This window comes from Anoplopoma fimbria, chromosome 10 (genome assembly GCF_027596085.1).
Source record: "Anoplopoma fimbria isolate UVic2021 breed Golden Eagle Sablefish chromosome 10, Afim_UVic_2022, whole genome shotgun sequence".
In the NCBI taxonomy this organism is placed as follows: Eukaryota; Metazoa; Chordata; class Actinopteri; order Perciformes; family Anoplopomatidae; genus Anoplopoma; species Anoplopoma fimbria.
Window position 1 is genome coordinate 7,931,157 of NC_072458.1, and position 142,760 is coordinate 8,073,916.

The 142,760-nt window shown below is 40.4% G+C and overlaps 10 protein-coding genes and 1 non-coding gene across 13 annotated transcripts in view; 5 read left to right on the forward strand and 6 right to left on the reverse strand.

Moving 5' to 3' along the window:
• Positions 1-30,260: 30,260 nt before the first annotated feature.
• Positions 30,261-33,920, reverse strand: LOC129097318 (trypsin-like). Its single transcript, XM_054606137.1, has 5 exons — positions 33,845-33,920; positions 33,482-33,635; positions 31,895-32,148; positions 31,318-31,454; positions 30,261-30,883 (listed from the first exon to the last, which is right to left on the reverse strand). The coding sequence occupies exons 1-5, from the start codon at positions 33,882-33,884 to the stop codon at positions 30,734-30,736; spliced, it is 735 nt and encodes a 244-aa protein (XP_054462112.1). The 5' UTR covers positions 33,885-33,920; the 3' UTR covers positions 30,261-30,733.
• Positions 33,921-34,346: 426 nt separating this feature from the next.
• On the reverse strand, positions 34,347-63,093 carry LOC129097316 (histone-lysine N-methyltransferase 2B-like). 2 transcript variants are annotated; one of them, XM_054606136.1, is made up of 36 exons: positions 62,709-63,093; positions 57,344-58,850; positions 56,726-56,892; positions 55,842-55,931; positions 54,865-55,021; positions 53,097-53,376; positions 52,423-52,484; positions 52,078-52,272; positions 51,738-51,832; positions 48,348-48,452; positions 47,953-48,066; positions 47,668-47,814; positions 47,137-47,229; positions 46,915-47,032; positions 46,595-46,708; positions 46,090-46,280; positions 45,763-45,864; positions 45,436-45,546; positions 45,153-45,229; positions 44,756-44,937; positions 44,038-44,123; positions 43,494-43,628; positions 43,172-43,330; positions 42,887-43,004; positions 42,666-42,744; positions 42,368-42,528; positions 41,983-42,144; positions 39,495-41,838; positions 38,872-39,000; positions 38,372-38,490; positions 38,119-38,244; positions 37,741-37,993; positions 37,500-37,610; positions 37,268-37,351; positions 37,034-37,163; positions 34,347-36,564 (listed from the first exon to the last, which is right to left on the reverse strand). In XM_054606136.1, the coding sequence occupies exons 1-36, from the start codon at positions 63,009-63,011 to the stop codon at positions 36,289-36,291; spliced, it is 8,682 nt and encodes a 2,893-aa protein (XP_054462111.1). In that variant the 5' UTR covers positions 63,012-63,093; the 3' UTR covers positions 34,347-36,288. The 2 variants fall into 2 exon arrangements, with proteins under 2 accessions (XP_054462111.1, XP_054462110.1); XM_054606135.1 differs by having other exon boundaries at positions 48,348-49,184.
• Positions 63,094-64,081: 988 nt separating this feature from the next.
• On the reverse strand, positions 64,082-67,353 carry LOC129097168 (oocyte zinc finger protein XlCOF28-like). The gene is made up of 5 exons (XM_054605920.1): positions 67,271-67,353; positions 66,619-66,753; positions 66,347-66,462; positions 65,342-65,485; positions 64,082-65,249 (listed from the first exon to the last, which is right to left on the reverse strand). Exons 2-5 carry the CDS (start codon positions 66,716-66,718, stop codon positions 64,575-64,577), a joined length of 1,035 nt encoding a protein of 344 aa, XP_054461895.1. The 5' UTR covers positions 66,719-66,753; positions 67,271-67,353; the 3' UTR covers positions 64,082-64,574.
• Positions 67,354-67,814: 461 nt separating this feature from the next.
• ndufv1 (NADH:ubiquinone oxidoreductase core subunit V1) lies at positions 67,815-74,113 on the reverse strand. The gene is made up of 11 exons (XM_054605919.1): positions 74,050-74,113; positions 72,512-72,621; positions 72,337-72,419; positions 71,993-72,163; positions 71,131-71,314; positions 69,871-70,060; positions 69,449-69,661; positions 68,888-69,054; positions 68,718-68,799; positions 68,468-68,613; positions 67,815-68,069 (listed from the first exon to the last, which is right to left on the reverse strand). Exons 2-11 carry the CDS (start codon positions 72,614-72,616, stop codon positions 67,992-67,994), a joined length of 1,419 nt encoding a protein of 472 aa, XP_054461894.1. The 5' UTR covers positions 72,617-72,621; positions 74,050-74,113; the 3' UTR covers positions 67,815-67,991.
• A 1,561-nt stretch (positions 74,114-75,674) lies between these two features.
• Positions 75,675-84,736, reverse strand: LOC129097653 (potassium/sodium hyperpolarization-activated cyclic nucleotide-gated channel 2-like). Its single transcript, XM_054606561.1, has 7 exons — positions 84,273-84,736; positions 79,747-80,176; positions 79,466-79,627; positions 78,632-78,850; positions 77,939-78,085; positions 76,571-76,811; positions 75,675-75,877 (listed from the first exon to the last, which is right to left on the reverse strand). Exons 1-7 carry the CDS (start codon positions 84,734-84,736, stop codon positions 75,675-75,677), a joined length of 1,866 nt encoding a protein of 621 aa, XP_054462536.1.
• A 22,501-nt stretch (positions 84,737-107,237) lies between these two features.
• LOC129097754 (extracellular matrix protein 1-like) lies at positions 107,238-108,921 on the forward strand. Its single transcript, XM_054606654.1, has 4 exons — positions 107,238-107,345; positions 107,443-107,699; positions 108,354-108,559; positions 108,744-108,921. Exons 1-3 carry the CDS (start codon positions 107,273-107,275, stop codon positions 108,555-108,557), a joined length of 534 nt encoding a protein of 177 aa, XP_054462629.1. The 5' UTR covers positions 107,238-107,272; the 3' UTR covers positions 108,558-108,559; positions 108,744-108,921.
• Positions 108,922-115,040: 6,119 nt separating this feature from the next.
• On the forward strand, positions 115,041-125,060 carry LOC129097015 (phosphatidylinositol 4-phosphate 5-kinase type-1 alpha-like). 2 transcript variants are annotated; one of them, XM_054605689.1, is made up of 16 exons: positions 115,041-115,164; positions 115,557-115,705; positions 117,010-117,044; positions 117,249-117,335; positions 117,777-117,907; positions 118,053-118,170; positions 118,433-118,585; positions 119,062-119,361; positions 119,531-119,745; positions 119,830-119,913; positions 120,101-120,149; positions 120,248-120,332; positions 120,630-120,794; positions 120,931-121,147; positions 121,791-121,869; positions 121,951-125,060. In XM_054605689.1, exons 2-16 carry the CDS (start codon positions 115,657-115,659, stop codon positions 121,954-121,956), a joined length of 1,773 nt encoding a protein of 590 aa, XP_054461664.1. In that variant the 5' UTR covers positions 115,041-115,164; positions 115,557-115,656; the 3' UTR covers positions 121,957-125,060. The 2 variants fall into 2 exon arrangements, with proteins under 2 accessions (XP_054461664.1, XP_054461665.1); XM_054605690.1 differs by lacking the exon at positions 115,041-115,164 and adding an exon at positions 115,269-115,303.
• Positions 125,061-126,000: 940 nt separating this feature from the next.
• Positions 126,001-130,670, forward strand: LOC129097016 (26S proteasome non-ATPase regulatory subunit 4-like). The gene is made up of 10 exons (XM_054605691.1): positions 126,001-126,085; positions 126,774-126,914; positions 127,032-127,146; positions 127,723-127,809; positions 127,983-128,051; positions 128,213-128,428; positions 128,980-129,088; positions 129,205-129,336; positions 129,433-129,485; positions 130,037-130,670. The coding sequence occupies exons 1-10, from the start codon at positions 126,060-126,062 to the stop codon at positions 130,205-130,207; spliced, it is 1,119 nt and encodes a 372-aa protein (XP_054461666.1). The 5' UTR covers positions 126,001-126,059; the 3' UTR covers positions 130,208-130,670.
• Positions 130,671-131,013: 343 nt separating this feature from the next.
• On the forward strand, positions 131,014-139,484 carry znf687b (zinc finger protein 687b). The gene is given in 11 exon segments (XM_054606181.1): positions 131,014-131,251; positions 131,720-132,742; positions 132,745-134,049; positions 134,674-134,969; positions 135,056-135,240; positions 135,346-135,522; positions 135,667-135,829; positions 136,170-136,526; positions 136,891-136,991; positions 137,528-137,615; positions 137,865-139,484. Coding segments are annotated over 11 exon segments (4,389 nt in total). The 5' UTR covers positions 131,014-131,166; the 3' UTR covers positions 138,474-139,484.
• Positions 135,923-136,058, forward strand: LOC129097815 (small nucleolar RNA SNORA13). Its single transcript, XR_008531544.1, has one exon. It is a non-coding gene; the product is annotated as a small nucleolar RNA SNORA13 (small nucleolar RNA).
• Positions 139,485-140,055: 571 nt separating the features above from the next.
• Positions 140,056-142,760, reverse strand: part of aqp10b (aquaporin 10b) — a 3,893-nt gene continuing 1,188 nt past the window's right edge. The window contains 6 exon segments of the mRNA XM_054605849.1: positions 140,056-140,260; positions 140,758-140,975; positions 141,240-141,262; positions 141,265-141,357; positions 141,950-142,087; positions 142,588-142,714. Of these exon segments, the coding sequence (XP_054461824.1) occupies positions 140,056-140,260; positions 140,758-140,975; positions 141,240-141,262; positions 141,265-141,357; positions 141,950-142,087; positions 142,588-142,714 (804 nt within the window).

Below are 142,760 nucleotides of genomic sequence, written 5' to 3' on the forward strand. Positions count from 1 at the left end.
ATTAAAATATGCTCAGCCAATAATAATAATAATAACTTTATTTATGTAGCACCTTTAAAAACAGGGTAAAAGCAACGGTTACGAAAAAACTTAACGAAGAAATACAATTAGTAAAATAATTAAAAAATATATTTAATAAAATTAAGCATTTAAGCGACAACATCACATAAAAGCCAGTCTGTAAAAATGGGATTTAAGAAGTGATTTAAAAGAGATTACTGATTATGCAAGCATTATCTCCTCAAGCAGGTCGTTGTGAAGCCGAGGGGCCCTGTTGGCAAAAGCACAGTCATTTTTACTTTTTAGCCTCGACTTTGGAAGAGCCAGAAGGGCCCCGCCCCAGGATCTAAGGCTGCGAGTTGGCTCATAAGGGCCAGCTTGCAGCCCTTAGCACTAAAATTGAAATTGGTGTGGTCCTATGAGGACTGATTTATAAAATGGAGTTCCCTTTTTTGATCCCACATAGGAAAAGTGTGGCAGCAGCAGAAATACATCAGGTATAGAATAGTTACTTAAAACTACAACTACTGTAAAAACACTATCCTTATCCTACTATTTATACCAATAGTATGAGAATGATTGTGGAAAGCTCATCTTTCCTCCTTCAAAATCTGTGTTAGCTGAGTTTATTCCACATTGTTTTAGCTCCTTCTTGTCTTTCCTGTACCTCTCCACATAGGGGAACCATATTGACAAGAAAGAGAAAAAAAAATGGGGGGAAAAAAGGCGGAAAAAAAGAGGCACATTAGAGAGAGGCAGATTATGTTGCACGGCGTAGTTGGATAAGGGGGTGGAGTACGAGGTCAGGGCAGATTGATGTCAGCGTCAATAAGAAGAATGCAAGAGAAGAGTAAGAAATATGCAAATTGTGTTTATATGTGTGTGAGCAGAGGAGAGCCAGAGAGAGAGAGAGAGAGAGAGAGGGGCTGTCAGTTCAAAAGAGGGAGACACAGGCTGAGAGAAAATGACAGACGTGGCCGGAGGAAAGGAAAGGAGCGTTTGAGAAAGACAGCCCCTGAGAGACTGTGCACTGAACCCGCTGCCCCATCTCAACCCTCCCCCTCCTCCTCCCTCCCCGTGTGCTTTGCCATGGTTACCAGACAGGGCTCCCAATGCAGCTAGTTAATGTGTTTTTCAGCGGCAGGAGCGAGCTGGGTACTAATGTGTCTCAGTCTCTCTCCTGCACAATCAATGTCAACTGTCCTGGGATGCACAAACACATAGAGGGGGCGGAGAGCCAGGGAACACTGAGCCACCTTGGCTGAGTGTCAGGGCAAGAGTCTGAAAGAGGACCACGTCACTCTCATTTATTCACCTGGAAACAGCGGGCTCTGGAGCTTTGTTAAGTAGTCATAAAATGTTTTTAAAAGTTTTATTTGTGTTCTCTGTAGGTGCCTAATATCACATGCTGATCATTACTACGCTGAGCTGAAATGTTTATCTAACAATAAACTTCTGATTGGGTTAGGAAAAAATGTATCCTATGCTGCTAATATACAACTAAACACCAGTGGAAAAACAGCTGATCACATAAAAAACTATTCAGTATTTATTGGATTTACATGGTATTTAACAAAAACAACACAAGTTTTCACAATTTTCTGATTTTTATTCTCATATGTTCAGTTAATCAACATCCACAAAGTGCAAATCACTCATCCATAAAAATAATGAAAATGTAGAGCTGCAACAACCAGTTGATTGATCAATTAGTCGATCGACAGAAAATTAATTGCCAACTATTTTGTTATTCAATAAATCGTTTATGTTTCATTAATTAATGTTTAATAATTAATTGAGAAAATGAGAAATGATGAGAATGCACCTTTTTCTTACCAACATATTTTATTTAATGTCAAACATCAACAGATATATTCAGTTGCTGTGAGGAGCTTTTACAAATGAATAGGCATCAAGGTGATGACACTGTTTTAATGTGACAGTGTAACAGTTTTCTTGACTGCAGGTCTTGGATGTTGTAATTTTCAGTGGCTGTGAACGGCTTTTGAAAATTTCCATGTGAATCATACATCGGGGTCACGAACCTTGGCTGTCTTTTTATTGAACCCTGCAAGTGTTCAGCTCACAAAGCTGGCCAAAAGGTTCTGCCCCCTCCAGAGAACCACGTAGGCTCTTCTTGGCTTTCCATGATGCCTGGAAAGGTTGGAGAATTCTCTCCAGATGAGTTCATGCAGTCGAAACTGCAGATTTACTCTAATCTGTGATACATTTCTGACATGTGTGATAGTCTCTTGATTTTAACAAAAAGTACATAAGTTGCAATTTATTTTTTCTCCATCTAATGACACGAAATGTTGTAGCCTCAAGATGCAGCCGCATGCAACTATGTTCCCAAGGACCTCACCTGTGACCTTTCATATCATCACAGGTTAAGGGTCTCAGGGACAATGAAGCACACCGTTATTCAGTCAGCCGTTCAATCAGCCTCTTCTGCAAGTAAAATCCATCACCTCTTAAATATTTCTGTCAGCCCTGAATTTTTATAATGAAAAAATGTGTGTGATGTATGTCTGTATGCCGGTATGTACATGTGCCATATATGTTTATTAGGAATTATCTGGTTATTTAAGCTAAATGAGATAACATTTTGATGCTAAAACTGCACATCAATACATGTTTAACTTCACATAGACACTTAGCATCTTACAGTGTAACAACAATGGACTCTAAAATGGAAACCGTTGATACGTCATATTGGATGGTTACCGTTGTCTTTATATCGATGCCGATGCAGTCCGACATGAAGTGTAGCGTCTTGACACATCAGCACAAAATGGACGGGATCACATCCTGCAGAAAGGGAAAGATTTAGTTTAGAGTACATTGTAAAACTTATAAATATAAATTCTCGTTATTTGTCCGTTCGTTTCATCGTCAGGGCCCTTTTACTGTCTGTCCTCCTGACATAACCAGCGCCTATAACTCAGTGAAGGTCTGTGCAGGAAGGCATTCAGATAAAATGCCCCCTGCTGGCAGACAGCTAGACAAAGACACACGTACGCAAAGGAAAATCCTGGAAATGTAATGTATAAATCAGGATTTGCATAAGTGATGAGCACACGGCCTGTATGAGCTTTAAGCTGCAACAGAGCGGTCATATGGTTCATAGATACACAAGACTCTTTGCTTGTGCACATGCATGAAACATCCACAGACAGCTGTGCCTGGAGCCGCAGACAACACTGTCGTCTTATATTTCCTACAGGCCTTGTGATCTCACAGGAGGATTATGCAATCACTCCCCCATGACAAAGATGTTCAGCCTTAAGGGAGTAACACTGATTTACTCTTTCCCAGACAATATAAATGTCACACAAGCCTGACACTGCAAATGCCACATGAAAAATATGAGCCCGGGTCCAAACAACTGGTAACCACAAAGCTCCATTTGCAACAGCTTTTTTGTCTGCTAACAATTCAGAACAATACAAATTTACTAAAATCTGTCTGTGGCCAGGCGCACATGCAGACAAACATGCGACTCCACGAAGGCACATGGAACATGAAGCCTTTTGCTGCCGGTGTGAGAAATTACACTGCCTTTCTCCGTTTCCTCTTTGTCTCTGTGCTTTGAGATGTTTTCCTCTGTCCCAGTTTCATGAGCTCCTCTGCTGCTCTCAAAAGCACCAGAGACAAAGACCGGAGGATGAAAATCAGAAGCCAGAAGGGAAAATGAAGAGAAATATTCTCATATAAAAAATTACCCATGTGAAATAGAAAGAACATGAAGGTGGACAAAAATGAAGGAAAGATGGCGGGTGGTCGTGGTCAGTCGAATTGCTTGTCTTGATTTGTTAGCCGGCCCATTTAAGTCATTCTCAACTCACCATTTGCCCTTTCCTGATGTCCCTTACATGAACACACACACACAATTGTACACATGTCCGTGTGTACATGCATACAACAAGTGCATGTACGTAAAACAGGTACGCGCAGATACATAAAACACAACGCACTCTTACGATGAGTTATTGATCCGTTTTCCCCTTGAGAGAAAAAAAAAGCACATCAATTAATCCAGTGGTAAAGAAAATAATGCTTCGTAAAACCTATCCTGCCCCATCTTCACAGTTTTCCTTTTCACTGAGCGCTGGCTGTACGCGGCGGCGAACAGAAAAGCTATTCCCCTCTCGCTACCCCTCCATCTCTCGCTCTCCTCTTTTTGTCTCTCCTCTTCTTCTATCCCTCTCTCAGGCGCTGTCCCTGGCTCTGTTTTGTGCCTGTTTCCCTCTGCCAAGTCACATCACTAATTCTCCAGGCGATTAGAGTCCGAGCAAGCAATGTCTATGAGGCAGGTACGCTGCACACGCATGCACACACACACACAAACACACACACACAGACAATTGCATTGATTCCATTATCTGGTGCTGTACCAACACCCCCACTTCCCCCAACAACCACCAACAGTGCCTCCATCTATGACCCCCTCTATCATAAATCTGTGTCACCTACATACATCACACACAAACACACACACACACACACACACACACACACACACACACACTTATGCAAGCATGCAGTATCTCCAGCTATCGCTCTTTCTTCTTCTCTTGCCTGAACACTCTCTATCGCTGTCCCCGCCTCCCCCCACTCTGCCTCAGCCCTTCCCCTCATTTTCATCCTCTCCTTCTCGTATCTCACCCTCTCTCCCTCTCTCCCTCTCTCCCTCCCACTCTAACCCCTTGTATTTTTTTCAGGCGTGACGGGACGTCGTCTTGCCCATCTTGCAGTCTACGTTCACACGATGCCGCGTCTCTGAACTGGTGTCTATTACACTGTGTTTGTTTGTGTGTGTTTCAACATTTGTGCATCTGGAGAAAAGAGAGCCAACATGTCCAAAAGGAGGTGCATGAGTGTGAGGTGTGTGAGCGTGGATGTCCTTGTGCACCGCTGTGCACTTACGCATCTGTGTGAGACAGAGTGTGTGCGTGTGTGTGTGGGGAGTGGGGGAGGCGGCGGTGGAGGGAGCTCACAGACGGAGGCTGTGGATTTTACACAGCATGAGGATCAAAGCCACAGCAAGCCCAAAGGTGATTAACCTCCCCAGACGTTCTGACCACAACACCGTTGCTCTTCTTCCATATTTCATTAACACAACAGTCTGATATCTGCACAATCAATCTATCTGCCGATGTTGCACTAATTCCCGAATAACCTCACCATCACATGGCAAGCAATAAGTGAGCCTTAAGAACATGTGAAATCACATAGCTGAACTTTTTCAGCTTTAACAGAAAACTCAACTCATTCATAGTGCAAAAAATGTTGTGAAAATTTCAATAAGGAAATGCCATTTTCTAAATTTCATGCAGGTGTGAAGTGATGTTATACAATAAACTAAAGATTAAATTAAAAAGAAACTAGAGCTGTTAATAGCAAGAAAAGAAAACACACAAAAATGAGTATTAAATTCAAAAACATGTAGGAATGTTAGTATTAAATTCGAAAACAAGCGGGAAGTGGTCAGATTTAATAAAATAGTGGGTGGCAAGCAGCTCTTTGTGTGTGTACGGAAAAGAGCAGCGCTTGGCAGAGATTGCTGATATATGCTCTTTTTTTCCCCCCTCCTCGCTGGAGCACTGCAACGCAATGCGGATACTGAGTGTCTGAGCCACTAGCCAGACACACTGGGGGACAGAGGGGGTGGGGTGGGGTGGGGGGGGGAGGGAGGAGGGGGCTGGGGCTGGGGCTGGGGGGTTGCAGGGAGGAGAAGGAGGCGGTAAGCAAGTTCACATACAGCCTCGTGCTTCAGGAAATACTGATGTTAACGTTTGGGCACACGGTCATTATCTACCATGACTACAGATAGCAGCAAGCGTGTGCAGATACTAAACTTTGGAGATTTTTATGTCGACTGAATGAATGAACACGGAGGACTGCTTTAAAAAATATATATATATATTATTATTGGTACAATATGAAATTAAACCATGAAAAGTTCAATTAAAAAAGCCTGGGTTGTAACATATTGCAGTTCAAATTTTGTATTTTATAACTGTTGAAAATAGTGCAACCTGATGTTATACTTCACAGACAGCAAAAATGCAGCTGACCCACAATGAAATTCATTAAAATAGGAGTTCTCTATAAGTTTGTTTTCCGGGTTCTACGTGTTTTTGTGCACGAGGTGCTAAAAAGCACAGAAGCAAACGGCTATTGATAGTTGGCTCTACATCCCGATGGACTGCACCAAATAACAAATCAAAGAGCACTGCAGAGCAAGGTGGGTATATTGACAGCTGGATTAGCTGGACCTCAACAGTAAAGCCTGATTACTGTTTCAGATGTGATAGATTTAAAGTCAGAGCAGAAACATTTTTGTTGCTTTTTTTTAAATAATTATTATAATTATGGGTTGGAAATTTGTTGAATGAGAAATGTTGAATTATTTTAGATTTGATAAAAACAGACCATGAAAAAAAGGGAGCATACTGTATGACACTTAAATACTATGAGGACCCTCATTGCATAATTTATCTGCAGCCCTAAACACTCTTTGATTTTCTTAATTACTTTTTACTGTTTAATATAAATTGTACTGGTCTAATAGTTAAAATGATTTAAATGTATTGCCTTAGCCCTTAAAAACGTACCTTTTTACATCTTTTTGTCCTTGTTCAGGCCAGTCTTTGTACTTACCACTTCAAGAGGCATAAAAAGCGATGTCCTTCGTCTGAAGTCTGGGTGACACCGCAGGGAAAGCTAGAAGGTTGTACAGTTATCTCCAGGCTGTTTATGATGCGAAACCATACAACCAACTACCTCACACTGCAGAGCACCGGAGCAGGGTCAGCGCTGGAGTTTCTTCTTTTTCTTCCATACAGAGTCTTCTGTTTCTTTTACTTCAGTCTGTCTTGTCTGTCATCTGTCGCTCCTTTACGTTTTATTTCATTCATAATCTCATATATTTATGATGATATTTTTTCAGATTAGCACATTGTAAAAAAGATAGGGAAAAAACTTGGCCAGTGGCTGCAAGGTTAAAGTTTAATACTGTAATACTGTTAGAATTGAAATAAATAATAGCTGAGACTGGCTAACTGACTGCACTAGAAGCATTTCTGTGGATCTGTCTCCCTCTTGTGGGTATACGCAGTATATAGACCACCCCCACCCCCCACCACAGGCCAAGGCAGACCGTTACTGTCTCTGAATACAAAGAGAAGCACTTAACCTGCAGTTGCTTACTGTAGGCGTCTGGCTGACCTACTTCTGCAACTTGAGCTGGTGGAATCTTCCTTATCCTCAAAGACTCGATTCAGCACTGCTGAGCAGACGCCATTGTCATTCTGAGGTTAAAGTCAAAAACTCCTCTTCTGTTTTCATTTTACTGAACCAATAGTTAGATTCCAATCGTGTCATGGTGTCGGAGGAAGGCTGAAATGAAATATTACACCCTTAGCTGGTTGAAGGAACCACCATCTATTTTCTCACTTGTCTATGGTAGTATATTAACTCAATGCATTTGACCTCAAATATTCTTAAGATTTAATGATACATGAAAGCCGCAAATAACCTTTCTTTGTCATTATCCTTAAATCTATCGGTTGATTTTTCAATGGAACGTTTCGCCAATAAAATGTCACTTTATAGTGAAAACCACAGCTCAAGGTGACATCCTCACATTGCCTGTTTTGTCCGACAGACGCTCAAAAACCAAACACATTTAGTTTGATTAGTTTTAAAACAAAGAAAAGTAGCAAACCATCACATTGGAGAGTTAGAATAGCAAATGTTTGGCATTTTTGCTTAAAAAAGAACTAAAACGACTGATTGATTAATCCACTAATAGTTTCAGCTCTGTTAAGATATCGTATGTTATTTTAAAGATAATCCATCTATTTTGATGGTGCTGAAGTATCTGTTAAAAACATTCATGTGAAGTTTGAAGAAAACTAACTCTTCTTATACAGTTTACTAATAATTTTTCTGTTGTTTACTGCCTTTTAATTAATTTGGGATTATTCATTAATATAACTCATTGCACTGTAACTACAATGTAAGCTATATTCATCATGTCATAATTAAGTGTTTTATGTTTTATCTTGTATGTATGCTATCATTTTCATATATTGACTTGAGTTTCTTTTATATCTTGTCTTAATGGATTTTTATGTAGTGCACTTTGAATTGCCTTGTTGTTGCAATGTGCTATAAAAATAAATTGGTCTTCCCTTGCCTATGCTTCGAATGAATTGATTGTGGGATTGTCTGAAACACCTTCGTCAAAGGTGGTATCGGGGGGACTTTGAATCTAAAATGATTGTAATTTTCTGAAGCAATCCAGCAATCATGTGGCCAGGTGTGCAGAGTTGTGAACGTAGGATGGGTCTGAACCCTCTGAAGTTATTTTATTCACTGACCAGAAGTGTGCTTCATTATCCCCATTTGTAAGATCACACTCATCCCCAGGTGACCCACCATCAAGTGTGGTTGTTTTGAACAGGTATGAACACTTTTGGCTGTCTTAAGTTATGTTTACAACATGCAATCTCCGGTTTGAACGTGAAATACTTTCTTCCTGTTTCATTTGTAGTTATCCTGAACCTTATGTGCAAGTTCTCTCCCTGTCTGTCTCTCTCGACTGTGACACAAAGGTTAAAAGTATTCTTTGAAACACTATGGTACTTAAAAATGTAAAACTGACTTTGTGGGGGAGGATCATCATCAAGTGTTACCTAACAGAACAATGGTAGAAATGAAGAACAAGTCACTGCCCTCAGGTCTGAATATTAACAAGGGCAAAACAGTGTCACAGATGCGAAGCACCCTACAGAGTTCAGCAGTGCTGCAGAGGGGACAGTTAATGATGCCTGTGGAAATGACCAGGCCTCCTCTCAGCCATAGATTGGCTGAATATGAGTGAGGGCATGAATGAATGGAAGAATGAATGAATCTGACTCACTTTCTGTTGTTAAACGTTGCATTTTCTAACTGTAAATTAAGATAAATGTAGTATTTTATCCAGATTGTGTGTTGTTAATGTTTGCCGGTGTGTTTATCTACTTATGGTCTCATTGGAATCTCAGGAATGGTGTCACATATCTCGACACATTAAAACCTTATAAGCTGATTTGCACTGTATAATAAGGTACATTCTGGGTAATGCATAAATTGGTGCATTGTAGAGCAGTTTCCGATACAACAAAGAGGATCTAATGGGTGAGTAATTGGCTGACAATTTGGAGTAACAGCACAATCCAGTCAATCCCTCTCATACTCCATAAATAATGAAGCACACCCACACGTTCGACATCTCGCTGAGGTGATCTCCTGCAAAAGCAGCAAATTGGCTGTTGTTAGCAGTCAATGGCTGTGTTTTGACACTCCTCCTGTGTGCCTCAATGACTCATTGATTACTTGATAGCTGCTGTGCAGCTGAGTATATTGGCCTCCTATTCAGCTTGATCAATGCACCAAAAAATACAACCTTGAAGTCTTGTATGACTGGAGCCTCACTGATAAAGCTGGACTCAAAACACAAAAGTGGTGGAACCCTGACTCCTCAAAAGGGAACTCACTCTATCACCTGCCAGGACGATAACTGCATTTTAATATGTACTGCATAGCACAGGTAAACGTGTACAGGATGATGAATGGCTGTGTTGGGTCTTGTTCAATTACATTATGGACATAAAAGCCATTTGCAATCAGTCTCAAATTGTAATAGAGCAAAATACTCAACATTTAACCATTATTAAGTAAAAAATTAGCCAACTAAGTTTGAACTTGAAGAGGTTCGGCAGCACCATTTGCTTAATAGAGACATAGATTTTTTTTTATTGGCCAGCTTCCAAACACAAACCCATTCACCTCGCCTCTCTCCACTGCCCTCTGCCATGCTAAAAGCCCACCCTCCGCCTACCCTTCATTTTCTTTCTTTGGCCGTCCTCCCGCCTCTCTTAGTGCCTCTTATTCGTCCTCCATCACTGAACATTTCAGGCCTCAAAATCCTTTACAAGTATTTTCTTTTTTTTCTTAGACAATCTCCCTGTTCATACCGTCTAAGTCTCCCCCCTTGATCCCCTTGATTCTGCTCCTCCCCTTTTTAAACCTCTCTCACCATCTCATTCGCAGGCGGATCACGCATGAATGCGGCATGGTTGTGCCAATACCAGCTCTTTGCCAATCTTCCTGGGTGTGTTTGTGTGCCAATGTGAGTCTGGTGGGAAGCTTCTGCACTGGAGGCCAGGGTTGTGCATAAGCCCAGACCCAGGCTGGTGTCGGGTCAGGTTAAGCTTTGCGGGGATTACAGTTTGGCCTATTGAGAGAGTGAAAACAAATTAATCAAGTTGAGCCAAAGTAAATTTATTAGGGACGCCTAAATCACCAAAATATTGAAGAACTTAAAAACTGAAAGAAAACAAGTCATGCCCCCCCCTGCAATAAAATAATCCTGAAGATATTTATTTTATCAAAACAATGTTTTAGTGGCTAAAGTAAGCATTAGTTAACAACTCAGTAGAGCCGTGGTAATCAGTCATGGCGATATTATAGTATTAGTGTCCAAAATTTTTGCCGACTAAAAAATTTGGCCTGTGAGGAATGAAATAATGACAATGCTGAACTAACTGGCAAATACCAAGATGGTCACAAGAAGGTTTAGTATTGCAACACAACACTGAAAAGCATCTATCCCTAAGCAAAACTTGCCCTGTTATTAATAAATTTACAAAGTAAATTTTACGTGTCTTATTTAATTACATCCAGTTTAAAAATCAGGCTTGTAAAAGTGTTTATTTAAACCTCTTCAATTAAATTTGTCAGGAGTTTGTAAATTTAATTCAAGTTGTTGTGTATCAGTTCTAACAATGGCTCTAGGGATATGGATTATAACGCACATAAGCATCCTGGTTTACTCTTGCATAACAACAGCTGAGATAATAATTAGCAATAACTTATCGTTTGTAAATTGTTACTGCTAAATTAATCAAACTTAAATAATATTTTTTCTATAATTTGAGGAAAATATCCATTGCCTATGTTTCCAGTTTTGTCTGAAAACTGCCAGCCAAGGCTTTTCCAATAAGACTACAAAATTTCTTCAAATGTTCAGGTTCTTTGTATTTTTGATAAGAGGGCTTAAGATTTTGATAGATATTTCGAACTGGCATTCAAGGCACATAAATTATAATAAACTTATTCAAGAAAGAACGGGGAATTTCTTTATAGAAAATTAACCGAAATTCGTTTCAATTTATAATTTAGGAATCGGATGTAAAATATACTACAGATAATGAATCTGAAAAAGAAAAAAAAAGTAAAACCTTGAAATCTGAAATCATTTAGCTTTTTTCAACTAACTAAATTTAAAATGTATGAATGTATGATGGATTTGACCCAATCAATTTCAAGATAAAAGAGCACTGGAGACATTAAACCATTAAGCATTCTGTTTTCTATACTTAAAAATGTATATTAAAAAATAGTATTTTCAAAAACAATGGCCTGTCAGAGTAAAATCATCAAATGGCAAAGACCTCATGGTGTTTTACATGAAAAACAAGAACAAAAACAAATTGACTTACTGGAGAGATAGTAATGAGAGATAATTACTGACATTTTTTTTTTTTTTTTTTTGAAAAAAAACCTTTTTCTTCAAGACGTTTGGGCTCAGTTGTTTAGACAAAACAAAATCTTCAGGTGACTTTCCACCACTCGTTGTCTTTGAGAAGTGACGCACAGAGACTACGGCGCCACCCCAACAATGTAGGGGCACAGAGGAGCAAAATCTGCCCAGTGACAGCAAATACACTGTTAACCGCAGCTATGAATCGTCTGGTGAGTGCCAGCTCAACAGGAATGTGGGCCTCAGACAGTGTTTCTCAAACTCTGGGCCACGGACCGCCGGTGGTCCGCTTGATTTTACAGAAGAGCTGTCAATCTCAATATCAATGTAAGATAAATGTAAATTACGGCAATGAGAAAAAACTGATATGGATAGATAAACAGATCAATACACTTTTTATGTAAATTGTCAGAAAACATGTAAAAAATTAATATTTAACTTAAAAAGAGTCTACAGTAGAGTGTGAGCATTACTTTCCATATTATATTTATAACAAGTGTTCTAAAGAGCAGGAAGGAATACTAGGACTACATGCTTCTCCCCTGTCCCCCTCAAAACTGGATCTGAAAATGTGTAGCGAGGTCTCGGACATGAGATCCCTGTGGATACTAATGCACCTCTTCAGTCAGACGGCAGCTTAGTTCAAGGCCAGGATAAGCATCCACGACTCACAAACCATAAATTATTAGTTCTCTCAAGATTGAATCAGATTCTGTGGTGCAATTCCTCCCAAACCCCCCTATTTCGCTCTCCTCGTACCTTATTTACAAAGGCAGAAAACGTTGCCATGGGAACACACTACCAGGCAACCTCAGCGGCTTGGCATGATGCCCAATGGTTGCTAGGGCACTGTTGTTAATGGCTATTGGGTAGTGTCGGCCAGTATGTGTGTGCATGGTGTCCTGTATGTGTGTGTGCTTGAGTAGGAGAGGGGAAAGTGTGTATATTTTTGTGTGTTCACAACTGTGCACAATGCACACAGCTCCTCTAAGCTTTTATCAAGTATGCTAACAATTTTATGTTATTTTTCCATAATGAGGGCTTTTATATGCGTACAATGTATAATCGCTTTCAATAATGTGTACCATTTTGAGTTGGTTTTCTTCTTGGTGGTTTGACTCTGTGGGTGACAAATGATGGGAGGAAGCTTTTGTTGGCTTATATACTTATATAAAAAATAAATAAATATATATTCTTGGTAGAGTGTGTGATTGTCAAAGTGAAAAAAAAGAGAGAGAACTGCTAATCATGCAAGCAGTTATGTGAGTGCCATATGCAAATTTCTTAAATATAATACATGAAAGCTCTCTGATTTTGTCTTCTTTCAACAGGTTGGTGTGTGTGATAGCTAACAGTCATGAAGTATTCTGTGTATAGTGTCTGAGATTTTACAATGTTGCATCAAACGCGTTGTCAATAGGAAGAAACTTGTGTTTTATGATGAGAGTACAAATTAAAGCAACAGGATGAGACAGAAAGAGACTGTCAGAGAAGAAGCGGAGGCTCAGAGACATGGAAATTCTAGCGTCTCTCTGTCTGCTTGGAGCTGACGCTCACCATCTCTAGCTGTGATCTCTCGAGCTGTTTGCGCTCTCTTTCATTTCAGTCAGATTCAAAGAGTCTTTGTTGGTATAAAAAGGAAGAAACAGATGTTGCCAAAGCATTTACCTCACAGCCGAGATCGAGTTTGAGGTTTTTCCCATGGCTCTCCTCTCACTGGGGAGCTTCTACGGTTGACCACGGCATTCCTGAAATCAGCAGAGCATCGGGCAGATTATTAGCATACCACAGGATAGGAAGGGGAACATCAATAAACACATTGAGCCATGAAGTTGGGATAAGTAAATAAATAAAGTCAGCCACCCAGACACAACCTTATCTGGGCTTTTATCCAGGCCACATAGTGCCGTTTTCGGCACAAACCACCCTGGACTCAAGTATGAGAGAATACTACGAGATAATTAAACCATAATGGACCAATCCCTGATTAGAGATGAAGCACTCTGCAGCACAAAGAAATTAATAGAAACGCAAGCATTTATGACGGGTGAAGCATCAAACATGGTGTGCAGAGTATGAAATGGATTAACAAAGTGGGATATAATGGTGAGAATGAATACTGTGCCATCAATGAGAGGGTGGTACAAAAATACATGTACAGGCGAGACGTTTAAAGTCAACGGTGATGAATAATACATTAATAATGCTGGAAAACACAGTTCGACATCATAAATTAAACAGCAGTGAGCCAAACAAATGCAATAATTATGACACTGCAACACAATGAAAGACAACAGAGACGGGGGATGAGAGGCTTTTGTGTCGGTGTGTGCTCATTAATTCCCACATGTGTATATGTACGTATATATGGGTCTCTGCGTTCCTGTCTGCATGCACTCAGGGAGAGCAAGTATTGCATGTGGTGCATCTTATCTAATTTATCGAGAGGAAACAGCCTCTCCCCCTTGCCTCTTTCCCCCCCGGCCCTTTGAACCCAAGCCGCTGCTGGAGATGTAGTCTGACTGAGCACAGCATGTCCTGAAAGGAGGGCAGAGGGCAGGAGAAACAGTCTGGCGTCATGGCAACTTGATGCCACCGACCCAAAAAATTGGAGTGACTGGTGGGGCCGCAAGAAAGGTTGGTCAAACTGTCGCATCTTAGTGATGAAAGAGGATGACTGAATTAAACATAGAACCGTAAAAGATAAAGCTGGTGATATTCTTTACTTTTGTTATAGTCAATAAGATCCCATTAAAAGAGTAGACAGAAACCAACAATGACACTATTTACTCCTTTGTGACTATAATTTTCTAAAATCCACAGTACTGTACTGTCTAAAGTATTGAGAGCAAGACTAATGGAAGTCTAGCGGAGCCGACGCAGGGGGGCTCCAGTGAAAACACGAAGGGTCATCTGGTAAAAAGTCTTACCTCGCAAAACTTCTTGCAAAACACTGTGATTCCTGGCAGATTACTTTGTAATGTGAACAAGGTATCTCTGCTGTTTAGGTCGTGATTGTTGCAAGGCTGAAAACATATTGTTGATTTTTGATTTTATAGTCAACAATGAGAAATATGGAGTAAGGCCAGCTCTATGGTTTCAATATGTTTTAACTCATTTTTATATAATAATCGCTCTGGGCCATTATACAATACAGTATATCTCATTCTTACATTCGTCCGCATTCCTTATGATACACTGTTTGGAAAGGCCATCAATGGAAAAAGTGTAGACTAAGAAGGGTTTAGAAAATATACAAAATTGCTGCCACAAATGACACCTCCGCTTACAACAATTGGCATTTGTTGTACTAATGACTCAGAGTACAATTGAGAAAACCTGAGAAATGAACTGCAGCTGTAATTGTGTCGCCTGCCGGAGCCAGCTCTAGACTGCCTTTGTTTTCATCGTACTCCTGAGGTGTTGGATCAATATGGAATCCAGGTTTCTTTGTATGTCATTAGCCTGTCTGATTCTGGAGCTGGGACCTCTGCAAACCTTCACTTTTTCATCCTCTAATATCTCTCAGATAAAGAGTGTGCAATTGCAGGTGTGTCTGTCTGCAGTGTGTGTGTTTGTGTGTATATTAACCTTCAAATCAGGTCTCGTATAACAGGTAAGTAAATGAGCGCTTTGAGCCTTTGTCTTTGTGTATATGTGTGTGCACATGAGAGACTTGTTCGAGATGCCCATGTGCTGCATCTGCACATGTGCGTGTATGAGGCTTGTGTGCTCATGGTGTGTGTCCTTGTGTTTGTTCAATGCGGCAGAGGGTGGAGTGGCAGATCAATAGGAAACAAATGAATTCGGATCAATATTAAACCAGGGAGTGAAGGAGAGAGAAGGAGAGACTGAGAGCGAGTGAGTGGGGTGATGCACCACAGAGGAGGGGGAGGAGAAGAGGGGAGGGGTGATGGAGGGTTGGAGAGGTGATGTGTTACCAGCAGCACAGCGACTAACTGTACACTTGGGAAAGACCACTCATTTCTACGACCCAAAGCTCAGTGATTTGAGGTCATTGACGGCTAAAACGGATGGTTAAGCGAGATAGAGAGAAAACAAGCGATCAGCGATGCACCGGAGACAATCTCGGCATTCCTGCATCACTGGTGGTGATAAGTGAGACTGGATGGTGCTTCTTTCCTTCAATTATTTTTAATAATAATTTGTTTTATCTCTATAGACCCCTTTCCTGGTTAAATAAAGTTACATATTTGTTCTATTTGTTTCACTTTGTTGTATTTTTTTAATAAAAAGCCCTTTAAATGGTGCTTAAAATGACGCCTGAATAAAATAATTAACCTCTTTGTATAACTTATTTAGTATTTCCCCTTTTAAATCTACGCTTTCAAATATTTTTAATGCTTGTAATTCTTTATGGAGTTGGCAATAATCAACATTTTATAATAAAGCATTTTAGTATTATCCTTTGTGAAAGTATTTGCTTGTTAGATTCCGATCTGTTGATGTCTGAGGTGAGAGGGTCAAGGCTGTGAATAAACAAACCTCGATCTCAGATCTCACAACAGCAACATCTGCCACTGTCTGCATAGTCAACTTTGACCCTTTCACTTCTGTTCCAGGCCTAGCTCACTTCTTTCTCACCAAGCATGATACGATTATTATTATTATAATCTCATACTACAGAGGATTTAATTGTGACCTTTCCACTTAAACTCCCAGTTGAAGCTTGCCATTTACAGCCAAACATGTTTGGCCATCTGAACACTGCTCAGTTGGGAGTGGGCTGGACTTTTCCTTGCTTTACTGCAAAAACTATAAAACAATCTTAATAAATGTTAGCAATACAAAAAGTTATCTTCATAGTCAATTAATCAGTTGATGATTTTCCCCATCAATCAATTTTGTTTTGTCGATATAATGTCACAAAATAACCTGTAATAATTTCTGTGAGCTAAAGGTGATGTCTAAAATCCAAAGATATTCAGTTTACAATTACATGTAACAGTGAAACGCTGAAAATTGTAACGTTTGAAAAGCTTGAATGTGTTGCACTGTGCTTAAAAAAAGACTAAAATTATCAATGTAGATTATTGCAGCTGCAAATAGTTGCATTAGATGAATTAACTGATTAATCAACTAATTGTTTGAGCTCTAAATGCTAAGTTTTAGTCTACAATGGGTGTAGGAATGGATTCCCTGTCGAAAATGCTCGACTGAAGATGTATTCCTGTCTAGCGCATGTCAGGTCCACTGCTGATATATGATATACCGGTCAAATATATTGGTCTAGACTGTGAAGGAGAAATCCCCAGAGATTTGATCGAGTATTAAATTTCTATTGTTGAGAATGTTATTTTGAGCTGAGCAATACATTTGCGATGGATTACAGCAGTATCGATATCAGCCTCTTGGACTTTTACCTTAATAAAAAAGCTGGAGTCTCCCCCTCTGGCAATGAGAGTAATTACAGAAACACTGTCTAAGCGAGCTTAAGATGAATGCATGAAGGTGTGCTCGCCGCATCTCCCCCGCCCCGAGGAGCGTTTGTCCTCTCCATCAATCGCTTGCCTTCTTTTTACTTTAATCATTCCTCTGAACGCTGAGTGTCTTATTGATCTGGAGCATCCACTCCAGATATTTTTCTTGGATGCCTTTTAAGTTTTTCCGCCATAGCTACTGCTCCGTCTCCATGGTCTCTCACTGGAGTCGATTTACTTATTAGTTAAAGTCCCACACTCAAGCAATAAGTATTTGTGTGTTTTTATACCAATTTAATGCATTTATAATACGTTATTAATAATCTCAATTCAAATTATTAACATTTGTTCATTGGTGAGAAATATCATGCCTATACTGAAATATATTTGAGATTCTATTGCTTTGTAGTATCGCCTTGAAATTACAAACACGATTGCTGAGTTTTGAGTATCTGCTCATCTCTCAGCAATGAGATCAAAGAATCAAGAGCCATTTGGGAGTCGGAACTGAATGAGACTTTGAAGTGATAGTGGCGAAAACCAACATGTCACTGAAGCTGAGTGCTTCTTAACGGGCACTCTCCACTTCCAGCACAAGGTTCCTCGGCTCTTGAGATGGATTTCAATGATGAATGCCTCAGTTAACTCTAAGTGCAGTATCTCGGAAGGCAAATTTCTGCTTGCTGTAAGAGATATTGTTTAATTAAAGAGCTAATTACAGCAATGCATTCCCCAGAATTCAATATTTGGCCTTGAAAGAGGAGCATGAAAGTCGGTGGGGACACTGAATACTATCACACCGTTGTTAATTGGCAGTTTTATGATTTGCACACTATATTTTGAAGAGAAACACGTTAACATTTCACCATGGAAACTATGATCTGATTAGGTTTTATTTTATTGTGAACAGTATGATTTGTGAACAGTTGCTATTTTTACTATTCTGGTGGGAAATTTGGCTGAACTAATAATGTACATATGCATTTTTTACTTCATATGCATCAAAGGGACACATTTTCTATGAGCCATGTTTTATATCATACATCAAATTGTTGCAGCCAGCGACAGCTACTCTGAGTCAATCTGTCAGACTTGATGATTTGAAGACTTGGAGGATCACTGTCACTGGAGCACTGTCATTTTACCCTTGTTGAACTTACACTACAGTTTTTACCTATTGCAACCTTAGTCAAGTCAAGAATTGTTTTTTTCAAACTTATTTTACAAAGGAAACCTATCTGCATTGGTGCAATATGACCTGAACTGCAACAGCCTACATTTACCCTTTATTTCGCAGGTTGGAGGGGCTTATTTCTTTCCCTAACTGCAAAAATGGTTGTCTAAAGATATTCAAATAACTATAATATGAGACAGAGAAAAATCTAGAATTCCTCACATCTTATATGTTGAAACTAGCAGATGTGTGCCATTTTTCCTTAATAAGTAATATAAACAACAGATTGATAATCAAAATTGTTATCTACGGTACATCAAGGTTTCTTCCTTTAATGCAAAGACTGGTTTTCTTTGATAGAGGAAGTAAAACCGACAGAGAGACAGACAGAGAGAGACAGTGAGAGATACCTGGGGCAATGATGTAGAACATCAATTCCAACCAGACAGTCTGCTAAAAAAAAACGCATGGAGAGGCAAACATCACCATGTCTCTCAGCTTTTCTTCCTGTCTCTCCTCTTTAATCTGAAAGGCTCCCCTCCTCTCTTTCTCTATCTCTCTCCCTGTCTCCCTTTGTCTCTCTGTCTCTCTCTCTGTCCCCCTTAGCTGTGTTCTGTGTGCTCCATCCCCGCCTCTCTCCATCTCCCTGCCTCTAATGTGCTTTGGCGTGTGTTACCCACGGGTGCTTGCGCGCTGCTGCCGCCATCCTAAAGCCGGGTCACGGGGGGCAGCTGAAGCGGCGCGATGCTGTCTGTGACATCATCAGTCACTGCTATTACTCACGTCTCACCTCCCCTCACTGTCTGAAACTGCCAGGGCTTTAGGTGCTTGATAGCGGGTCGAGCGCACACACACGCAGAGTTACACACATGGTGTCAGACATGAACCCCTTTGTTACCTAAAATAGGTCAGACCCGCACATAGGTGAGAATTACAAGCTATAACTTTGTCATAGTTTCCAAAATGCTGAATATCTTTTATGGAACTAAACTCTTCACTTAATAATTGAGGATTTTTTTCAGACGACAAGATGAGCATGACATTACAGATAATAATTTAACCTGACAGAATAGTAACTATAGTACACTGTAGATCACAGTTAAGTGTGGTAAACTTTCATATGTATTCACGTGTTAATGCTGCCACTTCATTATATTTGGCCAATATTTTCATTAATGATCTTTTTGTCAATTAGTTTTTTCCATTTACAGTTAGCCAATAAAAGGTTTATAATTAGTGGAACATTGTTTCCCAAAGCCAAAGTTGACATCTTAAGTTTGCAAAGAAGACTAAGAAAACCAAAAAATGTTCAAGTTTAAATTACTGGAACCAGTACATTTTGCTTAAAAGATGAATAATTTTCCCGTCTTTGTATTTTTTGGAATTGAACTCTAGTTTAGACCTAACTGGTCTACAAGATGGGGATGACAGAACAGTCAATAAGTATACAACAGCAGCAACTTTACTTATTTCACAGTAAAGTGAAACAATAAATCAGTAAACATTTGAGCCAGGTATTCCAGAAGTAACTCATATGTGTATGGATGTAGAGTCCAGACGAACAAGAGAATCTCCAGATGTGGCTGCCGATATCCCTCTGCATGGGGTAAAAGGCTGTGCACAGCCCACATTTGTGTAAAACGGAGAAACGTGCTTCCATTCAGCGAGCATGTGTGCAAGGTTCAGACTGTGTCAAATCGCCACATCTGCCAGCAGCGGAAACAGTCCTGTACCTGGGGGTCTGTCTGTCACCCCCGCTGTCAGCCAATGAGGAGGTGAGAGTCTGCAAACTCCTTAACCCAGGAATACGGATAGCTGGTATGAAAGCCCTCAGCCCGTATGTGGGAACGCACCCTATAAATCATACATGACCAGCACCACCAGGCACCATATGCACAGCATTGCATTAATAACAAGCATGCAAGTGTCATATACACAAGCGTATAAAGAATGTATTTGTCTACGTCTTCTTTGTCTCACTCCCCTGCACTCCCGCCATGTCCTCTTGAAAGCAACTGCAGCACTGAACTCAATGTGCAACAGAAAAAGACAGAGAGTGAGAGACACACTTGATACAAGAAAAAAAAGGTCGGATGTTGAAGTGTTAGAGAATGGATAAATCACAATGACAGGATAGTGACGTTTGTAGCATAAATACCTGAAGGCATTCATATTTGAGGACAAAAAACCCAAAGAAAAAGTGCAAGGGGACAAATAAAAGACAGAACGAAGAGTGGAAAAAAACATGCGGCAAAGTAGGACAGCAGAATAGACGGCGTGACTGGAAGGACAGATTAACGAAAAGAGAGACAGAGACAAACAAAGAGCGAGCAGGAAGAACAAAAGATGAAATGATGTAAAGGGAGAAAGTGGAAGAGGAGAAAGGGGGACAGATTTGGAGCCAGACAGAGAAAAAAACGAAGAGAGAGAGAGAGAGAGAGAAACGAAGAGAGAGAGGGAAAGGCAGAATTAGATAAAGATAGAGGAGGGCAATGCGCATGCTAAAATAGGTGGCAGACTCTTGTCAGTGCAGTGACCTAGTCACGGAGGACTAAGGAATTCTCCCTGTCGACCCGAACACATTCCTCCGGTCCTCAAACGTTAACCCCTGCCACACCACCATACTGTACTGCAGTGGCTTACATGGGTCCTTCCGTCACAGACCGATGAAAAATATCACTTACAATCTGAAATGTACATATGCTACCGACCCCACGCAGCTTATGAAGCAGCATTATCATTTCCCACTTTGAATGTGTGCTGCGAAATGAATCCAAAAATGTAATTGATGACCTGCAGTGTATTTACAGAGCTAATTCTGACAGTGGACGCAAACTGCTTCAAATCTCTGAGCAAACACCTTCAACAAGAATGGAAATATCAGGTGAGGCGCACAGCTCAACCAGCTCTGAATCAGCGGTCTGTGTGTGCATGGGGCCCTGCAAAAACACATTGTGAAAATATCAGGGCAAGAAGGGCTCTATTGTGTCGCAGAGGCAGAATGTAGCTCTTATTCTCCCGCTGCTGGACCGGGGGCATGGGGGTGACATCAGCACAAAGACAAAAATGTAATGTGAGGCATCTCCAAAGCTACCTTCTGGGCTAGACCACAGACCGCTCTTTATACCCGCACTCTCTCACTTTTCAGCAACATCTGATAATCGGAACGTGACCATCAGATGACCCTTCCACTTGTTGCTTACTAAGATAAGTCTCAGCCAACAGTGTCACACCAAACTCACTCGGATAGGCATGCCAGCAATATGAAAGTTTTTCTGCTAGCTGCTTTCACGTAGGCCAACAGTTAGCACATATCTGTGAGGTTAATCACGACAGAATGACTCAGGGAAGGGTAATTCAATTATTCTGATGGTGCATCGACGTTTCGATTGGGCCACAGACTAAAATGGCTGACCAAGTGTTCCTGACTGCTGAGTGCCATTAAGCGAAACTCTAGTCAGTAAAGCACTTGTTTTGGTTCAATCTTTATATACATAAAGTACAGGATCTGCTGCTTATTCTGGACCCTTTGTGAATTAAATAAATGTTAAGTAAATCTTTTCTTACCTGATAAAATTCACGTCCAAGTGAAGTTCAAGTTCTCTCAGAGGCTCAACCTGAAAAAACAGACATACATATACATTATTTGCATTGTAATTACTTTGAAAATTGTAGGTTATCCGAAAAACAGGATTTGATAGGATTTATGCACTGATACTGGAATATTTGTCTTTTGTCTGTTAGCTAGCCTAAATCAAGCACCATTCTTCACTTAAATTCATGCTTCCCTTATTGTATATTCAACAATATTTCAGGATCTTTTTAATCGTCCATTTAATACAACACAACTGATTGTTGCAGGCATTTCATTTTACTATTCATATTTCACACCAGGCCTGTTAGGCTGTTGTACTAGCACTAGTCAGTTTCCAGCTGGGAAAACACAAATCCAGCAGCACAAATTCAAAACCTGCTACACACAATGACAGCTTGCATGGGAATTCCTGAGGTCTGTTCGATCCATTAATGTATGCTGCGGTTGAATGTCATCAATTATGAATGAGAAACATGTGAGATTCACAGAGAGCTGGCAGAGAATCACGGTTCAGGGCTGCTAGACCGTAGTCGTGAATATGTGTAGCATAATGTATGAAGTCTATAAGGCAATCAGATATATACGCTAGTTCTGGGCAGGCTTTTTTTAAGCAAACCAGAGAATGATTTCATTCAGAGATGAGTATTTTCGGTAAACTAATTACATAGATAAGTATTTAGCTTAAACAGAAGGAGTTTTGTCAAATTACACAGAAACGTACTTAACATTTGTGAATGACACAGCCTGCAGAAAACCGCTCCTACTATAGGTGGGGTTATTCTATTTCCTCAGCCTTTAGGTGTCAGGCGCTTTGGTCCATATGTGTGAATACTGCAGTATCTTTATGCAGCCGGGGCCTCTTCCCCTTTAAGGCCCAGAGTGTGTTGACCCTGCCAGTGAGTTCATACCATAAGCAGACCCATATAGCTTCTCCTCCAGAGCCTCTGATCACTACCCTGCTGAGCTGCCGCCTCAGTTATGTAAGATTACATAACACCAGGTCTGTCTGAGTAATATCTCATAACCTGGGGGTCCCACCACACTGACATTACCATTAAATCCCCTCAGGATGGAATTAAAGGTGCTAGGCAGGTCTGGCAATGTAAAAAGTCAAAGTTGAAAAACAAATACGAACATTCGACGGCTCTGGGGGGATTCATCTCTCCTAAACTTTTTGTGTTTTTTGCTTAAAATCACAGAAGTTTGGTTCATGCAAAATTTTGACATCAAAGATTTTTCCCTTAATTGTCTTAAGATCTACAGTGTAGGTCACAGAAAGGTCGAAACTGGGACGCCACTAAACAAAAGCGTCCAACCCCCTTGGCTTATCAGAGAATGCAGTGATGCCGTCTGCACATAATGTTATATCATTGTGTATTAATCAAATTGTTGCATATTAATTAATATAGCACAAATTAAGACACTAAATATTATTAGAAAACTAGGCCAGTATCTGTTATCTAACGGCTTCAGCTATACGATTAGCTTCTTTTTCACCCATAACTGCAGTATGTGTTTTTGAAGATGACTGCGTTGTGTCTAATTAAAACTTTTCTGACAACCATGTCCTCACATATTTTCAATAACCTTGCTTTATTCACAAACAGATGATGAACAAAGATATTTAACCTGACAAAAAATAGAACAGACAATCAAAAGGTGTTTCAGCACGTATCATTTTAAGTAACACACACACACGCACCAATAAAAACGTTGTCGGCACACTCCCCTTGGAACGATACCAATGGACATTTGTGGATCATGATAAAGACTATGAAAAGAAATAGAGAAATGTGGGCAGAGATAACAGGAGGCTATGTAAATAAAAAACAGAGCGGGCAGATATATACCACAGGAGAGGAAAAGGGAAAAGGAAAGAGATGCCATGAGATATCTGAGGCCGATACCGCGGGATAAAAGGGTACGTTCGATGGAGGTTACAGCAGAATGGCTGCAAATGGACGATAGCAGACTTGTGATACATTGTATGCCCCGTTTTCTGTTCGCACTAAAGGCTCCGTCTTTACCTGTAACTTCCCCACATCAAACAAAAGTAATCTCGCCCAAATGCGCAGGCTGTGAAAATGAAAAAACTTGTTGAAGATAACTCAGGCGTGTTACTTCGTTTACGTGATGGAACAAATCCACCCTTATCTTTTGTTGATACCGAACCATATCTTGGACCGTGGGTTTTGTCTTTACAGGCGGACCAACAGATAGGTTCGGGATACCCGGATGAACGGATGGAAGATGGCATAGAAAAAGGGGGAGAAGCATGGGAGGAGTGAAATACGCAATGAGAGAAGAAGAAGAAATCCTGCAGTACTTACAGTATTTTTGCCTCTCTGTCTCACCTCATTCTAACACATCACCTCACATTTTTGTGCATTTTATAACAAACAGCAGCGCACAATCATTTCATGAATATGGAACATGAAACGTGATTGTACGCATGCGTAAGCAGGAGTGACTGTCCGCCACTGCCGGCTCCGTTAACTCTAAATCACACACGAACATAATTACCACACACACACACACACACACACACACACACACACACACACACACACACACACACACACACACACACACACACACACACACACACAGATACACAAGGCTAATACAGATAGATACACACAGAAATGCACACACCCTGCCTCCTTCATGTGCTAGCCTCCCATGCATGGGCCCCCTAAAACTGGGTGCACTCAGTGATCCCTTTCCAAAGCCCTCATCTAAATGTGAGCAGAGGTAATCCTTCAAGGAGAGGCAAAGAGAACAGCGATAACGCTTCATAAAGAGGGGCAGGAGGAGGAAAAAGAGAAGGACAGTGAAAGAGGGAAAAGAGGTCGAGCATGAGACGGGATAGATGAACAGGATGCGGGGATTAGCATTCTAGAGAACAAATTTCGCAAACAAGAAAAAAAAGAAAAATGAAGTCAAGTCAAGGCGGGGGAGAGGAGAACAGTTTAAAATAAAAAAAATGAAAGGCAGAGATGCTGCATGTATGAGAAAGTAAAAGGACATGTACATTCAGTATACTCACAGATGAATCAGAGGGTGACCGGAGAAGTGATGAAAAATCAAGTCAAAAAATCAAAATCAAATGCGACCACAGACTGCAAGACTGAGTTTGATAAGAAGTCCAGTTTCTTCTCATTCTGGAGTTTTGTTTTTTCTCTTTTTTCCCGCGATTTTGCCAATTCCTATCCAGCCGTCCCTCCTTCCTAAGTCTATCCCCTACTGGTCCCCCTTCTCTGCTCTTCCCCCTCCTGTTTTTTCTTGCCAGTACCGGTACTCGTACCTCTCTCTCTTTCTCTGTCTTTCTCGCTTTCTCTCGCAGACCATGCTCTCCATTTTCTCCTCATTCTTTGCTTCTGTCCTCTTTATCTGTCCATTCATCTGACACTCTTTTCCTTCTCTTTAACCCTCAGCTACTGCTTCATACAGATAAGATTTTTTAAAAAAAGGTTTCTAAATAGAAGTTGAGTTCTGACCAAAAAAAAAAGACTGCAAAAGAATAGAAAAAACTGTTAACAGGAAAGGACAAGCAGTTTGTCATGAGGTCTAACGCAGGGACAATCCACTGCTTGAGTTTTTCAGGGACGCCAAGCATAGTTGGGGTGATGGTGCCCCGGTACACGAGAGCATAACCAAAGGCAAAGAGTGGCAAGTAAAAGAAAAAGAAGGAATAAAACCGAGCTCGTTGCGGTGTCCACTGGAAGTGGATAGTAAGCGCGCGTGAGGGGAAGGAGTGGGAAGGACTCCGGGGTGTGTGTGTGTGTGTGTGTGTGTGTGTGTGTGTGTGTGTGTGTGTGTGTGTGTGTGTGTGTGTGTGTGTGTGTGTGTGTGTGTGTGAAGAGGTGGGAGGAGAGAGAAAGGAGAGCCAGCGAGAAGACAGAGAGAGGGAGAGAGGGAGAGAGGGAGAGAGACTGGGGGTTCATGGAGAAATATCTAAGAGGGAGGGATGGAGGAGGAGTGTGTTGGTGGGGAGAGAAAAGAGGAGGGGGCAGAAACAGGAATACATTTTTTTGTCTTTTTTTATGCTGACGCTATTTCGAATTATGTGCTTTTTCATTTTTTCATCCCTCTGTTCCACGGCTAATACCTTCTCTTTCTGTGAGAAGAAAATAGCGAGGAAGAAAGAAGAAGAAAAAGAGCTACTGTGTGCTTTGTCTCCTGCCCCTACCGCTCCTTTTCCTGGTTTCCTTTCTGCTCTGACTCCCCATTCAGCCTATTTTCTGCACGTGCACTTGAACTCTAAATCCTGTTTGCTTTCCCCTCCCCTCTCTCTTTCTCTGTCGCTCTAACTGCGCATCTGTGAGTCTCTGCCTCTCTCTCCCTCCCTCTCTCTCTCTCTCTCTCTCTCTCCTCTCTAGGCAGTGGCTTGAAATAGTGCTAGCAGGCAGGAGAGAGCAAGCGGCAGGGAAAAGGAGAGGGCGAGGGGGACAAAAAAGGGGAGAGAGATGTTGAGAGGGGGGAGGGGAAGAAGCTTAGACAGGCTGACATAGAGAGCACAGGGCTGCTCTGTGTGTGTGTGTGTGTGTGTGTGTGTGTGTGTGTGTGTGTGTGTGTGTGTGTGTGTGTGTGTGTGTGTGTGTGTGTGTGTGTATGAACATGTCTGCACATTGGTAAACTCACAATGGCTTTAGATGCAGTGTTTCACACGCTGGTTGTAATCTGCATATCATATTAGCCTACATACCAGAAATGAAATACATGACTTTATGGGGTCAAGGAAAGAAATAATTAAAACGGCAGGATTTTCTGGTAAGGTTGCCTGCAGATATTATTGTATGAATGACGCATTGAATCCACTTAATTACTCTTACTAATATGATGTCAGGTATTAAGGGAAAGAGCTGAGATGAGAGGATAAAGCAGGCAGGTCAAAAGAGACATTTGCTGAGCACCTATTCACCAAGCGTTTTCTGTATGCTGTCTTTAGACATAACTTACTGCATTTGTGCAAGGAATGAGGTCCTTTTATTAATAAAATAGTCATAGCAGTCACTGCTTTTTTATATTTTTCCAAGGACAGCAATCACCCTGGAAAACAGAGGCCTGCACACCAGCCTGAATCTAAAAAGATGGCATGCCACTGGAAGCGAATACTGAATCTATGAAAGACAGCAATTACATTTAATGAAAAGCGTTATCTCATCGTTTAAAATGTATCATAATTCACATTAACTTGTGAATTTCTTTCAAGCCATGAGCACATTTTTTTTTACACATCAACTTTACTCTATGCAGCAAAGATGATGACTGTATTTGCAGGCAGTAAAAATAAAAAGGAAACTAAAAGGTTACTAACCATCCACTGGTGGCGTCTTCCTCCCTGAGTTGCTTTCTCCTCGCCTGCTGACTGCAGCACAGTTCTTGAACAACCTTTGAGTCTAATAAAACAGAGAAAGGGGGCCTGAGATGTGAATTGGTTGCCACAACACCTCCCTCTGCTGGGATTCAATGGGAACAGATCAAACTCACACCCAGCATCATCGCAGAGAAAAGGCTCATTTTAAACATTGTTTAACCAACAATATGACACATGCACGATACATACCGTGAGATGAAATATACGTGGAGAATATCGCCGTTGCTGTTTGAGTTACTTTGTTTTAATGGCTGAGATAAAGCGTGGATTTCAAGCTGCTGACGAGGTTAACTCAGGCTACGGTCTCATCCTTTGAAATGAGGGCAGCCAGCCTCCCTCTCTCCCTCTCTCCCTCTCTCCCTCCCTCCTCAGCATCCCCACTCATCCGAACAACTTCATAGCTGCCGTCGGCTAAACTGGGACCAGACTCCGTCCCAAACCCGACAACATCAATATCAGCTTTGTAGAATAACGTTAAATGAAATGTAACAAATAGACCGGTTGAAATAACTGGATATCTAAAAATTCAGGGTTTTTTTATTTTTATTATTGTTACATAACAGCCAAAATGCTGGAACTCTTTGCTAACGTTAGCTGCTAGCTCCCATTATATCCACTAATAACAAATTAGTGGATATAACGTTAGCTGCTAGCTCCCATTATATCCACTAATAACAAATTAGTGGATATAATGGGAGCTAGCAGCTAACGTTAGCAAAGAGTTCCAGCATTTTGGCTGTTATGTAACAATAATAAAAATAAAAAAAACCTGAATTTTTAGATATCCAGTTATTTCAACCGGCAGGAGTTCGTGAGGGCCCTGTCAGCTTTCCTCAAAATGTAGCTAAGTTCAGCACCAGTCTCCTCCACGCGACTGGCTGGTATGCACCTGTCAATCACTCAGACTGATGGTGTAGGTCTATTTGAAGCTGGGGTAGTTGATTTCAAGTGTCAGTTAAATGAGGTGAGAAACTGTGGAGCCAAATACAAATTAAAAGCTGGAAAGATACAACAGAAAATCAGATAGTTATAAAAGATTTGGGAATTGAGTGTCACAGCAGTATAGCATAGATACAATATGATCATCTTAAAGCATGTAAAAACAAAATTAAAAGGTACTACTTACTGTATACCCCAAAATAAATACTATGATAAAAGAATCCACGGCCTCCTTTTAGTGCTCCTAATGGTGTTTGCAAGATTCACGCCCAAAGAAAAACAACCAATGTAATGTAATATTTTCAGTAGATTTTCCATAACTGTTATAATATACATTTAGGTTTATGCACACAACCCCCTCTCTGCTGTTATGTTATGTTATCTACTTAGTCTTATGGCCCCCACAAAAGCATAAGAGTTTACAGACAAAGATGTCACATATTTGATAAGTTGGAATTTGATTTCCTGTCTTTTGGGTGATCAAGTCAAGAGTTTTTTTAGATGATGAAAAAGGATATATTGCAACATAATACCGTATACTGTTGCACATCTTGTCAACTGTACCTGCAAGCAGGGGTCAGCAGGGGCTCCAAGGTCAAGATCTACGGAGGGCGTCAGAGGAACGGTGTGTTCCCCGCCCACTTGAGCATGGGCTACAGGAATGTGGGTAAAAAGGTCCGCCACACTCTGGAGGGCCTCAATATGATGGAGAAGGACCCACATTGGATGCAGAGAGAGAGAGAGAGAATGAGAGAGAGAGATATATAGAAAGAGAGAGAATGAGAGAGAGAGAGAGAGAGAGAGAGAGAGAGAGAGAGAGTGGCTGTATTTAAGACAATGTTGTGATTTAAATAAGTAATACGTCAATTTTGTGAATCCATTAATATATGTTCCTGCAGTGGATAGACTTTTCCCTCTCGGGGTTAGACAGATCTGGATAGGATCGCTTATCATTACATTACATTACATTACAGTCATTTAGCAGACGCTTTTATCCAAAGCGACTTACAGGAAGTGTATTCAACATAGGTATTCAAGAGAACTACTAGTCACCAGAAGTCATAAGTGCATCTCCTTTCTTAAACAAGCATCTTAAAGCATAAACCAGAGCAAAAGTACAGTGCAGAGGCAAATTACTACGAAAACAATAATTGCAACAGACTAATACGAATATAATAAGTGCTACAAACTACTACGAATAGGATAAGTGCAGTAAACAAATACGAATTCAATAAGTGCAGCGAACTGATACGAATACAGTAAGTGCAACAACTAGTACGAATGCAATAAGTGCTACGAGGAAGGCTCAGGGTAGTGCTTCAGGTGGGTTGTTGAACTTTCATTAGCTGCAGTACATATATGCATGAGCCAATATGAACTGCAGCTTCTAATGAGTGCATTTAAACACAATAGAAACATAACCACAATGTTGTGATTGCCCAACACAGCTAAGACACTTGACATGGATTTTTATGTTGATGTATGCAAGTCACAATGTCCACTCCACACGTGTGGCACAGTAATGGCTCTTTTTTGGTTTCTGTGTCATTTGGTTTCTGTGTCGGAGTTTCCTTCTTAAAAATGAATATCTCCACCACTGATGTAGAAAAGAACAAAGTAGAAGAGAATGGAGACCCGTTGAAGCTGCTGCAGTGTTTATTGCTGTATCTGTGCTGAGAATATGGATACTGACTTTAATATTATTATTGTTAATTGGGTTTTATTTTCCATCTTATTATTTTAGCAAGTGTTTTACTTTTCATCTTATTTAACATTAATTATAGCATTCTATCATTGTTTTTTATGTCTATATTAAGTCTCTTTTTCTTTTTTGTAAAGCACTTTGTGCTGCATTTCTTGTATGAAAGGTGCAATACAAATAACGTTTATTATTATGTCATCCCTCATATTTATTTATGTGGCACATGCTTCCCTGTTTGATATGGCTGCATGGCTATCCCCTCTGCTCTCTCTGTCTTTTCCTGTGTATGTTTTAGGTCGCCTCAGCAAACAAGAAACAGCAAAGTTTACAAAGCGACATCTGAGGAATGCATGCAAAAAATCCAAACAAGTGAAACGCAGTTATACCTTATTGCTTATTTACTCAAGTTTGCTTGTCTCCCATATCACTCAAGTGCCCAGGGTAACCAAGTACGAAAGGTACTTCATAGAGATGCATGCGTCTATAGTACAATAAGTACAAATTAAATATTAAACATGAATGTTTACCAAAAGTTTTAGGTTTATCTTTTGTTCATTTATTCATTGTGAATTTCAAGACAGCAGTGGCCTTGTGACAGCGCAGAATGGATACAGAACCAGTGAAAAATACAGAATTACCAAGCAAGAGAGCATGGTTATGTTTTGAACACAACTGTGGAGCTCAATGCAAGAAAAACAAAACAAATTCAGTGGATGGACTGAATATGGACGTATCATTTTATTCATTTGTCCAATTCTTCAGAATATTATGTCTAAGCATGCGATTCCTGAGATGTATATGAATGAAATAGTATTACAGAGGGTGTTGCAAATAAACTGAGAATAAACACTGATTATGGTGTTGTAATATCAACCTGCACACGTGGATGTATGGCTGAGTGTGCGTTTAGTTGTTGCCCATGGTGGTGTGGATCCAGCTGTTGTAGCGGCACACGCGGGCGTAGACACTGGGGTGTCCCTGCATGGCACAGTCGTAACCCCAGGACACAACACCCTGCAGCTGACCATTACACACCAGAGGACCGCCAGAGTCTCCCTGCAACACGAGCAAAAGAAGAATAACAGGGGTTTAAATGTTGCTTTAAGTGGTCATAGTAAATCCATGGTATGTTGTGTCATCATGGTGAGCAATGCAACTCAAAATCAAAAGGTAACAGTCCCAGTTTGTATTAAACACCAGTGTTTTGCTGTCCTGTCTAGTTGTTAATGCCTGTTTCACCTTTGGGTATGGTCAGAAGAGATATGTATACATCCATCCTTGAATCCTTAGTTAAAGGATTTGAGATTGGAAAAATGCATAATTGCATTGAAGTAAACTCAATTCTTAGTGAAAATAATGTGGACTCTAATAGTGTGGACTCTAGTGTCCTCACGACACAGAGCAACAAACCGGTACTTGTCCTGCTGCAATAGATGCACACTTGTGCACCACCTGACCCTGTGAGTTCAGTGTGGTGCAGTCCAACTCACTTGGCAGCTGCTGGCACCTCCATTCATGAATCCTGAGCAAAGCATGTTCTCTGTTAAGAGGTGGGGATAGGCGTTCCTGCAGATCCTGTCATCGATGATGGGCTGCCTCAGACACTGCAGCCTGTCAGGATAGTTGTCTATGGAGCAGCAAGGCAAGTCTCAGTTATTGTTCCTACTGTTATGTAAATACTACATGTACTCCGCGTTACATGGAAATAAAGTGGTATAAGTAATATAGTTTTGAGTTGACTAAATGAGTATTTTTCAGATTAATCCTTTATTTATCATTGTATTATGTAAGATTTCAAAAATTGAAGTTTTCTGTTTTTAAGAGGTACTCCAGCTATTTTGTACTGTTCTTCCATAGAGTTGGGGGACTTGGAAAAACTGAACAGAAAACTTCTGTGTGACCGAAGCTCAGTTTGTCATGCAGGCACACTGGTGAAATGATTATGTCTCAAGACTAAAATAATAACACCATGCTACTTTAACTCAATGCTGTATGATTCATCTTACATTATCATTTGAGACCACACATATAACCTCTCTTCTCTTCAAGCTTCCAGACTCAACTTACTTCCGTTGGTGATGATGTTGCCCCACCCAGACACCAGGCAGTTCTCGTCGGCATTGGTGCAGCGGGTGGGCAGGGCTACGGTCTGGACGTAGCTGTTCAGGGTGGCAGGTCGGCTCAGTTTGATCAGCATGATGTCGTTGTCTAGATTGTAGCTGTTGTAATATGGGTGCTTGATCATCCTGGCGCCATCAATCCACTGCTCCGTGCCCTCATTCACAGCGATGTTGTGTTCGCCAAGACGAACCTGAATACGACTGGAGGAGGTATAAAAGTATAGACAGTTCAAATGTCTGTTTTCTTAAAAATATTTCCTTTAATAATTATCTTTAAGAAACATAAAGTTAATGACCTGACTTAGTGGTGTCATTACAAAGCATATATGTAGTTAAAGATAACATTAGCCACCATATGTTTGTGTGCAGGTCTGCTCACACTGGAGTTGGATTCAGTTTAACATTCCATTGCTATAACAACCTCAACTGGCACAGTTCAATATCAGCTCATTTCTATTTGAGTGACAATAAAGTAATTATGCTCAGTTTAGCAGTCAAGAGTCTTTTGGTTAAAGGTCCCATATTATCCTTTTTTAATCATAAGGCAGATGTTAATGATATATAAATACTGTTAAAATATCGAAACGTATTCAGAAGCTGTGACTTTTAACCATGCGGCTACCTCGGGTTCTGAAAAGTCAAGCCAAAGCTGAAGGGCCTTTAACTTGCATTCTTTCTACTGGCCATCAAGTCAGCAGCAAGGACAGCCTGTCCCTTTGGGCCTCCATCCAAAGCCAATCCCCCAAAATGCTCATTATGAATGTAAACAACAAACAGTTATTGTTAGTAATCCGAGCTGTCAAGCAGGCAGCTTGTGGAAGACTACGGTGACAAGCAATGAGTGCACGGCAAAAAGCACTTGGACAGACATGCAGGTATTTTTTGGGATACTGGACCAACTGTTTTCGCATTACCTTTAATCTAACACTTGTTTATGGTATCTCATCTTTTTCACAGTTTCCAAATTGCTTACAATACAAACTTAAAAGGCTGACTCCTGTTTTCCACCTTTAATTGAAGTTTGTTAAGCCTGGTGCATGGCTGTGCACACAGACTGAAGAAGACCAGTAAAACCCCAGCACAATCGCTATTGATCCTTGGTTTGATAGGAGGAAATTAAATGACTTGCAGAGTACATAAGTGTATTGTAATGCAAAAACAATTTTTAGTTCCTGTACTTACATTACATTACATTACATTACAGTCATTTAGCAGACGCTTTTATCCAAAGCGACTTACAATAAGTGTATTCAGCATAGGTATTCAAGAGAACTACTAGTCACCAGAAGTCATAAGTGCATCTCCTTTCTTAAACAAGCATCTAAAGGCATAAACCAGAGCAAAAGTATAGTGCAGAGGCAAATTACTACGAAAACAATAATTGCAACAGACTAATACGAATACAATAAGTGCTACAAACTAATATGAATAGGATAAGTGCAGTAAACGAATACGAATTCAATAAGTGCAGCGAACTGATACGAATACAGTAAGTGCAACAACTAATACGAATGCAATAAGTGCTACTACTTACGACTTGTAGCAGTGAGCAGCCGACACCACCCACTGGCTGGAGATGAGGGATCCACCGCAGAAGTGATACCCGGCGTTCAGAGACACCTGGTAGGGAACAGAGTTCCTGGGACACTCATAACCTCCGACAATCTTATCATCCTCAGCCGCAGCAACTGAAACAGCATGTGAGGATTATGACATGAAATACAACCTAGAAGAACTTAACCATTGCCATGAATAGAAAATAAAACACACAACAGGTTTATAGCAGTTAAAACTTGTTTAAAACTATACAGTCCTGTAAGATTAAACATGTGCATAAGAGTACATTTAAAGTTAATTAAAACTAAATATGACAATAATAATTTGATTAGTCTTTTACACGCTGCTCCAAGCAAAGCCAGGAATATCAGGGTCTTCATGGTGACTTTCTTCTGAATGTAAGATAAAGTCAAACCTGTAACTCTTTATATACACCTCTACAGCACTTTATGTTCCCACATTTCTCAAGGTCGGAATGGGAAAGAGCCATATGGCTGAAGGCAACAAGACCTTGAGTGATGGTAGAGCCCAGGGATAACACTCCCTGACCTCTTAATGACAGTGTTGTAATAAGTTACTTTTTTACCTTTTAATCCTTTAAAAAGTATTAACTTTACTTGGTCAAAAGTTATCAAATTAATTATACTGTATGAAAAACTTCTTCTTTAGGTCATTGCAACACCTGAAGTTAGCAGGACAAATTGTGATCAATCGGCAGCCGCGTGGGCAGCAGGAACATTCAATGGGTTTATCAGTAATAGAAAACCAGATAAGATGTTTCTAAAACTGCAGCAGTTAATGATTTATTAAAAAAAAGAAAAAAAAAGAAAAAAAGAGTCGATGCAATAAAAAGAGCACTATGTGTATTCTAGATTGTCAAACAGGCATCCCGAGATTATTGTTGCAGGGAAAAGGACTGACACAAACAATATCACACATTTTACAAACAAAAATGTATGGTATGGACATGTTAACTTAAGAATCACAAATTATTTTTTTAATTCACTTAATATTTACTCGTTGGTAAAAACATTGGAAAATGGAAGGCAAATTTTCAACATTTACATTTTTTATTGAACATAAATAAAAAAAAAAAATGTAGGTAAAAAAATATTTAACAGGTTTAGAAATTCTTTATACAACTATGTACAGGCAAGGATCCATAGTGAGCCATTAAAGTAACAAAGCTTTGTGTGCCAATTATTAATCCTGAAAAAACACACACTTCCACAGCGTTCAGCCTTCAACCTAAACCCGTGTCCTATCTACATCCACCAGCTGGGTGTGGCTGCACACAGGGAATATGATCACAAAAAAGGTGGCCCCCTTTATCTTAAACTAATCGCAGGCATAATAGCAAGTCATTGTTTAATAATATTGAAGTTTCTTTTTGTTTTTATACTTACAAGAAGAAATGGTTAGAGGAAGTCGTTTTTCACCAATGTGTTGTGTAATAAAACTGTTCTTGCTTCATAACAAATTCCTATGAGGTAGTACACCAGTGAGAGACAAACAGGAGGAAGAGGATGCAAAACAGCCTCAACAAAAAGAGAAAAATATTAACTTAGATGAAATCCTTACTCAGCAATAGCTTCTGTTCCAGTAGTCATAGCCTTCACTTACAAATAGAAAGTTAAAAGCTCAAACACATTTATTTCCATCAGCTTGTTGGATATACATTTATTATTCAAATATACAAAAGGATTAATAAGGTACTGTGCAGGGCAAGATCACTATATTCAATTTGAACCCTGCACCAAGAAAACTCTCCCTTATAAACCTTAAAATTTACAAACAGTACAAAGTAACAAATAAAGAACAGACTGTAATGGCAGGATAAAAGCATTTAGATTACAGCATCTCTGCCGTCACAAATAAAAACAGGAAATTTCAACTGACTAAATGAGGGAGGGGAGGGTTAGGGGTTATCACCTGCACCTAAAATATTAGAGTCCCCCTCACAAGACTTGTGGTATCCAGACTGAGGTTAAAATGTAGCTACACTACAATGTACACAAGGTGCCTTGAGTCAAATGTGTTCCGTCTGATGCGACACCAATGCTGCTGGAGAAGGTCGTCTCATGGTAAGGTGATGAGTAAATTCTCCTCATCCTTCCCTCTGTGACCTTGTATTTACAAAAACACTCTGTCGCCAGCATAACAATAGATCCCTCTTTAAACAGTTATAGCTGCAATCAAATTGTTTTAGTTTGCACCGTTTGTAGCTGGTAATAATTGCCTCCCGGCTGTTGTTTGGCCCCAGTTCCAGCAGAGGCTACTGACAAATTCAACAATGTTACACTGAAAGAATGTGCTGTATGAGATGGTAAAACAGTGCACACGTAAGAAGAAAAAAAGAGTGTGCAGTTTTCCTTAATTAAACTGCACTTCCTACTTCAACAGACCAACAATCCTGCAGTCTGAAATCACATAAATAGTATTTGACATATGGCTCTTATCTGGTTTGTGTGGCTGTTCACAGCAGGTCAGAGGACAAAGATGCAAAAGCAAACGCACGCTGTCCTCCATCAGTCATTAATTGAGATTCCAACTTGGTGAAGACTTTCAGTAGATGCAAGTCTGTGTATGGGCTACCTCACTCTTATCGCCACGTCACAACAGTAGCCTCAATCAGTTAATCAAAGTCCGCCTCCTCAATTCAAGTGCATTAACCAAGATGGCTACTGGTACGTTGTGTGTGTGTGTGTGTGTGTGTGTGTGTGTGTGTGTGTGTGTGTGTGTGTGTGTGTGTGTGTGTGTGTGTGTGTGAGAGAGAGAGTAGTACTAATTTAGGGTGCGACGGCAGCGTCTCGTCCCGCAGTTGCAGTGCAGCTTGCTCTTCTCGTCCTCGATGGGGAACTTGTAGTCGTATGTCAGTTCTTCGCCCCGATAGATCTTCCTCAGGGCGAAGATGACGATGTGCTTGCGTCCGTCCACGTTGATGACGCGGGAGTAGCAGTTCGGCTCGCACGAGTGGTTGATGAAACGAGCCGCGTTACCTTGCATCGTCGCGTCCACCACGTCGAAGTCGTCGATGCGGAACATGTAACAGCCAATGCCCTGATGGAGAGTGAAAACCAAGTTAGTCGTTATTTTCACATTTGAAGTACATTCAACATCTTTAAATTATAATCCTTAAGAGAAAATTAAATTGAATCCAGTTTTGTGATACCATTTATGGTCGGCATTTTTTCTGCAAACGCCATTTAAAGTATTTCCATTCTGTAATTACCCCTATTCACAATGTTATTCATTGTTCGTTGTGGTGTCTGCAATCCTGCACTACATTCAAATCACCAACCCACATCCTATTTCATTACTGCTTCTGCTTCTCATTAAAAGCACTCAAATAGAGTTGCATCTATTGCCGATTAAGTTAATAGTAGCAAAGTTATTGTTTAATTTTTCGCAGCTCTACTTAAAAAAAAAAAAAAAGGAATGAACATGTATAATAATGGAAGCAGAAACTCTGACTGTCATTATGATGATGACTTCTAAATACAATCTATACTTTACTCTGTTTACTTACCTTGCCGTCATAATATTTTTCACGCTTATCAGTCAGAACAGCGCGAATGACTGTGCCGGCGTACTCGATCACCATTTCACCAGCCTCGATGTTCCTTTTGCAGAAAAGCCCGCGACCATGAATTTCAGATCTAAGAGAGGATAACAGTTAAATACAGACAGTTAAATACATTTGAGCACACAAATTATTTGGGACCTTAATAAAAATCTCATGCCTTTCATCTCATGCCATTACCTGTAAACTCCTACTGCTTCTTTGGAGATTTTTTCCAGGTGTCTGAATCTCATTGCCATGGGAAGCTCACTGCTGGTGGCTCGCCTGTCAGAGTGATACAAAGAAGGTGGCGTCAACATGGACATGGCATCTGCTAAATTACCATCTTTAGAGTTCCTGTTGGTTGTGGAGTGCAGTGGGTTTAAACTTGAAGGTTAGAATCAAGAAAATGCCTTAAAGGTAACCCCCTAACCTGGAAGATTTCAGTGGGAATTCATCCTCCTCCTCCTCAAAGGGGCCAACGATCTCAGGGAGCTCCCTGTGTTGTGATGCCAGGAAGTTGAACATATCAAAAGTCGCTTTCCTGATTAAAGAAAGAAAATAAAATCAATTTGAGGTGTATTTTAAGTCACAGACAAGAAACAGAAACCAAGCCACAGCATTAAACAATTAATAATTAAACCAGTTATAACAAAAAGTAACTATGTCCGTACCGTGTGTAGACTTCAGTCCGAGCGCAGCCACTCGGATTGAGGGGAAGCTCTTCCTCGATGTCGTCACAGCGGTGGAAGCGGAAGCGGTGCCGTTTGCAGTGTGCTGCACCATGCAGCTGCTCCAGCAGGAAGATGACGGCATCGTGGACGACACCGAGCACCCGCGGCCCGCTCATGCCGCCCAGAGGCAGCTGCTTCAGATGGAAGCCTGCTCGAGCTTCGAGGACGCCGTCAATCACCGCACGCCAGGCGACTGACGGAGGAGAGAGATAAGGAAGGTGTGAGAGCCGAGCTGCAGACATGCTGACAATTTTCTCCTTTTAGTCGCTCTTCTCAATACATATTCAGAGCACAGGACAGAAACCAAGCAGCTCTTACCCTCTATGCTGTTAGCTTTAACACAGAAGCCATCTTCACTGGTGATTTCAAAACGCAGGTGGGGCTGGTTCATGTATGTCCTCTTTCTGTGTTTGGGTGCAGATGCATCTTCTTCTGAGCTAAAACCTGTAAAATTAAAGGAGCCGTAGTTGTAAAATAACCGTTTCTCCTGTCAACGCCGGGAACAGTAGCTGTTGCGCTGGTGATTATTAAAAAGACATCCAAACAAATAAACATTGAATTAGTTGCAAACCTGAATAAGGGCCCCATTCTGAGAGGTCTCCATGGCGAGCACTGACCCACATGTGGGTTTTACCCGGAATCAGGCTGTTGATTTGTGCTTGCAAGGGGGGACTCTCAACCTGAGGATGCCTGAGAAGAAAGAGCAAACAATTAAGTACAAAAAAGAAAGGAATCACTATACCACATTTGAGGAAAAAATGATTAACATCATTTTATAATGTATGGGCATGTTCAGAGAACTTATGCATTTTGATCATCTCCAAAAATAAGCCTGTTTTGGCAAGCAATACTACTTTGAATCATAACATTGCTTCAAATTGTACTTTAATCGCTATTAATGCAGAATTACCTCCTTTTTAAATTAAAATGGTTTAAAATTCTATCCCTCAAACATAGAGGTGGGTAAACATTTATCTATAAATTCACATTACCTGACGTAAATCATTTGCCTTATTACTTTATAGGAGAGTGATAAGGCTCTTAATAAGAGAACCTTTAATTCTAGCTTACCTCGGGGGTGAAGTAGCCGGTAGTGGTGGAGCAGTAATTCTCAACTGTTCATGTTCACGCAACATTTTCTCCTGGTCCATGTCGAGGATATCCTTCATTGACGGAGCTTTCATTCTCACACCACTCGGTCTGTTCGAAGAAAACAAGAAACATTTAGATGAGGTAATACACCGATTGCCAAGACTTTCACAAAAACAAGTGCCGTTACTGTTAACATCATTAGGGTTGTCAAAGTGTACGTGCTGACAACAATATATGACAACAGGCAGGCTTGCTGAGTGACAATACAAAGATGACAGCCTGAAAATGGACAGGTGATGTTTATTAAGGTTTAAAATAATGCAGACATCATAAAAGATAAAAAAAAATAACATCATGAAGAAAATTCAATTTATCAAACAATTATTTCTACTTTTATCATTTCACAACCAACCCCTTAATGAAAATAGCCAATAGCTGCATCCTCAATAATAGTTTTTCCTAGGTTGTAATCAAAACTTACATTGCAGTTGAAAGATATTTTTTGGACAACATGCACTCGTGTACTTTGGTAGTTTCTGTTTATAATACTTTCTTGCACATTGCAGTAAAAACAACTAGAGAATAATAACATCTTTGAATACCTGGATTCATCAACTTCATCCAGCTCACTTGATGAATCCCTCAAGAAGTCCATCTTGGATTTCTTCCTGGAGGGACGGTCGGACACCAATGACACTCTCTTGACCTTCACCTGGTGGTCCGATGAAGCAGGTGTTGGTTGCGGGATGAAACCACTAGGGGACTCTAACGGTGCAGCCGGCGACTGATCTGATCCCTCTGCGTCCTGAAACTGTGACGGCCTTTGCAAGCTGGCCTTTGTCTGCAGAGTTTTACTGAGGATGAGGGGTTTTGTCTTTGGCTCGTCTCGGTGGGTGGCCATGGCTCTGTCAATAATAGCCTGGGCTGTGCTTTCTTCAATGTTGGAGAAAGCTGCTTCAGGGACACCCTGCACACTGACAGGAGTTGTGGGAGCCGGAGTCCCAATGCTTTTCACAGGCACTACTCTAAAAATGACTTTTCTCTCGGACGTCGTGGGGACGTTACCGGCAGAAGGGACGTTTGTGGTGGAGAGGCTGGAACGAGGCTTTATTACAACACGAGGGACCGAGCGCTGCAGGGCATTACCGCTGTGGAGGATCTTGGCAATCTGGCTTATTTTGTTGTAGGCAGGAGAGTTTGTACTGAGTGACTGATAAGTGTTTGATCTGGGGTCTTTGATAAGAATCTGACCTTGTCGGTTGACTAGAAGGACCTGGGGGGCAGGAGCCGGGGGCGGGGGCGTGCTAGTGCCTGCAACTTGATTCTGAATCCTTACTTGCTGCGGACTTCCTGTCCTCGAGCTGTCCAAGCGAATGGCGATGGTTCTTCCCTGTGAGGCACCAGGCTGGACAGGTACGTTTAAACCATTGATCACAATGGGGGAGGTGACTGTGCGTGGAACTGCACAAGCTGCAGCAGCAGCAGCAGCAGGGGAAGCCGATGCATTATTTACAGTCTGTGCAGGTTGAGGGGGCAACATCAATTTGAGTTTGCGCTGCTGTGGAAGACACGGTTTTGGCGACAAACGTTTCAGATTTGATATCGGATGTTTTGTCTTCACTATGATGGCTTTCATCTGAGCTGTGGGAGATTTCTTGGTTTTACGCTCTGGACTCTGAATACGCTCTGGAGAGTAGTCAGGGTCATTCAAATCATCTTTAAATCCTTCAACGGAGTCGGTCGATGAGCTACTGTCATCTTTATTGCCAACTTCAATAATATTCGGGCAAACCACAGTGCCATCTTCAGCAGAAATAAAATGGCCTGTAGTGGAATCCAAAAACACCTCATTTTGAGATGTTGTTGTTTCGGAGCTTATCTGGACCACCTCCTCCTGAAATGACATATCACCGGTTCCATAACCTGTTTCAAGAATCTCAGATGGTGGGTTACTATCCCGAAACTCTAGCTCAGCTGACTTAGACACGCTGTAGCTTGGCTCCAGCCTCTTTAGAGCGACCGTCAGCTGCTTAGTTGGTGTATTATGGTTGGTGTGAATCTTAGTCTCTCCATGTTCTCCTTCTGTTTCCTGAGCTTCATCGTCCACCACCTCGCTTTCATCACTCTCGGACCCGCCATCCGCTCCATCTAACTGTGAGATCGACTGTGTGGAAGTGAGCTGTCCTGAGGCTTCTGAGCTGCTAGCTGCGTCGCACACAACTGTGCGTGAAAATTTCAAGTAATGACTGGACTCTTCATCTTCAGAATTCTCCTGATTGTCTACTTGCAATTCCACATCTTGCACTACGCTCTCAGCATCTCCTCTCCCGCCTTGTGCTCCGCAGTGAAGTGCCACATTCTCCGTGAGCAGAGCCTCGTCAAACTCAAGCTTAGCATTCAGCATGGAGGCCACTGCTACCTCTGTGTCGGTATCAAACACAGTGTAGGGTAGCTCCTGGGCCATCAGGTGAGCTACCTCCTCTTCCAGGTTATCAGGGGCTAGTGAGATCCCATTGGTTGTGGCCACTGCTGCATCCTCTGCCTCAGATGATGCTAGGAAGTCTTGGGGAACTTCTGCAGAAACTGGAGTGGTGATTTTGAAGTTTTGCCTCCCTTTGGGGGATTGAGTGATTGCTCCTCTTCGAGGTGACAGCCCTGCAGTAATGCTGGAGTTGGATCGAGGCGGGGAGTTCCAGACCGGTGATGCAGAGTTTTGTCGTGACAGAGGAGGCGAGGCTGCACCAAGGTTTGAGGACTTCGGAGGGGAGCTAAACAGGGCACATCTGGAGTGTACGGTGCCACCAGAGCGGAGGGTCATGGGTACAGATGGGTCGCTCTCTGTTGGCGAGGAACTGCAGCAGCTCCTCGTTGAGAGCCTGCGAGGCCGACGGTTGTCCTCCAGGTCCCTCAATGTCAGGATGTGATGCGATTTGGGAAGAGCTGACCCTGAAACATCAAATAACAAAGAGTAAAGAAGAAGCAACAATGCTAATTTATAGGGTCTACTTCGAGAATACAGTAAGATGTGACACATTTAACACACAAACCATAGGGGGAAAAAAAAGTTTTACAACTTCTTAAACTATTTACCTGGAGATGGAAGAGGTCGGGATGATCCTCCTGCTGGTTTCCTGGTCTGTGGGAAACCAGGACTTTTGGATCCAGATGTGTTGTGCTGTTTTGAGTTGGGTGATGGAGTAGTGGACTTTATAGGGCTGGATGAGGAACTTAAACGTTCCAGGGAATCCATATCTAGCAAAGAAGCAAAAAGGTGTCACGTCGCAAAAGTAACATTTGACGGAAACCAAAAGAACAGTTGGATCAGTTTTAATGAAGGATTTAGCTTAATCATTTTAGGGACTAGTAAGTTTTTTTTTGAGGTCGCACGTCAGGGCTGTACTTTTGACAAAAAAATGTCTGTGAGTGCCGGCACTAAGCCAGGCCTTCAATAAAAAAATTGAAACTTCCTGCTGACCTCTGCGGTGGTTGGGGCTGTGGACTATGGTGTGATTATCTTCTTTGTCCCATCTCGGATCATGTTCCTCACCAGGGAGAGGTGTGCTCACTTCTGTCACCTTACAGGTGTACTTGCAACGTCTCCGGGGGTCCACAGTGCTCCAGTACAACCGAGAACATCTGGAAAAGGAAGGGAGGAAGAATGCGTTCATGCAAATAAATAAATAAATAAATAAATAAATAGTAAACTTGGGGTTTTTATAACAAACATACTAAGAAATAAGGCTACCAGTTGTTTAATGACAATGAGCACTTACTGATAACCAACAGGATACAGCATCCTCCCATTTGACGACAGCTCAGACAACACACCAAGTTTCTGAATCTGCAGAGAGCCTGGAAAAATGAGAAAAGAAAGATAACACAGCAGATTAAAGGCAGTCTGTTATGTAGCAGTAACATTGTATTCCTGTGTAGAGTCACACAACCTGTACAGGAGTCAAGTGGCTCAAACCGACAACAGCCAACATTTTCATACCTATGGTCATGTTGATGGATTCTGGGTCAAGGCCTGTGAGGAACTTTCTTCTGAGATTGATCCCATCAAAGTCCACATATACCCGTCGAGGCACTTCAAACCCTTTCCCAGACACCATCTAGGATGATAAGGTAGTAGAGTATGATAAACATAAACCATACAATGTAGAGAAAATCAGCGTGTGTGAGGGGAAACAGATGGAGTAATAGTTTCCCCTTTGATAAAATGGTTATACAACTATAATACAAATAAAAGAGAAGTTTGGTGGGGATATTGTGTCTATACCTTCGCACTGACAAGATCCCTGTGATTGAAGCAGAACACCTTCCTGTCCATCTGAAACACACAGTTCCTGGCACGAGCACACATAAAGTGGAAATTACTCTGGCAGGTGGCAAGACAGCAGCCCACGGTGGCCCCCGACTGCCCACAACGATCACAACGCTGCAGAATGAAGGACACAAATAGTGTTACTTCACTTATATACTATACACAATACTGTTCACACACGTAGAGCACAGAGTTATGTGACTTTTGCAAATCCTTCAACACTGGACAAATAAATATCTTGCTACAAGAAACATACATTTTCCTGGTAATGTCTTACCAGGTGGCGCCCTCTTGAGACAGCGCTGTGCACTTGCAAAAGAGCACTGTTCTCCTCATACACCTCTGCAGACCACAGACAGCAGTTAATGTGGGCCCACTCATTCTGTCCTAAGTACAAGAGCCGTCCTGCATCCTATCAGGAGAAAAACACATTCACGTCACTTAATAATCAGTCGAGTAGACATTTTTTTAATGTAAGAAGAAATGCAGAACATTTAGAAACTTGTCTAATCAGAACAGTTGTAATGTAGTCACTGAAAACATGATGTATCCTTCTTCTGTGTTCAGGTAGTTGAGTTTTTATGAAAATTTGCCAGTGGAGCTGGAAACCTTTTCTGAAAATCTTTAGGTTTTGAGCTGTTGGTCAAAAAAAAGTCACCTTGGACTGTACATGTGTCGTGGTATTTTATCTTTTATAATTTTTCTAATGTGTTATAGACCAATCGATTAATCAAGGAAATAATCTGCAGATTTAAGGGTGATGAAAATATAAATTAATTGCAGCCCTTGTAGTAAAAACACAGTAAAACAGTCAAACCCACCTTGGGAGCAGAGTCTCCATTTTGTTGACACAGAGCACACTGCCTCATATCTTCAGTCCTGGTTGTTTCCGGCTCACTCTTCACACCTACGAGAAAGAAAGAGGAGCAAATGAACAAATACATTTGTTTTAAATCTGAGAAAGCAAAAATAAGTGGAGATGTACCCATGCGGCATTTGAGAGCTGCAATAAAAGATACCTGTAATTATCTGTTTGATTCAATAACTTAGAATCTTCAAGGGCAAAAATGTGAAGAGAACAATAATATATTTAGATTGATTTGTTCGTTTTTCACTGTTAGGAGAACCCTCAACATCCTTAAGATAAATCATTTATTCATGTTAAACGTATAATAACCTTGGACTGCATTTATACAGCGCTTTTCTACCTCCCAGACAAGAAGAGCAGGATATCAACCACCAACATTGTTATTATAGGACGACCGATCCTGCGGCTCAGTTTAGATTATTTAGTTAATATGTAGACTAATTAATCCCTACCGACTCATGCCCTTATTGACAAGAGTTTTTAGGCTACAAAAACATTGGAAAAAGTTACTAGTATTATAGCACTTTATTTTTGCATTTGCAAATGTGAAACTTGTAAAGATATGATCACTCCCTAGTAAAAATGAACAGCAGTTGGGTGTCCAAAGGTTCTAACAAAGATCACATCCGTCAGCAGAAATGATACAGAACAGGCTACAATAGTTTCCATACCATGTGAATACCGAGGGCGGCCGTGGGGTACATCAGACTGCTTTGCAGTGACTGGGAACGGCACCGACTCAGTTTTCCCTGCCTGAGGGCCCCTTGTCTCTTTGGGCTGGTATGTCCTTTCCAGCCACTGTGCATAGCTGTGCTCCTTAGATGGTGGGATTACCGCCTCAGGGAGCATGCCACTACAGAGTGAAGAATAAGGACCATAAATCAGAAGACAGGGTCAGAGAGGACGTTTGGGAAAACTACGCCGGGACTGACACTTTTACTGTCTATCATTTTTTATTTGACTAAACACATGCCTAAACCTTCAACTATGACAAAAAGCTCAAATATACATACTGAGAGAATAATTAATAAATTGTAGATATATTGAGGGAACAATGTTGGTGATTACCTTGGGAATTCCTGGGAGAATGTGTTCCACTTTTTCAGAAGGCTTGCAGGTAACCAACTGAACACCCGCTCAATCAGCTGCAAGAAAAACAAAAACAATTATGGTGAATAATGGTGTCTATTTGTGGACATTTTGGACAAAATCTGACTCGAAAAAGTATTTTTAATAGTCTTTTAATATTTGTTTAATAACTCAGCTCCACATTCCAGCTTGTCAAATCAGACGAAGATAACCGTCTCTAAAAATAAACTTCAACCCTGGGAGATTTGGAACGGAAGCTTACTTTTACATAGCGCGCTCTGGCCTGACTGGTCGGTCTCTGGTCTTCAGGGAGAAGCTCCTCCTCTTTAGACCACTTCCTCATCACAGAGAGGACATCAGCATGAAAAGCTTTCTGTGTAAGCAAGAAGGGAAAAAAGGAGGTCAGGGATTCATTCACGAACATCTCGCAAGAGTGGTTTTCAAAAAGTAACTCTGTTTTATTGATTCCTTTCAGCTGAATGTGGCAACACTTGCTGTATTTTATCTATTAATGTCTGGGTTGGTACACACACAGGAATAAAAACAGGAAGAGCTGTTCTAAGGGGATTATCAGGAAAAATAAACTCACTATTGAGATGTAACCACCGCCTTTAAACTTCTTCTCCATAGCTTGTAGATCACACACTGGTTGCTGTTCCCTGACAAATTGTGTGTCGTTTGGTTCCCGACACTGAAACACAAAAAATAACAGTTTAAATCAAATGACTTATCCTGCAATCTGGTAGAGATGACCAAAAACAATAACACAGAAATACTCAATTTGAAACAAAAGATAATAGGATGACCTAAAGGTTAGGTAAAAGCTTTAAAACAGTATGCTTCTTTTTTGTTTATTACTGTCAAATATAAGGATCTTAGGATATTATCTGTCAAAGTCCCATGGGTAAGCTCTTACCACTTTACACATAAGGAGGTGCTGTGTGGTGTTGTGGGAGAGGAGGTCTGTGAGAACCACCTCCAGCCCGGCTATCAGCCTGCTCTGGAGCGCCTCCTTCAAGCTGCTGTGTTCACTCTGCTGCTCGCTGCAGGGTGAGCAGGTGAAATACTCCTCCTCTAGTTGGCTTGACAGCAACCCAAACAGCTCATCTGAAATGAAACAGACAAATTTAGGAGGCCATATTGTTGATCAAGATTAAATCTGATGTATTATTATGTTCTACATAATACTATATGCCCCTCTTTAAGTTCTCAAGATGTGGTTCAAATTGAATTATGCACCTTTGTATTCTTTTACATGTAACAAGAGATGTTTTATTGTGCAACATTTGATTCATTCTCTTATAAGCAATGAGCATATTCTTCCATATATTGAAGGTTGAGAGATTTATTGGTGTTTGGTTGGAATGAAAACTCTGGATCACTTTGAAATTTAATTTATGAATAAACAGAGTGTTACTCACCGGAAAGTCCTTCACATGAGTAATGAATCCAGTGGCTGCACTCTGAACACTGAATCATCTGTGTGTCTTGGTTGTTGTCTTTGTAACATTTGTGGCAGACGGTGCAGAAATTACCTGATGTAGATGCAGATCTTATATCAGTCACATCATCCACTTCTAGTGCCGCATATTTTAACTCTGAAAGCAGGCTATGCATACAAATCCATTTTATACCTTTACCTTACGACTAAGTCTGGGAGGTTTCCAAACACTGAACCATTTATTTACTGGCCATTCAAAAATAAGACTACAAAGCCTCCAAAAAAACACTGACGTCTTACCTTTTTTGTGGAGAGAAGTGCAGTCAGGACAAAGATCCTGCTCGTGGTTCCAGGCCAAGTCCCAAGTCTTTCCAGGAGTTACGCCGCAGCTTTTACACCGGATGCATGTCATGCACACCTGCACAATCACAAATATGTCACAAAACATTTTTTTTACAGGAATTATCCCTTGATACCCTTAGGATGTGGCAAAACCAAAACATTGTTGGCTAAAGCAATTACCCAGGGCATGTTGCAGTTCATAGGCTTAGGGTAAGTTGGTCCCAAGCAGGAAGGGTGGTAGGAGGTTTGGCATCTCCGACACTGTAACACTGGCTAGAAAGGAAAAAGTACATCAATTGTGAGTTAATTAACGGTTCAAATAATTGACTAGCACATCATCAGCATGAGATCCCTCTTCCAAATTCGCAAAACATGCTACTAAATAAAAATAATCTTCATAAAATGTTCATGTCTCACAAAGACACTACATCGCAAAATGTAAAAAATGGATTGCTAATGTCCATGTATCATTTTCAATTATATAAAATCTAATCTATTATGTACAATACCTGTGTGTTTGAGAATGTAACCAAATTTAATTTCAAGTCAGGGGGAGAAATTATTACAGCAAGTGATCCCGGTTTCAAAGTATAAATGGGAACACGACTCTTGCATTAAGATAGACTTGAAAAATTGTGAACACATCCTTAAACACATTTAGGGGACTTTTTAAGTTTTATACTATACTGTAAGTGATGCTGGGTTGCATACCTTTGTGCTTTTGCTTCGGCGGCCACACACGTGGCAAAATTTGCAGCGCCGGCAGCACCAGTTCTCCTTGTTGTCCTTCTGGGGGCGCTCCTCTGGGGAGAGGCAGAAACTGTGGAAAGGCTCACAGCAGATCTGGCAGAATATCATCTGAAGGAAGTGTGAAACAAAAGTTATTATTGGCACTGCAGAGCACCAAAACAAAAGCGCTAGCAAACATGGGTTTGGAGATATGATGGGTAAAATGTTAGCAGCAGTAACACTATTCAAGCTCTGGTAAAGAATTACCTCATGTCGTCCTTTACTGGCGCAGAGCAGACAGACAGGTTGTGGTGTCGTAGGGACAGACGTGAGGACGCTGAGGCCGCCCATTAGCCACACGTTCTGGACAGCACAGTCCTCCTGGTTAACATAAGGAAAGAAAAAGAAAGTAAGTTCAAAGTGATCAGTTTCTTCTTGGGTATTCTGATGATGCATGAGCTCATTAATGTGTCTTAAACGTCCAAAAAATATACAGCTTCATAATGACCCCATAACAACTGCTAGTTACATTGCTGGACCTCAACATGTCACAATAATAAAACATGTAGTTTGCTCAAGTCCTGTTTATTTCAAACACCAGGATGAATGCAGTTTATAGTTTAAGTATATAAATGCCAACCAACACAAGAGCAAAAACTCACCTTGAAGTCTACACGAATCTTGTACTTGTTCTGCAACAAGCCCTTTTGGGGAAACCCGTTAGTTAACCCAGTCAGGGTGTTCCCTGATGCACACTCTGCAGGATTCTGGGAACGAAGGACATAGTGTTTGTCAGTTGTGAGACAGTTTTTCAGCACTGTCTCTTTTACAGAACCGTCCTCCTCCTCTTCAGGTGGATACCCTCGTCTGTCCTTCTGCTCCTGTTGCGTGCCCTCCTGTAACTCTGTGTGTGGATCGACTGTCTCAGGGAGCACTTGTACAGTTTTATCTTTGTTAGCTCCATGTGTCTCAGTCAAAACATCTAGGTTCTGCACCTCAGCCTTTGAATGTTCCTGAAAACACAACTTTGACGAAGCCTCTGTCAGAGCTGAGTGCAGTAGGGACTGGGGATGTTGTTGAGATGGGGATGATATACATTTGTGCAAATGCAAGGCGGACTGCACCAAGGCCTTGGGCAAACGGTGCAAACGTAACAGCAGTGATTTCTGTTTAGAGTCTGTTATTGTATGTGGTGGAAGTGGAGAATCGGGAGATGTTACAGGCTCGGACAGTTCTGGAAGGCACTGCGGTGTGGAATGTGATGAATGTGAAATAGCAGGCTGCGTTATAAGCTGGGACAGTATTGGTGAGTGAGAAGCACACTGATCTGGACTTGGGGGACTCTGTTTGGGCAAAGACAGAGCAGACTGCAGGATATAATCAGGCAGACGGTGTAAGTGTATTTGGAGCTGCTGCTGCAGCTTCGGCATTGGGCTTCTGGGAAGGCTGGTTTCTGGTAAATTTTCTCTGGGCTCCGTCTCCTCCGTGTTCTCCTGTTCCTGTGGAGGAGGGGACTCTAAGCCAACCGACAGGTACCAAAGTGACACGAATACTAGTGACATGCAGAGGCGGCGACCGGCAGCAGCCAAAGTGACAGAAAGGGAGATGAGTGCTAAGACATTGAGAACATTAGCCAGGAATAAGAGGCAAGAAAAGGTAAAGACGGTGCATTAAGCTGCAGCAGAGACACACATTAAGTGTTCAAAGTCTGCCACAAAAACTAAACGACTAGCTCATCATTTTGCTAACATAAATTTAGAAACTACTCTCTATGTACTATGAACACTAAATAATAATTTGTCATGTTAAGTGTCTTTCAAAAAGGCAGACATCTCTGATGTGCAAGCTGAACAATGCAAATAGGCAGATAACATGAGAACAAGAGATAAATCATCAACCTTGGAGGTGAAAGAATTATAGATTTGCACCTTCCTATCACTACACCAGGAACTGCAGGTTTGAGGTTGATAAAGAGTAGACGTTCTCTCAGTTTGTTAGTTTTAAAAGAAGATTTGTTTTTTCATGTGCAATATTAAGTTTGATGCCGCATTACATGCATTTCTGCAAGATTGCTAGAAAAATAATATTGTAGGATCATAAGTTATAAGGTTCTTAATGATCTTTGCATTTTCTCGTTTGTGTTCAGCCGCATTTTCTATTTTAAAAAGGAGACATACAGAAGCCTAAGTCATGTTTGGTTTAAATGTTGCCACATGCACATACAGTGTGTTTAGATGGACATAGCTTAACCTACACATGCAGATATTCATATGTGTATTTTTTTTTTTACACAAGTATTGCGTGATTACATTCATGTATTTACACAGATTAGCATTTATATGCATTTGTATTGCAAACAAGCATTTCCAGACCAGTGGGTCTCCACCAATAAACTGTTTTTTTATTTTATTTTGAAGGACAAAACATGTCTTTTGCACCCACCAGCATACTGTCCACAACCATGTCAACCAAGGACCAATCTGCAGCAAACGAAAGCCCCTAAATTGGGTGAAACCAGGAAAAGCCACTTGTCGCTTTGGTTACAATGCCACTTATATAGACCACATGTTGTGGTTTTATGTACTTGTTTCCTCTTTATTCTCGTCTTCAAAATATGGTGGCTTCCTTTCTTGCTGATGTTTGAGGGAGGAGGAAGATGAGTTACTGGCTACTGGCAAAACAAACCAATGAGTCAACCATCAATAAGAAGCAGCAGACAGCCATGATGTTCCAGATTTTAAGATGTCGGCACATTTCTTATATGTATTTAGGGGTACATGTCATAACTTGACAAAACCAGCATTCATCACCAATTCACAAGCAACAAACAAAGATGGAGATTAATTCAACACTTGGAAGCCGTGTCTATGCATAAATATAGGGGAATTTGCTTATGAAGAATGTCAGGAATTCAAGCAATGCAGATATAAAGTAAAAAATGATTTGCAATTCTTTCAAGACAGAGCTTTGACAGTGGACAAGCAAACGGTTCCTAATTTGCGAGTTTGCTTGATTAGATAGACATGTGATTTGAAATGTACATGTCATCTAGAACAAACAGAAGCAAAAAGTCAAGACTTAGGCTTCATTTTAGGTAACAGCCCTTTCCACATTTAAATTAGTGGTGTTAGAAAGCGATGGTAGATTTTTCTGATCAGTTATACTGTGTGAGACCTAATCAAAATATACACTTGCTATCAAAAGGCTAATACTTTTATTGTTAGTTAGGTTTTTAAATCATTAGGTTTGTCAAAGTGAAATTTGAAAACATGTTAACAAATTTGTTTGTATTTATTGTAACCAATTCAAAGAGGTGCTACTCTAATAAGAAAATCTATTCAAAGTGATAACATCTGGTCATGGTAGTTGTCATTTTGCTAATTTAACACTCACACTTATGAGATCATTTACTTCTATATTCTGGAATCTGGGCTAAATATGTAAAGTAAAATGCTTATTTAAAGGATTGGCTGCAATCTGTGACCACTAGATGGCCCTAAATGCTAAACACTAGTCCTTTTACCACAACATAGGTAGTTTCCCTACCAGTTTAGTTGTAGATTACATTTCAAAGCCTTGGTCTTATGAGACCAGCACTGCATTTTATCATGATTATAATTTATAAAACATGAAGTCAAGCACATGCAAGGTTTTAATATAAAGGAGAAAGCTAAAAGTCAGAAACAGAAGTTTAGCAAGGCTGAATTTGATAGATTAGACTCACTCATTCAGACACAGGTAATCAAATCAAAATGTGGAAAAATCGAGAGTGGATGCAGACCTGGGCAAAGTGTTGCTGCAGATTTTGTTGTTGTCTAAAACATGATTACGCTCAGTTAATCATTTAATTTACGCTGGCAAATTTATTAAGAGAAATAAATGATTTTAACAACATTATTTTACCATTTCATTATTAATTGTCATCAATCCTGAAATTTAAAAAGATGATTTTTTTTTTTTTTTAAATACATATATATAAAAATACAATTTGACCCAGGTTTGATCAGGCGGAACATTGAAAGTGAGGAGGGAAATCTGCTGGATGGTTTTACCTTGTAAGCTCTGGGTCTGCTCCCAGCTCCTCTGGAGAACGGCCGGCGAGGCTTCACCGCCTCAGCTGGAGGGTCGTCTGGCAGAGATCCGCCATCTTGAGGAGCAAGATTTTTAACAGGAGAAAAAAAGATCAGAGACAAAGTTTTGATTCTAATGTGTGGACGCAGCTTCTTAAATTCCTTTTCGAAAAGTGCTATTGCAAGAATTTAAGGGCCTTGAGTGAGGGAGTTTGAGGGGGCTTGTTGATAAATTTGTGATACGCTAGCTGCAACAAAGCCACTATCTAGAAAACCAATACAGTGACAAGGAAAGACACCATGAAAACAAAACTTTAGTTACCTTGTTTGCTAGCTGCACCTACAGTCGGCTTGACTGGCGATTTATTTGGCTTAACTTCTTCTTCATCCTCAGATTCAGACTTGAGCAGGCTGCTGTAAGAGCGTGGTGTGATGTTACGCAGGGAATGTTTCCTGACGACAGGCGTCATCGAGGTGGATCCTTCGCACACCGAGCTCGCAAACTGCCTCGACTGGACTGAAAAAAGGGAACCCCATGATTAATTTTGTAAACAGACAAGATAAGTGGATATGTTTTTGAGAATTCATTTTAAAAAAAATGAGTTTGAAAAAGACACTTTCACTCTGGGATGATAACGAGAGCATCATCTAATAATTAGAGACATACGTTTCAATGGTTTGATGACGCGATCAATCTTCGCTTTCTCAATCCGATCACACTTCCGATATCTGGGGGGAGAAGAAACAGTCAAATGTTATTATACCGTTTATCAAGAGGTAAAAAGACATCGATGAACCTGCTTAACTATAAAACTCAACTTGCCTTCATTAATTGGATTGTTTAATGTGTTTTAATAGAAATAAATAAAAAAGGTTTTCATGTTTAATGTACAAAATGCTTAACCGAGAAGGTAAAGATTATTTTAAGCACCACTACTGAAACATTTCAGAATTAAATTAAGCACTCTAAACTGTCAGTCCAAAATTATTAATATTTTTTCTCAAATGCTTTCCTTCCGTCTTCTATGAGCGACCGGTTACATTGTTCAGTGTTGAGGGAATTTTTCACTTGACCAGACTTCTGCCAGCCAAATTATATTTTAAATGACAAAGTAAGAAAAATGTAGGATTTTCTTTTTTGAAGAGTTGATTTATTCATGATGCCAGCTCTTGTCTTCTTAGCCACTGCCGATAAAACATTGGCTTTAGTTTAATCAAAAGCTCACCAGTGTTGTGCGAGTAATGCCCACACAACACAGAAATCTTGCGTATTTGAATTAGCCTATTTACCAGTATGCTCCGTAATCTCACCAAACAGAATTTGTGATTAGTTTGACTTACATGCAACACTGACGCTTGGTGTTGGGCCCCCCGAATTTGGGCTTATCGCGGCAGTTGATACACTTTGCACAATCCTCCTCTATCACACAGCCTTTGCATCGTCCACAGCGCCGGGCTCGGACTCCCCCGGGCGCATACTGAGTCAGGGTCTTCTTCCTTCTGTATCTGTCGCCCTTCCCCCTCACCCTCCTCCTCCTCCGCTGGATGTGTTCCTGAGAGACAACCCACTGAGCCCTGCCCTGATCAGAGACGTCATCGTCATCGTCATCATCTGCCACATCTGCAAGCGAGAAACAGAGAGGATGGGTAAAAGAGCCACAACATGCATTTCAAGCATTATCAAAGTACACGTGATGTGGGAGAGACATCTGTGGATGCCAAAAACTTACTATTCAGGCTGCAGGAGACATTACAGGTCAAGCTGCTGTGATTGAAGGTGTAAATATAATAATGAACTGGTCTTTTGTCTTCTTTCTACGGCTACAAGTATCAACTGGCTGCCTGAAGTGTTGGAAATGTGAAAAGCCACTTTAGAGAAGTTTTAAGTGACTGGATGAACACATCGGGAGTCTCTGACAAATCCATTGTTGCCTGCTGTAAATCCCACTACCTGACGTTTTAAGAGTTGAAAACTACTAGAAATAGATTACAAACTAATTCTTTTGAAAACCTCTGGCATCCCCCAGTGGTGGTATTTTAATGCCAGCTGGCACAGAAAGAATTACTGTCATAATTTTTAATGAATAATGTAGCTGGAACAACATTGTGTAAGGATCTGTGTTTCCCAACAGAACTAGATGTGTTCATTAGGGGACAAAATTCAGGGCAGTGAGACTACTTGTCAAACGGCACTTCCTCACCTCATACTGAGTGATGCTCACTCGACCAGTGTTGGGTAAAGCTTTCCAACAGCGGTGGCTAATCTGTGTGTGACAAAAGATATTTTTGCTGGCAAATATCTTAATTACAACTACATTGAGCTAACAAAGCAGTTTTTATGTTTTGTGCTCAGCAGGTTACGTTTGCCAAAAGCTATCAAAATTGTGCTCTTTTACAAAATCTTTTTTTAATTTTGTGTTTTTATAACTGCAGAAGCTTAACTATGCCAGTTTGAAATATTTTAGCTGGTGAATGTTTTGATAACAATCCATTAGCAGAGCAGCTTTGCCAAACGAAAACTGGCAGAAATGCTAATAAAGCATTCAGGAGCAACAGGATTGAAAAAACAGATAACCTACCTGAGAGAGTGGCTATATACAGTATCAAGTTGATCTATTTATTACCATCAATCTGAATGATGTGGTAACCCTGACCATTTCAGGGTGGCAATAACACCAACTGCACCAAAGCAATAATGGATGCTGCACACCTTGCAATATGCTGTAAAATTCAGAAATTGTCTTTGAAGGGTTCAGAAACATACATTTATATTGAAGATTTTTTAAGATCTTTTTAATACCACATAGAATGCAACAGGTCCCCACTCTTTGTTCTGTGTCAGTTTCTAGACATTTCCTCGAGTTCCTTACTAGGGGAAATGAGTTTAATCCTGAATAAACCCATTCAGCATATCAAATAATAATTAGTATTTAATTTGCGTGATGTCATCACCAACCACGAGTGCACTGATGCACTTGAACCTGTGTTAGAATGCATAAAGACAGTGCAATGCAAAAATGCACAGACGTTCTCATCTTCCTCTTGTTCAGCTACAGAGATGTTCATTTCTGCATTCTGCTTAAAAACAACACATGTGGCTTCTCTGTACCTTCTGCTGCAGGAGAAAAGGTGATGCCCTCTCTTTCGTGCAGTGGCAGGGCACTGAGTCTGGGGATATCATCTGGCACCATGGCACGGGGCTGACCTAAAGCCACTGCTGCTGCCCGACACACATGTTTGATCCTCGGACCACCCAGCGGCTGATCCTGCACACAAACACAAAACAATTCTGTGAATTGTAGAAATATTTGGCAGTAAACTAATTATGGTAACATCACTTGTGACATTTATAACCACCCTCTAAAAATCTAGTCTCAAGTTACACAGTGTGGTACTAGAGCTGGGTGTTATAATCACAATATATTATATTTTATAGAGTGGTAACGTAAAGTCTGATGTAAAAACAAAACCACAATCCCTAAAAGAAAACCCCTCAAAATATTTCACATCATATTTTCTCAGTATGTGCTTGTAATTATCAGTTAACATGATGTATTTATGTATCACATGGTCAATATATGATTTCATCACGATATGATTCCATTGAAAGACGATAAATAATCTATTTGTAATTATTGCCCAGCCCTACATGATACATTGCCTATTTTTAAATGCAAAAGTAAAAATATATTTCTGAGGTGCTCTTACTCGCTTGCATCTGTTTTTATCAATTTAATTTATTCATTTTTAGGTGCTCCACAAAGAAAGCTGCACTCTTTAATCTTTTTCCTGGTATGCGGGTATACAGCAGCAGCTGATACTGGGTTCCACTGCTTTATGTTCAAAAGCAAGAGTTTTTCCTAATGCTTCAACGCTCTTACATTGTGTGTTTAACGGTTGTTTTTCATGACCGTCTGCAAACAAGCACATGCAGAGTGTTGGAGGGGATCCTTCTCAGCGCGTCATAAATGATCAAGGTAGGAACAAACCACAAACGATTACAACAACTCCAGTGGACTGATGCTGCTTGATTCAAACGCTGAAAAGAAAACGAACAAATGCTCATTATTTAAGTTGAAGTATTACCTGAGGACTGATATCTTTGGGAGATACGCCAACTCTCCTCCTCCTCCTCCTTCTTACACCCACTGGCACTCCTGACTCTCTGGAGACCAACTATCGGACCAGACGAGGAAGAAAAACAAGGTTTTATGTAAAAGATGCTACAACACCATTATGTTACTGCACCCACTGTAATAAATAGCCATGCTATTTACAATCTGATTGGAAAGTTCAGAGTTAAATAAGATGACAAAACAATGTTACATGTACAATTCTATTTTCATTTGCTTTGTGAATGTAGTTAGTCATTACCATGAGGGATTCACTGATGCTGATAGGGGCCGGTACTGACTCAAATAGCTGGATCGGGTATCTTTGACTATGGGCCAATCTATTCAATTAAATGCCTATGTTTATATACTTTATAGATTATATATTGGAATTTGAAACCCTGTTTCAGTTTTGATCAATTTGTTTGTTTGAATACTGGTATCAGATTGGTACTCTGTATTGGCCGTTACCAAAAACCCACTTATCGCTATCGGCACTGAAAAAGTTAGATTGGTGCATCCCTAATTACCAGCATGTATCTGGTGGTAACCAGGTGGTTACCATTGGTAAACCGGCTGGTTCCCTAGATAAGGATTATTTCCCCAGAGTCTCAGACATCTTTAAATTACTTGTTTTGTCTGATCAACAGTCCAAAACAAAACATATTCAGCTCTAAATTATATGAAACAGAGAGCTGCAACAAATTCTCATATTGAGAGCCTGGATCGGGAAATGTCATTGAGTTATCATTTTAGCCATAGAGTTTATAGTGATTATATAACTATGTGTAGACATATGTACCTGGCTGAGGAACATTATTCTATGTCTTCTTTAAAAAAAAAAAATTGGATTCTTACCTGTGACAACTTGAGCTGCTTCTGCTGATCAATCTTGATGAGCTGGACTTTGGCTTTCTTCAGCAGGTGGAGCATCGTCTTATTAGCTCCACTGAGACCAATTCTATGGCTGGGCCCGCTGACTTCAAATGCCTCATGACAGTCTGCAGTCACGCCTCCTGCTTCATCTGTAGCACACGGTGTGAATAGTTTGTGAAATAGTGTGAAGTACAATCAAACGCTCTGTAGTTTTAAGACCATCTATTGAAAACAGACCGATATACTAAATAGTGAAATAAACATTTCAGTTAAATAAATGATCTCTTTGAAATTTTCAACACATTCAACATTTTAAAAGGGTGTCTATGTCTAGAGTTTTGTTACATTCTCGAATAAGTATTTCTTGTCTTTATCCAATTTGACCGGTCAAAAGTATGAAGCTACAACATCTTAAAAATTGCTTAAATAAAGAAATCAACCACAGGCTTATGTCTCTGCTGACTATTTTTTCTCAATTGAACATAAACAATTGAACAACTCTCTTGCGTAGTCCCATTGATATCAAAAACATCTCACTAGCGCATCTGTCAAAACAAGATCTTCATAAATAATAACAAAAAAAGAAGAAACAATTCTTACTATTGTTGCCTGCTTCTCCGAACGGCAAATGTGAGATTGCTTTCACATCAGCGTTCACCGACACGGCTAGTTTCCTCACAACACCAGGAGAGTTCATCTCCTCCATTGTGATCTTTGACCTCCGTCTCTTCCGGACATAAGAGGTCAACCCGTCGCCAGGATGTGTATGATCCTCGCCTGTGTTGGAGTGGCCCTTCTTCTTCTCTGCCAGTTTCAGGGTTAGTTTCTTGAGGTTCTTGTAGATCTCTAGGTGGCTCGTTCCGGGCCTGGGCTTTGATGAGAACTTCGTCACTTCAGATGGGCTGTCAGCCTCCGATATTGATTCACTGTCCGACTGCAGCGGGCTGCTATCATCGCTTGACTCATGACATGATCGACTTGGTTTTCCGTCCTCTCTCTGTTGACTTTTCAGCCATGTTGACAGAGGCCCCTTTGGAAAGGAAATCATTTCCTCGTCCAAGAACCTCTTTGGAGTTTTAATAACGCGCGATGACCGCGCGCTCATTACAGGAGTGGATGAGTTATTTGAGTCCTTCTGGACTTGTTTAGGAAACAAGCTCAGTTCACCCTCAGAAGGAGTGATATTCTGACTTTGCTGCTGCTGCTGCTGCTGCTGCTGCTGCTGCTGCTGCTCGTTCCCGTCCAGCGTTGGTGTGGCCGGAATGGGCTCCGGCACATAAGCGTAAAAAGCACGCCTAGTGCGTTTACGGCCCATTTTTGGACTTTTAAATTCTGGATCATGTTTTGGTTGCCTTCGCTTTTGCCCAAACAAAGCTCTGCGTCTTCGGTGTGTCCTTTTTTCAGAGGAATCTGTGGCTTTGCAATCAAGGGGCATCGCTGCCTCGTCTCCACTCTGGGCACCGGCCTCGGCTCCAGCCTCTGGAGAGGCACCCATACCCCTATGTAGTCTCTTCCTCTGCCGTTTGTGAAAGGACGTATATGAGAAAGCGACTGCTTGAGATGTGCGTCTGTTGTGGCCAATTCGAAACCCCCTCATGCCTCTCACGGGTCTCCGTGGCTGGGATTGGTCTGTGTCCGAGTCCTCTGACACCTCGCCTGGTTCTCTGACCTCAGAAGCTTGCTTAGTGCCACCAGTTGAGGTAGCGGCTGTTTGGTTTCGCCTCCTGCCTGAGTGAGCTGATTTTCTTGCTTTCCTGAAAAAGTCAGCTGATCTTGTACTGATCTGTGCACCGGAGGCCTGCTCGCCTGCATGTTTGGCTTTTGCAGTGAGAGCTACCTGCTTGCCCTGCAGTTTAATAATCACCTTGGGTATTTCTTTGTCTTTTTCCAGGCTCTCTTTGACATCCTGTTCTTCTTTAGGAACCCTTGGTACAATTTTCCCAATAAGATTTGGTTTTGGGGCCCTGGTTATAATATTTCCAATGAGAGGCTTTGCTGCCAAAGAACAGCCTGAAGCTTGGGGAGGCTTTGCTTGGCCGAGTAACGACGACTGAGGATCTTTCTGTGGACCAGCTGTTGAGGTCCCAAATCCAGTGAAAACATCCTCCTGGAGAAAAACACAGAAAAAATACAACCCTTGAATGGAAAAAATATATTTGGACATGTTGAAATGAAGACAGGACAAGTGTGCTGAACACCTAGCAATGCAGATAAGAAACAAACACAGTCAAAGCTGACAGTTATGAAAGGACTTCTATATGAAAATGGAAATTAACACAAATGAATTATAAACATCGTTCTTATATAGAGTGTAGATCTGAAAGAAGTAATGAACAGGATGAAACAATTCCTACTTTGTCAGCATAGTTTTGTGATTCACTCAATGATAAAGATTGGGTTTAGCAGGTGCTCTGCTTTCTGTTTGTGTGTTGGGGAGAATCTGGGTCCCAAGGATGTCACCTTCTTGCTATCATAATAACTTGTTGAAGCACAATGCAAGTTTAAGCAGGCTTTATTCAACTCTCTGATGGAATTTCCCTTAAATTCTTTATTGAAAAAAATGCTTTATATGCTGTAAAAAAAAATAAAAAAATTCAATAAAGATTTTTAGAGACATTCATTCATAAATCAATCGCTTTATGACCTTGCCCCTTTCCATTTGAACAATTTCTACTTGTTAAAAGTATTTTCACCCTGGATCCTATTTGCCATGTTTTTGGGTCTAAGTGAATAACTAGTGGGAACAACAATTATTGAAATTGGGGCAGTGTTGGAGGGAACAATGCAGAAGCATAACAGGCTGCAATGTGATCGTTGGGGGCATTTCCATACAGTCAATGTACGTCCACGAAAAGGGCTTCATTATGCCATTCACTGGCTAAGCTTTATTATTATTATTATTATTATTATTATTATTATTATTATTATTATTATTATAAGCATCTGACAACATTACGGAAAGAGCCCTACTGAGAAATAAAACATTCTGTTAGTTATTGTGTCGAACCAATTCTCACTGAAGGAGAGGTTTTGCGAAAGGCGACATGTTTGGAGAGAGGAGTGCTGCCACGAAGAGCTTGTTCAGTGTCATCTAAAAGATATTTCATGTCATGGCTGAATATTTAACTGGCAATGTTAGAACTTGGTTTGATTAACCAGAATAACCAACCATTCAGGAGTTAGGGCCCCTCAACATAACAAATGGGGAAACTGAAGAAATATTTGAGGTCAAACAGAAAATCAAAGACATTAAAGATTCATGTGTTGGTCTGACCGACCTACCAGATACTAAGAGGCCCCCTGATGCTAGTGTCTACCCAATCACACATAAAAAATGAAAAAAATAAAATATGTGTTCACGTGTGTTTTGCAAAAAATAAAAAAAATAAAAATCACCTAATTTGCATTTTTATATATTTGGGGCTACAAAATATTTAAATTGTAACTAACCTTGTTGCATAGCTTTACAATAATCACTGAACCATATTTTTGTGTTTACTTTTTAAGAAGATAATGTCTTTAGGCGGGGTGATCGTCCAATATGAGTCGACTTTAAGACCCCCTGTATACTAAATGTTTGGTCATTCTGGTTAATTATAGCACGCTCTAACACACTTTTGTAACGGTTAAAATGTAGGAAAAAAGTTAAAATCTAAAAAGGGGCTGGTCAGAAGGTGATTGATTTTGGATGGAATGACGCTTTGGTACTTTCTCACCCACTTCTGAGTCATACTTTGATTATCAGGCCTGCTGAAAATACAGTTCAGCATCAGCACTGCTCTAACCCTTACTCCAGAGTTGCATCATAACAGTGCTGAGGCACCAAGTTAAGCAGATTTTGAATTCAATTTGTGAGTCAACTGCAAGAAATAACTCACCAATTTCTCTACCTGACACCACCTTGGCACATGTCTAACTGTAAGTGAGATATGCAACAATATTTTCTGTGTTTTTTGAGTGTAGTCCTCAAGCAAAAATAAAGCAGATTATTAGAAATACATTCAAACACCATTGCTGCAAAAGTTTGAATAGATCCCATGGAGCACAGTCAGCTTCATGCATCCTCTCATCAGGCACCTGTCTACCTCAGATGCAAAGATTGTACGCTACAGCAAATCAAAAGCATGCTGCAACTTCACTTCCAATTACTCACATCCATCTTCATATGCAGAAACAAAACTACATAAATCTGTCAGAGATGGAACCCCTCTATATGGTATCTTTCCCAAATAACTGCAGAGCACCTGAGTATGTGGCAATACGTTACGTGTGGTACTCCAGTTGATCAGCACCCACAAGCTTTGAGCCATGTGACTCTGTTACAGTCCACTCTAAAGGGATTGCGTCAGCGAAGTCCAACTGATGTCAGACACTAAAGCCCCTGCTCTGGCGATTAAAAATTAGATTAGATTTGATTTTGCAATATATCATTATCACCATCTTGTCTGGATGGAGCTACAAAGAGACCAACTTGGAAGTGATTCTAACACACTGGCTTTTTTGAAGAAACACTGAAAATAAGAACACAGTGGGGTAGATTCAAGTCATCTCTGATCAGTTTAGATTGAATACAGTCAGGTTTCATTATGAATGACTTTAGCTCTTACCAGTAGAAAGCAAGGCTGTGCGCAGAGCATCTATAACCTTTGGTCAAGCAAACCTCTCACAATAAATGGGAAAGAAAAACAAAATAGTTCAAAGAATACCATTTTAAGTTTTTGTCTGCATTTTAGAGCAGATACAGAGATAGAAGATCAGTTGTAGTGTAACAACATTTTACACTTACTCAGACGTGATAACGGAAAACTAAGAAGCAAGATAAAACATAGGAACAACCTCAAAAAAAAGAGAAGAAAAATACAAAATTCCTACAAGAGCAGCAATCCCAACACCAATTAAAACAGACAGTTCATAAGTACAAGACACAAATTCAGTGACTGTTAGCTAGATGACTGCAGACATGATTGTCTTTTATCCATGTATGTGTCAAACTAAATTTGAAATGTTTAACAGTTGCTATATGACAATCAACAAGACTAGATTCCAGCAGGTGGAATGTCACTTTGCAAAACTCATAATTTGGGACAAAGCCTATGCAAGCAACACAAATGTGCTCCTGCTAGAGCATGCAGACAACCCTGAACCCTCTTTAACATAAATTCTACCTATAAATCCAAGTCAAAAGTTGGGAAAGCTTTGATACCTCGTTTACTTCACCTGTACACAAATCTCAATAATACTGCACAATGGGAGTGATACATGTTTGTTAAAATACACTGTGCAAAATTAGGTCTCAGAAAGGCATCTTTCAGTGTGTGTGATCCAAATTCGACTTTTTGCAGAGAAACGTTTCTGTTTGCCTCTGACTTGCATCACACGTTCAAAACACAGAGCAATCAGCTGACCGCTCCAACGTGGAGAGAGAGATCCCCACTTCAGCAGCAGCGACGTTTTCACTACGACGGGATTATCAAAGAGTGTATGTCAGCGCAGTGTGGGAAGTTCACCTCAACACAAGTGTCAGGGGATGAATACACAAAGGCACCTACTGGTTTCCACAACAAAACGCATTCACGATTCATCATCATACCGCCAAACTCTCCGCCCAATCTATTCATGCAAAGAAGTCTGCTGGACCGACGCCGATCGTTGAATGTCTCAAGCAACTTCTAAACAGAAAACTAACAATTAATATCTGAATAGTCAATAAGACGACATGTTTACCCATTTTCCAATCTGGAGGGTGGCGTTGCCCTGCAGGCAGGCGGATGGCTACAAGCCTATCTGGGTTAAGTGTTTGTAAGCTAAGTTACCGCTAACTAGCTCTACGTTAGCGTCGATACTTTCAGAAAGTAACACTACATTATTTAAAATGTCGTGCTCGTGAAAGAAATACACGGACGTACGTGTCCCATCAGGCGTATTGTTTCCCGTCTAGCTGACATGCTACAGTTAGCTTATTCACCTCCTCACTGTTGCTGGAGTCGAAGCCCGCATCTTTCTGCCTCCTGTGCTTCTCCGCCACACCGAGCAGACGCAGCAGCGACGGGTCCTCGCTCAACGCCAGGCCGATGTTGACGGGCCTCGGCCCTTCGGCAGGCAGCTCCCCGTCGTCCGAGCCCAACCTTCCGCGTTTGGTACGTTTCTCCGATCGCAACCTGCTGCGAGCCGTGCACGGCCGACCCGGGAAGCGAGCCCGGGCCGGCGTTTGGATGCTCAAGCCCGCGACGGTAGCGGGAGATGATAATCCGCCTCCCGATGCCGCCATTATTTACTACAACAACACGGACGGCAAGCTGGCAGAGTGTGACAGCAGCGATAAGTGAGGCAAGATGGACTGCGCCGATGCAAAGGCGCGAGATAGAAAGGAATCACGAGTGCATCATGGGAAAACGAACTTCTCCCCCCTCATGTGGCGACGTTAGACATGATCCGCCCTACGCCGCCTCTGATTGGCTAACACTGATACACTTCACCTTACCCCAACCAATCGCTCTTCTCATGCCTAAAAGTAACCAAGCCAAACAACAAGTGCTAGCCAATCAGAAGCATAGTAGGGCGGGCCATGCCTTCGCCGTATCAGCATCAAGTTCGAGGACGACGCCTGTTCGGCAGACTGGGAGAATTCGCTTGTGATGACCAGTTTTCTTAATGAGGTGTAGGGTTAAACGTTGTCTTTTTTGCATGAGTTGCTGAATTATAATATGACCAGTGGTGTAAGAAGTATTCAGATCACTTGTAAAAGCAGCAATATCTTAAGCTACTACATTACTAGTCCTGCATAAAAGAGCAAAGAAGCAGTTAATGTTATATTATATGAACAGATTTAGGTTTTGTATGTGAATCTTAAATAGCAAAGTAAATACAATAACTTTGAGTAAATTAGACAATATAAAGCTTCACATAATGGAAATGCTCAAATAAAGTAGTACCTCAAAATTGTACTGTAGTACAGTATTTGTGTAAATGTACTTTACACCACTGGGTACTACAGACAATGATCACTTACAATCAATATTTTGTTTTGAATACATGCAATAAAACTAGACACATTTTGACAATATTTTGCATGATCAAAGTAAAAATATATTCAGCTTCAGACTTTTTTGTGCATTATAGAAGCAAAAAATGTACCTTAGCGTTTAAAGGTTAAATTTAGTCTTATTTGTCATGTAATCAAGAATTTGCAGGTTGGCATCCATACATTATACCAATGTCAAAGTCTGAATCTATAGTATTTTTACTATTTAGAGGACAAAACACACACTCACACAAATTGAAGGCCAAAGACACCACAGAAACATAAGTATTGTTTAATGCAACAATTATTTACTTTTTGAGAGAAAAAAAATAAAACCTGCAGGTAACATTACTGAAGTCCCTTATTACAGAATCATATACACGGGCCACTTTTCAGATTGGGGATTTTATGATTTTTAGGACCTGTGGTTATCTTGAAAATACAAAACATTCCAACATTTGAAGGGATATTAGCTAGCTAGTCTACATGAATAAAAAAACATTCAAGGTACAATAGAGGTAATATGGCAACAAGGGCCTTGTGACTTGAGCTTATAGTGGAAATAAATCATATTAATGTATACATCTGTACAGAGTTTTATTCGCAAGTGAAGGATGTCTTCCTTAAAGCAATTGAAAAACAGCATTCCAGAAACAACTTCCATTAGTCATGTGTTGCATAACCTTGCTTCAAAAACTCTCACCCTAAAATATTCACATAAAAATCTTCTACCTATACTAGACAGACTATAGTACAAAACACAACATAAGTGAATTATTTAGGATGAAGTTACAGTCTTTTCCACATATATTATCTTGTTTCTGTTGCCTCCTCTCCTTCAGTGTGGGTGTTCTGGTGGATCTTAAGGGTGCTCTCTCGTTCAAAGCTCTTTTCACAGATGGGGCAGGTGTATCCATCATGGTGATCCCTGGCCATGTGTGCTTTGAGCTGCTCAGGCCGTGCGTAGCTCTCATCACACTCTGTACATGTGTGAGCATTGTGAGGGGGGGGGCCATGTGCCTCCCTTTTGTGTGCCCGCAGGGCTGCAACAGAAGGGAATATGAGGTCACAGTTTGCTTCGGAACAAGGGATCTTGAGCTCCGGTTGCAGCTCACTGGAGGGGCAACCGTCTGTTGTAGAGTCATTGTATCCTTCTTCGTCTTCTTGTTTGATCTTCTTGCTCTCAACCATCCCTCCTTGAGCCGCGTTCTTGGGTTTACGGCCACGTTTTTTGCCTTGCGGCTTAACGTCACAGTTTTTATCATTGGCAAATTTTTCCTGGTGCTCCAGAAGCTCTTCTTCTGTCTTAAAACTGCGACTACATTTGCAGCACTGGTAGGTGTTGATGTCATCAGCCACTATGGGGCGCTGGGGGTGCACTGCAATGCGATGGTTGCGGAGGCGTGAAGGGCTTGGGAACAAGGCGCCACAGTCCCTGCAGGGACACCGTCGTTCAATGCACTCATGTCGTCTGTGTTTGTTCAGCTGCAAGACATTAAACATACATCATACACAATAAGCAATTACATTATCAGTTCCCCAAGCACAATAAAACATGTAGCCTGCTGGGCACTCACCTCAGTGAAGGTAAAGAAGTTTTTCTGGCAGTAAGCACAAAGGAAAGGCTTCTCCTCAGTGCTGTGGGTGGCCTGGTGCTGGCTTAGCTCCTCAGAGTAGGAGAAGCTCTTGTCACACTTATAGCAAGTGAAGACTGTATCAGTCTGCAAAATGATGAGCAGGAAATTGGTTAAAAATATGAAAATCTAAATAAAGGCATTATACACAGATTGTTGAAAGAATGATGAAAGATGTTTACAAAAGGCATTTGAAGAAAATCTTTCTTAAAGTTCAATTACATCTTCACTTTGATCGGGAATTATATAATGTATAAAAAGACTAGATTTTGCAGGAAATGTACATCTTTATCAGAGCCTGACTGATACTTCAGCCCAGCCAATATTTGCATATCACAGCTCTGTTGATATCAGCGACACAGAAGATTTGTGTTAGGGAGTACTGGCAAATTTTTCACCTGTAAAATGTTCCATACTGTACATATCATGGTAATAATTCTATAATAATTCTGAAGGGATACAAAATGTTTTATGTTTATGACAAATATCGGCTCATATATTGATACCGGCCACATTAACCCGTATCGGTCAGCTCTAATCTATACAGCATCTCACTTCATACCGCAGCAACAATTCACAAAATAAAAAATCACTTGAGCTTAAACAATTTGTTGATGATTTCATTAGTAGATCTACAGATAATTAACAATAAGTTGCTTAGGATTTATATGAGACTATACTAAAAGTTATTTGGATTTTTGGACTGTTGGTTGGACCAAACAAGCTATTGATTACATTAAACCGCTTTATGAGAAATTGTAAAAGGGCATTCTCCCTATTGTCTCGTACTTTATAGGTCAAACAATAAATGGACAAACCAATCTGCAGATTAATCGATAATGATAACAATGACAGCAGTAACATTGAACCGTGTTCCACATGAATTGAGTTTGTACCACTACTTGAATCCTAACCTTTCATTTGTATCTACAGTCTGCTTTTCCCTACCTGCTGCAGGTGCTGTTTGTACTGGTCCCGATGACTCTTCCTCATGTGTCTCTCCTTGGCTTTGGAGTTACAGAAGGTGATGAAGCACTGAAAACATTGCAGACTCTCGTGCTGATCTGCATCACAATGAGATGACACGTTGTTTTATGATCAGTTACAACGTAACAGCAATATACAACTGCATGCTATGCTGCGATTGCTGTCAAATGAGACAGGAATTTGATTAGCATCATCACATCGTGCATGAACTATGCATGTATATCTTAGCTTACAGGACTGTAGAGGGGCGACCACGGGCTCAGACTTGATCTCCGCTGAGGTGGATCTCTTCTCATTCCCAACAATGACTTGCTCTATCTTCATCATTTCCATGCTGATGCTTTCAGGCACTAATTGGCCACATGGAGCTGTAACGTTGAAACACACTGTAAACTTCATGCATTTTCAATGTTTTGTTTGCGGGCAGACATAAGGCGACTTCATCAGATGACTGCAGTGGCAACGTGAGGCTAGCGTGAAATTAACCCGCGTAAGAGGCATCAGGATGTTGCAGATAAAATATTCAGTGGGAAAATTGTAAACATTGTAAAATGTCTAAAATAAATGCATGTCTAACGAGAGGCTGATTGTCTTTTCACGTTGGGCACACTAGTTATTAAATAAAGACAAAACACAAAATATAACGTTAGGCCGGAGCTAGTTAGTTGACAGCAAACTGGAGGCAACGACACTGATGGTCTCGCACACCTACAACTGAAAACGAGAGGATTGTGTCTATGTATTTCAACAGTAGTTTAAATCGTGGTGCCTTGTGCTTACGTTCGTGTTATACTGTTGTTCTTTAAATCTGCACATATATGAGAAATCGTGATTAATTTAGACTTAAGTCTTTGTAAACAATTCAAAAAGGCATCCATTTCTTACCGTACGAAACGTCCGCCGAAATGAAGCCGCATTGAGTATTCTGCCCACATCACGTGATATGAGAAGGGCTGCCGATCAAGGAGATATCGCGAGATTATGGAACTGCGGATTTATCACAGCAGTGCCTTTTTAACATTACTGTCCCTCAGGGCACAAACATTTTATGTTTTTAAGGTAACAGGCCCAGGACCGTTTCATTTTTTAATTTAAATATTCCTTTATAATTGTATTTTTTTTAAAATAATAAGTGGTGGACCCTGACTGTGTTAAACCTTCTGCTTATTAATGTTTATTGTACATTGTTAAATCCCCAAACATTGATAATTTATTTGTAAAACATTTACAGTATAGCTGCTGTGCTTCAGTCTTTGGTGGTTTAATAACCTTTGATTTTAACAATTCTATCATACTAAAACAATTTTTTGGTAAAAAATATGAACACAATTATTATTGCAGGTTGTATCTTTCCACAATGTTCTAGATTTAAAACACTTAAAAAAAGATTTGATTAAAACTACAAAAACAAAACAAAAGTCTAGTTTAGTTAGGATACATATAATTTTATTGGTTACCATCAGACAAGGCGGACACATCAATGTAAAACTTGATGATGAGGTGGTAAGACGGCACATATTCGCTTTAAATAATTTGTCAATGAAACAAGCACATGGTTGAGGGTAAAAGAGGCAGAAGAATGAGTTCAAGGAGATGGATGATCCATTTAGGCCCTGGCCTGCTGCTTCTGCTGGTGCTCGGCAATTCTGCTTTCCATCACAGGCCTGAAGTGCCTGATCAATCCCTGATAACACAGAAAATGGTACATTAGTAAGGCAGAAGAATAACAGAGACTGTACATCAATCAGTATGTCAGTGTATTTTTACAAAAAACTGCAAAGTGGTAATTCCTAGAAGTGGTGAAGGTTTAATGTTCAAATAAAACAGTGGTTTACTCTTTATAGCTTTTATGAAACTTATCATATTCAGTTTGTGTAACTCTGCTGAAGAGCTGTTTATTGAATTCTGTAGTAATCTTTGTCCACCCTCAATCAGAATTTCGAAAATTGGAAGTTTTTGTCAATGTAATGCAAAACACTACTATACAACAGCACCACAAACTGCAACGTGCAAAATATTAACGCATACATTTCTCAGTCTCCCATTCATTTTTGGAATGATCCTGTTTGTCCATGTGTTTACCTGCACTGGCCATGCCGCACCATCTCCCAGGGCACAGATAGTGTGTCCCTCAATCTGCTTACTGAGCTCCCAAATCATGTCGATCTCTGATGGCCGTGCATCACCCTTCACAAAACGCCACATCATGTTATTCATCCAGTCCACTCCTACAGGAACAGATGAAACAGAAATTTAGCAAACATTTTTAGAGGTATTATGAGACACTGAAAATCCCAATCAGTGCAGAAAATGATATTGAAGTAGCTCTTACCTTCTCTGCAGGGTGTGCACTGGCCACAGCTCTCATGCTTGTAGAATTCAATCAGGCGGGCGATGGCTCTGATGATGTCAGTCTGCAAAAAAGAATGCATCCACCAATGTAACAGATGTTTGACGATTACTTAATGCATGATGAATTATGGAGCAGAGGTGGCAACTTACAGATTTGTCCATGACGATAATTGCAGCTGTGCCCAGGCCAGTCTGAGCCTGGAGGAGACCGTCGAAGTCCATCATCACCTCTTCACATACCTTCTTGGGAATAAGCGGCGTTGAGGAGCCACCGGGGATTACAGCCAGCAGGTTATCCCAACCACCACGCACGCCACCTACCAGACGGTGTTCGTTTCAATGAAGTAAAAAACAACAACAACTGCATTTACTTAGGGCGTGCTTATGTTAAGCCATCTTAATCTTTTCGGTCTGTGGCCCCCTCAGGGCAGATAAACAAATCATGCATTTAGGTTTTTTTTGGAATTCCACCAGTTTCACTTAATTATTTACAGGAGGGCTTTAATAATTCACCAGAAAAAGGAATTGTCTTCTACTCTGTTTTTTAACAAACCCTCTGACTCATGTTATAAAAATGATTACCAACAGCTCACTCTACACCCAAGTTTCCGACCCAATTCGTTAAAATGAACTTAAAAACATTGTCTCAATGATATGAGTCAAGTGGGCTCATTGGATACACTTTGTGACACATTCTTGGCATCATAGTACCTGCGTGCCTCTCAATGAGGTCTTTCAGAGGGACAGACATCTCCTCCTCCACAGTGCAGGGGTGGTTAACGTGTCCAGAGATGTTAAAAAGCTTTGTGCCGGAGTTTCTCTCTCTGCCAAAGCCCAGAAACCAGGAGCCGCCACGACGACAGATGGTGGGTGCCACGGCTACAGTCTCCACATTGGCAACAGTTGTCGGGCAACCAAACACACCTTTAAGATAGCAGCAGAAATAAGAAAATATATTTTAGTGCCACTTTAATTTGGCAGTCGTTCACTGTGTTCAGTTCATAATAACTAGTTGAAGGAAATTTTGTCAATGTTAGAATGCACTGTGGGATACAAGCTAATAACTAATACGATCAATATTTTCCCATGTTTTATACCACCCTCGTAAACCCTATCCGTGCACCGTAACTCACCCACATCAGCAGGAAATGGGGGCTTCAGGCGGGGCTTTCCCTGCTTTCCCTCCAGGGACTCGATAAGAGCAGTCTCCTCTCCGCAGATGTACGCTCCAGCACCACGCATAACAAACACATCAAAGTCATAACCGGTGCCGCAGGCGTCCCTTCCAATGAGCCCTGCAGCATAGGCCTCGTTGATAGCCACCTGAGAGCAGATATAGAAAAAAATTGCTTTAACAGGATGAATTACTACATAGTCTTGTACAAATACACTGGGTTTTCTATAAATTTCCTATTACAGTCATGAGCACTTGACCTACACTATGTCCAAATAAACCCTATTAAGAAAACACTGCAATGCACTACAATGCAATAGTGTAAACAGCATTTTGGTTAACATGTCATAGTTGTATAACTCATAATAAAATCAAGATCATGTGTATTTGGGCATCATACTTCCTTCTTGAAATTAACGGTACGTGAAAAAGATGTCAAATGCAGCTGAACGCTAAAAAAAACAAAACACAACTGGTTTGCAGACCTCTGAGCTTCTATTATTTTGTTAAACACAAGATATGTGCAGTAATAGTATTTACTTTGGTTCCAAGAGCAATTTCATCTGCATATGCATATTCATGACTATCAAGGATTCAGCAGTATTATGTGAGAATGATTTGAGGCACACATGTGCACAAAGGTGGTTGGGTGTTGTTTTTGGATTATATCATGTCGAGAGGAATGTCAAAACTAACAGATCTATAAGCAAAATATATTAACAGATCAATCAAACACTCTTATTGGAAAAAGGTTGCTATAATGCCCTTAGAGAGACTGACCTATTATTTGAACCAAAAGTTGAACACATTCTGAACAATTTGGGAACAATTCCAATTTGTTTTTCCAGACACAAGGTATTGATCCACACATAAAAAAAAGGGTTTTCTCCTTTATGGTTTGTAGTAATTGCTGTTCTGCATCCATCTGTGGGTTGGGTGTATTTCATAAGCATTGTTTGAATTTCACTACAAATGATTACAAAAATGTAATAGTATGGGGTTAAATGTTTGAGGGTTGTATTCCAAAGAAACTACTGAGTCATAAGCTAGTATTTACTGAATTTACAGTGAATTGTGTGAATGTTACTGGCACGTTATTTTTTGAAACTACTGGAATGTTTGTTATTTCCTATTTACATAAATTGATGTGGAACATCCTTGAGACAATGTACAATCATTCAATAGTTTATATATCAGGTATCATTGTGTTCATAACCACCTGCAGGTTGGACGACTCATTGTAGAACTCTCCTCTGATATAGATGTAAGCAGCACGCGCCCCCATGGCCATCCCAGCCACCAGGCAGCCCTCCACCAGCTTGTGTGGGTCATTCCGCATGATCTCCCTGTCCTTACAGGTGCCAGGTTCTCCCTCGTCTGCGTTCACCACCAGATACTTTGGCCTAAAGCAAGACATTAGAACTGGGTTAAATAGGTAAGGCAAACTTAATTTTGTCCCAGAACAGCCACTGTGGTGAATGTGTCCAAACAGTCTGGGCAAATGTCTGGCAACAGCACGGATCCAAATATTGTTTCATTGTATCAACCTAGATTTCAAAGCTAACCTAGTAAATTTTCTCAGTTCCAACAAATGTTGAATGCAAGAGACCATTCATGTAAAGTGAAAATCAGTAAGAAATTGCATACTCAGAACTTAATGTCTCCTTCTTAATGCCAAAGGATGGAATTAATGAAAAATGAACTTGCTATCTTTTAGAAAAGATGAATAACATATCAAGCTATGGATATATAATGATTTTAAAAGAAGCTGTATTTGCCAACTGCAAGATTTGTTAACTTCTAATGAATAATCAAAACATTACTGTAAAATGAATTTTTAAGTTCAGATTCATCACTCCCAATGTGCTAAGACGATTTTACAGAATACAATTCAAAGCACCTACTGTTATTTTGATTAAACCAGTGCAAATACTAGGGGCAAATTAATAAACATGGACATTCTTCACTGTTGGTTTGGACTGTGTAATACGTTTTCATATGAATCTGGTAAAAAGAAAAACCATGAGAATATCATATTAGAATAAAAGAGCAGAAGCTTGTGTGTCTGTCTCCACTCTGACCTTCCATCGCTGGGCTTGTTCATGAAGCCCCACTTCATGCCAGTGGGGAAACCAGCTCCACCTCTCCCGCGCAGGCCAGAAACCTTGATCTCATTGAGGATCCAGTCGACTCCCTTCAAAAGGATCTCCTTAGTTTTGTACCAGTCGCCACGCTTCAATGCCCCATTCAACCTGAAGCACAAACATGAAAGGATGAGGATTACGTTCTGTTTTTTGTATTTTTTAACGTTTCAATCTGATTCAACTGCTGTGCACATTCTTTTGAATTGTGTGAGGATCAATCGAAATAATATGGATATAATGTTTTAGATTTTACAGAGCCCATAACAATAAGCTGATATTACCTCCAGTCGTGGCGGCCATAAAGGTTTGTGAAAATTCTGTCCTCATCTGCCAGAGGCCCGAATGTTGTTTTCTTAGGAGCAGTCTGAGAAATAGAGACAAACACATAATCAGTGTTAACATATTAACCATATTTTAACAATTAACATTGTTTTTTCCAAAATACAGGTCAGGTACCTGCGCTGTGCTGTTGAATCGGGTGATAGCAGTCACTCCACCTTGACTAACAGCAGCTGGAGCACGGGCCACCCCGCAGACCACTGCTCGAGAAAGGGACAGCATCCTTCCTGCACAGAGGAGAGACAAATTAAACAGAGAGTTTAAGTTACTTCCGTTTAACAAGAAATGTAGGACAATCACAGTTAGGGCTGCAAGTAATCATTATCATTGATTAATTTGCGGATTATTTTTGATAATCGTGTTTTCCCCAGAGTCCAAGGTAACATCTTGGAATGTCTTGTTTTGCACAACCAATAGTCCTAAAGCCAAAGGTATCTAGTTTACAAAATATATAAAACGAGGAAAAGAAGCAAATCCTCACATTGGAGCGGCTAGAACTAAAGAATGTTTGACAGATTTGCTTAACAAAATTAAACTTGATAACCAAAATACTTATTTTGTACCTCAGCCCTGTTTCATCAACATATGGCAAACTGTGAAGGACTGATAGTAGGCATCAAATGCCGCTGTTTATTTCTTAGTTTTGTTTAAATATTTGTTGATCCAAAAGTTCCTGATTTAAGCAAAAATATTTCTTATTTTAGGCAAAGGCAAAGTTCTTATCAATCGACAAAATTTAACAAAGACGTTTGGTCTCTTTTATTAAAATGAAAAAAGGTTTAGTATAAAAACGGTTTTCTCAAATAGGGTATGGATACTTGTGTTGTTGGGTAATGTAGCAACACTAGTCCAGAAAAACAAAACTGAAGCGTGCTAGCTGAAATTACCCCCAATGGACTCATCAACCAAAGCATCACTCAATAAGTTAAACGTTACATTCCATGGCCATATCAAATGACAATACACACACGTTTTATTACACGATTCATGCTGTCATTTGCTGTAATAACAACTTTTTGTCAAAGCTCATACCATAAAGCTACATCTAATCAACAGGCGTTGAGTGAAAGGTGATGCTCTATTTCAGCACTAGTCTCATTTTATTTCAACTCAACAAAAGTTTCTAACACTAGATTAACTTTGTTTTTTTTCTATATACATTGAAATAAACATGTGTTTGGCACTGTGATAGCTTTGCGAGTGATCTTGTGTAACGTGTGATGGGGCGTTATTATGTCAGAGGCAACGTTATTGAGAGTAGTTAGCTAACGAAGGTGAGGGCGAGTGCCAGCAATGTTATACAATCCATACAACAATCCCAGCTGTGATATTTAACATTAACACACTTAACTAGAATGGAAAAGTCCTGGATAACGTTACAACTAAACTATTGTACCTCCTTTAAAGAGCACACCTGAGCCCCATGCACACAGGGCTAACGCTAGCTGCTCCTATCCTGGTGCTAAGCTAAGTCAGCTAGCGGTTAACCTTGTAATGTCAGAATAACATCAGCGGGTTCACGACGTAGCATTCAAATAACACATTAAGAAAACATGAATAAACTCGTTTATAACAGCTGCAACGGCAGCTGCAGTCAAAGCAATTAGATGATGAACATGTTTGATTTAAGTTTGCAAACAATCAGCGCTGCTTACCTTCTCTAACGAAACGACCCGAGTTTATGAAACACAGACCGGAAGTAGAGCAGACGACCGGAAGCTGTCATCGACAACACAGCTGCACCTCTGTGGAGGCTTATTTAAAGGTTGAGGTTGCACAACATGACCATGAACCGCCTTCATAACAACAGTCTACCCTCACTAAAGGTCCGTCTGTAAGGTTAGAGGTACTTATACTGTACCTGGGTAACGTTACTTCTATGTAGTGCTGATGATTACTGTGTATACTTTAACTCTAATAGTTAGATTTCAGATATAAATATTGTACTTTTTCACTCCATTTGACAGCTATTCTTACTAATCACTTATCAGAAATAAGACTTTAAATATTCAACATATAGGGTCGGCATAAAATGTAGCTATATATAATTTATATAAATAATATATATATGTATTGAAAGTTCTACAAAGGGACATCTATAGCTTTTAATGCTAGTACGTAATAATTTAATGGGAATACTTTCATTCTGTCAGCGGTGTTGGTGTGTGTGTGTGTGTGTGTGTGTGTGTGTGTGTGTGTGTGTGTGTGTGTGTGTGTGTGTGCTCATAGTCAGCATCTAAAAAAACTGCATAGGCAAAAACAACACATTATATTCATGTTTAAAGGGTAGAAATATGTATATTTACATGACCAGTATGAGGATCATTCATCAGAAAAGTAAAATAAAATTGAACAAATTCATGTAATTTCATTCTTAATTTACATTACTGTAAAACGGAGGACATTTGATGAATGGCGTTTTTTATCTGCATCAAAATTACCTGGAAAATAAATACACTGTATTAATAAATACAGTCTAACAGCACGAATATCATATTATTTTAAAGATAAATATTTGTTTGCATATTAATTGCCAGCAGAGAATTAAAACAATGAAGGTGTTATTCAAGAGGAAAGTCAGTTACTTAAAATTTAAACAGTGATGTATAACTGTACTGTAGTAATCTGTCTCTATACTGAACTCTATACAGTTGAGTTATTACATCACAGCAGCTTATGCTCAGTGAACATTGGTATTAAACCCTGACTTGATGCAACCTACAGTTCTGAGGGATCATTAGAATCAGCGCTACATTCAGCAGTGTGATGTTTTGCCAAGCTGGTGCTCCCGTGCTCGTATGAATGATGTGATGGATTATAAAGCTGCAGTGTCAGAAAGCATACAGGCAACTTAAAATAATTATTAAAGCAGTATTTACATTTGGAAAAGCTAGTGTTGCCAATGGTTAAAAGCATATGTATCATCAAAGTTGCTGAAGAAACACGAAAACTGTGATTTTTTTGTCGTCAATGACAATGAATCTAACATGAAATGTATACAAAGATCTAACACAAAATTAGATTTCAGCTAACAACTTCAGATCCAAGTTACAAAACGAAATCAACGGAAGGTGCAATATTTTCAACCAAGTGCAGCAATAATGTGTAAATAAATAAAACTAAGGGTCTCCATAAGGTTGTCCATTACTAAGCACTAAAGTAAAGTGCAATCAGTCAAATTTACAACAAAGGTTTCTTTGTTAAGTGGTCATGTTCAGTCAGCAAGAAAAATATCCTCCATATTTCTGGCAGGAGTCTCTCTTCGTTGGTGCTGAGGAAGTCACTCATCTGGGGGAGGCTGATAACTGGGTCTGCGAGCCACCCGGCCCAGTCGGTCCACAGCCACACTCTCAAACGCCCTCCTCATCAGAGGATGCTCCTCCAGGACCTCGTTGAAACTGTCCACGCTCAGGGAGTAAAGGCGACAGTAGGTGTCAGCCTTCACGGTGGCTGTGCGTCGTCCTTGGGTTAGCAGGCAGATCTCTGAACCAAGAAGGAGAGAGTCAGTTTAATCTTTAAAGCAGTAGTTCAATTTGTCTTTCCAAGAGTTTAATCAGATGATTGAAACCACTCTCATGTCTGTACAGTAATTATGAAGCTATAGCCAGCAGCTGGCTAGCTCAGCTAAGCATAATAGACTGAGTCAGGCTAGCTGTTTACCCCTGTTTCCTCTCTTTGTGCTAAGCTATGCTTACCTGCTGATGACTCTAGCTTCATATTTAGAGTACAGATACAATAGTGGTATCAATCTTCTCATCTAACAATCAGCAAGAAAGTGAATAAGCGTATCTCCTAAAAGAAGGTAAACTGAATATCTTTGGCTTTGAGACTGTTGGTAAAACGAAACAAGCAACTGTAAGAAGTCAGCTTGGTTTTTGGGAAATTGTTGTGGGTCTTTTTTGTAAACAACCAATTAATTATTATTATTATTATAATTAAAAATTGTTGTTAGATTGATCAATAATTGATAAAATAGTTGGATGTTGCAATCGTAGATACAAGGAAGTGTGTGGATGATAAGATGATGTACAGATGAGCAATACATTTGTATAGGAAGTGCAGAGAAAGTGAAAAGAGGTCAGCAACAGCTTTAACAACAGGAGAGGAAACACAACCAGCCTCCTAAAGATTTGATGTGAAACAGTTTGAAGGTTGAATGTTTCACATAGGATTTACCTCCAAAATACGCTCCATCGTTGAGCGTGATCTCTTTACTGCCACGTGGGACGACAGTGACGGTGCCGTGCTGGATGAAGTACATTTTCCGACCCAGCGTTCCTTCTCGTATAATGAAGTCCGCAGGTTGGAAGACTTCGAAACGCAGCTTTGTCAGGATCACTGTCACAAAATGAGGGTCGGTGTTGGCAAACAGTGGCATGTTGGCTACAAGCCCACGGCAGTTATAGCTGACAATCTCCTGCATTAAGGAAAGAGTGGAGAGAGAAGACATTAAGATAAGTGATGCTGAGGCATTTCTACCTTACCGCGTCATAATGTTAATACATTCTGTGGTTCAAATGAATGATTCTGAGCTAATTTAAGTGAGAAATAAAAAACTAATTTATTGAGGCTCTTGTTTTACATGTGTGACAAGTTTTGTAAAGCATAAACAAGCTGCTGTTTGGTCAATCAATTGATAAATCAAACCCACTGTTTTGATACTGATTCCACTGTTTTGATACTGATTGCTTCTTCTTTTTGTCTTATGCGAAAGTAAACTAAATATATTTGGCTTTATTTTGGACAAAGCAAGGCTAGGTTTGTAAGATATGATTGTTCTCATGATAGATAAATGTTCAGACTATTATCATTGGGTCTATTAAACTTGAAACGTTTTGAAATTTCTTGTTTTGTCTGACCAACTGTCTAAAACCCATAGATTCAAGTTACTGTCCTTTATGTCAAAGAGAAGCAGAAAATCCTCACATTGGGAGGCTGAAACCTAAAAATGAGCAGCTTTTTTGTTTGAAAAATGAATAAAACGATAAATCAATTATCGAAATAGTTGCAGATAATCTTTTTTTATTTCGTCGACTATCGAATCAATTAATTAAATAATAATCAGCTCACATTTGAAGATGGCCCCTTTGGTTTAAGAAAATGTCTGATGGGCAAATTTCTGCCCTCAACACCATTGATCGATTTATCAAGAAAATAACACTGCAACATCATTTCTCTTATTTCATGTGATTTTGCATACATGTTATAGAGAATAAAACATTGGAAAAATACTGTATACTACATATATTTTGATATTGATTAATTCATTGATTGATGGACAAAACATCAATCCCAACTTTTTTGATAAACAATTATTCAGCCATTTCCATCATGAAATGTAAAAAATTGGTAAACAATCCTGATACTTCAATGTGAGGATAAGCTACTTTTAAATCATTCTAAACTGAATATCTTCAGTTTTTTGGACTCAGGTTAATCAATATATTGCTTTTGAACGTAACATTCAAATTGGCATCTGTGTGGGCATGTCTCAATAAAGAAATAAATGGAGAGATGGCAGGAATGGCCTAAAGAATAACACACCTCCTTCAGCGGATCACTGAGCTCTCCAAGGATGCTGTCCTCATCGAACATCTTGCCTTGGAATCGCTGCTCGTAATAATCATGGATCCTCTGTCTTACATCCGCTGGCAATTTGTGGAACGACATGTACTGCTCCACTTGCTTATACTGAAATCATTAGAACAAAACACATGGAGATTTGACCTTCATGAGGATACAATTAATTCCACAGAGCTGATGTCAGATGTCAAATCTAGTCACATTTTCTACCATGTGTTTGTTGAATTATTCCTAAGCACAATAATCACGCATTTATTCTATTTGTTTGATAGTTTTTTTGCAGTTATAAGTGGATTACAAACTAATTTGTAATGGGCATTAGCGAACAGAGATTCAAAACAAAGGTGCCGCCCATTTGTCCATCATCCGTTTTGCTTTATCTTGTGAAAATCCCCTGGGAAGGGTCACAGTTAGGCCACAAAATCCATTATATAATACACAAATTCTCTAGGCATTTGGCACAATTTCCACAAATAAAGTACGAGCAAGTAAGCAAGCCTATAATATTAAACATGGCTGTGATATTAAACCTCACAGCCAGAATCACATTAGCATCCCCGTGAAGCTTCTGGGACATATGGAGCGCAAAACAACTGGAGCTGGAGGTCAAAATGTTTTAGTTTGTTAATCTTTTTCAGACAGTGCAGAGATTACCTTCTCCTGATACTGGCGATGTGATGCATCCAAGGACTGGACCAGGGTAGTTGCATGACCGAGGAACATGGCATAGCAGGTGGCCCCCACGACCATACTGATCATGGTGAGCCAAACGTCAGTCATGCCTTCTGGAGGGTGGGCACCGTATCCTATACACAGCATGTGACTCATGGCCATAAAGAGGGCATAGGAGTACTGTAGGTGCCATGTAGAATTCTGGGAAGGACAGAGTTAACATTGAGGGGAGCGTTGTCATGAGAAAATATACTTTGTATGTCTATAGCCATATAAATGCAGCATAAGTGACGTTTTTACAGTAACATTATCTTACAGATAAAGGTCTCCAAATAATTTCCTAGAAGTTTCCTGGAATGAATGTAATTTGTATTAATTAAAAGGAAAATAAATGCAATTTTCAACTGGTGCACTTGTAATTAAAGGAATAGTTTAACATTTGGGGAAATACACTTATTCGCTTGACAAGAGTAAGGTGGGAAGATTAAATCCACCCTAATGTCAGATGGTGGCGTCAATCTTCTCAATCAAACTATTCCATTAACTGAATCAAATTAATTGTCAATCTAAACAGTCTTTTAGTCAGTACACAGCAGGTCAGCTGAATAAGCGAAATTGTAACTGGCGGGCATACAATTGCACATATATTACATTTTAGATTATGATGAAATAATGAATGCATATTTATTGGATTCAAATGAAACAGTTTTTTAGGTTAAAACCCGTTTTCCCCTTAAAAAGAGATAGATTTTTTTTCCAGGTTTACATATTACATAAAACATGCATGTGAGTATGTATTAATGAACATGTACTCACCACCATGTTGTTTTTGGCTACCCAGCAGTCTGGGGGGAAGTCTTGCAACATTGGCACCATGAAGGTCAGGCAGCCATCCCAGTGGCACAACAGCAGCATCATACCAATCAAGTTGACTATGCGCACCGCAGCGCTGGCCAGGTCATAAGTCATGTGGAAAATCTGAGAGAGAGGAAGTTGTGTAGAAGAAAGAAACCAACATTAAACTGGACAAAAGTTTAGTTTCTGATGTTTACTGTTCTGTGTTTCATCATGAGCTTCATCTCTCTTCCTTCCTTTACCTCCTCCCACTGATGAATGTAGCGGATGAGGCGAGACAGTCTGAGGAGACGCAGCAGACTGAGGATCTTGGTGAAGCGTACGATGCGGAGGGCGCGGGCGGTGCGGTACACGTCAGACGACTCGTGCAGTGACTCCAGATCAACAACGAGGAAGATGTAGTCAACGGGGATGGAGGAGATGAAGTCCACCAGGAACCAGGTGCGGAGGTAATGCATGCGGATCTCTTTGGGGTTCAGGATGATGTGGCTGTCCTCTACCGGGATGCCCGTGCGGAAATTGAAAACCAGGTCCATGAGGAAGAGAGTGTCAGACAGGACGTTGAAGGTGATCCAGGGCATGGTGTTCTGGTCCTCAAAGAAGGTGATTCCCCAGGGCAAGATGACCAGATTACTCATCATCAACAGGAGCATCACGATGTCCCAGTAAAACCTGGACAGGACAGGAGTGGTGAGAGTTTGAGGTTGTGCAGATGTAAAGCTGTGAGCATTTTATGTACAACTAAACCCCAAACCTTTTTCCACTATAGTTGTACAGTGATCCAGATACATCTAGTGTCCTGATTCTTGCTAACTGTACAGCATGTAACACCAAAGAAGAAATCTGGAGGGCTCACGGATCAATTATTTGTTTTTGTTTGTGAGTAAACTAACAAGACTGTAAAGAGTGCACAATATAAATTAACTTTTTGCGCTTAATCAATAAAATAATAAGGTTTCTTGTTGTTGAGTATCATATAGAGGACCTTTAAATTGTTCTTAAATGTATTAATAAATTATAATATTCAAAGAAAATCCGAGGGAAATAATCAAATATTTTTCTTTCTATCTAAGTCTGTCTTTTGCAGGCTAACATGAATGCACTCCTGCATAAAATTAGAAGATTCAAAAGCAAAAAAATAATGCAGAAATGGTAATGGGAATATTTATGTGTGATACATAATATGCAAGCTTTACAAAAAAATCTAACATATTCAAACTAAATGAGTGCTTTAAACACAGGAACAAGTCCTCCTACAGGCTCATACATGTTAGTGCTCTTGGTTTAAACATGTGTGAACGGATTTGAGTGAATTCTGGTAATAATGCTGGTTGTTCAGTTTATCGCGAACCGAACCTCTTTGGGTTCAGAGTTCAGGAGAGAGGCCTAGGGAGCTTTTCGGGAGGTTAAAGGCCTTATCCCTGCAGGCAGCATAAGGCTTATAGTGAAATCTGTTCACATAATGAGTGAATTAATTGTTATGGAGTCTATTAGTGTCACACAGCCAGTGTTTGTTTTGTTGCAACTGCTCTATAGTGTCTAACAGTATTCACTAGATAGAGAGAGAGAGAGAAAGGCTATTTCTTCTGACTTTGGACACTGCCAGCTAAAAGCAAAGCTATTGACCTCATAGTTCTTGCTCCATATTTATCGGACATATTGGCTTTGATCTTCTAATCTATAATACTAGGGCGAAGAAAGCAAATAATTCCAAAACTTGTCCTTTGAGTTCGATAATTTGACACAGCTATCAAGGTCAAGTGAAGTCATCCAACAAACAGTGTACCATCAAGGGAAGGACCTATTTCAGAGTGACCCGTACTCTCATAACAAGCTGCTGTCACAGGAGGACCCCCCTCTCATCAAAAATGAATGGTGTTTGACTCAGCGGGCTCAATATGAAGACATTGAAGAAAGGACAAACGTCACTGCCACTGGAAATGTCTGATACGCGGTCAGCTGCTTACAGGATGTTGAAGCCTAGAATCCCTGCCTGCTTCATGTCCCATTTTCCTATAAGTGTCCAGTGTCTAGTTAAACTCCACAAGTCCATGGTTTGGGTTTCAATATAGGTTGTTTCCATTGACAATCACTTTGGGTGTCTCGCTCTCTCGCTCTCAGAGTCTTTTTCATTACCGGAGGCTCAGTAACAGAATATGAACTAGACTATTTCTGACTACCGTCACTCGTCAGTGCTCGCAATATGAACCCTGTGAGAAAATGACCGTGTTCTTAAGCCAGCCAGAGCAGAGAATAAAGGAAGTGATAGTAGTTCCCATTCTCATTCATGTTTATCCCTCCATCTATCCATGTTGTTTGTGTCTACACGCTGGCTTACATGACTACTTATCATCTCCTCTCATGTTGCAGCAGATTAGTGGTTGCTTGCTGCTAATAACTCCACCAAAGACTATGGACGCCACATTCACATGAAGAGTGTGAGAAGCAGAGTTAATTCTGCTGTATGAAAACCTTTTAGACGTTTGAGCTATTAATACCAGCGGGAGTGTAACAGGAATAGGAATGTGTTTTTTTAAAAGCATTTTATGTTGAATCTAAATCCAGGATTGAGTATTACTATAACTACTATAGCTAGAGTTGGTAATCTTTTTGTTATATTTGTATATAATAATTCTCATTACATCGCAATAGCACTCAATTAATAAATGTTCTGACAAAATAGAAAAAAATAATCTGGTATCTGTGGCTGTTGCAGCACTGTGATAAACCATCCAATCATTTCCTTTGGCTCGAATTAAATGATTAGACGGCCTACCTGACTGCATGCGCGCACTCTGCCTCTGCACTCATTGTTTGTCACTGGATTTTTCCACAAGCTTGACAGCTGTGAGTACTAACAAAAGCCATGTTGGATGTTCACGTACATTAGTTGATTATGATATAGTTACATTCATAATGATAATTCTGTCTGAAGGGACCATAGACTGTATATAACAAGTGGAAGTTGGCACCGTGACATCACCCATTGGTTTGTGGACGGCTGTTTTGAAGATTTGAGGTGGGCATTTTGGCCGTCACCATCTTGGTATTTGGCTGTCGTCATCTTGGTCTTTTTGCAAGCAAAAGTGACGAGAGAGGTTGGAGCTAAGTATGTCCAAACGCTGAATAAGACATGTTTAAGCAACCAAAATGCTACAATTAACTTTCATGAATGGAAAACACGCTGTGAAAGGGATATAGTTCTATGAACACACTCACAATTCCCAGACTGGACAATGGCGTGGTAGAGACATGTCAATCACAAGGTAGCAACACCCCAAAGCATACCCTGTTCTTTTGTCTATTTTACTGGAAATGGGTACATAATTTACTAAATCAACACGGTGCTGTATTGAAGAAGACTTGAAACAAGTAAACTCATGTTCACAATGTTTACTGAGGTAATAAATTAAACAAGAAGTAGGGTCATTTTCTCACACACTTCTATACAATCATCCTATTGCAACCGGAGGAGTCGCCCCCTGATGGCTATTAGAAAGAATGCAAGTTTAGGGCACTTTAACATTGGCTTCACTTTTCGGACTGACGGACTGTCAGTGTGGAAAAGAGTTGTTGGATTTTCATTTTAAAAATCTAGGGTCCTCTTGCTAGTTTCTTAAGATTACCAACGCTAATTTAAAAGTTGCTACAGGCATTCATGTTTTGCAGAGCATGAAGGCCAATTACTTTGGTTGTTTTGTAGACAACCTGAACTTTTTGTATATTAATCTTTACTAAAAACAATAAGGGAAAAGATAAAGATTTGTAAAGAGACTTAGTGGTGAAAACATAATATGATCGCAACACCACTTTTGGATATCAGTGAAGGATCTTTGTTGCATGTCATTCCCCCTTTAAATTCCAACTATAAATTGGATTAATGAATCAAAACGAAACCAGCTATCCAACCGTAACCACTAAACAGGAAAGCTGAGCGCCAAAAATGTGCTATTCCAAATCAATCATTCAAAAGGGGAAGTTGGAGCATAAGGTTTAAGGAGAGCAGGCCTTTGGTAATCCCCCCCCCCCCTCAGCTGTCTGTGTATTATTGCATAATAGAGCAAGATTGGAATTATAGGGATTCTTATGGGCAATAATCCCTCTGCACAGGTTTATCCTCTCTGTCTGGCATAGGCCTGATGTGTAAAAATTGTTTAAATTTGATGGCGGCTATTATTACGGATCGCACAGACGGATTGCTTGGGGCACCGCTGCTTGTTGTTGCTCGGCCCAAAAGCTGAATGATCTGACAAATCCTCCAAAATTTAGGCTAAACTAGAGCAAAAAAATATTGGAGGTTTTTCAAATGGAATACATTGGATCACTTAAATTAAATGGATCAATGAATGTATTTCTCCCTCCTCATCAGCGGGGAGAAAGGGAGTTACCAGTGGTATCATTAATCCAGATGATCTTGTCCTATGTACTGTATCACTAATCAAATCCCTTCATCGCCTTATCATGTGAGACGAACCCTGACATCAGCTGCTGCCCTCCAGTCTGTCCTTGGAAAAATATTGGATCTGAGCACCGTCACAGGCTGTTTTAGTTCCCTTGAACTGGATTCTTTTTAAGGGAAGATTGAGAAAGATTAACAACCAAATGGGGAATCTTGTTTTTGCAAAAGGTTACTGCTTTGTGTTTTCACCCATTTTGAATGTTCTGTCCATGTTATTGTAGAAATAATGGGGGCAACTATTCCCACAATCAACACTGAAATTAAAATGAAACCGAGGTTAGGAATCTCTGAAGATAACCTCAGTATTACCTGAAGTCACTGTAAGGGTGGATGATCCACACTCCAAAGCTCTTGACCCTGTCCTGCTCAGCAGCGACACCCTTATGGCTGCCGAACATTCGCAGGGAGAACTTGTTGACCCCGGGCTGCAGCATTGACCCGAACTGCTTCTGGAAGCAGTTGGACTGGTCCGATGAGGGTCTTCTGTCGTCGCTTCCTCCCTCGCCCTCCTCGTTGGTGTCCAGCAGGCCATCTGGATCTGCCGTGTAGTCGTCATTGTGAGTCTGAACCAAGGAGAAGAGCGTCTTGGTCACATCGGCCTTCTTCTCTGCCTTTGGGGAGGGGGTACCAGGGGGGGACGTCCTCTGGGAGCCACTTCTCCACCTGGAGAAGCGGAGGCTGCTCCAGCTGCGGTACCTGGATGTCTCCGGTTTGTGAGACGGGCTCTCTCCAATGTTTCTCTGGTCCTCGATACTCCTGGAGAGGCTGTTCATTTTCATACTTTGCACTTTAAACTGGACGAAGGCAAAGAGGGCTCTGTTGACCCTGTGACTTGGCTTGTAGGAGCCTGGGTTAAAAGTTCACTTACTAATAAAGTCCACTGCAGCTGCCATTTTTATTTGATGCATTCTTTTAGTGTTATCTTCCTTGCAGAATAAATAAAATACTATATTGATACACTTTTAAGCAGGCTGTTAACATAAAATAACATCCAGCTACTATAAATTAAAAATATAAAACAGTGGCACAGAAGCAACTAAAAAAACACAATAAAATATCAGGCAGTCACTTTTAGCTTTCTACAGATTAGCAAATACACATTGCAAGTCTCGAAATCGTGTATAATAGAAACAATGGCTTTCTCAAATCCATAAAAAGTTGCAGCCATTAAAAAAAAAAAGTACTTCCCTGTGATTTGATGAATGAATCCTCCGCCGCGTAAGAATAAAAACTTCAGCCTCAGATGTAATTTGTCCGTCTTTGTTTGACCGGGACGCAAATTGACAGAGAGGCTTCAGTAGCCTTCAATAATCGGCTTGTTGGCATAACTGAGTCCACTCACCTCTCTCCTCCTCCCCCCCCTCCTCCCCCTGCGGTGAAAGTGCCCTCCCTCCTCGGGGACGAGCCTCGGGGTGGTGATGCGGCTGTAGGTCTTGCTGCGCAGCCCCGACTGGGACTAACTGCTATGAATTAAGCTACTGGTCAATAGAAAACCACAGCGCCTTAATACATGCTAGAAGTATATGGTCAAGCTAGATATTCATTTAATTTTCGAAATACATTTTTGCTTTAGGATATATTGACTACTAGCCTATCAATTGGTCACATTTCAAAGTGCTATGACAAAGTTGTTATTCTAATGTATTAATAGCCGCACAAAAAGCGTAAAAATCAATGTATAGTTGATTTATAGACTAAATGAATCAATAAGTTATTTAATGGAAGAGTTAGACGTTTTAGGAATTCATTATTTGCTTTCTTGCCAGGAGTTAAATGAGATAGATATACTCTCATGTCAGTCCACTAACAGCCAGCAGCCGGTTAGCTTATCATAACGACTGGAAATAGGGGAACACAGCTAGCCTGGCTCACATTTGCCCTCCAGCCCATCTTAAAATGATATTTATTACCATGTATATTCAGCTACTTGTAATCAACTTGCTCAGTGCTAACCACAATAAGTTCTCTCTTCTGGTCTCCTCCTGTCTGTGACCAGGTCAGTCTTCATCATATGGACCCCCTGTAGGCTATTAGATCACATTTCACCATTGTTGGTCCATGCACTCTCTGAAGTTGCAGGTATCGTGTTCACATTTACACCTGTGACTCCTAAACAGGCACACTTGAGAAGCCATAATTACTGGGTCAGTCCTGGAGCTGGTGTTAGTGTTTCGGATAACCATGCAGGAAGTTCATCAGTAAACAACAATTTCCCTCTGGATTAATAAAGGAGGTCATATCTAAAGCTCAGTCATTAACCTTAACATGTTAAAGTAATCAAAGTAAGTAGCTTAATATAGTTGTTCGCCCAGCTGATGTAAAATTAACCTTTAATTTAAATTCTAACAATTTCACACATGGTGATATTAGATAATGATGATGTCAGATGAGGAGAAATGGCACCAAAGAGACAGACAAAAAGGCAAAGAACTCATGTTTTATTTTAATATCTGGTGACCTTCAGGCACTGAGAAGCTCGACTCGTGTGACAGAAGACCAATTGAAAACAATTGTGCCGTCACAAGGATAATTTTCAGCATACTTTTTAGAAAAGATTAATTGTTCTTTTATAATTTGAGATAGTTCTTGGGCTTCTTAAGAAAAATAGATAATTTAATGGAGATTGGAAGTGTTGACAGCATTAATAAAATCCACTAATTCTTAGCTCGGTTTTTACAGTTTTGTCAATATAACTTTTTTTTTTAACATTTTAACAATTTTTATTGTTTTCCCATCAAACCCACCATACATTTGTTTTCAGCATGTATGGAAATTAAAGTGTATACAAGCGTAGGGCATCTGCATCATTAAAATTACAAGAAAGTCTTAATTATTTTCTGATACAAACAATGGTTTTTGATAAAAAATGATGAAAAATGCACAAGGCTGCACTTTCTGTGGGGCTTTTATAAATTTCAACTGTACAAAGTAACACATTACTTTATGTGGGAGATAGATTGCAAGATACTGGACAGGATTCACATTTACGTCTGTAATTTGTGGACAGATTGTGTCATTGCCGTGCAAAAAAAGAACAAGACAAGACTGTTTACAGCACTGCTTTGCACAAAGGCAAAACAAGTGAACTAGAAATGTAAACAGCTGAAGGTTCATGAGATGCACCTCAGAGGTATTTTAGAGAACTGGTTGATCATTGGTTGGTTAAGGCTTTCCTATTCTTCTCCGTTAGGGAAATTCAAGATTCACTTGATAGCAAAGAATCACCACATTCACAAAAAAGTCTAATAGAAATGTAAATAAAATATGCTTGACAGATTTTGAAAACAGGTTCAACCATTTTGTATAGAATGACTTATGTAATGAACTAAAGCCTAGACAATTTCATGAATGTGCCAAAGCATTTGCAATTTGTTCAAAAGAGGGAGAACATATTTTTCATGATGTGCCGTGACTAGATGATGTGGAGGTTTCCCCACATTGTTTAGTTAAAGTAGTTTGAATTCTGATCTGAGAAATGTACCGCAGAGAAAAACTGTAATTTGAATGTTTTATGGCCATCATTGAAATTTTATTCAATTATTCTTCACTTGTTTGGGCTGTTTTTGCATTTGCTCATATGATCTTTCATCTTTCTTATATTTTATTCTTTCCCTACTCTTTGATGTGCATTACTCTCCAATTACTTTACTGTTTATATTTGTGCTGCCTTATTTTGACAGTCATGATAATAAATGTAAAGCATTTTTAAAGAGCAATAATTGTATGAAAAGAGGCTATACAAATACAGTTTGATAATCACAAAACTGAATAGGCGGCTGTTTCTCTTGGCTCATACAAATTTGATGTTTGGAGTAAAATGTTTTTTACAAGGAAGTACGTGCAATATGTGCAAATAAATTAGCTTATTAAATACCACGAGTAACAAAGCAATGGCAGTATGAAAGTGTTTGCATTGCTAAGTGAGGATGTGAAATTATTTGAATGTTGTACAGCAAGAAACCAAATAAAGTGCGATGTACTTTTAGCGTAAGGGCCTACAATGTCGGCCATGTAATCACATTGTACTCGGTTTGAGTCTGGCAGGGGAAACCCACCTCTCTTTGCCTTCATTTTGTGTCTGTACTCTATGTAATCAAGGCAAAAAATTGCCCTAAAAAAACATTTTAAAAAGTACCACACATTCTAGAAATGATAAATGATCCCACAGGAAAAACAGCGTGTGAGAAAATCTGCAACTCACAAATCTTTCAGTAAGATAATTCAGGTTTATTGCCTGAGTTAAATACATTTTAGCCCAAAAGCATATTCAAATTTCATCAGTAACAGGAATTACAAATAATGTAAAAAAGAAATCCAAACCAATGTTGACGCACAGAACCAATTGTGGAGATTTTAGATTTTACTCCTTCATTTTCTTCAGGCGAGGGTTTCACCTTTGGTGCCACATAGTTCTCTAGAAGACACAATTATACTGTATTATTATCATTCAACTATTTATACTCCATTTCTCAAATGTTTGACTGATACTTGTGACTTACTTAGCTATTGTGTTATTCCCCACATAATCACACATTGGCCTGTACCCTATCGCTTGTGCTTTCAGATTTCTAATCTCTTCGTTCCAGGCGTCAGATTCTGATTTTAAATTTGCTTTGTGACAAAAAAAAAAGAGAAGAGAGGGAACAATTTAGACCTAAACAGTAGTTTTTGTATTTCACCACATGATGGCACTAGCAGCTGAGAATTATCTGTGAGGTCATTGTGTGTCACCTTCAGTCTCTGTGCGTTCCTTCTCCTTGGCGGCCAGCTCCTCAGCCTCTGTTTCCTACAATAGTGTGGGAGAAATATCAGTGAATATGACGTGGAAGTTGTGTTACACAAACTGAATATTAACTTGTGAGTATTTTTACCCTACAATTACATCCAACCTCTAAGACTGGCCGGCTCTAACAGGAGGGTGTGTTGTTCCTTAACCACTTTCCTACAGACAACCCTACTTCTGTCACCCTTGCTCGGACCACGGACATCTTCCAATTTGACATTCATTTTGAGATGAACTACACATCTGCAAAATGTCTTATACGTGTCTGGCACGGTAGCTATCGGAGTGGCAATATCAGTCCACAGACAGGCAGACAGAAATATAAACCATAAAGGGAAAACAATAAACAACAATAAAGTCCTGTATTCAAAATCCATATAAAGTAAGATAATCGTCACTGTAATTTAATATTTAAAGTACTTGCTCTGCAGGAAAATGTACCACATGACTGATATGTTATTCAATATTAGAGTGGTAGATAGTTAATAATGACTGATGCATCAATGCATTAACTGTTATAAGGGTCTGAGGTGAAGCTGGTTTTACAAGGTCACAAGATTCATTTGAAGGGTTGTTGGATGTTTAATGGGGCAGGGATGGCATTGTTTTTCATTTTCATTAGAAAATTTGACCTCTGTTGTTTTAAATGAAACCATCTAAGACACTTAGAGAATAAATGGAACTGCGTACAACTCATAGTCACCTGAAACATGACAAGGAGCTATAAGTAGTCAACTGTAGCTGTCAGATCAATAAATGTGGTGCAGTAAAAAATAAGAATATTCCTCTGCTCAAATGTAGCGCAGCTGAAGTATAAAGTGGCATAAAATTGAATTACTCAAGTTACAACTACCTTAAAATTGAACTTAAAGGAACAGTGCGTAGCATTTATGGAGCTCTATTGGCAGACATGGAATAATATATTAATAAGTATGTTTTCTTTAGTGTATAAGAATGAGAATTGTGGTGTTTTCGTTACCTTAGATGAGACGTTTATATCTACGTATGGAGCCAGTTGCCTTGTTTCTACTAACCAAACCTGACTCTGGCCCTAGATAAGATCATTCACGTTTTTGTGCTGACTAATGTATTTCTCCTACACACTTGTCACATGGGAGAAGTGTCAGTTGGTCTGCAACGCCACCACTAGATGCCCCCAAATCCTACACAGTGCACCTTTAAGTACGACTAAATACCTTCCACAACTGCCTAAGGCTTTGTGTACCGAATATGTTCATAAAGCACTTCATATTGAACTTAGTGCTCAAATGTTTTCTTAAGGTTCCATGAGTCACTGCAAAAAAAAAGAAAGTGCAAGCGAGTGGGAAGATTTCATTTCCGAGACTAACCCCTGTCCTCCAGCGTTTTACTAGCAACACAGAGCACAGGTAAAGAGCCACACAGTCATGGTTCATTGCCACAGTTTCTTTCTTTTTTTTGAGGAGCAGAAAGAGAGATGCTGAAGCAAAAGCAGCAAAAAATAAACTTCTCACCTTTTCTGCTTCACAGATGTCAATTTCTGCTTTCGTCTTCTCTATATCTGGGCCAGGTCCGGCCACCTCAGCCTCCAGATCCTCCATTTCTTTTTTCCCCTTAGCCAGCAGATTTTCCAACATGACTTTAGAGGTTTCTAAATTTACAAGTTGATTACCAAGTGTCTCCAACTTCATTGGCATCATTTCTTCCCCCCTTTCCATAGTGACCAAGACTTTTTGTTGATTCAGAATAATCATCAGCACTGCTATGGGCAACGAGGTGGATACAATGGCCAAAAACCAACGAATCTGCATTGAAGCTGTTTGGGTTTTTGTGCTGAGGAAAGATTGAAAACAACGAGACGGATAAACATACCAGCAGAAACAGTGATGACAGTGTTCAGTCAAGCTTTTATCAATACGAGTGTGATAACAAAAGTCAGTTATACTTCCTACTCTCTGAGTCATATTTCGATCTTACCTTCCTATGTTTATGGAGTCCACTTTAGTTCCTGCTTTCATCTATTTACAAATTTGCCACACAGACTGTGTCTCTCTTTGCAGACAACAACCAAAGTGTCTCTTGATTTACATCCATCATCAGTTCCTGCTCTTCACACTTTTTGCCCCCTCCCTCTCTCTCAACAGACCGGTTGTCTGCTTGAGTCTCGGACAACAAACTGGTTGAGTAACTCACTCAAATTTCTTTGTAGCTGCGGAATCATAAATATTCATGTGATGAAGGACAAAAGTATAGTTTGTGATATGCAAAGTGATTTTGCTGTGATGGTTGATTCATTATCTGAAATCTCTGGTTACACGATTGATCTGGCTAAGTCAGGGGCCAGCCTCTTTCTAAAGATTTGCCTCCCAGCCATGAGAGAGTGGTGGTAATTCAAGTGGATGACTTCAGGTTAGACATTAGGGGATTACATAAACACCGGGTTTGAAAAAAAAATAATGCAAGGTAATATCTCTCCAGTTATTCAAGCTGTCCAACCTGTCCAACAAAATTGAGTTTAAATGAATGTGTCTTTATTAGATAGGATTAATTAAGTTAAGATGATCATCTCATCAAGATTTATTATATTTCATATATGCTTCCTTTAACTTTCCAGCCCAACCTTTTGAAATAAGAGTTATGTGTGGGCAGTCAAAAAAAAAGAAGCTTTAATCGTACTAAAGACAGGACGAGGACTCACCAGTTGAAACAAGCTAGTCCATATCTAACCCCTAAAACCTCTATCTATATCTATAACAAAAAAATTATTACAGTTGGGGGATTTTTTCAGTGAGGCTTTTTGGCAGTTTCAGATAGTCTTTTTAATATTTTCCCAAAGAGAAAAACTGAGATCATAGAAAATTTGTGAAGCAGACTATTTTATGTTTACTGTTCTATGGACTGCTGTTGTTATCCTGCTGGACTAGTTATTGTCAGGAAATACTGCCTGAAACCCTTTCCATCTACTTCACTTTCTTTGACAACTCCGGTCTGACCGGCCTGACTGGCTTTACTGGAATAGAATAAAATGTTAACTAATGTTTAGTTAGTGAAAAAGTTTATTGTGTATTTTTATGAGGTGTTCCAATCGAAATAATGTAAATACTCTTATACATGCAGCTAGGAATCTTACCATTCAGTATCTGGTCTATATTAACTTTTGTTCTCTTTTCATTTTTTTTAATATATCATTTTTATATAATATTATGCATTGACATATTTCATTTCATTGCCATTATCTGTCCCTCTCTCTCTCTCTCCCTATAATCTCTTTGATTTAGTTCAGAAAAGCTTTCTTAATCCCACCAGATCAACTCATACATACAATAATAGAAATAGTTTCCACAGTGCACAAAAGACAGAAAACACGCCACAACGTATAAATACACCATAAAATGCCATTTGAGACATGAATAACATCAGAAAGATACTCATCTAAAAACACATCTAAAAGTGTTCAATAAATAAATCTAACTGCTGCTGAAACAAAAGACCTTCTGAGTCGTTCAGTAGAACACTGAAGCATCTTTAGTCACTCACTGAATGAGCTTCTGAGTCCATTAAAAACTGTGTAATGGATGTCCTTCAAAATACACAATCGTTTTTAACTTGACCCGTGTTCTCTTTTCTACAGGTACATCAAGTGAGTCTGGGGTGAGGCCAATCACCGAGCTAGCCTTTCTTATCATCTTATTGATCCTTTTTTTTTTATCGTACGCAGTGATGCAGTCCCCCCACCATTTTTTTAAATTTTGTATTTTTTACATAAACTGTTCCTTTATGAGGAAATTCTCCCAGTATATATATGTGTGTGTGTGTGTGTGTGTGTGTGTGTGTGTGTTGGTCCGATATATATATATGCGCAAACAAATACTTTTTTACCTTTTGAATTTCTTTGTGTTCCTGCTAACTAAATAGAACGATCAGATAAAGTCTTTATCTCTTTACCTCACACATTACATTACATTACATTACAGTCATTTAGCAGACGCTTTTATCCAAAGCGACTTACAATCAGTAGTATATTGCATATCATTCACACACTGATGACAGGGCTACCATGCAAGGTACATTCATGCAATATCCAGTCCAAAAAGCCTTCAGGAGCAACTTGGGGTTAAGTGTCTTGCCCAAGGACACATCGACTGCCGAAGCCGGGTATCGAACCACCGATCGGAGAACTACCTTGCTCTCCACTACACCACAGCCGCCCCACAAAACATAACTTGGTAAAATTAAGAAACAACACCACCACATCACAATATGTCAGCTACCCTGCAGGACAGCACAACAGAGCTCCACTTGATCCTTGCGAAATAAGTCACGATAGCATTGAGAGATTTGCCTTTAAACAGATCACACCCAACCCATTATTCTTGAAGGTGGTGACCATGCAGCCACAGTGTCAACAAATAAATCACCCTTGTTGAATGTTTAACAGTTCGACATGAGGTCAAATCGATGGGCTCAAAGCCAGCAGACCAATCACGTGTAACAATGGTCACGCAGGACTAAGATTCATTTTTACTGATATGGTATAATAATCATTTAGTCTTACACCCTGTTTTAGGTATTTTTGCTTTACCCTTTTACCATAACTTGCTTGTTCTTAAAAAATGATACTTATTGTTTTCACTGCAATAAACTCCTTCGTGACCTGGTAAAATACAATCAACTTGATTTGGTTTACATCTGTCTCCCAGTCAACAAAGGTTTTATAAGAAATGTATCATGTGATGCTGTATTTGCTCACCTCTTGGAAAGCCACGTAAAGAAGCTGATTGGTCCATCAGTGGAGGTCAGAAAGTATTTAAGGATCCTTAGGTCCTGCACCTAAACCCCTGAGTGCCTGTTGACCAGCTCAGGTGAGACTTATTTAACTGACGTATTAAACAAAATACTAGTCATTCTGTTCTCAGCTATTTTTGTAAAAGGTTTTTGATGTGCATTTTTCTTTTCTTTTTTCTTGTAAATAATTTTATTGGATAGTTTGTTTCTACTGTTTGTAACAAAGATAAGAAACAAAATTAAGGTTTCAAAACACTTTGGCATTTATATATTGGTGTGTGTTTACATGCAGGATGACCAAAAGTAAAAAAAGTACAATCTTCCTGACCCTTTGGTTTCTTTTTAGGTATTAGGTCCACTCCACTGACAAACATGGGTTTGTTTGTTGCAATCTTTTCAGCTCTTCTCCTGAGTGGTAAGTTATCAAGCATTATTTTTAAAATAATAATATTTTTCTTATTAATGATTGATGACCAAGTGTTTTAGTTAGACGTCTGTTTCTGAGTTGCAGTAGATCACAACTAAAGTTAAAGAACCAGCTTGGACTGCAGAATAAGTCAATACATATTGTCAGCTATAAATAATAGATGACTTTACATCAATGTGAACCATAAAACAATACATGCATGACTCGACTGTGGACGTTAATGCTAGGAACTTTGAAGGCTTTAAGTACTTGAAATCTATCTTTTGTCACATACTGTTTGTTATGGTTATACCTTAATAATGTCACAGAAATGTATGTACCTTAATGTTTAAGTACATTTAGCAGAGCCTAACTTATTCTTTGGTGACTGAAATGCTGACTGTAATCAAATGGAAACAACAGTGAGGAAAAAAACACTAAAGACATTTAAAATGTTTTCCAGGATTTTGCAGAGGAGGACCAGCCACCTTAACACCACAGTCTGGCACCTGTTGGGTCATAGGCACTCTCCACTACACCTTTGACAACTATCATTACAGCTTCATGGGCAACTGCACCTACACCCTGGTCAAGAACTGCCATGTTGATGACACCCTGCCGGCCTTTGAGGTGGAGACCAAGAACATGAACGAGGGCACCGTACAGGTCCCGTCAGTGGAGACGGTCACTGTCAATGTTCACGGGATCAACATCAATATAGTTCGCTTTGAGTATGGAATTGTCCGGGTGAGTCAGTCAGTAGTGTTGCACTGTTTAATATTTCTAAAGTATTCTTATCTTGATTTTTATGATAGAAAACGTTTGAATTGTTTGTTTTATGGGATGCATCGGCTTTATATTTGTATGTATTTAAGTGCAGTAGAGGCCATGTCGTAGTTATTTTTGTTGCAATTTTGGGGTTTTAGTGGTTTACATTCCACTATTAGAAAAAAAAAGATTTTATTTCTGAACTTCAGATAAAAAAAATTGGTTTTGGACTGTAGAGTAAGCTTTGATACTGAAATGTACATGTTGGGAAATAGTGAGTATAATTGAACAGGAAAGACATAACACTGAAAAACTATGTTTTTTCTAAAATATGAAAAATTTAAAATAATTGACCAAATTTAGAGACCTTCTTTTTGGTTTCTGTTCAAAATGTAATTATGGGGATGTGTTGAGGGAATGTTGTTCCTTAATTTTTTTTCCATTAAATTAAATTAAATTAAAATTTCTAGTTTAGGAGATATTATACCATCTAAGAAACAAACAAAGATCTAATGAAAAGATCATTGGCAAGTGCAATTTGGTGTCTCTATATATTCAAACATATTGTTGTATAAAATGTGCAATCAAGTGAAATTGGATCTATTTTCAGGTGAACTATCAAAAATGGAATCTCCCAATCACCTTGAACAATGGCCAGGTAAGGCTTTTCCAGAGAGGTCTGTATGTCATGATGGAGACAGACTTTGGACTGAATGTGCAGTACGACTGGAACGAGAACCTCGCCGTCACAGTGCCCGGCAGTTTTGCCGGTAGTGTGTGCGGCCTGTGTGGCAACTTCAACAACAAAAAGGAAGATGATCTCACCACTCCCAGCGGCTCAGTGGCTAGCAGCATTGCAGAGCTGGGAAAGAGCTGGAGGGTTGCCGGCGCCACAGACAATGCCAGTTGCCAAGATGGATGTGGTGACCAGTGTCAATACTGTCCTTACAATATAGAACAGAAATTACAGAAGCAAATCTTCTGTAGTGCCTTCATACAGAATTTTGTAGAACTTCTGGGTTGTCAGCCTGGCATTGAATCCACCATCTTTACAAACAACTGCATGCTTGACCTCTGTCGGGGTGAAATTGTGAACACGTATCTCTGCAACACTCTTCAAGGCTACTCTGACATCTGTCAGAGGTCTGGGGCCCACGTTCCCAACTGGAGGACTCCGACTCAATGCCGTGAGTAATCAAAAGTGAAAGATCCTACTGTAAATACATGCTTATCAATGCAATCGAGGAATGTTATATTACATTAAAAATACATTACTCAAATACTCTGCTTGAGTACACATTTGAGATACTTGCACTTGACCTGATTCTTTTCTTTTCATGCCACTTTCTTCTTATACTTTACCACACTTTGTAATATAATACAGTACTAGTTAATTAATAAAATCATTTTTTTGCAATGAACTTAGAAAATATGACGCTTTGTTATAAATTAGGGCAATCAAACATTATATACACAGCTGAAACAATTAGTAGATAAATCAATTAGTTGATTGACATGAAATTAATTGGCAACAATAAAGTCATTTTCAATGGAAATATGCAAAAACACTTTATTGTTCTGGCTTCTCAAATGTGAAGATTTGCTGCTTTTCTGTTTCTTATCATTTTAGATTTATTTTTAATAAGGTTGGTGAGACAAAACAAGCATTGTGAAGGGGTCCCTTCGGGCACTGGATAATTGTGATGGCTTTTCTCGCCATTTCTGATCGATTAATGGTGAAAATAAGCGGCAGATTAAGCCATAATGGAAAAAACATTAGTTGAAGCCTTATACAAAATGCTAACCTCCACCATAACAGACAACAACAATGAAATACTGCTTTTACATTAATGCATGAGTAATAATAATTAAAAAGTTATAATATTATAGAATGCTCACAGGGGCCATGTTTCCTCAAATAGTACTTTTACTTTAATTCTTTAAGTTCATTTTCCAGATTTTACTTAGTGTACATACATTTCTACTTTAGTGCATTTACTTAAGTAAAGGATCTGAATACTTTCTTTATCACTGAATAAATGTGAATAACTGGATCTATCTCCTCTTTGTCCACACAGCTACACCAAAGTGCCCAGAAAACAGCCACTATGAGTTCTGCGGGAGTGGCTGTCCTGCCACATGTGCCAACCCAAACACTCCCACACAATGCAACTTCACCTGTGTGGAGACATGCGTCTGTAATGAAGGCTTCATATTAAGTGGCACCAAGTGTGTCCTCAAGGCTCAGTGCGGCTGCGTCTATGAGGGTCTCTATGTGGAAGCAGGAGACTCCTTCTGGGGCGGTGACAGCTGCACCCAACGCTACACATGCAACACTGGTGGAAGTTTGTCTTCCACTCAGACTAGCTGTCCCGCCGGGCAGCAGTGCCAAGTGGTGGAGGGTCTCAGAGGCTGCTATCCTGTCAACTACGCCACGTGTATGGTATCTGGTGACCCACATTTTGTGACCTTTGATGGGGAACGCTACAACTTCCAGGGCACTTGTGCGTATCAGATGGCTGGCGTCTCCAATCAAACCAACCTGGAACATTTTAGCGTTGTGTTGCAGAATAATGGTCAAGATAAGAAGATCGGGTCCGTTGTCCAGATGGTTGAGGTCAACGTTGACGGGTACAACATCGTCATCATGAAAGAGCACCCTGGAGCTGTTGTGGTAATGTATTTTCCGAATAAAAACCATCATACTTGTAGGGGCTGCAACTAATAATTGTTATTGTTTTAATAATCAATTACTTGGCAGCTTACTTTCACAATTAATTGATTAATTGTTCAGGCTATAAAACACAAGGAAACAATTCAATATGCCCATCAAAACTTCCTAAAGCCCAATGTGACGTCATTGAATGCCTTGTTTTGTTCAACCAGCTGTCCACAACACAGATATATTCAGTTATACGGCTTTAGTAACAAAATTGGTCTCAATCAATTTTGTTGATAGACTTATTTCATAATTGACTGATTGTTGCAGCTCTACATACATTAAGTTATTTTGTAGTGCTAATCATTGAGTGTACAAAATACTTTATGACATTTCTATTACACTATTATCTTTTTTAGGTAAATGGCGAGCTCACCAACCTCCCTTTGACGCTGAACAGCAACAAACTCAATCTTTACCAGAGAGGCTGGTTTGCTGTTATTGAGATGGACTCTGGAGTGAGCATGTACTATGACTGGAACAGTGTAGCAATCGTCACCGTTCCCAGTACGTACATGGGCGCAATGCAAGGTCTTTGTGGCAACTACAACCTCAACCCCAAAGACGACATGCAGATGAAAGATGGGAAACAAGCACCCACTCCTGAGCAGCTCGGTCAAAGCTGGAAAGTGGCCACGTTCCCCGGCTGCGTAGACGGCTGCAGCGGCCCCTGTCCAGGCTGTGGCGCCACTCAGAAAGAAACCTACAATACTGACAGTTACTGTGGCCTCATCAGTGACCCTGCAGGCCCGTTCCGTGACTGCCACGCCATGGTCGACCCCACAGGTTTCCTCACCGACTGCGTCTATGATGTCTGTCTTTACCAGGGGAGTGGGAACATGCAGTGCAAGACTTTGACCGCCTACACAGCCGCCTGCCAGCTGAAAGGTGCCACAGTGTACTCCTGGAGGTCAGCTCAGCTCTGTGGTAAGGACATCTCCTATTTATCAAAATCTTGTGAATTTCGTGAACCATTATATCACTGAAATACTTCTGACACTGCCTTCTTTCTAGCTGCCCAGTGTCCATCAAATAGCCAGTATGAGCTCTGTGGCAGCGGCTGTCTCAAGTCATGTCAGAAAGACCCAAACTGTGGATCTCAGTGCATGGAAGGATGTGTCTGTGATGAGGGTTACCTGCTGAGTGGAGGTAAATGTTTGCCTGCCGACCAGTGTGGCTGCGTGTTTGAGGGTAAATACTACCAGCATGGACAGGTCTTCTACCCCGATGCCCTTTGCCAGAAGGAATGCACCTGTAACGGCACAGTAAGGATGACATTAACAGAATGTTTGAATGAGTTATCTGATTTTATTTTTTTTTGCGCAACATTTTCAACAATGATTAAGCAGGTATGTCTTTCATATTAGGTGCAGTGTAAGCAGTCCTCTTGTGGCACAAATGAGAGGTGTGAGATGACGAATAACGTGCGATCATGTCAGCCTTTGAGAAAAGGACTTTGCTCCATCTCTGGGGATCCACATTACAACACCTTTGACAACACCGCCTATGACTTCCAAGGCACCTGCACCTACATCGCCGCTGAAAGCTGCCACCTGAGCGCCAAGCAGCTCCCCGAGTTCTCCGTGTCGGTGGAGAATGAGAAGTGGTATGCTATGTCTGACGATCCCAAGGTCTCAGTGACGAAACTGGTAGCGGTGACAGTTTACGGGACCGTCTTGATCCTTCGCAATAATGAAATTAACATGGTTTGGGTATGCGATTTATTTTATTTAACGAGGCAATAATAATATTATAAGTATATTTTACACTAACACTTATTTAAATGTCAATGTGAAAACATAGTTACAATATGAAAGGGGTCACTTCTAGTGATGAACTTACTGAGAATTATCAACTGAATCTGCAGATCCTCTTGGAGTTCCAGCTTATTTTTTGTTTTCCAGCCCACAACCAAACCATCTCCATTAAACTCTCTGACCAAACAACAGACAAAGTTTGCACCTAGCTTGTGAACACAGTGGAACATTTAGCAGCTAGATATAGTTGGTAGAGACCAAAATCAGAGCTATATATTTGCAATGAAAGTTTGCCATATGCCAATGCAAACAAATCAGTTATTGCAGGTTTAAGGGATACTGAGTTAGGGAACTATGCAAATGAAGACAACAACAATAACAGACATCATAAACAGTCAAAATGGGCACAAATGTTCATAGTCAAATAAATATAACTGAATGACAAGTGTATGTAAAAGGAGAATAAAGTACTCAAAAAAATGACTTATTTCTGCAGATAAATGGGGTCCTACATCACCTTCCACTCAGCCTCAACAACGGTGCAGTGAAGGTTTATCAGGAGGGGGGAAATGATGTCATTATTACCGACTTTGGACTGAGGGTCACGTACGATCTGGTCTACCACGTCACTATCACTGTACCTGGAAACTACAACGGCAAAACCTGTGGTCTGTGCGGCAATTTTAATGATGACAAAGCAGATGAGTTCCAGCTGCCGGATGGAAATTTGACCAAGGACTTCCAGGCCTTTGGAGCAGCGTGGAAAGTGCCCATTCCTGGAGTGGTCTGTGATGATGGCTGCAGTGGCGACCAGTGCCCCAAATGTGACAAATCTAAAGAAGCTGCGATAAAGGCAAAATGCTCAATAATCACTAATACCAATGGTCCATTTGCTGCTTGCCATGATGTAATTGATCCTGCCTCCTACTTCAGAGATTGTGTCTATGATGTTTGCATGGCCAACGATGATGAAAGCATGCTGTGTCACAGCGTCGCTGCATACATGTTAGACTGCCAAGACTTTGGCATAAAGATTGGGATCTGGAGAAGTGCTTCTTTCTGCCGTGAGTCTGCACATTTTTATTATTCACTGCACTCTGTATTATCCATCTCTAGCCCTACACGTGTTCAACAGATCTACGTTTACTGTAAAAATCAAATAAAAACAACAATAACTAACTAACTATCATTTTATTACAGCTTTTACATGCGGTGCTGGCAGCCATTATGACACCTGTGTACAGCCTTGTACCTCTCCATGTCCTGGTCTCCGTGACATCGTTGACTGCACAACGAATTGTTTTGAGGGATGTGCCTGTGATAAAGACTACTTCTACAATGGAACTGGCTGTGTGCCCTCTGACCAGTGCAGCTGCTATTTCAATGGCCAAACTTACATGGTGAGAAGATAAAAATACCATTAATTTATTACAGGAAGACTAGATCTGATGAAGTGTACCTGGATATTATTCAGTCTGCTGATAAATGCATTTTCGCCTTTAACAAAGGTTTGTGACGAACACATTTGACATTACATTTATGAACGCATGCACATTAGCATGGACGTGAACTGAGGAAATGTTTGGATCTTTAATATCCCTTGCCAGTTTCTCCTCTCTGCCAATATTGTAATCAATATTCTCCTAAACTGTAGGGGACAGTGTATCAAAAACTCTTGTCATAATTGAGACTTGAGCTACTGTGTTTATAATTAATCCCTGCTGCAGGTTGGAGAGACCATCATAATTGATGACTGTCACAGGATTAACATCTGTCAGGCCTCTGGAGTAGTTCTGTCCCAAAACATGTCATGTGACCCATACGAGAGATGCCTGGTCGTGAATGGCGTGATGGGCTGCCACGTTCAGCGTTGCCTTTTGGAAGCCAATGGGAACCTCACTGCATTTAATGGGGATCTGGGTACCATTACAGCGCCAGGAGCCTATGACATTATCCAGAGCTGTGACGTCTCTTCAACATCAGTCTGGTTCAGGGTGGTGGCGAATTTGAAGATGTGCACTCCTGGTGTCAACACAATTGCAGCTGTGTATGTGTTCTTCAACGAAGGGGTGATCCAAGTCGACAGCAAACATAACGTCTTTGTAAGTGTCTGGATAAAAATATGACATTAATCTTACTTTGAAAAATGAACGTCACTATAAAGTTTTCACTCTGTTTTCACAGAAAAATGGAAGAGCGTTGACTCAAACCACTTTCTCACAGAACAATGTTAAAGTGGTGGTCGCTGACAATACAGTGACAATTAACTTAGATTCAAGCCTTCAGGTGTCCTTTAGTTCCACTAATGAACTCACTATTACTGTCAGCGACAAAGTAGCTGACATGGTATGTGGAGCATGTGGAGTCATCACGTCTGCCTTTGCGTCACTGAACATTGGGCAGTGGGAGGCTCCTGATTTCCCCCAGTGGTAAGCAACATAAATTATGCCTACAAATAATGACACTATGAACCCATAGAGCACCAATTTCCACAGGATATTACAAATCCAACCGAACAGCACATACCTTTTGGAGATTTCTTGTAAATCAGATGATTATTGTTGTCATTATTTCTTCCAGATCTTTATATGCAGATTATATAATTATATAATTATGATTTACAATTTGCTTTAGTTTGAAAAAAATGTATTTCTCTGTTTCTTTTTCAGTGGTTAGTAAATTTCGGTCCTGCCAGCTTTTCATCAACGGCATTGATCAACATCCTTCAGCACTAACCAGACTGACAGCATCATTGATTCGTGAAATTATTTTTATTTATATAGAGAATCCCATATCCATGTAAATCCCATTCCTTGCTTCTTTTAAATTTTGTAGAGATTCTGAAAGATATATTTGTCTAGTCAAACGTCTGTAATATTTTGCTTGGAAATAAATATCAACATATCAACCACTCAAAGAAACGCTGATGCATTTTACTGTGTACTCAATAAACAATGTACATCTGTTTGGAAACAAGACAAATGAATACAAAATGGGGGGGGGCCCATTATGACACCAAAAAATATAAATATTTCCCTATATTTTTTTTTCTCACTATGAATAAACAAAATAAGACCATCTTCTGCAACACACAGTGATATATTATATTATATATTATATTATTTTTGGTCACCAAATAATATATGATGTAACACATGATTAACCAAATGAGGCATTATACATTTGGATAGAAAAGGAGACGAACGGAGGTGATTACTTGCCAATGTTGATTTTGCACGCGTGTGAACGTGTCTAGAGAGAAAATAAGAGATTATCCCAAAATGTGGAACTTCTCCTTTATAAATACCCAACCAGGTCGCCTGTTCGTCAGTAACAGTGAAACTCATGTCATTAAAGTAGATGATAACCTCACACCAGTATCTCTATCTGAACCAGTTGGTTGCTCAGTCGTCACAGCGTGTGATGATCTAATAGTAAATGGACTTAATAAACTTAAACTTAAATAAAAAGCGCATTTCTAGTCTTCCAACCACTCAAAGCGCTTTTACACTACTTGTCTGTCACCCATTCATACACTGATGGCAGGGGGTCCCATGCAATGTGCCACCTGCCCATCAGTACTATCTATCTAACATTCCTACCCATTATTACACCGCAGGCACTACGGGAGCAATTTAATTTGTCTTAAGTCAACGACACATCGACATGGACTAGTGGAGTCAGGTATCGAACCGCCAATCCTCTGATTTAAGGACGACCGGCTCTACTAGTGTAGACTAATTGACAGAGATAGGCCCAAATCCATTCTCCACATTCACGGACTCACACACTTTGCTGTGCGTTCGCGCAAAGTCCTGGCAGAGTTGTATCACTTTCAAATCCTCAAGGGGTTTGAGGGTTCTTTCGCAGTAATTTGAAGCACTTTCTGAACCCTTTCAGTAAATCCGCCTTACTGCAGACTTTGCCTGAAGGAATTACCCACAATTCATAGCAAAGGGACGTTAAATACAGGGTTACCAATGAAAGCTGGAGACGTAAGATAAAAAAAAGGTGAACAAAGAGGACGGCTAATGGGTGTTCAGCTTGGCAATTACTTTTTTTAACATTGAATTAAAGATGGAACATAAAAACATATGAAAGCAGATGAATGCAAGCGGCGACTATATTACACAGCGGGTGTATTCATTAACCCTTTCTTTTACTTTTGTTATTGAAGCTGTTTTGACAAAAACGATTTAATCAATTATTTGACAATTAGCGCTCATCTCGTGAGGGAAGCCTGGAAGATGTTCAGGTGACGAGAGTAAGTCCCTGAGGGTTCAGGGTTTAACTCCTTAGGGGGTACATTGGGATTGGGCCGTAGTGCGGGTCGTGCCACTGCCTCCAGTCTCCATCCAACACTGTTTAAGATGTCAGACTAGGATACCATTGCTGAGCTGGCAGTACTCTGTAACGCTGCATGAAAATTCCTCACACTCGAATTCACCAGATGTTGTACCGTTGCGACACTGCTGGCAGTTGTCAGATAGCATAGACTCTCCAATCTAAAGAACAAAGTAAAGCTATTATCTGCATTTGAGTGTGAGCATAGTACAATAATAAACATTGTAAATTTCCTAGATTTCCATGAACAAAAAGTATATACTTCTTTTGACATAGTGTGTGATTTAAATTGTTTTATTTTCATTTTTTATACTATCTGTAGATCTCTTATAATGTACATATTATGTTGGTGTAAACATCCAGCAAAGCTTGTCAATGTATTTAAATATGGCAGGTAGGGGAGCGTTGAATCTATTCCCTGCAAATTTAACTATAATTCAGTTCCAGCATACCAAGTTTATAGGCAGATCTTCAGTAGTTTGATCCACTGGTTTTCTAATTTATTTTTTCCGTAGTAAGACTCAGGACGTGGTCAGCTGTGGCAGGCAGTAAAGGAACCAGTTTAATATATAATGATTCTACAAACGTCCTGAAAGATTTCCTTTAGTGCGCTGTTACATTTAGGTCACTGGTTTGCCACTGCAGCCATCTTCACAGACCACACCGAGCATGGTCCCTTTTTCAGGCTGCTGCAAAGATCTGGACGTCCTTGGTAATATTTCCATCATGTAGCTCAAACTCATCTGTCTCGATCTCGTTAATATAGCCACACAGACCACTGATTTTGTCTGGTAGTTTTCAGGAACAGTGACAGTGACTTTGTAGAACATATCATCAGGCCAGCCGGACAGTTATGATGGTATAGTGAAAACCCTCTTGTAAGACTTCCCTTGTCCCTCATTGAGGTTAAGAGGAATTGTTGTCACGGTTCATTAACCTGGAGAACACAAAAAAAGATCATCTTTGTTAAGTTTTTGTATATTATGCTAATTTGGATGTCAAGTTATCTATTATCAATAGGAATTCAGGGTTAAAATGAATGTATGAAGGAAATAGAGGAAGAACAGTCCCCCGAACAATGTTACCCACCATAATCGTTTTAAGTTGATTATTTCGTAGCAGCAACAAACTTGGCTATAGACAAATTTGGCTGGTCTGTCTGTAGTCTCAACCTCCACTACCACAGAGAGGGCTCTGAGCCATGAACTCTCCAGATAACACGATTTAACTGCAGTGTAGGTGCAGGTGCCTTGGAAGTCAAAGACAAGGTAGCTGGAGATTCTCTAATGTGGATCACCTGGTTTGCAAAGGTACCATTTCCCCCTGGTTGACATGTTCGGACATTCTTGATCAGTGCACACATCTCAGATGGCCCACAAGAGTCTGTCTCATTATGCATCTATGTAGCAGTGATATTTTTAGAACAGCTGAAAGGGTAACATGTGGCAAGTGAAATGTTACTGTATACAAAGCTTACAGTGCCATAAGTTTCGCTGAGAGTCTGGTGACAGAACACTCCCTTCCTTTAATGTTTGCATTTGTGAATACACATTTGTTCATTTCAGATAGCGGACAAACGTCTTTTGTCCTCCGCTAGGACACATTGACTCCGTTGCTGTGGCAATGGCTACACCAGGAGCCTTTCATGGTATTGTAAAATCACACATCATACACACAACTCTTAAAAAAACTTTCATGATTTCCGATGGCACAGCATTTGCTGAATTGCTGACTGTGAAAATGCCGTTGAGTTTGAAAGTAAAGTTGGTCAATTTTATCTGCATAACAAGACTAAATAATACAAAACTGGACAAAATGAAAAAAAATCGTAGTGTGATAAATGTGCTAGCAAAGCACCTTGGATACAACATAACAAAACCAATAACAAAATAAGGTTTGTGTTACAATGGAGCAACACTTACATGCAGTAAAAGGATTTAAATCCAATGACTCATTATTTGACAGCGACAGTTTGCATTTGATAACAGAACACAAGTTAAGGGTGATAACTATATCATATCTTAAGTCACACCTCAAAAACACCTGAAACACAAACAGACAAATCAAATACTGATGGGCCTTATGTAGATAAAATAAATTGATATCACATTTTAAACGAAGCTTTTAAAAAATGCATATTAAATGGGCCAGAAAAAAGGGTAGTGATTCAATGACTGTCCACCTTTCCTCTCATAGTAGATAACGCTATTAAGATGAGATGTTCTCCTTTTATTGGGGATTGTCTGTATCTGTAACATGTTAACAGATAACAGAAAGCACACTCGACAAGTCTTTGAAAATGAGTTGTGGGAGTTAACCGTCCAGTGCTGACTTCTGGGAAAGACATCAGAATTGTTTTGATAAGCATGTCAGTCTGTGCCACATTTTCCTACACTTTAACCAGTCACTGACAAATGCTCAAGATTTCTTCTCTTAAGATAATTTTCATGTAAAAAAAAAAGTGGGAATTCAACTTTTTTAATAGTCCTTTTTCAGGGAAGACATTTTGACATCTTTCTGTCACGGTTCAGATGGTCTGCAGTTTTAGTTTAAGTAGCCTAGAAGCAAACTTATGAGATTCTATCTATCACAATCCTGAATTGTGTTTTTTTCACAGCAGTTCTCAAACTTGATGATGTTCTGATGAAGGCTTTTCCTGGGGCCTTTTTAGAAATGGAATTCAATAGCGTTTATTCAGTAGGAGATTTATATGTCATCAAAATATATCAAACATCACTTAACAACCAGAACTGGATAAACCAGAACTTTGTCTAGTTTATTTCAAGCACTGAAAATACATTTATATGATGGATTTCAAAGCCCTAACTCTCCCTCCACAGACATCATCAAACATGAATGGGAAAGAAAGCTGGGTGTGGAGATATCTGGGATGACAGTCTAAATTATCAACATATTGTACACTATAAATGCCAGACAATACTTATTTAAATTTATGGTGCTGCTATAATACCCAAAAAGTAAACTCCACAGCATTTTTCTTGAGGTATATTATCACAGGAGCTGAGTGTAATTCCGCAGAGGGCTGAAATTGTATCCAGACTCCAAGCTGATCGTCCTTGGTGCAATAGAGGCACTGAACACATTAAGGAAGCCTTAAATATGTTGCCTATGGCCTTATAACTGTGAAGAAAGTTCTGCTGGAAAACACCAGAAACTCCCCTCAGTACCGCACTGGCTTAATGACTTGACTGATGCTCTACACTTAGAGACAGTTAACTTTGCTCTGAAGGACAAGTGGGATTCATTCTTTTTGTTGTTTTAACTCCCTTATCTACATTCGATTTCATTATATTTCGTTTGACTGGGTATGTTTTCTCCTGGCTACTGTTTGTGTTATAGGAAATGAATCCACTGAATTGTATCACTGCTTCCATAAAAATACACATGACAAGATGTGTTTACATTAGGCGTAAGGCAGCGTTTATGTTATTAGAAATAGCTCTGTTTTCACTTTAATGATAGTAAATATGTTAAGCACATATCATCATGGAATACTTAATTCCCCTTACGATTGCAGACTTTTGAGACCAAATAGTTGTTGCATACATCAGCAGATATCCCTAAAGTTCAAACTAATTTTGTTTTTATCTTGACAACCCCCCGCACACCAACCTTCTCCTCCCTTACACCCCCACTTCACGCCCACAGTCTCACTCCCTTTGCCCCATATAAGAATATAAGATGATTGCAGATCCAGTCGCAATATCTTTGAGCAACTTAAGCTCTGGCAAGACAAACTACACAGCTATGATTTCAATTGGAGGCCTCACAGGATTTTGGATAATTGCACTGGTGACTATTCATGGTGCAGATGTGGGAGGTAATTTCCTCTAGATTCTTTAAGCATTTATACTTAATATATTTTTATAATAGCATTGCTGTTAACTTCTGTGTTGCTTTATTTCATTTTTCTACAGAGACCAAGAGAAACTCTCTCAATGAGCCTGACGTGCCTTTCCCACCTGCCTGTCCCACTACTCAGAACCTCGCTGCCATCTGCTATCAAGGTCAAGGCCGTCCCAGATACTCATCCAGCTTTTTCCCGAACTCCGGGGTCAGCCACTTCCGCCGCCGTGGAAGCGCCATCAACCGCCTGGAGTCGTGGTACAGTTTGTGCTGCAGCGGACAGATAGCACAGCAAAGCGACCAGATCCTCTGCTGTGCCAAACAAGCTGTGAGTCTCTGCCTGTGTTTGTGTGGGGGAGAAATTATATTAAACTGTTATTTATGAAAAATAAAGTCATAAAGTGAAGAAATATGACTGTTAACTAGGTAGATCAGTTTTTTTTAATAAGAATTGAATATAGAATATTTAATATTCCAATTATATATTCATAAAAAAAATCCCAAAATTAGATGTATAGTATGAATATATTTGTATAGGTTTTTACCTGCTACAGAAATACACCAGAAACTGATAGTTAAAAATGCCTTTTTTGTCATCTTTGGCAACATAAAATAATAAATTAAGGGTATCATTTCTCTAATGCACCATGATCAAAAAAATACCTCCTGTAATTACTAATATTTCAGAATTATAACAAAAATCAGTTACATAAAAAAAAGGGTTGAATGTATTGCCTTTTACATATGAATATCAAAAGAAATGGTAACAAAAGGACCTAAGTGCTCAGTTCATACAGGATAAGCATCCAGTAGAAAGATTAAAAAGACAATAGACAATTACATTTTTTAGGGGATACCTGTGTCATTTTTAGTAGCCAGTCTTCTGCACCCAAATACAAAGGAAAGATTTTACTGAAGGAACTTAAAGTGGTGAGGACTTGTGAGAATAAAATGTGTTTTGCACATTTGTTTTTCCTCACAGTGGAAACAAACCCTGTCCCAGTTCTGTATGGAAGAGTTTTCCACTATGACCAAAGCATATATGTGCTGTGCGGACAGAGGAGACGCTCGGTGGGCCTGCTTTGACAGCGAGCTGCCAAACCCGAACTATGACTCAAAACCAGGCTACACAGCACCCCCCGTCCCGGAGGAGCCAGGATTCACCTTCAATGCATTTGCTTGCTAAAGGTGGAAAAATAATTAAATATACACAGTTTAAACAAAAAAGAACAGAATAGTAAGGTCAAAGTATATTGGGATGAAATAATATTTTTTTGTGTAACTTTGGGAAGTGACATTGGGTTAATGTGCTAAAATCTGCATTTGAAAACATACATGATATGCTGAGCTAATAATGTGATGTGTCTTGCAGATCTTTGTCACAGAGGAGGACAGGGCATGCTGTGTTAATGCTGAGTAAGGATGATTACAGCTGAGGTCAGTTGTTATTTTGACCAGTCAGTATTTTAACCAGCTTTGTCACAACAACAGGAAACATGTTTGTTACACCTTTTTACATGTTTTGCACTATTCTGCAAATGTTCACTTACTGTCATAGCTCAAATAAATTGTGTCCTGAGCGGATTTCACAGTTTTCTTCTTTGTTATGTAAAAAAAGGATGAAATAAAGACATTTTACTTCTCATATGCTTTTTGTTACTGAACAAGCTACTGATGATGGACTTGACATAACCTTGGAGAAAAAGCAGGTTGGCAGCCTCAAATGAGGAAAAAGTTTAATTCTTCAAGTCTTGTTGTACACGTGTAATTAAAACAAAAGTTCACTAGGGGTCGCTATTGGATTTAATAATTGGGTGTGTGACAGGTACGGATCAGTGATCAATGAGAAAAAACACCAGTATGCTGCCCAATCAGAAAAAGCAATGTGGGGTAAAAGTCACAAATAAACATTTTTAGAAAATCTTGGGGGAAAGTTGGGAATGCAACGTCCCGTAATCTGTCGGCTGTGTGATGCAACAGACAGCACAACCTTGGTGATAACTCATAGGCATTAAACTACTGCAAACCTAACTGAAAACATATACTAGATGATATTTGTCTTATAACCTGTGTGGAACACGACAGAAATAGTGTTGAGTAAGCATTTGGTACATGCAGAAAATAACATGTGACCAACATCACAGGAAGAAAAAAAAAAATCAGCCTTGACCAGATTTGGACTTGGAAAGAACCTCAAAAAAATTACAAAACCAGTGTTTAGAGCAGTAGAACGACTAAGAGGTAGAGCATTAAATACAAACAAATATGTAAACTCAACGTAAACGTTACAATAACCAGGTTGGCTGGACGTTCCTGGAAAGTTAAGAAAAGCAACGTCCCAGGTACTTTCGGGGCAAGGACGTAGGTTTGCATATGGACGGTATGGATTTGTCCATTTCAATATTTTCGGAGGAAAGAATGTTCCCTGCCAATACTTTCAATTAACGATGGCATTATTTCCAGTTGTTCACGCACAGAGAGAAAGAAAGAGGAGCAGACTGCAGATCAGGATCGCTTGTTGATCTGGTGTGATCATCATGGCCGTAGACAGCTGGTTACCCAGGTCCAGACATCGGTAATTATTTCTTAAAAGTCCACAGTCTCTCGGCATCTGAATGACGTGAAACCGCTTGAAACTGACAGATATCAATAAGACCGCTATCTGTGGTGGTGAGGAGACTGGAGCACTGACAGCACAGTGGTCACTGCAGCGATGTTACACACAAAAACTATATGAGCATTAAAATCGTACCTGGTGATGCACAGTAGAAGATATTATCTAAAACTATTGGCGCTCTGTTAGGACATTCTTTAATGCTACTTGATGTTTTATTTCTACAACCGATGATGATCAGTTCGTCGGCTGCTCCACAGCTGTGGTGAGTGGTAATGGTGAGACAGTACTGATGAAATATTGAGGGGAATTTGATTAAAGTGTTTTTAAAGTGCTTATGGAATGGTTATAGCTCACTAGAACCATCACAAATATAACTCCTGATTGGAATGTTTAAGGTCAGGTGGATCAGAGGTGGCGAAGTTAACATTTGTGTGGATAATAACACAAATAGTGAGATTTATGCCTTATCAAAAGTGTTTTCTGTTAGTATCAGTTTTATGGGGCTGGTAGATTTTTTTCTTGAAATATTAAATTTATTCTCGTAATATAAAAATGTCTTTCTGTAAATATTTTAACTATTTCCCGACTTGCTGAATCTTGCTGAAACACTTGTAGGCTAGTAAATTATATAGGTGTATAAATTAATTCAATATAATTTATTGCATCAGCCTTTTTATCATTTATATATTCCAACTAACGGAGCAAACACTTAAAGAGAAAAGCGTTCCACAATTATCAAATCGACCAATGCGTAACACATTTCCCCAGAGATAATGGTGAAAAAAGCATTCTGTACATACAGAATCGTCACATTCATTTTGGCCTCGGAAAGGACCTCCTCGGGAAAACCTGTGGAATCGAAAAATAAATAAATACCAAGCTGTAGAAGAGCTGAGCAACAAAGAATTCACTGCTGAACAGCCAGTCTGCATCAACTTTTCAATCACTTTAAGAATGAGCAGGATGACCACTTATGTCTTTTAATTCCGTTTAAACCTGGTATTCCAGATTAAAAAAAAAAAAAGGCTATACTAATGTTATTAATACTTTACTATATGTAGGGGAAAAAACAGTCGTTGCTGAGGAATGTTTCTGACAAGAAAAAGATCGTGTGATCAAAATATTTTAAATATCTCAAGAGCATTGTAATGTCCAAAAGTCAAGATTTATCGAAAAGAGGAAATTCAACCTTTAAAAAACTATTCACTGCGGAAGAAAGAACGTTTTCTCTTTTACTTGGTTTGTTCTACGAAATAAGTACTAACTCATTGGTCAGATGAATCCCAATAATTATAAGCTTTTTTTTTTATGATTTGTTGCTAGGGTAATGATGTTACAAAGTTAACCTTAATAGAAGCTTATAATGTAACAACGACCTTTGGTACAGCCCAACGTGACTTTTACTGAGCTGTTGTTTCAGAACCATGGACAGCGCAGTGTAGCAGAGCTGTCCATCACTGAACGGAGAAGATAAAAGAGAAAAACCGTTCTACAGATATGAAATCGATTGAAGTGTCACATGTTTAACCATGAAGTAAATAAGGATTTGCTACATGCAGATATATTCAGGTCGCACACATGACCCAGCAGCCTTGTCTTCACACTCAATTTGGCCTTGGAAGGAACCTCCCTAGGGAGGGAAAAAAAGAATTAATATCAAGCTTTTGAAGAGCTGCACAACAAAGAGGACACTGTCGAAAAGCCAGTCAGCATCTAAAGATCTGGAAACATTACAATCAATTTGAGAATGATCAGACCCAGATTAATACAGGTCGTGTCCAGGGTGACCACACGTGTCTTTTCATTCTGTTTAAACCTAGTAATTCTGGAAAGTTACAGATACAAATAAGGCTTGAAATAATATTTCCCAGAAAGAGTTGTAAAAAAGTATATACATACAGATAAATTCAGGTAGTCTTGGAAAGAATTTCGGAAAAAATAAATAAATATCAAGATTTGGAAGAGCTGTACACCAAATAAACTGTGTAAGCTGATTTCTTTTTAAAGATAAGTAAAGCTATATCCCCATGGAAACTTTGCAATAATCTGGTTGGCTGAACGTTGCTGAAAAGTTAGGAAAACAAACTTCCGCGAACGTTCGTGGAAAGTTAGTAAAAGAAACATCCGGCGAACGTTTGGAGAAAGTTAGGAATACAACGCCCCAGGTACCTTTAGGGCAAGGGGCGTAGGTTTGCACCCCCTCGAGGCATTCAAGATTCAACTACTGACCCAAATCAACTGCGGAAAACACATTTAAAACAAACAAAGCCTTAGGATGTATTATCACAAAACATACAAACAAGACAAAATCAAAAGGTGAGAGGCAGCAAGTTCAGCAGTCCCCACACCAGAGGCCTCTCCCTTCTGCTGCTTGCACAGGAGCTTTGAAACACTTCCTCTTCATTCCAGGTGCACCTTGTTTTGTAATGCAGTACACTGGAGCAGAGTTAATAGAGAGGGAAGAAGGGGACAAGAGCACAGGGAACATATACAGCCGTAACTCCCCCATCCTTAAAACAATAAATAAATAGTCACTCAAAGGATAGCGGGTCAGGCTCTATACAACAGTTTACTTTGACAAATACCACAACACTATTTATTTATTGAAATTAAGTGTACTTGGCCAGTGGTACTTACCAAGGCAGTATATTAATGTAAAATGGTGCCATTTCCTTCTTCATTTTACTTGGGGAACACATTCTTTATAGATTCTTCATATAGATTTGTCACAGATATATCAAAATACAGACTCCAAAGATTATGGCAGAAAGACTTAAGATCAGAACCTCAGGCGCCCTTTACAAGGCAACCTTTTCTTCATTCAGGTACCATGCTGTGTAAAGAACAAGAGCATCAGTGTGAATACTGCTGCAGCTTCTTCAAACGGTACACACACACACACACACACACACACACACACACACACACACACACACACACACACACACACACACACACACACACACACACACACACACACACACACACACACACACACACACACACACACACACACCTAAAGGGACAACTAAGATGCTGCCACTGAGTTTAATTATGAGCAGCAACGACTCAAGTAGCCAGATCAGTGGATGACCCTCCCCCTAGGTACACAATGGCTAAAGCCATGAGGTGAAAAAAGGAAACTACAAAACCAGACAAAGTGAAGTGCAACTGCCACAAACTGAAAGGATTTACAAAGTTGCTGTTGTACAGGAACAGCAAAACACCAGGATCCAACAAAAGTGAACTGCCACTACCACAACACAAAATGGTCACCCCATGTGGTCCTCCAATCACATACACAGATTACTGTAATAGATGTAGGAAACCAGCAACACAGACTGACCTGATAAACTGGGAGTACTCACATCCACCGCTCCAAGATCAATTGACCTGTGGAGTGACAGCCTCCCAAACCCAAAAAGGTCACAACACAATCAATTTGCTACAATTAAATAGACAACAGCAGTAACACACAAGGGACACCAACAAAGTGGACCGCTACATCCACATTACAAAATGGTCACACTGTAGTTAACCACTACCCGCAAATGTTGCCTACTTACATCTAAGCAGCAACCCACCAGTGACCCAAAAAAATGTGGAGTGCAGTTACCACAAACCAAAGTTACCACAAAGGTATTTATCACAGAAAATAAAATTACCAAAATAAAAGTCTCAAACGAGTTGCTGTGAAATGTAAAAAAGAATTCTCATATTATTACAACATATTTCTCAAAATATTTGAAATACTTCACCTCATGTTGAATCTTGATGAAACACATATAAGCTAGTAAGTTTCACAGGTTTTTAAATGAATAAAAAGTACTTTCATGTATGAATTGAGGTGAACAGGTCCCACATTCACATTGAAAGAAGTTAAAGACACAAAAAGAAAAGTTAATCTACAGGAGGATAAATATTTGAAAGCAACACAGAATGCCTTACTGCATTATGTTCCATGTCAGCTGGTGTCTGAATTGAGTGTTTTCCTTTATATAAATAAAAATGTTCCACCATAAATTGATGCTCAAAAATTCCCCAGAATAATAGTACTTAATAGTTCAATACATTACCATAAATAAAATACTGAATACAAGATTTGTAATAGAGTATGTTCACGTTGTGGCATTACTTTCATTTAATTTTAGAATCTAAATACTTACAGGCCTAGTACACTGGCTGACCTTAATTGAGTACTAAATGTTATTTTAATAACATGCATTTCAAAAGCAAAGACTCACTCTTTTTCATTTGTTTAATCCAAAAGTTGTACTTATTTACTTTTCAAAATGCATATTTAGATCACAATCGCTTGATATAGCCTATATTACATTGTTCACCACACAAAGTCCATATACTGCATTTCCTGACTAACTGGGAAACAATTGTAACAAATTAATGTTTAATGTTATTTTCTTGTATTTTTTGGGGGGTTATTAAATAATATTAGATATTCTATATTCAATGTGCTCAATATGTAATTCAGAGCATCTGCCTCGATGCGGCCCTCAACATGGTGACAGCTGAGCCGGCGGCTGGCAGCTAACGGTGCTTGCAGTGTTTATCTGTATGGTGGTACCTGTCTGCCATGACGGCGTCATCGTTATCAGCTGTATTGAGCACAGTGCAGAGCCCAGGCAATAGCTAGCCAGAGGGGCAGCTCACATGAATCGAAATAATGGCGGCACTGGCCTTTAAAATTAAGAATCCTGTTATTGTTTTGACCCTTCCTACTCAGTTTGGCTACTTTGATTGGTTAGGTCTAGGCATGATGAGTGAGATTGCTTTGGGTTTGGATGAGAATACAGGTCATGACCTTTCCATAGCAGGAGGATTGGTAATAAGGTGGATGGACCAACTAAACAAAGCACAGAAAAACTCTGGTTACCACACACATAGAGGGAGAGCGACGTCATTCTCTACCCAGGTAGACTATATCTATATCTTTGCATTAGAAATAGAAGTTTGAAGACGTTTGCTTGCGATATTTGTGTTTTATTCTGAAAGAACATTTCACCGGAAATGTTGTTCTTGTTCCGGCTAGAGATGCAAAACACAAAACTGCTGCTTCCGCACTGCTTCCTTGTTTATTTAGTTTTAGAAAAAAGAGTGCATTTAAAGTTAGTTTTTTCCTTCTCTGGAAACGGCGAGAGCTACTCCACAAGAGTTTTGAGTGAGTTGGCTCTTTGTTTGTATTGTTGTTATTTAGTTATCGGCGTTATTAGCTTTGCTAAAGTTAAAAAAGTTGAATCAGAGTTAGCAGCTAGCTTTCACGCCTCTGTTTCCTTAAATGTCGCAATCCAGACACCGATGTAAGTTAACCTGCTAGCCTGTTACAAAATGCAGTGGTCTTGTCATTCATTACATCCACCCCACAGTCACATTATTCACTGTCGGTTAGCAAAAAGTCGTCCTTAAAAACCACCGTCAGTCTCTGTCTCCGTCTTTGTATCGTAACATACTGTGTTTTTTCAAATCTGCTCTTCCAGTCAACGTGGCGGCGGCTGTCAATATTTGTGGCATGAAGTCATCAGAAGTGTTAATGAGCTACTTTTGTCTACACAGATCCCCAACTACCAGGAGGGTTCACACAGAGAAAGCTGATCACGTCTAATCAGGATCTGACTTTCACCACAACCAAGTTTGAGTTCAGGTTTTGGTCTGAATGGCCACAGCTGCAGAGGAGCCTCCAGAGCTGCAGGGCCTCTCTGGTAGTAAGTACTAACGCCTTCATTGTACACCACCGTCTCCTGGAAGGGATAGATCAGATGTGTTTGACATGAGTTATTCATTTAGGTGCAGATAGATGGTCATAAGCTCAGGTTGTGGATCATGTGGGCGGGCAGGTATCAGCATGCCAACAGCTGATCAGTCAGTCCTGTGAGAACCTCATACATGTTATCCTCAAATGATCTTCAGTATTGGATCTAGTGTTTGTATACACTCTGTAGCCAGGTTTTTAGGCACACCTAGCTGAAAATACAGCCCAGTACTTTCATGAACCACACTGTTTTTGTTAAAACTTTTGGTGAGTTATCAACTCAAGTTTATGGGCATTTTGGAGGTTGTAGTGTGGAGTGTTGTTGAACTTAATTTAGTTATAATGAGAGGTGTAACTATTTTACTATAAAGTATTTTTGAAATAAATGTGATGGACAAAAAAATAATGTAGTTAGTATAATAGACTGTATTAGTTTTTGCTCGATGTACTTAAAAACTGGTCAAACCTGACAAGAGTGAAATTAGCAGCAGGAAATTGGGCCATTAAACAAAAAGTTTTATAGGGGAACTCCAGCTGTTTTGTAATATAGTTCCATTAAGTTGTTGGATTCATAAGAGACAAATTAAAAAGATGAATGGTCAAAATTGATGCCAAATATTCTGACTTTTAGTTTCCGATAATGCAACCAATAACATATTTTTATTAGACCTACCTAGCTTGAAAAATACCAACGACTTTCAAATTCTAAACCCCCAGTGCTTTTTGTATTAAAGTTGTCTCTTTTAATGACATCACAACAACAGCATCAGGGTTCTCTGTTAAAGTTAGAAAAGCAAACTAAAAAGTTGACAGGCACACCATTTTCTTGTGTCACTTTCTGTTGTGTTTCTTAATAAAAAACAAAAGTGAACTATTAAGGTCTAATTTAGACTTTGGACTCCCAGGAAAATAACTGTCTATCATATATATCAGGACATTCATAAGCCTTTTATTAATTTACTCATACAATAATAGAATACTTTTATAATTCCTCCCATTGCACTCGAAGACCTGCAAAGTCAGTTCTGGAGGAGACTGTCTTTTCTCAGAGGTAATGGACGAGGTGCGTCTGCATGCTTGTTTCAAAGCTGCACACTTTTCTTTTCACTGTTAGTGAATGGTGGAAGCTGTTTCAAGCTGTGTTGTGTGATATTAATGCATCCACTGTGAGAATTTAATTTGTTTGATTCACTTCTTTTTTTTCCCTCCTTGTGTATTATTTTCTAACTTTTACGTTTCTTCCCCTTTTCACTCCAGATACGACTGGGACCCGAAAAAATGCTTCCCCTGAGGTAAGAAATAACCGATTATTTTGCAGGAAATTCGTAATATAGCTCTGTGACAGTTAAGAAACACATTGCATTATTCTTTCCAGAATTTACAGATATTTAGCTGACACAACCTCAGTTCCTTCCTCTTTTTAACATGAGGATATTACGTGCTGCAGACTCTTTTACTGCTTGTAATTCTTACTTCCACCATGTTCGTACTCACAGAGTCCAACCACCGGCATGTCTCCCGCCATGAAAAAGACTATCGGCCATCGTGGAATTGATCCTACTGGGGAGACGACGTACAAGAAGGTGGGAGATCAGCCTTTATTGACTGAAACACATTTACATTTACTCACTTTGAGCCGGAACAAACAATTATTTCTCTTATCTATTAATCCTTTCAAATATTTTTAACAATAGATTGCCTACTCTTTAAATGTTTCAAGAGCCAGATTTCACATCTTCATATGTCAAACATATCCAAATTGTAAAGATAATGTTTGGAGCTTTCGCTTTAAAGATGACTCAAACAATTAATCAATTATCAAAATAGCTGCAGTTTCATTTTTTGTTGATCGGTTAATCAAGTACTTGTTGCAGATATATACTAACTGTTCATTTATGAAAATATGTCAGTCTTGTCAAGTCCTATTGTGGAGATTGTCAATGATTGGGTTACAATTTATCAACCACAGACTGATCTGAACTGTGTTTTTCATTTGAGTCATGTCAGTTTGCTCTGTCTTCCAGACAACATCTTCAGCCCTGCAAGGCGCAATCCAGTTAGGCATCGCTCACACGGTGGGCAGCTTAAGCCAGAAACCTGAGAGAGACGTGCTGCTGCAGGACTTTGAAGTAGTCGAAAGCATCTTCTTTCCCAGGTACATTTTTTAAAGTTTGGGGTAGAGATGAATTGTAAAGATGATGGTGTTCTGTCTGCACTAAATTATTACTCCTTTACATAACCTTTTTTTTTTATTTTTTTTTTTTTTATCTAATCCTCTGCTTCTATTATTTTACTGGCAGTGAGGGCAGTAACCTGACACCAGCCCACCACTATGGAGACTTCAGGTTCAAGACGTACGCCCCAATGGCCTTCCGGTACTTCAGGGAGATGTTTGGCATCCGGCCTGATGACTACATGGTATTGTTATTTACACATCATCTGTGAAAATGTGCTAGCAGAACAGTCAAATTCTGAGGAACGTGAAATGACTTTGAGAAGAAAGGCGTGAAAGAGTGAAACTAGGGAAGTGTGAAATGATTTGCGTGTTGACACACTAGGGGTGGAGCTGCTGACGATGTGAAGTTATAGCTGACTTGTTTTTAACCTGTTGTCGTAGTGTGTGTTCTTTGATTTTTATAAAATAAACATTTCTAACTACTGTGCTCTGGTCTGTTGACAGTACTCTCTGTGTAATGAGCCGATGATTGAGCTATCAAACTCCGGGGCGAGTGGATCTCTCTTCTACGTCTCCAGTGATGATGAGTACATCATTAAGACAGTGCAGCACAAAGAGGCAGAGTTTCTGCAGAAACTGCTCCCAGGTTACTTCATGGTAAGATCTAGCGAATGGCTTTTATATGTCATCTTGTGCATGTTTCACTATTTTCTGACATATTGTAGACAACATCATAAATCAAGAGAATAATTAACAGTGACAATTGCCAATGAAAATAATCATTAGTTACAGCACTAAAGGAATGGGACCATTTTTATACTATTCTGAATTAACAAGCTCTGGCAAAAAGTTGGCTCTACATTGTTTGCTTTTCCGTGCCTTCTGTGCAACATGTAAGGCTGTATGGATTTTGATAGATTTGATATTAAAATAAAGTGCCGTATTAGTTTCCCTTGTGTGGGATAATGTTGTGTGGGATAATGTTTTTACCTTTCCTTATTTGTTTCATTAACTATTCATTTTTGTTGAACATTAGTCAGAAACTCATTTCACTTTCTATTCAGTTGCACCGATGCTTGTTTTGATTTTACTTTTTAAACTTTACTTCTACCATCCTCTCTGCTTTATTTCAGAACCTGAACCAGAACAAACGGACCTTATTACCAAAGTTTTATGGACTCTACTGTGTCCAGGCAGCGGGTAAGAACATCCGTATAGCAGTCATGAACAATCTGCTCCCGAGCGCCGTACAAATGCACCTCAAGTATGATCTAAAGGGCTCCACCTACAAGAGGCGGGCATCACCTAAGGAGAGAGAAAAGTCTGTGCCCACATACAAGGACCTGGATTTCTTGCAGGACATGAATGATGGGCTGTTACTGGAGGGGGACAAGTATAGTGCTGTTTGCAAGACCATCCAGAGAGACTGCCTGGTAAGAATTTACACATAAATGCCTATCTTAACATGATAATGATAATTTAGGATAAAATCACTGTAAATGCACATAGACTGTTAGTAATAAATATTTATATTTTTCTCATGTATTTTCCTCCTAATTCATTTGTACTCACTGGTCTGATGTGTCTCTTTTTTCCATTCAGCTTTTGCAAAGTTTTAAGATTATGGACTACAGCCTTCTGGTGGGAATCCACAATGTAAATCAAGCCTGTCGAGAGCAGGCCAGCAAAGAGGCAGTAGCTGGGGCCGGGGCTGTGGACCAACGGAGGCCACAAGTTCAAAAGTCCCTGTACAGCACTGCTATAGAGGCCATCCAGGCTGAGGCAGGGAGCATGGGATCAATGGAGACAGAGGACCAGTGAGTGACGGGGTTTTAGTGGTTATCTTTACTGAGAGTAGTGACAGAACACTAAATTATATTTATTTTTGTTTGATTTGACAGAACGGGAGGAATCCCAGCACAAAACTCAAAAGGCGAGAGGCTTCTGGTGTATATTGGTATCATCGACATTCTGCAGTCCTACAGGTAAACGGCACACAAGTTTGTATACCTCTAAAGCCTTTGTCCAGTCAGTGACGCACAATGTCTACACAGCCTGCAAAGCAAAAGCGTAAGCAGGGCAGCGGCAGCTTCTGTTCCCTGTCCGTGTCTACACAAGATGTGTGCAGGCACAGTATTGAGTGTAATCCAGGCTCTTTGTGTTGTTTTTCAGGTTAGTAAAGAAGCTTGAGCACTCGTGGAAAGCTTTGGTTCATGATGGGGTAAGCTACATCATCTAGCCCCAGTTAATAATGTTTTAAATTTAAAGTTTAATTACAAATTTCTATATGTAAACCCTGTGATCGTTCCTTTTCTGTAGGACACTGTATCGGTACACAGACCGAGTTTCTACGCAGACCGATTTCAAAAGTTCATGTGCAATGCAGTCTTCAGGAAGATCTCATGTAAGTACATATTGTATCCATGAATGCGTGCAAAACGTAGAATAAAAGTGGAAAGGTGGACAAACAAACAACAAATATTGGCGTTGGTGTGATTTCAGAAATGTATATAGGTCTGACTCCACCGAATAAAGGGACCAATATAAAAGAATACATGTTGGCACCAAGATTGCATTGCCACACCCTCAGACGCACATCTCCGCCCACTGGGTCGCACTAATGCCCCAACACCAAAATTGAGCCCATAATGTCAGGTTCATTTTATAGCCTCTTAATTAACACTTTCCCTCTTGTATCTAGTAAAGACCTCGCCATCTAAGAAGCGGCGTGCAGTGACACATGGTCCTTTGAGGAAAACCGCTGGCGCTTGGCCTTTTCTGACCCAAACCAGCACCAACAGCCAGCAGTCTTTCCTCCAACATCCAGTCAGCTCTGAGGCCAAAGAAGACACTGAAGGAGACAACGGTAAGAACTGGAAACAGGATTTCAGGTTTCAGCTGAAGTGCTGAAAACAAGTTTTGTTTTTTGTTACCTCCAGTTCTCCAGCATGTACCAGCATGTACCAGCATGTACTAACAGTTTTCCCTCCCGTTCCACCCAGTCATGCAGTCAGGTCGTCCTGACCTCCTCCCAAAGACCTTACCGCCCAGCAACGCTGTTGGCAACACTACTGAAACCACCGTCTCCTCCTCCTTGGGAAACCCTGGATTTGCTCCAACAAGTCAACCTCCGCCTGATTCTCAGGATGCCTACAAGCCAGTGGGAGTGGATTTAAACAACACACTAAGCAAAGACCAGGAGCTCAGCTCCCCCAAGAGGTGAACACACATAACTAAGATTAGTATTTAATATGAAAGCTTGTCGGAAGTCGATGCATATTCAAATGTGTTTAGGTCTATCATGGATTATAATGTCTAATGATTAAATGTGAAGTGTGATAATTACAGTTTGCACATAGATTCAGATTCAAGTCTGTTATCTTACGTTATGCCAGTGTTAATGATAGTGCTAATTAATAGCTGTGCAAAAGCTGTGTACACATCCCACCTCAAATAACTTTATTGGCTGAAACTGAAACAAACCTATAATCAATAAGCTAAGTGTTTAATTGTGTTGAGGGTAGGAGTGAAGCTGCCTGAGAGTATGAGCCGCAGGTAAAAATGTCCCTTAACCAGAACCTCAAGAAAATCAGCATGTATGAAGGCAGTGCAGCATTGTTTAAAGTGCGCCATCTAGTGGCAAACATCTTCATCATGCTTATCTCAAGTAAACCTAATTCTTTTTAAATAACAGCATGAACGCTTGGCTAAAAAAACATAACATTTTTAGAAGTATTTAGAGTTTTAATTAAAACATTTCTGTATATTCAATTGAGGGTTTTTTTCACATACACAAACAAACAGAGTGTTTCATATTGCGTGGAGGTTCAGTTCTCTTACACTGGTCCTTTGTTGTTTGCAGAGCTCAGTATGAAGAAAGTATCGGTTCTGAGGATGTGATCTCACTCAGCGACATTGTTCCTAACGCAAACAAATGCTCTGTAAGTTGGTTAAAAGTTTTACATTTCTTGTGACCGATTTAGTGTTTTTTTGTAACTATAATCATTGCCTCTGGTTTATAGGTGTAAACAATGAACTCAAATGAAGACAAACTTGGAGGATGTCATGAGCGTGGATGAAATGTTACGACCCCCCTTGGTGTGATTGGAGGTAAAGTTTACAGTGCATCATCAAGACCAAGTGGGACATTAAATGTTTTTTGTTGTCGTTGTTTTTGCACTATGATTTCCAAATCTCAACATGGTATGAGCATGTCAGTGGGTGGTTCTGTTCTGACACTAGTAATTGCAGGTACATTAATGCTGTGGTTATTGAACACTATTCATCTCATAGGAATGATTCTATGCACAACCAGATTGTTCTTGGCACTAATGTGCGAAACTCAGCCAGCATTTGATGTAGACTGTTACATGAGGATGCCTTATTTGAGACAGTCTTTATTTAAGCGTTGTTTCTAAAATGTATATTTCTCCTTTTTAGAATTACTTCCTCATTTTTGTTGACCAAATGCTGTAGCACATCCTTGCATACTTGTCTCTTTAAGTGTATGTCCCACCAACCAAAGGCCTGCGCCTAGAGTTCTGTTCCTGCTACATGATTGACATGGATGTCTTAATACAAAACCAGATTATTTGGGTTGGGAACACAGTTTTAAATAAAACATTTTTAAGCAATTACTGTATACATACTGGGTAAGCTGCTTTTTTTTAAGCCTACTCTGAATGCAAATCATGCTGGAAAAAGAGGGGGTCCTCAGCTTGTGGTTTTTATTCAACCAACTATTCTAACAATACACTGTGAATCCTAAATGTCACCTCATGTTCAGGTCAAAGGGTTATATTCAAAATATTTTTTTATACTTACACTGTACAATTTGTTATCAGTTTCAGGTTTATTTTGTAGACTGGCTTATGTCTAAATGTGACCAAATAACTGATACTCAGTGACTTGGGGCCTGTCTCATGAAGCAATTCCAGTAGGTTAGTTAGCTTAGTTTGAAGTGGATTTTATATAAAAGAACCACCTCCTCACTGATCAATTGATCAGGGAAAATTGACTCATAATTTTATGAGCTCAATGAACAGAAACACGTAACTTTTAAGTGTCCTGTAACTAAAAGCATGACATGATTCCAAAGTAGTACAATCACTTTGTTTTTCATTATAAATTATGATATTTTAAGTAGTTATATAGTAAATGTTGGCAGTATAAGCAGGTGGCCTACTGTGGCTACAAAATGGAATAAAAACTGTTTCTCAAAGAGCATCAAATGTACGATTTCAGAGTATTTCTATTGGTTCAGCTCAGCCATACAGTAATGGCACATTCTTACACTGCGACCTAAAGAACATAATGTGATTTTCTAAGAAGGGATATGTTTTATATAATCACAAGTAACAACAGATGGTCTGCATTGTTAGGTTAATTTATGTTAAGCATCTGAAATATCATCCAATTGCATATCCATAACACCTTCGGCAGTTTAGGACCTGCAGTCCAGTCCAAACTGCGCTACATAAAAGGCAAAAAGTAACAGCAGGTAGCAGTTTAGACCTGAAAATGCAGTGATTTGCACAACAGACTGTCAAAGAAAGTGACAGCTTCAGCAACTTTGTCTTACAGCCAATGAGTGTAAAAACATTTTTGTTTGTTTGCTTTTGGATGATATTCGTATGTGTGTGTGTTTTCTTTTTAACATTTTAACCATATAAAGAGTTTTTTTGCTTGAGTGTTAATGTCTTTCCTCTGTTCTCTCGATAACTTTCTCCAGTAAGTAACAAGGATAAGGCAAGCAAACTAGGGTAGGATGCACTGGCCAAAATAAATTTACCTTTATATATGATGGTAGGAGTTTTGACTTTCATGCTGAATATCTAAAACTATAAACACAAGGGGTACTGCATTTGATCTTCGTTTCATTTTCCTGTTCCTGCTACTTACGAGTGGTGCATCAAGTATTTCCTAAACATTATTCATACTTTTTTATATTAATTATGATCTTAACCTCACCTCAGTAACATAAGCGCTGTTGCTGCAATTCTCCCAAAGGGTTATCTTCTTCATCTCTTATTAAATTCACTTTCGTTGATTTGTTGATGTTGCATGTGATTGGCTTATAATCAAAAACCTCTGTCATTTGCTGAACTAGTAAACCCAGGGTTCACCGAGTCAGCTGTGTGAGCTTTGTGAGACGGGTTATCCAAATTCATAAAGATCATTTGTTTGAGACATGCCCCAACAAAGGTATAGTAGTAGTTTTTTTCATTAGGAAAACATGGTGTTAGCTGCCTGGTGAATAAAAGTACAAGTCTACTTTTTGTAAACTCAAACTGGTAGAGGTATTATTCGTTGTTCTATTAAGTTAGGTTTTTTAACTCAAAATGGATGTGCAATGCTTAAGTGTTCATTATTGTTTGATGTTAAAAAATGCAGAATTGTTATCATTTTTAGTCTGACGGACAAATTAAATTAGTAGCTTGAAAGATGCTTCAACTATGCAACAAAATGCTTCGTTTACAGCGTATATACTGTATTCCTGAATTAATAGACAGTGGTGCGATACATTAAATCACATGACAATTTTCCAACCAAGAGAAGATGAACATGAATCATTTGGGTAGTCTTATACATCCTGTTAATGGTACATCGAGGTATTTTATTCTGCTCGCTGTTATATATCAAACTGTCCTACTCCTATTTTGAAGTGAAACTGTGTCTAATGAAAGGAACTTTAAAGCATTTAAAAATGCAGCCTATGAACCAAACATGTACATAGTCATATGTATTATAGTATTTATTACTGTATGTATTACTCTGGTGTCCAAAATGTTTATTAATGGTGAGTATTGATTGAAAATGTGCCTTTCTCTAGCACAACAAGCTTGTATCAAAGGCATGTAACTGTAACTGAGTAAAGCCTTTATTCATTGTGATGATTTTGATTATTATAACAATTGTTAAATCATCCTTTATTTTTTTCTGTATAATTTTTTCATTGGCCTTCACTTGCATTTGAATTATATACAATACATTTGTGCACAACTTTATGCAAGAATCACAACAATGCCTTTTCACCAGAATATATATTTAGAAGTTCTCTCTCTTGCTCTTTTGGTGATTTCATGTTTTTGTAAACTTGTACCTGAAGTTATTAAATAAAAAATACATGTTGCTTTTGTTTGATTATATTACATTAAACAGATTACCTTTTTAGGTCTCTAATAGTTTTATGCAATATGACTGAGACAGTCTGTAAGGCAATATTAGCAATGAGGTAGCCATCCCTTTTATATTTCTTGGTGTACTACATCCTTACAATGTTGCGGTTTAAAAACAACGATGTCATTAAAATGTTTGCTTTAATATGATGAGGTAACCTTGATTAGCCAGGAATGTAAATTACTGGATGAGCTGGAGACAGCTTCTCAATGTAAAATGTACTACAGCATATCTATTGCAACAAAGTGTACGCTTTTTTAAAGTTAATCAATATATATTTTATATGGTAATTACGATACAAAATGACATTAAACTCGATAGAGGATTTTATTGATATTGGCCAATACTAGACTTTGTTTGCACAACAAATAAGACTCACTTCTACATTACATTACATTAGTCATTTAGCAGACGCTTTTATCCAAAGCGACTTACAATAAGTGTATTCAACATAGGTATTCAAGAGAACTACTAGTCACCAGAAGTCATAAGTGCATCTCCTTTCTTAAACAAGCATCTAAAAGCATAAACCAGAGCAAAAGTACAGTGCAGAAACAAACTAATACGAATACAATAAGTGCAACAAACTAATACGAATACAACAAGTGCAACAAACTAATACGAATACAACAAGTGCTAAGTGGAAGGCTCAGGGTAGTACTTCTTGAGTAGTAGGGTAGTACTTCTACTTCTACTCTGAACTGTCTCCATTACAACTGAGTAAAAGCAATATCTTTACAGGCGAGGAAAGTTAATTTATTATCATCTTTCAAAAACAAAGACAGTTAAAAGTGGTGAACATAAGACATTAAAAGTTATGACTAGAATGTAAAAGAGTAAAACAATATCAGGCCCAAACGCCTGGCCAATCACGTGTCGCTTTGTTCAGCCTGGTGACCAATAGCCTGCGAGGTTGTAAGATTACGACATACAGCAACAAGAAGTTTCCAAAATGGGGCTCGAAAGTACTATGGTCTGGTAAGAAGTCTACAAATTCCGTTTTAATGTAGTTGTTGATCTGTTTGAGCTTCACACGAGGACACAATACAGATGTTCTCGCTGCGGCAGATGTTTGAACTGAATTCAGAGCAGATGTCGCGGCTCACGGAGCAGAACGTCGACCGTTGACGTTGACGGTTAGCCGAGCTAACGCAGGGTCGACCGGCTGAGTCATTGTAGCTACAGTTAGCTCAGACGTGCCGTCTTATTAAAGTATTTATTTTGCTATATGTGTCATATCATTGACGGTACCTTAATACATTATAAACCTTACAATTACGTAAGATGCCTCCATAAACCACTGACACCCCGATGATTGATTGGTTGTTTCTCTGATCAGTGGTGTCACGGAGCTATCGCTAGCCCGCCGTGCTAATGCTGCTCATTATTGTAACCGCAGCATCTAATGCTAAGCTAACTGTTTACACGTCAGCATTACTGTCCTGGCGCTGAAGGTAAACGTTTCTAGTGAGCTTACAGTGATCAGGACTGAGATGTATTCATGGTGTAAACTAGCTATGAGGCCTATGCTAACTAGCTTCGTGTCGGGTAGAAACGGGAATGACATGTCAGCTGCTAACGTTAGCTGTTAGCTGTTAGCAGCCTACCTGAAGGGATGCAATGCTAATGTCATCAGAGCCACGTTGAACCGGTGTTTCCCCCACAGTGTTGACAACAGTGAGTACATGAGGAATGGAGACTTTCTACCAACGAGGCTACAAGCTCAACAAGATGCTGTCAACATTGTTTGCCACTCAAAAACACGAAGCAACCCAGAAAACAACGTGGGCCTCATCACCATGGCGAAGTGAGTTCTGGTTGTTTTCATGCTTGTGTCACGTCAGCACCTCGTAGCCCGACTGGTTTTGTTGTACATGGTGGTGGATGATGGAGAGCTGTGGATGTTTGTTCTGTTCCCACTCAGTAACTGTGAGGTCCTCAACACACTGACACCAGACTCTGGCCGCCTCCTGTCCAAGCTCCACGCCATCCAGCCCAAAGGAAAGATCTGCTTCTGCACGGGCATCAGAGTGGCTCATGTGTGTAACTTGGATTTTCTTCTAATCTTAAGAATGTGTTTCTAAATTTAACCTGGTGCTGGTAATCTTGAGGAAACAAGAGTACTCTAGATTAAAAAGATTATCCAACCGGATATGCCAGTGTTGCCAACTCTTCAAGTCGGCAAGTTGGCAACACCTACAGGCCATAAATTAACCTAAACAACGATAATGGCAATTTTGGTACTCACAGCTGTCAGGCTAGCAGATGAAGGAAGACTTCAACGATGCGCAATTAGTGCACAGGTAGACAGGCAAGTAGGCTGTCCGATGACTCAATCAATGATTGGACGGATTTATTACAGTCCTGTGACTGACAAAGATACAGATTTTTTTTATTTATTTATTTTCCCTTGTTTGTCAGAACATGTGAAATATTAATTCTGTCTGGATGTAATGATAGTTTCCAAAAATGTAATAAAGTGTTTTTGAATATCATTACCAACCATAGCTTTAAAAGAAAGCTTTACCTAGTGATTACTTAAATTGAGAGGGTTTTAGTGTCTGCATTAGCAGTTTTTGAGTAGCCTTATATTTTGTCATACGTTTCCTGTTCAGCTGGCCCTAAAACACAGGCAAGGAAAAAACCACAAGATGAGGATCATCGCCTTTGTTGGGAGTCCCGTGGAGGATAATGAAAAAGATGTGAGTTTGAAGTCGTCTTGTATCACATTTTGGCCAGTCCAACAGAGAGAAATGTTTTCCTACCGATTATACATCACAGGTTTAACACATTCTCCCACTGTTTATATCACTGCCAATGTTTGTCTGTCTTTCTTAATCTCAACTTGCTGCTGTTCCACCTGCTGATTCTGCAGCTTGTCAAGTTGGCAAAGCGCTTGAAAAAAGAGAAAGTGAATGTGGATATTATCAACTTTGGAGAAGAGGTGAGGACTTCTTGGTTTATCTACCATTGCACTGCCATAGGGCAGAGTAAAGTAAAGCATAATGTTGCATATTCTTGAAGTCCATATCTGACATTTACTCCCATTTAAAAAAAAATAGTTTTGAACTCTCCTTCCCATCTATTTACCAACTGTTTATTCAGGAGCTGAACACAGAGAAGCTGACTGCTTTTATAAATACATTGAATGGGAAGGAGGGAACTGGCTCCCACCTGGTCACAGTCCCTCCAGGACCAAGTCTGGCTGATGCACTGCTCTCCTCTCCCATATTGGCCGGTGAAGGAGGCTCTATGATGGGTCTTGGTGCCAGCGACTTTGAGTTTGGTGTGGATCCCAGTGCAGATCCAGAACTTGCCCTGGTAAGCAATCTATATATGTGGATTTAGTGCCAGCAGACATTTTAAACTAGTACCTAGCATTCATTTTAGCTTAGATGTTTTGACTTGAGAGAGAAATTCAAGGGTTCTTTTAAGCAAACATTTGTTATGATAATGCCCAAAAAGTTAAATCGTAGCACTTATTAATAACTATTAGTATACTGTAATTGTATAGATAGAGGGGGAAACTATCAGATACTCCATTCAAGACGCACCTACGCTAACACCACTGTGAGAGATGCTGTTTACATAGCAAATACATGTGTATCAAGGTTTAAGGTTAGAAACTCATCCACACATAGAAAGCCAATGGCAGCAATTTGTTACTTTTCTTCACAAAAAGGTCACTGCTGCAAAGAGAGAGCTTGATAAAGACAATGATAGGCAATGGGCATCCTTGAAACAGGCAGAGAATGCAAAACACTTGAGATCTCAAGTGCACGTTGGCTTTGTTAGAATAAAAAGCTGTTTTAGAGTCCGGAGTGATGCTGTTTGCCTTTATTTCTCACTGTGCTGTCTGTGAATTTCTTTAGGCCTTGCGTGTATCAATGGAGGAGCAGCGACAGAGGCAGGAGGAAGAGGCCCGCAGAGCTGCTGTTGCTTCTGCAGCGGAGGCAGGCGTGCCTACACCCAGTGCAGATGGTAATTGTTGGAGGATTAACAAATAGTTGCTTTCACCTATGAGACAGCTCTGTTTATTATAAGTGTTAGTATTTGATAGAATTAAACTTACCTAGTTTTGATTGATTTTCTCACAGAATCAGAGGAGGCCTTATTGAAGATGTCAGTATCTCAGCCTGAGACCGGTGCAGCGGTGCTTCCTGACTTCAGCAGCATGACAGAGGAGGAGCAGATAGCCTACGCCATGCAGATGTCTCTTGCCGGAGGAGGTGAGTACCATTTGCTCATCATACAAATTTATGTGCTTGCTATACCTTATGGCCACGTCTTAGATAACAAGTTATTTTCATTTGTTCTGTGAACAGAGTATGGAGAAATGGACACGGCAGCCCCCATGGACACTGCAGAATCAGCCAAGGTGAGTAGTCATTCTTTAAAGGAGCAATTGTTAAATGGGGCTCACCTGTCCCTTGTGTATTCTCAATAGAGTTGGAAAGGGTGGAGGAGTTATTTCTGGCATCCAAGGTCCTGAAAGTAAAAATGAAACAAAATGATAAACAATTAAGCAATTGCTTTAGAAAATATCTGGTTCTTTTTATAAAGGTCAAAGGTACAGGTCTGTTTACAAAAAACGCGTATGACTCCCAAGGATTTAGTATGAACATCTTATATCGAGATTTAAGCTCTGTTGTGTGTGCTGCTTATGGTAAGTGGAAGCAAAATATTATGCCCTGTAAAAACCCCAGAGTACCTTTTGATCCTTGTTGCGACAACAAAGTTGGACAGCGGTACATTTGTACATTTGTTTGTATGGAAAAGCTTCAATGAGGAAACATACCGTGGAACCAGTGGCTTCACCCACCTAAGAATAGTTTACATACAAGATGAGCGGACATAGTTTGGGGATCTTAAAACCACATAAGAGCTAATCCATTCTAATCGATTTTATCCTCTATTGCAATTTAACAGGAGGAAGATGACTATGATGTGATGCAAGACCCGGATTTCCTTCAGAGCGTCTTGGAGAACCTGCCTGGTGTCGACCCGAACAACGAGGCCATCCGAAACGCCATGGGCTCCCTGGCCTCCCAGACGGGAAACAAGCCAGAAGGCAAAAAGGATGAAGAGAAGAAGAAGTGAGGGGGCAAACGAGATGGACACGGTCTTCAAACATCGACTAGAAAAGAAATAAACGAACAATTGCAGACTAATGCAGGATTACTTTAATATACGAGAATATTGCTGATGCATCGTCGGACTGACAGCCCAGCATGAGACAGCACTCTGACATTTAATACCATCATGTCCTGTCAGAGACTCAAAAGCACCGACATAACAGTAATAAAGAAAAACCTAAAGTATTGAATGACTATTTAGTTTAAAATCTGACTGCCCTGTAACATAAATTGATATCATCCTAAAAATGTAATATGGGCCTACTCTCGAATTGCCTTGTATGCTCTTTTATCCTACATTTAGTCTACATGGTATAATTTACCTATAAGAAGAGCAAAGATTTTTCCATGACAGGCTCTTAAACAGTTAGCCACACTCCTGTCATGTATGTGTGTTTTTGCAATAAAATTGTTGTGTAAAAAAACAATGTTTGCATTTTGGTGTTTTTGTTGCCTTCAGATCCTCGTGTTGTTGACAGTGCTGAGAGTAGACTGGGAGACAAAAAGGCTGTATTTTATGAGGAGACCACAGTCCCAACTTCAAAAGGCTTCGCATGATGTTAAAAGTCGTTTGGTGATGACATATAGAAATGTTTTATGTGACCATCAGTAGAAATAAATATACGTGTCGTTTGCAGCATCCTCCATGCATTTTTCCAGCATTATCTGAGCCTGATAGGATGCCTCCGGTCATGTGACGGGAAGCGCTGCATTTTCAGCTGAAAACGAGCTAGGATAGTCGGGAATCGCGTATCCAGGTAAACAATCAAAATACATGAAATATTAAACGTAAAACCCCCATCCCGACTATCCTCTTTAGTGACATCGTCGACCCTACGACCACCGGGTTGTAACTGCTGTCAAACCACACCTCAGCAGATCGCTCCTGTCATTTGTAATCGTGAACGCTAGCTAGTTAGCTCAATGACCCCTCTGTCTTGGCTGGAGCTCAGCGGCCAGCTAGCCAGCCTCAGCCGGGAAGGAATATCGTTTGCTCAGAACAACCGAGGTAGCTGCTACGAGGCGCTGTCCCGGTTGAACGGTTTTCCAAATTGCCACTCCTGCAGAGCTTAGCATGAGCTGAAAGCACCATAGAAGCGGTGTTTCCCATTCATAGCAATGTATTCCTGGAGCTGTTATCAGAGGAGGGTTTGGATGCAGTAACGCCGTCGCTAGCGCGCTAGCTGGCTAATACAAATGCTTGTGCAGGTCCCTGATAGCCTAGCTACCTTTCCTGATATCAGGCTGATCTGATGTAGCGTGTTAGTTTGTGTGCATGCAAGAGATTTTGTGAGCGGAATTTACCTCGATAAATATAACCATTTTAAAGATTTTTACAATGTGCATGCTAACGTTTTGCAGCATATATTTGTATGCTAGCAAGGCAGAGCAGAGGTTGATGGACAACACAGACATATTCATGTTATTGACTTCTGTTGCCTGCTGCTACTATGTCTATAAATTCATGTTTTTACAGGAGTTAATCCCGGGATGGGGGACATGAAGACCCCAGATTTTGATGACCTGTTGGCAGCATTTGACATTCCTGACATAGATGCCAAAGAGGCCATCCAGTCTGCCCCAGATGAGGCAGAGGGACCCCATGGAGCTGCAGGTGCACCTTTGGGAAAGGCGGATGGCGTGGGGTCCTCCTTGAGACCGCCAAGCCCCTCGGACCCCCAGGCGGACACCCCAATTGTTAGTGTGATTGTGAAGAATAAAGTCCGCCTGGAGTCTGCAGATGGAGAGGAGGGGGACACAGACCAGGACCCTATCGATGTGATCGCAGGGGTGGATGTGTGTCCAAGACTTGGTGCATGTGCCCCTGGAATGGCTGAATCTGAGGCTCTTAACCACAACGGTTTTGGGGCGTCTGGTGTTTCCACGCCCCTCCCCCTCAGCCAGACCCAGTCTAACGGAGCGCCGTGGTCAATAAACACCCCCAAAGTGTCTTCAGAAGCACCAGGTGCTGGTGCAGCCAAGTCTCACAAGCAGGGTGGGAACATTTTCAACAGACTTAAACCGCTTGTGGCACAGGGGTCTGGAGATCCGGTGGGCCGGGCCAGGAAGATGCAGCTTCTGCAGCAGCAACACCAGCAGCAGCAGGATACAGGCCAAGAGAAGGCAGATGGTGTCAAAGCGTCGTTACCTTCATCTTCCTCTCTATCAGCTGGTTCGTCCCCTCTGGCTGCAGGTGGGGCCGTCGGACTAGCCTCGCCTTTCTTTCCCCCTTCCAAGCCTCTGCTTCCCACTCCACCCTCCGCCCTATCGTCACACCCTCTGCACTCATCTCAGCCTTTTAATGGAGCTCCCAAAGGTGGCCCTGCTGGATTCCAGCACCAACAGATGGATGAGGAGGATTCTGACCCTGATTTGGGGAGTCCACTGGTGATCCAAGAGAGCCCAGACTCCCCGACTTGCACTCAGCTGAGCCGCCGTTACAAGTCCGACTCTGTCTCGACGCAGCCCACGGCATCTCACCCCAAACCTGGGGACACTCCTTCAGGGGCAGCTCTGACTTCATCAACGCCCCCAGCTTAACAGAGAGTCCCCAGCTGGAGGACAGACACCCAGAACATGTCATAGAAGAGAGAGACTCACCAGAGAGCCCTGAACCAGAGATGCCAAAATCAACTACTCAAGCCGCAGCAAAGAGGTGCTCCAGCCCTGCGGTGGCCTCCACTCCTCCTCCTACTGAAATGCGGGAACCCAAAGAGGAGGAGGAAGAGATGGAAGTGGGGAATGGGGTAGAGAAGGTCGCTGATGGCAAAGCGGACAAGGGAGAAAATGGGAGAACAAGTGAGGAGAAGATGGAGGTAGACGATGGCAAGACTAAATCTCTGCCCACTGATGGAGGAGAAGCAGGCGTTGCCGCACCTGCTGCTTCTGGAGCGCCAGCCCGACCGCTCAAAGTCAGAATAAAAACGATTAAAACCTCCACGGGCGGAATCACCAGAACTGTCACAAGGGTAGCTCCGAAGGGTGGCGCTGCGGGAAAAGGTCAGGACCCCAAAGCTCAAACTGGGGAACGTAAGGTTATGGGAAACAAGGCCCAAAAACTGGAGGCTTCCTCAGGTCACATAACAACAACCTCCCAGAAAGTAAGTGCGCTCAATGCTCTGCCTGTGTCTACACTGGCAGCCAGCAGCGTGATGCTAGCTGCTGCCACCAAGGTCCAAAACAAAATGGCTGCATCTGACAAGGCCAAGGTTTCCGCCACTGCTGTTAGCATCACTAAATCTGCTGCGCTGCCTGCAACTCCCTCTGTGGCCTCCTCTCCCAAGTTCTCAGTCGCTGCCGGTGGGATCAGTGTTCGTACATCCACTAAGACGGCTAACGGAGGTGGCAGCACCATCATTGGCGGCACCCTCCAGCCAAACAAACCTGCCTCCATTGTCAACAGTACAGGCGCCGTGATCTCCCGCAGTCAGTCGAGCCTGGTGGAGGCTTTTAACAAAATCCTGAACAGTAAGAACCTTTTACCGAGCTACAAGCCTGACCTCTCAGCACCTCCACCGCCTGAGTGGGGTCTCCCGCTCCCAGCCACAGGGTACCGCTGCCTGGAGTGCGGAGATGCTTTCGCCCTGGAGCGCAGCCTGGCTCGACACTACGACAGACGGTCACTCCGCATCGAGGTGACCTGCAACCATTGTGCTAAGAGGCTGGCCTTCTTCAACAAGTGCAGCCTGCTGCTGCATGCCAGGGAGCACAAGGAGCGTGGGCTGGTCATGCAGTGCTCGCACTTGGTCATGAGGCCTGTCACCGTAGAGCAGATGATTGGACAACAGGACATAACACCCATTGGTGGTAAGAAAGAGTTGCAGATTACGATTATTTAACTGTCAGCAAATTTGTTTATTTTTTTGATATGATTGATTCATCTTTTAGTCTGAAAATCAGGATCTTCAGCCCAATGTGACCTACCCAAAATAGCTTGTTTTGTCCGACTGAGAGTCCAAAACCAAAGATATTCAATATATCTTTATTAAAATGGAGAAAAGCATACAATTTACTATTTAAGGAGAAGGAATAAGAGGATGTTCATTTAGATTAATGACAAACAATTGATAAAAAGCATTGGCTGCCCACACAAAACAAAACAAAACCGAAAGATATTCAATGGACAATCATAGACTAGACAAGACAAATGCCTAATATAACAAGTAAGTATTTAACAGGAGCTGGAACTAGACCATTTTGGGTATTTTTGTTTAAAAATGGCTAAAGATTTATAAAAATTGTTGCTCATTCATTTTCTGCTGAAACGTTTCAGCTAAACATCATACATTTTTGTTTATAGAGTCATGAAAGAACTACAGCAATAAGTTAGTCTGCTAACGTTAAAAAGAACACACATATCATTCATTTGTGATTCATCTCCATTGATGGCGTCCCATCTGTCTCCTCCAATTTCCACCTCTGGCTGACCAGGCCTGCTCACCTCTTCGTCCTCCTCTCCTCCAGTCTCTTCTCCTTCGACCACATCGGGGGGCTCCGCCGTCTCTGCCAGCTCCAGTCCAATGAAGGAGGCCTCGTCTCCAGCGACAGCTCAGCCTCGTACTGTCCGCCGAGCACCTCAGGGCCCCCAAGCACTGATGCCTCTGCCTTGCAAAAAGGCCGAGGGTCTGCAGTACAACAGCTTCAAATGTCCGGAGTGCCAAACACAATTCTCGGGCAAGACTGAGCTGGTCACCCACTTCCAGCAGATCAGAGCTGCTCCCAACTCGGTGAGTCTTTTGTTTCGTGCCGCTGATACCTGCTGTTATGAAATGCTGGTGATCACTTATTTGATATTTATTTTCTTCTGTTTCAGACATGTACGCAATGCTCACCTCCCATGATGCTGCCCAACTCGTGTGCCGTGTCAGCCCACCAGAGGATCCACAAACACAAAGCGCCTCACGTCTGTCCTGAGTGTGGGGGGGTCGCCCGGCAGGCCACCTTCCAGACTCACCTGGAGGAGGCCTGTCTGCACTTTGCCAGGCGCATTGGCTACAGGTGTGGAGACATTTCCCAAAACCACCAGTCAGACCTGTAACAACTGCTAAATGCTAAATGACTAAAGCCATAATATGACATACTGTGTACCATGATCTTGTCCAGGTGCTCGAGCTGCCAGGTCGTGTTCGGAGGGTTGAACTCCATCAAGTCCCACATTCAGACCGCTCACTGCGAGGTCTTCCACAAGTGCCCCAGCTGCCCCATGGCCTTCAAGTCTTCCCCCAGCGCCCAAAACCACATCAGCACCCAGCACCCAACACTCACTGGAGGACAGGCCAAGTACGTCACCTACTTCTACCAAAACAATTCATGGGAAATATATATATTTCTTGTGGGAAAAATATCTTCAGACGATGTTTGAAAATGATGCAAACTAATTTGGAAATTGATCCCTAAAATATCTCTGTTTTTGTCCTTCTGCAGAATGATCTACAAGTGTGTGATGTGTGATACGGTTTTTACCCAAAAACCCTTGCTGTACATGCACTTTGACACTCATTTAGCCAAGCAAAAAGTGCACGTGTTCAAGTGTCCCGACTGCACCAAGCTCTACGCCCAGAAAGGATCCATGATGGAGCATATAAAGGTGTGTTTATATTTTGAGAGAGGAGTGAATGAGTAAAAATGTAGTATATAATGTAGTTGTATAATGTTACTGCAAAATTCCAAATTATCCTTCTGCCTTTATGTGTTGCCCATTCATTGCTTTCTAGAGTGAATGTGGTGTCAACAAAGGCACACAGCAATTTCTTGGATTGGCCTTAGCAAAGTTCCTCCCCGGGTGCTTTGTCCCAAGTTCTATATCAAGAACAGTATATTATTGTGTGCCAGTTTGAATTTTTGGCATTTTTCAAAGTAAATTAATTCATTTTGAATTCACCATATGCCTCTCTCTTCTCTCCCACTTTACTGTCCTCACCTCTCAGACGGCTCACAGAGGTCCGTCAGCCAAACAGACAGAGTCCCAGTCCGACGCCCCTAACCCCGCCTCGGCCCCGACCAACACATCCGGCCCCTCTGGCCCCAAATCAAAATCCTCTGGAAAACCTGACAACTCTGACGGCGAGGACTGGGGGCGGGACCAGGAGGAGGAAGAAGAGGAGGAGGACGACGATGAGGATGATGATGCGGACGACGACTACGAGGCTCCAGGGCGAAACTCGACCGCCGCGGGCGGCAGCAGTGAACCTCCCGCCCAGACTGAGTGGACCTGCCCCCAGTGCCAGTCCACCTTCACTGACAACGAGGATTATCTGAGTCACGTGAAGACAGAGCACGGCAAGGTGAAGCATACCATCTTTATCATTTTTCTTTAACCTGATGGTTTTGAATCCAGTGATTAGTGCTACAATTTTGAACAGGTTAACTAGCTAATTTAACTTTGTGCTTGGTAAATTACATCGAAAAAAGCACCCATACTTGGAAGTAGGCTGGTAATTTTCCTGTGTGCTCTGGACCATGTTTGACTGAGGCTCATTATCTTTGATCTTATCTCCTGTGTGTGTGTGTGTGTGTGTGTGTGTGTGTGTGTGTGTGTGTGTGTGTGTGTGTGTGTGTGTGTGTGTGTGTGTGTGTGTGTGTGTGTGTGTGTGTGTGTGTGTGTGTGTGTGTGTGTGTGTGTGTGTGTGTGTGTGTGTGCTGTCAAAGTTTCCTTGTCGTATCTGTGGAGGCACGTTCAGCACGTCTTCCAGCCTGAGACGTCACGAGCGCGTCATTCATGAGGGCAACAAAAGAGTCTTCCATTGCCAGTGAGTTGCTTAAAAGCTTTCATCAAACATTTGTGTAAGAGTTCGTTTCGGATCCAAACTGACCAACAGCTATGATTTTAAATGTTTCCTCATTTTTAATGTTTTGTTAGAAAAAGTAAAAAGTAAATCACTGGTTGAACTTCCTTTTAGGCATTGATACTAGAGCAAGACTGATAGGTGGGCTATATTTTTTATATTAGCGTGTTGCAGTTACTTTTGTGTTGGCTGATAAGTAACTACAAATTGAAAACTAGCTTTGAGCTCATTCAGAAACAATGTCATCACATAGTTTGTCCACCAGAGAGTACTGAGAAGTTAATTCTACACTGTAAAGGCCTCAGTATGTAGCTCCATTCTTTAACAAAAAACAAATCTAAGGGAGTCAAGAAAGGTGTGTAAGTTATGCGTTTGTTTCTCTTCTCACTATTGGCCATAAAGTTGTAATCAGAATTTTAAAACACTCAAATATCAGTCATGTTACATTAATTAGGCCTAGATTTTAAAAATTTGATTCAACATGCGTAATTGTTTTTCAGATATTGCACAGAAGGTAAACGCACCTTTGGTAGTCGGTTCTTACTGGACAAGCATATTCGGCTCCATCACAGAACCACAGATGGACAGGTGAGGCTCATTTCTGTGAAACCAAAGCTATGTACATCATTTTTATTTTATTTTATTCTAACTACAGAAACAGCACATAATGATACTTTTTTATAAATGGTTAGAATGTAGTGTGTAAAAAAACATGGGAATGTTGAAGTTTAATTGTGTTTTCCTGATAAAAATTGGGCAATTCTGCTGCACTTATTTCTCGCCGTGTGCATTAATAAAGCAAGCGTTTAGTCTCTCTCTACCTTTTTGTGTCCTCAGGAAAGACCTATGACCAGGAAGCGAGCAGCCACGGGGGGAGAAGGACCGGGCAGCTCCTCAGAACAGGACGGTGAGGGCGGACCTCCTGGAGGCAGGGCAGGAGACGAGGAAGAAAACGCCACCGAGGACGGAGAGGAGGCTCCTGCGGCTCCTGCAAAGAGATCCAGGGGGTCCGTTGCGTCGACATCGTTGGCACCCAACGAGCTAGAGGAGGAAGACAACATCTTCCGCTGCGTCCCCTGCGGCTTCTCCACCGAGGACGGGGCGGAGTTCCAGCGCCACATCCCCCAGCATCGGGCCGACACCGCCTCCTTCCAGTGCCTGCAGTGCGGCGTCTGCTTCGCGTCAGCCGGCTCTCTCAGCAGGCACCGCTTCATCACCCACCGCGTGCGGGACACCCAGGGCGACGCCGACCGCAGCACCCCGCGCACTCACGGCTCCCCCGACGGCTCGCCCGCCGGCTCCCCTCAGGCGCAGGGCGAGGACGCAGACGGGAATCTGATCTGCAAGGTGTGCGGCCGGCGTTTCGACAAGGCCTCGGACCTCAACACCCACTTCAGGACCCACGGCATGGCCTTCCTCACCGCACACAAGACGGACAAGCCCTAGTAGAGAGGAGGGGCGGGGTCTTCTGAGACTGACAGATCAGCTCCAACGAGGAGCTTTGGGGGTCATAACTGAGCGAGAGAGGCTGTAGAATATGAATGTTGATCCTGAGATGAAACTTCCTGTGCAGTTTTTTTTTAGCCACCATAAACAGTTTTACTCTAATCTACGGCACCTCTTCTGTGCGATTGTAACTGCATGTTTGCTCATGTTACTGGCCACTTAACTGAACACACCTGTGATAGACTCTTGAGTGGAGAGACTCTCAAACAGCCCTCTGAGAAAAGCATTTATATATCAGCCATACTGTGTTTGATACGTCTTGTCCTTCCATTTCAATCACTCGGCACTGACTGTAACCACCTGCCTGTTTTTCCATGTAACACACCTAAACACGTACGCCTCCCACTGTACGCCTCACAGCTGTGGTGCCGATATTTTTGTACCTAACCTTTTGTTTGTGGTATTCATACTAATTTGCCTCAATACCATGTTCATTATTCCGCCATGAGGTGGGTTTTAACAGCTCCAGAGGCTTTTAAAACTGATCTCAAGACATCTGAAGCATGAAGGGGAGTGTATGGAGAATTTAACACTGATTTTTATGTTGCTATAATATTTATTTATACGAAACACATTACTGCTGTTGGTATTTGTGTGAGACGGTTGCGATAAATCGCACCAGGAATGGTGCGATTTATCTACAACAGAGACATGAGATGAGAATCTCTGAAGGCATTTCATTTGGAGACGAGGTTACTGGAGGTCTGTAACCTGTGTAGTGTGAACAATGTGTGATGTTGTTAATCGTTAAGCTAGAAGAAGAAGAGAGGTCAGGCTTCCTGCCAGTAGTATATGTGTACGTTTTGCCATGTAAATAGATATTACACTAAAAGAAAAGCGTTCTGGTTTTAGTAACTTGCTATGATAATGTGAATACTTATAGTATTTGTACTTGTACTGTTCCCTTTTTTTTTTTTTTTTTTCAAACAATTTAAAGTTTAAAATAATCCCCCCCCCCCCCCCCCCAGAGGTAGCTATACATTGTAATTACAAAGCAGAGGGAGATACGTGGGGGTTGTGTTGTCTTAATGTGTATGAATACAAACGTTTATCTCTTTGAGACGGTTCTTTTTTTATCTACAGATTCAGTGCTTGCTGTACTCACATTTCTTTTGTATGTTTCAAAAACAGCCTTCATGGTCACATGATGGAGGCCCAAGAGTGGATTTTTTTTTGTTTGTATCTTTTTATATGTCATATCATATTTATATAGCTCAATAGTGGAAATATCATGTCATTTTCTTTTCCATGGTTGTGGTCTGCTTGCTGAAATGCCATACACTTTTGTGCCGTTTCGAAATAAATGTGTAAAAGAGAAGATTGACTTTTGCAGCCGGTTCATCTGTTTACAAACTGGGATTGTTTTGACTTCCCTGCTCATATTGCATTCACCTAAACTCCATATTGTCAGAACCATTCTATGTATCCAGTGATTCAGTAACAACACAGACAACTTCAATTGATATCACAGTATAAGTAGCATTTACTGAATATGTGACAGTTTTTCTTTTTCGACAAAGCCTCATTTAGTGGGTTTTTCACAGTCCGGTTCCACCCCCTCCAGCTCCAGCCCCGCCTTGCCCTCAGTGGCCTCCTGACATGAGGTCTGTAACTCAGGTGGACTGAGAGGATGGTGAACTTCAACCATCAGCTCGTAGATCAGTGTTCCCAGCAGCGCCCCAACACAGGGAGCCACTATGGGCACCCACCACCAACCACCTCCAGCCCTGCAAAGGGTTACATACAATCAGACCTTCCAGTGATCCCGACCGACATTAATGTCCTTAAGAGGCTGTAGCGTTCTTAGTTTCAAAGCAGGCGATATAAGGCATGCATTGTCACCAACCATGTCATACTAGATTGACGGGAACCTGGCTAAAACTACAAATATGGAAGAAGGGAAAGCTCGAATGGATGTATTCACAGGGTCCCCTGACATCTTACTTTAAGATATCTGAATATAAAATGGGTTTTATGGGTGAGAATCCCCTTTACAGACTTACCCACTTGACATACATAGTTTTTTATATACAGTATAAATGTGTTATTTCCTCCTATTCTATAAATGGTGTATTTGAATGATTATTTCCCAACCATCTTGAAATTGCAGATTTTGGGTATTGACCTACTGTAAAATCCCCTGTCCCCCCCACAGAAAAAAACCCAAAGATGGGTCTAGGTGGTACTTTAAGTGATTGTGAATGTCCTGTGTCAAACTACTAACTTGAAAACATCGACTCCCCAGCCGGCGATGTACGTGAACAGTCGAGGTCCAAAATCCCTGGCGGGGTTGATGGCGTAGCCGCTGTTGGAGCCCATGGAGATGCCAATGACCAGCACTGCTGCTCCCACCATAACGGGCTGAAGACCATCAGGGACGGAGCTGTTCCTCTGGTCTCCAAGAGCCAGGACACACAGCAGCAGTGCAGCCGTGCCAATAACCTGCAGGACATGGGAGTTGTTAACGTGTGAGGAGACACTTAGTTGTGTTCACATCTTGTCCTATATTTAGGCAAAGAGCAGAATGAAAAAAGTATTCACATACTTGAACTGAACTACAGGTGTGCAAAGTGGTTAGCCCAAGTTTAAGTACAAAGCTAGGATGTTCAAACCTGACAGATTTTTGGTGATTTGGATAGACATATTCAAAAGTTGTAAAAGTCTTAATTCACGGTGATGATGGGAAATGGAGTGACGATGTCTGACCTGGTCCACGACTCCCCCCACACACTGAGGTAGTCAGATGGGTAGGTGGCGAATATGCCTGCTGTGGCAGTGGGACCCGTCACTGTCAGCTTACCTCCGCTGTACGTCTGGATGGCATCTGCAGACACCTCATCATAGATGCAAAAACCACACAGCAACACATGTAACATTACATTTAAATTATACTAAAAATAAATGATACGTCTGGTTATATTCTATATTCTTATTGTCAACAATTCTCATGAAAAGACCAAAAAACAACAAATTACTGGTTGTACTAACATGTAATGTCTACATAGTCCTCTATTGTTGTTAAAAACACAGTGATCCACATCATAATCCTACATACAGTCCTACTGCCACAAATTTCAACTGGAGCATTAAATGTGTAAATCCACGGATAAAAATAGTCCCCAACAAATGTACTATTCACTCTAATTTTTATAATTTTTGTTTAAGACTACAGAGCCAAGCTATTTCTGGAAATTGTTTTTAGTAATATAATATTGAAACTATAATTGTGAGCCGTTTTGCCAGTAGTATTTCATAGGTTTGAAACTGAATGCCACAAAGTTTTGAGAGATGGACAACCTTTTTTTCCCCCCTTTTATATAAACGTTCCCCTTGTACCTATAGAACATTAATTTAACTTCTACTGTAATGTTTGTCTTGTCAGATTTGTTGTGATTCTGATCGCTGTTGAAACTCACCGTAGTACTGCAGGCTGATGGTGGCTGCAGCCAGAAAGGCTCCGAACATTTGGAAGAAGACGTAGAAAGGCAGCTTCATCCAGGGATGTCTGCCCAAAGCGCACAAGCTCAGAGATACAGCAGGGTTCAGATGGGCACCTTATGGATGGAGATAATCCAGAAGAATTAAGCGTTTCATTATTCAAACACATCTGTGCCTCCTGAAATTGACAACAATAATTTCAAATACCCTTTGCATACACATTTAAATCAACCATCAAGATGTTTGGACCTGCAGAATGAATAAAGGTGATATTATTATTTACTGGTATTTCTGTTGTAAATTATTAGATGAGGAGGAGGGTTTGGAATTTTTCTTTGAGATGAAGGCAGGATAGTCTGAATCTTTTGGAACTTGTTTTTTGTTAAGAGTACTCAAATCATAGCACTGTCAGACTAAGATGGGCATTTAACAAATAATATCAAACACAGCAGAATCAGAGACATCTTCTTTTTTTTTTTATTCAGAACAATGCAACTCAACCACTGACTGACACTGTTTTTTGTTTTGATTGTTTTTTCATTTTCAAACTAGTCTTCAGCTCAACCAGGAGGACTGGAAATGAAAAGTGAAAAATAATCTCCATAAAGTCCCTCACCTGAGACTCCACGAGACATAAAGACCCCAAACGTTGCTCCCAGAGCAAAACCCAGATTGATTGAGAGGTACTGCCCCTTCTTATCTTCAGTTGTGGTCACCTGGGCAACGGAGCCACATCCAAACAGCTGCAATTACATGAGACGAAGAGCAGTGTTAGAGGAATATATCAAC

What these genes read in the sequence shown, in the direction of transcription:
- LOC129097318 (XM_054606137.1), bottom strand. Translation starts at nt 33,884, where the DNA reads ATGAAGACCCTGATATTCCTGGCTTTGCTTGGAGCAGCGT. An exon ending in GGCTTTGCTTGGAGCAGCGT is followed by an intron (nt 33,636 to 33,844) that starts GTAAAAGACTAA and finishes ATGCTGTTTCAG; the next exon opens with TTGCTGCGGCTGAGGATGAT. An exon ending in CAACATCATCACCAACGGAA is followed by an intron (nt 31,455 to 31,894) that starts GTAAGTTGAGTC and finishes GCTGCTCCATAG; the next exon opens with ACAACTATCCTGACAGGCTG.
- LOC129097316 (XM_054606135.1), bottom strand. Translation starts at nt 63,011, where the DNA reads ATGGCGGCATCGGGAGGCGGATTATCATCTCCCGCTACCGTCGCGGGC. An exon ending in GCAGACCCAGAGCTTACAAG is followed by an intron (nt 49,185 to 51,737) that starts GTAAAACCATCC and finishes CCTCCTCCACAG; the next exon opens with GAACAGGAGAACACGGAGGA. An exon ending in ACCTCCTTATGTGTAAAGTG is followed by an intron (nt 45,865 to 46,089) that starts GTAAGAGCTTAC and finishes TTTGTGTTTCAG; the next exon opens with TGTCGGGAACCAAACGACAC.
- LOC129097168 (XM_054605920.1), bottom strand. Translation starts at nt 66,718, where the DNA reads ATGGAAATGATGAAGATAGAGCAAGTCATTGTTGGGAATGAGAAGAGA. An exon ending in ACAAACAGCACCTGCAGCAG is followed by an intron (nt 65,486 to 66,346) that starts GTAGGGAAAAGC and finishes ATCATTTTGCAG; the next exon opens with ACTGATACAGTCTTCACTTG. An exon ending in ACTTCTTTACCTTCACTGAG is followed by an intron (nt 65,250 to 65,341) that starts GTGAGTGCCCAG and finishes AATGTCTTGCAG; the next exon opens with CTGAACAAACACAGACGACA.
- ndufv1 (XM_054605919.1), bottom strand. Translation starts at nt 72,616, where the DNA reads ATGCTGTCCCTTTCTCGAGCAGTGGTCTGCGGGGTGGCCCGTGCTCCA. An exon ending in TATGGCCGCCACGACTGGAG is followed by an intron (nt 72,164 to 72,336) that starts GTAATATCAGCT and finishes TTTGTGCTTCAG; the next exon opens with GTTGAATGGGGCATTGAAGC. An exon ending in GTGCACACCCTGCAGAGAAG is followed by an intron (nt 68,614 to 68,717) that starts GTAAGAGCTACT and finishes CTGTTCCTGTAG; the next exon opens with GAGTGGACTGGATGAATAAC.
- LOC129097653 (XM_054606561.1), bottom strand. Translation starts at nt 84,736, where the DNA reads ATGAACAGCCTCTCCAGGAGTATCGAGGACCAGAGAAACATTGGAGAG. An exon ending in CACCCTTACAGTGACTTCAG is followed by an intron (nt 80,177 to 84,272) that starts GTAATACTGAGG and finishes TGTCCTGTCCAG; the next exon opens with GTTTTACTGGGACATCGTGA. An exon ending in TAGCCAAAAACAACATGGTG is followed by an intron (nt 78,851 to 79,465) that starts GTGAGTACATGT and finishes TGTCCTTCCCAG; the next exon opens with AATTCTACATGGCACCTACA.
- LOC129097754 (XM_054606654.1), top strand. Translation starts at nt 107,273, where the DNA reads ATGATTTCAATTGGAGGCCTCACAGGATTTTGGATAATTGCACTGGTG. An exon ending in TCATGGTGCAGATGTGGGAG is followed by an intron (nt 107,346 to 107,442) that starts GTAATTTCCTCT and finishes ATTTTTCTACAG; the next exon opens with AGACCAAGAGAAACTCTCTC. An exon ending in TCTGCTGTGCCAAACAAGCT is followed by an intron (nt 107,700 to 108,353) that starts GTGAGTCTCTGC and finishes TTTTCCTCACAG; the next exon opens with TGGAAACAAACCCTGTCCCA.
- LOC129097015 (XM_054605689.1), top strand. Translation starts at nt 115,657, where the DNA reads ATGGCCACAGCTGCAGAGGAGCCTCCAGAGCTGCAGGGCCTCTCTGGT. An exon ending in GAAAGCATCTTCTTTCCCAG is followed by an intron (nt 117,908 to 118,052) that starts GTACATTTTTTA and finishes TTTTACTGGCAG; the next exon opens with TGAGGGCAGTAACCTGACAC. An exon ending in AGTCTTCAGGAAGATCTCAT is followed by an intron (nt 120,333 to 120,629) that starts GTAAGTACATAT and finishes TCTTGTATCTAG; the next exon opens with TAAAGACCTCGCCATCTAAG.
- LOC129097016 (XM_054605691.1), top strand. Translation starts at nt 126,060, where the DNA reads ATGGGGCTCGAAAGTACTATGGTCTG. An exon ending in GCCTACACCCAGTGCAGATG is followed by an intron (nt 129,089 to 129,204) that starts GTAATTGTTGGA and finishes ATTTTCTCACAG; the next exon opens with AATCAGAGGAGGCCTTATTG. An exon ending in ACACTGCAGAATCAGCCAAG is followed by an intron (nt 129,486 to 130,036) that starts GTGAGTAGTCAT and finishes GCAATTTAACAG; the next exon opens with GAGGAAGATGACTATGATGT.